Genomic DNA, 144,179 nt, shown 5'->3' with positions numbered 1-144,179 from the left:
TAATAGTTGGAGCCTGCAATCACAGAGTTAGCATATCCTACTATTATCCTGCCTAAATTATGTATGACATGTGCATAATTAAACTGAAAACCAAACACTCAGAGGCAAACCTTAGCTCTGATACCAATTGTTGGTTGCTACTCGGAATATCATACCGGTTCCCCTGTACAAAAATTTGTACAAGTCCTGAACCTTTCCTAACAACCTATTGTATTCTTTAGAAATTAAATTTGAAATCGCAAACGAAACTTAACATTATTGATTCCAAATTCAATTTATTTGTTCTTAGTGGTTTAGACTTGGATCGTAAACGATGCTTAACATTATTGATCCAAATCCACCCATGTTACAAATTCGATTAAATATTTATTTCAGGGATCGGCTTCCAGGTAAAACATGGCAAGACACTAGACCTTCTTGGTTATGGGAGCATCCACCACTTCCTAGACAAAGCCTTTCAACGAAATTCAATATTTAATCTCCTTATAGTAACCCTAGGTTTAACCAAAAAGAACAATCGAATCACAAGATCAAAAAAAAAAAAGAGACACAAATCGAATCATAAATCCGAAACCTAGAATCACTAGCCTCTTGTGTTTGGTATTTCAAGATCTAAACAAAAAGATAAGCTAGTTTTGATGCAGAAAACTAATAACTAGTTATACCTTTTGTAGCTTATAGACCTCACGATCTTATGTCGTATTTCTCTTTTTATCTCGGACGTTGTGTAGGCGACAATCTACCGAGATGAGAATCCACCCAAGATTCCTTCTTCTCCAAGCAAATTTCAGCCACCAACAATCTTCAAGAGATGAAGAACTTTCGGCCACCAACCAAGCTCCAAGGAATGCTAAGAAACAAAGCCTCCTATCTCTCCTTCTTCCTCTAACAAGATCCGGCCACCACCAAGCTCCTTGAGAAGAAGATGTCGCCGGCCACACAAGGAAGAATAATAGGAGAAAAGGAGGAAGAGAGGGTCGGCCACCACCAAGGAAGAGAAGAGAGGAATACTAGATCATATGTTATGAGGTGAGGCACCTCTACCATCTCTTTTATATTCCTTGGCCTTGACAAATATAGAAAGTTTTATAAATAAAACTTCCTTATATTCCTTGCCAATGTTTAAGAAGGAAAATTTAATTAAAATTTTCTTATAAACCCTCTTGTGGCCGACCCCTACAAGTCCTCCAAACAAGGAAAGTTTTAAACACAAAATTAAAACTTCCTAATTTGTTTCTGGAAATTTTTAAAATAAAAATTTCTCTTTTAAAATTCCCTTCATGGTTGGTTATAAAAGGAAACTTTTATAAATTAAAATCTCTTTTTTAAAAAATGTGGATGGTTACAAGGAAAGTTTTCTCAAAATTACAATATTCCTTTTCAATATACAAATAAGGAAAGATATCAAATCTTTCTTTTAATCTTTTGTAAAAAAGCTATAAAAGGAAAGATTTATATTTTTTAAAACTCTCTTTTAAAACCATAAGAATGGTTACAAAAAAGAAAAGTTTTATTAAAAATTAAAATCTTCCTTTTAACTACAAATAAGGAAAGATATCAAACCTTTCTCTTAATCCTTTGTAGAAAGCTATAAAATGAAAGATTTATAATTTTTAAAACTCTCTTTTAAAACCATGAGGATGGTTACAAAAAAGGAAAGTTTTATCAAAAATTAAAATCTTCCTTTTAACTACAAATAAGGAAAGATATCAAACATTTCTCTTAATCCTTTGTAGAAAGCTATAAAAGGAAAGATTTAAATTTTAAACTCTCTTTTAAAACCATAGCTTCCACATAAGAAAATATTTTAAAAATTAAAATCCTTTTATTGTGTTGTGGCTGGCCACCTAAGCTTGGGCTCCAAGCTAGGGCCGACCACCACTTGAGCCATCCAAAGTTTATCTTGGTCGACCCTTGCTTGGGCTCCAAGCTTGGCTTGGTCGGCCACCTAAGGATGGGTAAGAAGGTGGGTATGGGTGGGTATAACACTTTATAAATAAGAGACTACGACAGGGACCGAGAGGAGGAATTGATTTTGGTCTCTCGATGAACTTGAGCTTCCTGTGTTCGCCCCGAACACCCAACTTGAGTTCATCAATAATAACTCATTCCACTAAAGAGTTATTATTGAACTACCGCACCAATCCCATATTACTATATGGGCTCCTTCTTATCATGAGTGTGTTAATCTCCTGTGTTTAAGATATTGAATGCCCACTAATTAAATGAGCTACTGACAACTCACTTAATTAATATCTAGCTCCAAGAGTAGTACTACTCAACCTTATTATTATGTCGGACTAAGTCCACCTGTAGGGTTTACATGACAATCCTTATGAGCTCCTCTTGGGGATATTATCAACCTAGATTACTAGGGCACAATTTCCTTCTATAATCAACAACACACACTATAGATAATATTATTTCCCAACTTATCGGGCCTATTGATTTATCGAACTAAATCTCACCCTTTGATAAATTAAAGAAATAAATATTAAGTATACATGCTTGTTATTATATTAGGATTAAGAGCACACACTTCCATAATAACAGAGGTCTTATTCTTTTATTTAGTCAGTATAAAAAGAAACTACCTCAAATGGTCCTGCTCAATACACTTAGAGTGTACTAGTGTAATTTTATAGTCAAGATAAACTAATACCAAATTACACTATGACTATTCCAATGGTTTGTTCTTATCCATCTTAGTCGTGAGCTACTATTTATAATTTATAAGGAACTGATAACATGATTTTCTGTGTGTGACATCACACACCATGTTATCTACAATATAAATTAATTGAACAACTACACTTAGCTTATAAATATAGACATTTGATCGATGTGATTCTTATACATGTTTATACAAAAAGCTAAGCTTTTAGTATATACTCAAACAGAAAACACTTAGAATGGTGTGAGATGTATAGGGTACGGCCTGGACTTCAAAATGCTTATATCTATGCATTGACATAAGTCTGGGCAATAAATACCAACTTACATTAATCAAGTTAAGTTATCCTGTCTTAGCCAAATCTAACTGGATCACTAACTTAACCTGACTAACCAAGTGAAAGTTGTTGCCCTCTAGGTAAACAGCGAGTAGCTAATGGTTAGACATGTGCATGAGGGAATAAGTATTTGGTTTCAATTTTTTCTCATGCTTGAACTTTAGGATTTTATAACTAATTCTAAGTGAATGTGGCCTTAGTTAAAGATGATACTATTTAAAATATTTTTCAAAGTAAAATTAATTTTCTTTTTCAACTAAGTCTTTCACTATTTTTAAACTAACAAAATGAGCTAAGCTTTATCAAATATTTTCATATTTTTTCTTAGATTCCAATCTTAATCTCTGAAATTTTCTCTTTCTCAAAATATCAGATTATGTGGTTTCAAGAAAATTTGTACTTAATTTTTTATGTCACTTAGCTAAAAGTTTTTACAGGAAAGTCTATTAGTGTTTATCAAAGTATTTTAAAAGCTTTTTTAGGTTTTTAGAATCTTTTTAAACCTAAGTTTTTGAATGCTAAGTTCTCTTTAAAATTATTTGAAAATCTAAACTTTCAAAAGCTACAACTTTCTCAAAATAAGTTATTTTCATTTTTAAACTAAAATTTTAGCTAAAAGACTTCTCAATTTTTTTCCCTTCTTTTTGCTATTTTTTTATATATGACAAAGGGGAAAAATAGAAAATTCAAAGACTTTATAGCATTCCTTTATTATAGCATTTTTTTTTTGAAAATTCTATTATTAAGGGGGAGTTTATCAGTTTAGCTTTATTAAGGGGGAGCTTTGCACTGAATTTATGGTTGTTAGTTGATCATTCAGTTATGCTTGCATTGTTACTAAAAGACTTTATAGTATTTTTTTTATTATGTTTTTTTGCTTAACTTTGAATTTCAATTGTCATAATCAAAAAGGGAGAGATTATTGGTGCGGGAAACACCCGACGATCGAACCCAAGTTTTGATAATGGCAAAGGATTCAAAGTTAAGGTTAATTGTTATTTGATATGTGTGAATGAGTTTACAGGAAAGTCCTAACTATGGTTAGGCAGGAAGAAAATTCTAGGGGGTGGTAACCCTAGGTGATGGAAAACCCTAAGGGGCGGTAACCTTAGGTCTTAGGGGATGGTAACTCTAAGTGGTGGAAAACCCTAAGGGGCAGTAACCTTAGGTCCTAGGGGGTGGTAACCCTATGTGGCGGAAAAACCCTAGGGGGTGGTAACCCTAGGTAGAAAGTCCAATCGGTCTGGAGGACCGGACTGGCAGCATGTATGCTCTCCTGAGTGGAGTAGGTGAGGACGCGTTCCCCGCGGAGGGAACAGTAGGCGTCGGTTCCACCTAGGATTTTCGATCGGAAATCTGAAGTCAGAACCGGACAGTCCATTGACTGTCAAACATCTATATTTATAGTATTATAATGTGCTAACTTTGTTTTGCAGGATATATTGTTGTTTTGTGAACTAACATATCTTGCAGGGATAAAATAGCAAGGTTTGCCTCGGATGAACAGTACCTAAGGCGCCCTCCATGGAGCTTGGAGGTGCCTCGGGTGCAAGACAAAAGTTGCGTAGGAAGCCAGGATGGAGGTGCCCTCATGGAGGCTTAAGGCACCTTGGATGGCATTGAAGGCGCCCTCCAGGGGATTGGAGGCGCCCTCAAGTGGATAGGTGAAGACTTCTTCGGAGTTGATCCACGCTGCAGATCCGGAGGTGATGGAGGCGCCCTCAAGGGGCTTGGAGGCGCCTTCAATAGTCCTTATATGAAGATCTCGACCAGCAACTCTAACAATCACTTGAAAAGCCATCTTTCTTCAGTGCGCTACTAACAAGACATTCCGGCTAAGCTACGACAAGTTCCCGACGACCTGGAGCTGCGACTTTACAATTTCTTATTGTCGGTATAAGTTTCCAGTGCACTTAATTGTAATCAATTCTTGTAATCTTATTTATGTGATTATAGTTGTTGCCTAACGTAAACGCTCAACGAGCATGGGCCTTGGAGTAGGAGTCGCCCTAGGCTCCAACCAAGTAAATACTTGGGTCTTTCTATGTTATGTTCTTTATTATTCCGCTGCTTTACTCGATAGTTTTTCGATATGAAAAGTGAAAGCCACGAGCGCTATTCACCCCCCCCCCCCTCTAGCACATCTTGACCCAACATCATGATCAATGTGGTGGCTGCTGAAGAACTGGCGAGCCGCAGCCTGCAGCCGATCGACTCCCATGAACATCCGCTCGGTGGGAGTGAGGAGACGCCCGTTGTGGTGGGTGAAGGGATGACCAGCCGGACTCCCAGTGTTGGAGTGACTGAGGGTTCACAATAGCCTCCTAAGCAACTGAAATCTGTCCAAGTTGAGGGAGTGTTTAGCTTGATTTCCTCAGGAGAGCCGCTGATTTGCCGAAAAAGGCATCGCCCGGAGCCTTTGTCACGTTCCGCTTCCTCGGGGTTGAGAACTGCCAAGCGGGTCGAGACTTCAACCCCCATTCCAGAGACTGTGGTCGCTACATCATCCGACCAGACTCCCTCATTAGCCGAGCTGCCGCAGGGAACCATTGCCATGCCTCCGGTGGCCTTCATGCCACCACCTTCGAAGCCCTCGAAGGTTAAGAAGTCTGGCATCCATCCGACATCTGTCTCTCGACCGTCTGGAAGAGCGACCTCGACTCAATCAGCCCCGAGTGGGCAACGACATATTACGGCGATCCTCTATCTGTCAACGGAAGAATACAACGAGCCGAGTGTCGGGTCTCAAGGCCCCGAGCACCAGATCATTATCCAGGGTCCGCTCGCTAAGATTTGGAAGGACGCCCGAGCTTGCGCAGCGATGATGCCTTCGGGCGCGTTCATGAACAGCCATACAGAGATGCCCACTGGGGTAAGCATTCCCTTGTACTTTCTTATTTTACCTCTGATGAGCGCTAACATCTTCATGTCCATAGTACTGGGTGGAGAACCTGGCCATATGCTACAGGCACGCATTTTTGGAGGAAGAAGTAAAGCAGCTGAAGATGGCCAATCCTCTACTGCTCAGGAGAAGACAGACGTCGAGGTGGCCAGGCTTCAAGCCACTCTGGAGAAGAGCGACAAACTGCTTGAGGTCAAATGAACCAAAAGCGTCGGTCAGGTCACCATGCTGGAGCGACTTAATAAACAGGTCTCCACTTTTGACTATAAGATCGAGTCGACGACCACGTGGAAGAACCGGGCCATCGTAGACCTCGATGAAAAGAATAAAGAGGCCCAGGCCTTTGCCCCAAAACTTAAGGAGGCCAAGGACTTCCTGATCGCTGAGCGGAACAGCCACTCGGCCGAAGAAATGACCCTCCACGGCCAAATTACCTCCAAGGATGCTACGTTAACCACCGCCAAGGATGAGCTGGAGGGCTCCCGAGTGGCCTTGAGGATTTATCAAGATGCTGAGGGGAGTAGGTTTGATGCCATGAGCCCGAGATCAGTGATGCCGCCAGGTTTGATGTGCATTGACAAGCTGGTCCGAGATCAGTGAAGACTGCTCGACCCCGAATGGGGGAGATATGAGATCCAATAAGCTGGTTTAAGACCAGGGAAGACCACTCGGCCCTGAACAGGGGAGGTATGAGATCCGAATGGTGAGCCTGTGACTTAAATACAATTCAAATTTAGCCAAGCGGTATGGGAGTCTTTGACTCAAGGGTTTATAGTCGTCACTCGACTATTGATGAAGACCATGGTTTTAGGTCACCGCTCAATCATTGATAAAGAATATGCGAAGACTCGAGTTGAAGGTCGCCGCTCGACAGTTGGTGGAGATAAGAGTTTAACGTCGTTGCTCAACGATTTGATGTAGACCCGCGTTTAACGTCACTGCTCGACGATTTGATGTAGAACTCCACCATTGTAAATACGCATTTAAGGTCATTGCTCGACCGTCAATCGAGACGAGGGTTTAAGGTCGCTGCTCAACCGCTGGTGAAGACAAGAGTTTAACGTCGCCACTCGACAATCTGAGGTAGACCCGTGTTTAACATCGTCGCTCAACGATTTGAAGTAGACCCGCATTTAACGTCACCGCTCGACGATTTGAGGTAGACACGCATTTAACATCATTGCTCGACGGTTTGATGTGATCCTAGGTTTAAGGTTGCTGCTCGACGGTTTGATGTGAACCCGAGTTTAAGGTTGCCGCTCGACCGTTTGAGAAAGATGTACTTCAAGAGGCCTCTACTTTTTTATTCAAATTTTACCCTGCGCGCGAGACACACAAGAAATACAATATATAGTATTCACTCATGCACCTCTCATCCAGCCCTGTAGGGTTGAAGATGGTTCCTGCTCCATGGCCTCTCGAGCTACCTTCCCTCTTCGTCCTCCAAATAATAGGCGCCCGAATGGAGCTTCTGCACGACCTTGAACGGTCCTGCCCATGGTGCCTTGAGCTTGATGACGTCGCCGATCGGCTTCACTTTCTTTCAAACAAGATCGCCGACCTGGAAGGACCTCAGGATCACTCGTCAATTGAAGTTTTGTCTCATCCGTTGTCGATGTTAGAATGTATATTAAAAGCCTAGCTTTTTGTATAAACATTTATTTAGAAATAAGAATCACATTGGTCAAATGTTTACATTTAAGCTAAATATAGTTTATTTAATTTATATTGTAGATAACATGGTGTGTGGTGTCACACACAGAAGATCATGTTATCAATTCCTTATAAATTATAAACAGTTGTTCACGACTAAGATAGATAGGAGCAAATCATTGGAATAGTCGTAGTGTAATTAGGTATTAGTTTATCTTGACTGATAAAGTACACTAGTACACTATGAGTGTATTGAGCACGACCATTTAAGGTAAGTTCTTTTTATACTGACTAAATAAAAGAACAAGACCTTTGTTATTATGGAAGTGTGTGCTCTTAATCATGATATAATAATAAGCACATATACTTAATATTCATTTCTTTAATTTATCAAAGGGTGTGATTTAGTTTGATAAATCAATAGGCCCGATAAGTTGAGAAATGATATTATTTATATGATGTGTTGTTGATTATAGAATGAAACTGTGTCCTAGTAATCTAGGTTGATAATGTCCCCAAAAGGAGCTCATAAGGATGGTCATATAAACCCTGTAGGTGGATTAAGTCCGACATGATGATTAGGTTGAGTGGTACTACTCTTTAACTAAGATATTAATTAAAGTGAGTTGTCAGTAACTCATTTAATTAGTGGACATTCTACATCTTAAACATAGGGAGACTAACACACTCATAATAAGAAGGAGCCCAAAATGGAATTTATGATTGGTGCGGTAGTTCAATAATAATTCTTTAGTGGTATGAATTATTATTGATGGAATTAAGTTGAGTGTTCGGGGCAAACACGGGAAGCTTAATTTCGTCGAGAGACCAAAACCAATTCCTCCTCTCGGTCCATGTCGTAGTCTCTTAATTATAAAGTATTATACCCACTCATACCCACCTTCTTATCCACCTTAAGGTGGCCGGCCAAGCCTAGCTTGGAGCCTAAGCTAGGGCCGCCCAAACCAAGGTGAGTTGGTGGCCGGCCCTAGCTTGAACCCAAGCTTAGGTGGTCGGCCACAATAAAATAAAAGGGATTTTACTTTTCAAATTTTTCTTATATGAAATCTATGGTTTTAAAAGAGAGTTTAAAAATATAAATCTTTCCTTTTATAGCTTTCTACAAAAGATTAAGAGAAAGGTTTGATATCTTTCCTTATTTGTAGTTAAAAGGAAGATTTTAATTTTTGATAAAACTTTCCTTTTTGTAACCATCCTCATGGTTTTAAAAGAGAGTTTTAAAATTATAAATCTTTCTTTTTATAGCTTTCTACAAAAGATTAAAAGAAAGATTTGATATCTTTCCTTATTTGTAGATTAAAAGGAAAATTTTAATTTTGAGAAAACTTTCCTTTTTTGTAACCATGTTCATGATTTAAAAAAGAGTTTTAAAATTATAAATCTTTCCTTTTATAGCTTCTACAAAAGATTAAGAAAAGATTTGATATCTTTCCTTATTTGTAGATTGAAAGGAAGATTTTAATTTTGAGAAAACTTTCCTTTTTTGTAACCATGCTCATGATTTAAAAGAGAGTTTTAAAATTATAAATCTTTCCTTTTATAGTTTCTACAAAGGATTAAGAAAAGATTTGATATCTTTCCTTATTTGTAGATTGAGAGGAAGATTTTAATTTTAGAGAAAACTTTCCTTTTTGTAAATCATCCACATGTTTTAATAGAGAGATTTTAATTTATAAAAGTTTACTTTTATGACCAACCATGAAGGGAATTTTTAAGAGAAATTTTTATTTTAAAATTTTCGGAAACAAATTAGGAAGTTTTAATTTTTGTGTTTAAAACTTTCCTTGCTTGGATGATTTGTGATGGCCGGCCACATTAAGTTTGAAAAGGAGATTTTATAAAACTTTCTTTTTATTGGCAAAGAGAATAAGGAAGTTTTTATAAATCATTCCTAATTTGCCAAGACTAAGGAATATAAAAGAGAAGGTAGAGGTGCTTCACCTCATAACCTATGTTCTAGTTTTCCTCTCTTCTATTTCCTTGGTTGGTGGTCGGCCCTTCACATCCTCTTCCTCTCCTATTCTTCTTCCTTGGCCGGCAGCATCTACATCTCAAGGAGCTTGGTTGGTGGCTGGATCTTGCTTAAGGAAGAAGGAGAGATAGGAGATTTTGTTTCTAGCATCCCTTGGAGCTTGGTGGTGTGGCCGATCCTCATCTATTCTTGGAATTCTTGTGGTGGCCGAAACTCACAATAAGAAGGAGGAAGCTTGGGTGGTTCTCGTCTTGGTAGATCATCACCCACATGACGCTCGAGATAAGAAGAGGAATACGATAAAAGATCAAGAGGTTGTTGCTTACAATGAAAGGTATAACTAGTAATTCTATTCCGCATCATATTAGTTTTCTTTGTATAGATTTTGAAATATCAAACATAAGAGGCATATGATTCTAGGTTTCGAATTTGTGTTCTTTTGTTTTTTTTTTTTGATCTTGTGATTCGATTATTCTTTTTGGTTAAACCTAGGGTTACTATAGGGAGATTAAATATTGAATTTCTATAAAAGGCTTTGTCTAGGCGGTGGTGGATGATCCCATACCCAAGAAGGACTAGTGCCTCGCCATGCAGTCCTGGAAGCCAATTTTAGAAATAAATATTTAATCAACTTTGTAACATAGGTGGACTTGGATTAATAATATTAAGCATCATTTGCGATCCAAGTCTAAACCACTAAAAATAGTAAGTTAAATTTGGAATCAATAATGTTAAGTTCCGTTTGCGATTCCTAATTTAATTTCTAAAGAACACAATAGGTTGTTAGTAAAGGTTTAGGACTTATACAAAATTTTTATACAGGGCAACCGGTATGATATCCGCGTAACAACCAATAGTCGGGACGCCGTTAGTCGAACTACGGCTCTTTCTCGTGTTTCGTCCACTAAGTCGAGCACCATCAGCCTCCGTTTGGCATTCCCTTCGTCGTAGAGCTACACCCAATCGGATTCTACTCCGACCTCCATGGGGACAACTGCTTCGTTGTCGTACACTAACTGGAATGGGGTTACGCCGGTCGCCTCCTTCAGAGTCGTGCGGAGAGCCCACAGTACACTGGGGTGCCTCCCATGTGGTCTAGCTGAGTGTGTAAGACTCTGAGGATCTCCCAATTGGTGACTTCAATCTGCCCGTTACCCTGAGGGTAGGCTATCGAGGTAAAGGCTTGTTGGATGTCATAGCCCCCACACCATTCTCTGAGCCTCCGGTCGGCGAACTGCCTTCCGTTGTCGGATACGGGTCGGCGTGGGATGCCAAACTGACAAATGAGGTTCTGCCACATGAATTTGATGACCATCTTCTCGGTGATTCTCACAAGCGGCTCAGCTTCTACCCACTTCAAGAAGTAGTCCACCGCAACGAGCAGAAACTTTCGCTAATCGGTCGCCATGGGAAAAAGCCAACGATGTTCATGCCCCATTGGTCGAACGGGCATGATACAATGGATGCTTTCATTTCCTCAGTCGGTCGGTGCAGCATGTTATGATACTTCTGGCAGGACAAACAGGTGGCCACCGTCCGAACGGCATCCTCCTGGAGGGCCGGCCAGAAATATCTAACCAGGAGTATCTTATGGGCTAATGCATGGCCGCTTAGATGACCTCCGTAAGAGCTTTGGTGAACCTCCTTCAGAACGTACTCAACGTCCTCCGATCCGACGCACTTGAGGAGGAGCCTAGAGAAGGCTCTCTTGTAGAGCTGGTCACCGATCAAGGTGAACCTCCTGGCCCTCTTTTTTAATAAGCGGGTCTCCTCCGGATCGGCGGGTGTAGCTCCCAAACGTAGAAACTTCATCAGGGTTGTTCTCCAATCACTCAGGAAGGTTATTCCCTCTATTCGGTCGATGTGTGCCATAAGCGAGACTTGTTTGATCGGCTGACCAATGATGATCGGCGTTAGAGAACTAGCCAATTTCGCTAACTCATCTGTCACCTAATTCTTTGATTGGGGGATCTTCTGTATAATGACCTCCTGGAAGTTAGCCTTCAGTTTCTCGAAAGCCTTTACATAGAGCCTTAGCCAAGCGTTGCTATCTCGAACGTCCCGGATAGCTGCTGGGTGGCGAGCTGGGAGTCCGAGTGGATGAGGACTTTAACTACTCCCACGTGCCGAGCTGCCTGTAGGCCGACTATCAGCGCCTCATACTCTGCTTCGTTATTAGTGGCTCGGTAGTCCAGCCGAACAGGCAGCTGCATCCGGTCCTCCCGTAGTGAGATAATCAATATGCCGATCTTGCTGCCCTGTCGAGTGGACGAGTCATCCACATATATCTTCCATATTGCTGTTGGCTCATCACTCTAGACTTCTATGACAAAATTTGCTAAAACTTGAGCCTTGATCATCGCTCGGGGTTGATACTGAATGTCGAACTTACTCAGCTCGGTCGTCCATTTGATTATCCTTCCCAATGCTTCTGGGTTGAGAAGAGTTGAGAAGAACTCATCCCAGGGCACTGTTGGTCAGCATGATGATCGTGTGCGCTAGGAAGTACGAGCAAAGCCTCCGAGCGGCTAGAATCAAAGCGTACGCAAGTTTTTCGAAGTCGGTGTAGCGGGATTCAGCATCATTCAATATATGGCTCAAAAAATATACAGGTTGCTGATCCTGGCCGTTCTGCCTCACCAAAGCCGATCCAACGGCATGTTCATTGGATGACAAATAAATCCACAGTGGCTCACCCACAACCAGCTTGGCTAATATAGGCAGGGAGTTCAGATATTCCTTCAGCTCCTCCAGTGCCCGATCACACTCGACGTCCCATTGGAATTTCGTGTCTCGGTTAAGCACCTTGAAGAACGGCAGGCTCTGATTAGATGATTTAGATATGAACCTGGATAGCGTCGTGATCCGACCGGTCAGCCTCTGAGCTTCCTTCAAGTTCTGAGGCGGCGACATTGATGTGCATAGATTATATATACTTTTATGCATGCTTTGACGCACATCTACTTGTATTTCATTAGAATAATCTATGTTTATTGCACCCTATTTCATTATAATGTCATACTTCCATCATATTTTGTTCGGAGATTTACTCTTTGCTTTTTTTTGATTGATAGGATGTAATTTGGAGCAAAAATGAAGCTTAAATGAAGTCTAGAGCTTTCGGAGTGTCACGGGCATGCAAAAATATAGTTTTCCCAAGTTTAGGCCGTGTGGAGACCACACCCCCATGTCAAGGCCGTGTAGGGGGCATGCTAAGGCCGTGTGAACTTCACACAGCCGTGTGAAGGCCGTGTGAACATCACACGACCGTGTGAAAATTCGGCACTGCAGACCAAAAGTAAAATGATCATAACTTTCTGTTCGGTTGGAGTTATGAGTAGACCTGACCACGGTTCGGAATTGACGGTTCGACGGCTCGAAACCGCTGGTTCGACAATTCCAGGCAGGTCAACCCTTAACCTTAATCGGCCAAGACGATTACGGTTCACGGTTCAGAACCGCCGGTTCACGGTTCGATTCACGGTTCGTCACGGTTCGCCACGGTTCAAGATTAATATGTTAAAAAAAATTAAAAATTAAACATTAAACATTAAACATTAAAAATTAGAAATTAAAATTTATTGAAAAAAGGGCTTGCACTTATTTAAGTTGCCTACGTATCCCTTTAGGGGAATCAAAGCCCACGTAGTTCTTTTACATTTTTATCCTTTTACATTTTCATTCACTTCCATTTCCTGTTCCTGTCGTATTTGTTCCTTCAGTATCAAAATCTTCAACTTCGTCATCTGAAAGTTGCATTCCTTGGATTCTTTTCTCCGCTCTGGTCCAATCGTCCAGTAATGCTTGGGCTTCCAATGAGTCGGGAGACAAAGTTGATCGTCGTTCATCTAATATGTTGTCACCGGCACTGAATGTCTGCTCCACAGCAACAGTTGACACTGGACAAGCTAAAATTTCTTTTGCGATCACGGAGAGAACGGGAAAGCTTTGAGCCTTCTGTGACCACCACTTTAAGATATCGAAGTTTTCGCTATCTGCTTCATTAAAATCAAAAGAAGTCGTAAAATAATTCTCAAGTTCCTGTGTGGAACTTGAGAATCCTCGTGGACGTTTTGTCCGTTCTTTTAATAAGAGTTGTGCTTTTGTAAGTTTTAAATTACTACTAGTAGTTTGTTGAATTTCAGAAATATTAATTTCTATTCCATATTTTGCATAATATTGATTATAAATATCATATAAATAAATTCTAACATTATATATAATATTAACTGGATCAGGGGAAGAAGAATCTTTAATTGGAATTAAAGCGCCATAATATAAAGTTAACATTTCTTGTAAAACTTCTAATTTAAATCTAGGATCTAAAGCAAATGCAATTAAATAAATTTCAGGAATTAAATAAAAATATTTTTCCCATTTAGTTTTCATAGCTAAGATGCAAGGAGATAAAGATTCATTATTAATATGTTCATTTAAAACTAATACTATATTAGAAAAATTTTCTAAAACTAATTGAGCAGTGGGATAATAAACACCGGAAAGTTGTTCGGTTGCATCATTAAATACTTTTAAAATTTCACAAATACTACTACAAATATTCCATTGTTGTGAAAATAAATATATATTAGTATTAGTGTTTTGTGCAAAAAATAAACATAATAATTCTTTATATTGAAATGAATCTTGTAATAATTGGTATGTTGAATTCCAACGTGTTGGTACATCACGTGGAAATTTTATAGGTCTCATTCCATTAATTTAACAAAACCTACCCCATTGTTTCATTATAGATGGATGAGACCATAAATAAGAAATTGTAATTCTAATTGGTTTAATATAAATTTCTAAAATTTTTAAACCATCTTGAACACATAAATTTAAAACATGGCATACACAACGAATATGAAAAAATAAACCTCCAATAATAGGTTGACAAACAAATTTTAGATCATCTATACAAGCGGTATTAGGACTAGCATTATCTAATGATATTGAAAATATTTTATGAGTTAAACCATATTCTTCTAAAATTAAACATAATAATTGTGCGATATTATGAGCATTATGTGATTCATCAAAAACTCTATAAGCTAATAATCTTTTTTGGAGGTTCCAAAAGTTATCGATCCAATGGGAAGTCACACTCATATACGAATGTGTTTGCCAATGATCACTCCAAATATCGGAACATAAAAAACTTTATTATCTAATTTACTAAATTCATCAATTAAATTCTTTTTTCCTTGTTTTACTAATTTTTTAATTGTACGAGTAAGTGTAGTCCTAGGAACACGTTTAGCACATGGATTAATAGATTCTTTACAAAAATCTTCAAATGTGCATTTAGATCCAAAACTAAAAGAAAGATGTTTTACGGAAACAAATTTAGCTAATGATTCTCTTAATTTATTATCCGAATATAAAAATAAACCGAAATCGGTACTACCTCTAGTTGAAGAAAATCTTAATAATTGTGTTTGAGAATGGTCGAGTCCATATTCCGTTGGGTGCTTCGTTTCTACATGTCGTTTCAACGACCCATAGTCGCCGCCGGCTTAGAATTTGTAGGAAGAATTGCAGTGCTTACATTTTGCACGCATTTCTCCCGACGGAAGAGTGACCTTCTCAAAATGTTTAGTAAAAATAGAAGACTTTAGAGGAGGAAGTTCCCGAACCTTAAAAGTAATTGCATCGGTACTTCCTTGTGTTTCGGGTGTCGGATTCGGAAGATGCTCGATCTCATCATCGGTGGATTGAATGTTGGGGTCCTCCTCCATTGTCATTCTTTTTCTTTTCGAGATTCGAGATGATGCACCTCCGCGGCCTCCTTCCATTGTAATTGAAAATTGAAAACGAAAGCGTGTAGAGATTAGAGAATACAAAAATGAGATTAAGATTAGAGAAGATGTGTGTAAAAAATGATGAAATGAGCTCTCTATTTATAGAGTTTTGATAGTAACGGACACTAAATTATAGCCATTGATCAAAAAACGGTCAAATGATCCTAACCGTTGAAAAAAAATACCCAAAAAAACCCTCCCAACGGCTACGAACCGCCGGTTAACCGGCGGTTCCAACGGCTATGAACCGCCGGTTAACCGACGGTTCAAGCCGTTTTAAAAAAAAAAAAATTTACAGCTGAACCGCTGGTTCAACCCGCCGGTTAACCGGCGGTTCACCGGTTTTACAATCAATGAATCAGAACCTGCCCGACAACTTGCCGGGCCGGTTCCGGTTCGACCCGGCGAACCGGGTCAATGGGCAACCGACCCGTTGACCTAGTTACGGGCCCGGGCCGGGTCCGGGCCAGACCCGGCCCGGGGTCGGGTCTAGTTATGAGCCATTCCAGATATCAAAATGTAGATAACATCAAGATCTACAACTCTTATGAAGACTTCAACTAGAGAAAACTACATCCTGAAGGTCTAAAATGTGTTTCTATGAGACACGGCCTTGGCACGCGGCCGTGTGGAATTCCTGCATTGCATACCAAGAGTAAAACAGGAATAACTTTGTGCTCCGTTGGTGTTTTGGGCTGTTCTTTGAACCAAGTTGTAGATAACTTCAATCTCTACAACTTTGAAGAAGACATCAACTAGAGAAAATCCCATATTGATGGAGTAAAAGACATTGCAATAAGATATAGCTATGCAAGGGGGTGTGTGAGCCACATGGCCATGTGATGTAAGGGGGTGTGAGCTCCACATGGCCGTGTGAGCCACATGGCCATGTAATGTTTCCAGAGGAGAAGTATGACATGGCCGTGTGAATCCACACGGCCGTGTAACCTTAACAGAGTAGGAGAAGAACATGGTCGTGTGTGGCACACGCCCGTGTAGGCCATCCAATGTTGAAACCTTGCATGCGCGTGTAGATCTACACGGTCGTGTAAAAAAAATAGAAGCAGAACATGACATGGTCGTGTGCACCACACGGCCGTGCCAGGTTTCTAGAGGCAGGAACAGTCCAGGCCGTGTAGATCTACACGACCATGCTTGAGGGTCATGGAAGGTGAAGGCCACGGTCGTGTACACCACACGGCCGTGTGAAGTTGGCAGAGAGGAGAGTGGCTCTAGCCGTGTGGATCTCACACGGCTATGCCACGGGGTCGTGTGGCGCCCAAAACTCACCTCTATATAAGCCCTTCTTCTTGATTTGAAAGGGGATCTTCTCCCTCTTAGGAGAAAGCGATATTTGGGTCTTTCCTGCCAATCTTGGGAGGATTTCTGGGCGATCTAAAGGAGGATCTTCAACGGATTCGACTCCGGGAGTGTGGATTGGATCCGAAGACCAAGCTTCATCTTAGATAAGTTTTCTTTCTCTCCTCTTCTTGGATTGGGGATCAAAGAAATGCTTGTAATCTTTGTATTTTCGGATTTCTCTCTTCGATTCATGGAGTAGATTTCTTTGTTTTAGGATGGAGGGAGTATTTGTATGATGAATTGATGTAAACTCTTGCGGATTTGCCATTTCCTTGTTTCTATGATATTGTCTTGTTTGTATCAATTCAATCTTGAATGAATTGTTGTGATATGGACCTAATTCTCATTTTAGATTGATTGTTTGAATGCCCTATGGATCTTATAGAGATTATCTCCCACTCGATTTTCCAAGGGAAGCACGCGAAAGGTGCAAGCCCGTGTAAGGACGTTTGAGGGATAAGATTTAGGGGAAAACAGGATGATTCAAGAGGGTAGGATAGATATAGGGATTAATCTTTATATCTTATGGGTTGAGAAGTATGATCTTTGTGTTGATTATCCGTGGGATCTTCGTGACAGGAACATGCCCGTGTAAGGACAACATAAGTTCATATCTAATTGATCACATTTAGGTATAGATTTCAGTCCTAGGCCGGTTGTCTATTGCAAGAGAGAACTGATAACCTTTTATAAATGTTGGACAATTGAGAAATAGGATTTGGTAGATCATTTACATCGAGGAATCTTACAAAGAAACCAAAACTCCTAGAACATTCCTTTATCATAGCCCATAATCTTGTTTGTTGATTTTTCATTTCTATGTTTACTTTTCATTAGTTACATTTAGCTTTTGGAAACCAAATGATTAGTTGTTTAGCTAACTTGTGTTGAAACATTTCTAGTGCTTATTCCAGTCCCTGTGGATACGATAATCTTTTATATTACTTGTGACATTTCCGTACACTTGCGGAGGTCAACAAGTTTTTGGCGCCGTTGCCGGAGACTGCGCTATAGCATTAGAGATTATCAATTGAGTTAGACTAAACATAACTTTTCTTTCTTTATCATTAGTATAATTGTAACTAATCTTTAGAATTCTGTTTTTCTTGTATTCTTTTCTACTTTTTGTAAATTTTTCTTGTTGCTATTCTAATTCTGCATTCTTAATATCTAACATTCTAGTCTAGCTTTTCTCTATTTTTCTTTTTCTTTAAATTTTTCTCTGCTTTTCTTTTGTAAACATATCTTGTTAGTTGATTAGCATATGAATTATTCTAGAAAACAACTAATCATGCTTGGATCGCAAATGATGCTTAACATTATTAATCCAAGACCACCTATGTTACAAAGTCAATTAAATATTTATTTCTAAAATTGGCTTCCAGGACTGCATGGCGAGGCACTAGTCCTTCTTGGGTATGGGATCATCCACCACCGTCTAGACAAAGCCTTTTAAAGAAATTCAATATTTAATCTCCCTATAGTAACCCTAGGTTTAACCAAAAAGAACAATCGAATCACAAGATCGAAAAAAAAACAAAAGAACACAAATTCAAAACCTAGAATTATATGCCTCTTGTGTTTGGTATTTCAAAAACTATACAAAGAAAACTAGTATGATGCGGAATAGAATTACTAGTTATATCTTTCTTTGTAAACAATAACCTCTTGATCTTCTATCATATTTCTCTTCTTATCTCGGACATTGTGTGGGCAACGATCTACCGAGATGAGAATCCACCAAGCCTCCTTCTTCCTTCTTCCTTCTTCCATGTTTCGGCCAAGCAACCTTCTCCAAGAGATAGCAAGTCTCGGCCACCAACCAAGCTCCAAGGAAAACTAGGAAACAAAGTCTTCTTTCTCTCCTTCTTCACCAAGTAAATCCGGCCACAAAAACAAGCTCCAAGAGGATGATAGGTTCGGCCACTAGAAGAAGAGAGGAAGAGATGATAGGGCGGACCACCACCAAGGAAAAAGAGAGAGAGGAACAAATAGAATATGTGTTGTAAGGTGAGGCACCTCTACCCTCTCTTTTATAATACTTGGTCTTGGCAAATAAGGAAATTAAAATTTCCTTATTTTCCTTGTCATTGGTTAATAAGGGAAATTTAAATAAAACTTCCTTTTAACCCTTTCAATGTCTGGTCCCTTCACATGCTCATAATAAGGCAAGTTTTAAACACAAATTTAAAACTTCCTTATTTGTTTCCAAAAATTTTAAAATAAAAATTTCTCTATTAATTTTTCCTTCATGGTTAGTTATAAAAGGAAATTTATAAATTAAAATCTCTCTATTAAAACATGTGGATAATTTCCAAAAAGGAAAGTTTTCACTAAAATTAAAATTTTCCTCTCAATCTACAAATAAGGAAATATATCAAATCTTTTCTTAATCTTTTGTAGAAACTATAATAGAAAAGATTTAATTTTAAAACTCTCTTTTAAATCATGAAGATGGTTACAAAAAAGGAAAGTTATATCAAAAATTAAAATCACCCTTTTAACTACAAATTAGGAAAGATATCAAACCTTTCACTTAATCTTTTGTAGAAAGCTATAAAAGGTAAGATTTAAATTTTAAACTCTCTTTTAAAACCATGATATCCACATAAGAAAAGATTTTTAAAATAAAATCCTTTTATTTTCTTGTGGTTGTCCCACCTAGCTTGAGCTCCAAGCATTGGTCGACCACCACAATGGCTCAACCTTTTGGCTTTGGCTGGCCCAAGCTTGGACTCCAAGCTTGGCTTGGCCGGCCACCTAAGGTTGGATAAGAATGTGGGTATAGGTGGGTATAACACTTTATTAATAAAAGGCTACGATACGGACTGAGAGAAGGAATTGGTTTTGGCCTCCCGATGAAATTAAGCTTCCCGTGTTCGCCCCGAACACCCAACTTAATTTCATCAATAATAATTCATACCACTAAAGAATTATTATTTAACTACCACACCAATCCCAAATTACATTTTGGGCTCCTTCTTATTATGAGTGTGTTAGTCTCCCTATGTTTAAGATATAGAATGTCCACTAATTAAATGAGTTACTGACAACTCACTTAATTAATATCTAGCTCCAAGAGTAGTACCACTCAACTTCATTATCATGTCGGACTAAGTCCACCTGCAGGGTTTGCATGACAATCCTTATGAGCTCCTCTTGGGGACATCATCAACTTAGATTACTAGGACACAGTTTCATTCTATAATCAATAACACACCATATAAATAATACCATTTCCCAACTTATCGGGCCTATTGATTTATCGAACTAAATTGTACCCTTTGATAAATTAAAAAAATGAATATTAAGTACATGTGCTTGTTATTATATCATGATTAAGAGCATACACTTCCATAATAACAAAGGTCTTGTTCTTTTATTAAGTCAGTATAAAAAGAACCTACCTTAAATGGTCTTACTCAATACACTCATAGTGTACTAGTGTAATTTATCAGTCAAGATAAACTAATACCAAATTACACTACGACTATTCCAATGGTTTGTTCCTTTCCATCTTAGTCGTGAGTAACTGTTTATAATTTATAAAGAATCGATAACATGATCTTCTGTGTGTGGCACCACACATCATGTTATCTATGATAGATCGGATGCGAGCGATAGAGGGGGGTGAATATCGCTTCTTTTAAAACCTTTTCTTTTACTTTTAACTCAGAATCGTGCAACAGAAATAAGAAAAGAGACAAAGTCGTTTACTTCATTCGGAGCCTAGCTCGACTCCTACTCGAAGGCCCGCGGTCCTTGACCACACAGATGGGCAAAGCACTAAAACCCTTCTTTCTGAGATCTTCGGAAAGAAGCAAATCGTACAAGTATAATGAAATAATATAGTAACAATCCTACTATCTTATTTTAATTTAAGTGCAATATGAAAATAAATATACCGACAATAGTATGCGTAGGATGTAGCTTGGTCGGTACTTCCGGACGGAGTGACTTGCTGGGCTGTTGAAGATGTGTAGCACAATCCGTACGCGAAGAAGAGCTTTTGAGATAATCAGAAGAGTTGTTCTGGCCTCAGACTTCGAGCCTCATTTTATAGGTGCCTTGGGCATTCAGTCGACCGATCCCTCTGTTCGGTCGACCGAACCCGCTCCCTTCCTTCCTGGCTGGAGTCTGACGCTGGCTCTATCTTCGGCAATCAATGCTCTGTAAGGGTTCGGTCGACCGAACCCATTTTCCGGTCGACCGAACTGGTTCCTTCCCTGTTTGTCGAAATCTGTTGAGATCTTCATTAAATGCAGTATTAATGTTGATTGGATCGGTAGACTGTTCCTCTGGTTCAGTCGACCGATCAGCCTTTTTCCTATTCCTGCTGATCGGTGCTAATGAGGTGGCCAGTGCTGAGTCACCATGGATCGGTCAACCGATCCTCTGGTTCGGTCGACCGATCAAGCTTTGTCTGGACTGAACTCTATTTTGGTTTGAACTGATACCTGCTTTGAGTTAACCTGGTTCGGTCGACCGATCCTTATGTTCGGTTAACCGATCAAGTTGAACCTGCAAAACAGTGTTTGGCAATAATCCTGCAAAACAAATATTAGCACAGTAATATAAAATGCATGAGTAATAATATAAGACAGTAGAACTATTTTGATCTCAACTTAGAAACCTACCCGGCTTCTTCAGTTGGAACAGCGACATTAGGTTGTTCCCTTCAGGAACTTGACCTCACTGTCGCTCTTCTAGTTGCTTACCTCAACTTACCAGCCAAACATGGTCCTCCAGACCTGTTTGGACTTTTGTCTGCTCAGTGTCTGATCGCCTGATCCACTAAGACTTTTCCTGCAATATTATATTAGCAAACAACAATAATAATACAGAAAATAATGGTAAAACCTAAACCTAGATTTACCGAGATCCGCTGGTCCGGTCGACCGCGTTGCTTGGAGTTCACTCCTCCAAGACTTCTCATTACCTAAGGTTACCACCCCCTAGGGTTTTCTCAACCTGGTTTCACTCACCAAGACATTTTCTCAACCTGGCTTCACTCACTAGGACCTAAGGTTACCACCCCCTAGGATTTTCTCCACTTGGCTTCACTCACCAAGACTCAGTATTCGGCTACCCAGGGATCAAGTCCTCCAGACCTATCCACCTAGCTTCTATGATATACCGAGATTTCTCACCTTGCCTAGCCTACAACTAGGACTTCTCTTGATCAAGCTCCATACTTAAACATACTTAAGCATACTTAAACATATTTGTCTGACATTAAAACCTTGGAGGTCGATTGCACCAACAATCTACATTATAAATTAATTGAACAACTACACTTTGCATATAAATGTAGACATTTGGCCAATGTGATTCTTAATTTCAAAAGAAAATATTTACACAAGGCTAGGCTTTTAGTATACACTCTAACAATCTCCCACTTATACTAAAAGACTATGCTGTCATGAACGCTGCCATACATCTGATTCTCATTCCTTCAACATGCCGATCAAAAGCTTTCGCCGGAAGGGCCTTAGTGAAAGGATCTGCCAGGTTATCTGCTGATGCAATCTTGGTGACAACAACTTCTCCTCGCTTTTTGATGTCTCGTATCAGGTGGTACTTGCGCTCTATATGCTTACTCGCCTTATGGGCTCGTGGTTCCTTTGAGTTTGCTACTGCTCCGCTATTATCACAATAAATTGTGATGATTTTGGGCAAACCAAGAATCACATCTAAGTCCATTAAAAAGTTCTTGAGCCACACAGCTTCTTTGGTTGCCTCAGAGGCTGCCACATACTCAGTTTCCATGGTTGAGTCAGAAACGTATTTCTGCTTAACACTCCTCCATGCAATGGCTCCACCTTCTAAAGTAAACACATAGCCTGATTTAGACTTACTATTGTCCCTATCTGATTGGAAGTCGAAATCCATGTAACCCACAGGGAGCAAATCATCTGCTTGGTAAACCGGCATATAATCTCTAGTCCTTCTCAGATACTTTAATATATGCTTTATAGCAGTCCAATGTCTTTGTCCAGGATTACTTTGATATCTGCTAACCATGGCCACGGCAAAACAGATATTCGGTCTCGTGTATAGCATTGCACACATTAGGCTTCCAACAGCTGAAGCATAAGAAACTGCCTTCATGTCCTCTATCTCCTTTGATGTATTCGGAGACATTTCTTTAGATAAAGCTACTCCATGCCTAAAAGGTAGAAAACCTTTCTTGGAGTCTTGCATGCTAAAACGAGCTAGGATTGTATCGATATATGAAGTTGGGATAAGCACAACATTCTTTCCTTGCGATCCCTTATATCAAATTTCTTGGACAACCATACCCTTACGTCCGACAACACCTTGATATTGTTTCCAACTAACAAAATGTCATCTACGTATAGTACAAGAAATACCACCACGTTTCCATCACACTTCTTGAATACACAAGACTCATCCGGACACTGGATAAATCCATACAACTGGATTACTTCATTAAACCGAATGTTCCAAGACCTTGAAGCTTGCTTCAGTCTATAAATAGACCGATTGAGCTTGCAAACTATATGCTCTTTACCTTTTTCAATGAACCCCTCTAGTTGCTTCATATGGATGTTTTCTTCAAGACTTCCGTTAAGGAAAGTTGTCTTGATATCCATTTGTCATACCTCATAATCCATATGAGCGACAATAGACAAGAGAATCCGGATAGACTTAAGCATGGCTACCGGTGAAAAAGTTTTCTCATAATCAATTCCCTCTTTCTGAGTGTACCCTTTTGCAACAAGCCTTGCTTTGAAGGTTTCCACCTTCCCATCTGTCCCTCTTTTCCTTTTGTAGATCCACTTACATCCAACGACTTTTACACAATTTGGTGGTTCTACAAGCTCTCAGACCTTACTAGAATACATAGATTCTATTTCTGAATTCATTGCTCTTTGCTAAGATGTTGCATCCTTATCTTGGAGTGCTTCATCATATGTACGGGGATCAGGTTCATGTTTACCTATGATCAAGTCCAAAGAGTCTCCCAAAAACATAAATCTTTCAGGTTGCCTCACAACCCTCCCACTACGACGAGGCACTGTTTGTAGTTGTGTATCATTTGTGATACGTGTTGTAGTATGTTGTGATATTTCATCTTGTACTATTGGTACTAGACTAGACGTGTCCTCTCTTATTTCTTCTAGAATAATTTTACTCATGGGCTTGTGGTCCAGTATATAATCTTCTTCTAAAAATCGAGTATTAGTGCTAACAATGATTTTCTGATTTTTAGGATTATAAAACATACCACCTTTTGTTCCTTTGGGATATCCTACAAACAGACAAACTTCTGTTCATGATTCTAACTTGTCAGTGTCTCCCTTCAGCACATGTGCTGGACTACCCATATCCGAATGTGTCTTAGACTAGGCTTACGCCCATTCCACAATTCCGTGGGAGTAGAAGGTACTGATTTAGAAGGTACCAAGTTTAGAATGTGTACTGTCGTTTCCAAGGCATATCCCTAAAACGAATTTGGTAATTCTGAATAACTCATCATCGATCTAACCATTTCTATAAGAGTCCTATTCCTTCGCTCTGCCACACCGTTCTATTGGGGTGTACCAGGTGCAGACAATTGGGATTGAATCCCGACCTCTGATAAGTAATTCCTAAACTCAACAAAGAGGTATTCTCCACCACGATCAGATCGTAGTGTCTTGATACTTTTACCATGACGTTTCTCCACATCAGCCTTATACTCTTTGAACTTATTAAAGCATTCAGATTCACGGCGCATCAAGTAAATGTACTCATATCTCGAATAGTCATCTATAAAGGAGACAAAATATTCGAAACCACCTCTTACCTGGATAGACATAGGACCACACAAATCAGAATGAACCAGTTCTAACACATCTTTGGCTCTATACCCCTTGGCCTTAAAAGGTCTCTTGGTCATTTTTCCTTCCAAGCAAGATTCGTAAGTTGGAAAGTTTTCCAACACTAATGAACCCAAGAGTCCATCGGCTATAAGCTTTTGAATCCTACTCAAGTTAATATGACCAAGCCTTAGATGCCAAAGATATGTTTGGTTCATATTAGAAGGTTCCTTTCTCTTATTAGAATTAGAAGATGTGTTATTAATTTCCATTTGTTGCTTTGTGGAAGATATTGAATTTAGAGTATACAAATTGCCTACTAATGTACCAGAATAGATAATAACTCTATTTTTCTTGACAACCACTTTGTCATCAAAAGAAACACTATATCCATCCAAAAATAATTTAGAAACTGAAATTAGATTCTTTCTAAAAGTTGGTACATAAAGACAATTTCTCAAAATCAAAGTTCTATTCCTATCAAATGATAAGTAGACGTCTCCCACTGCAACAGCCACCACTTTCGTAGCATTTCCCATGTAGATGGTTATCTCTCCCTCATATAGTCGTCGGATTTCCTAGAACCCTTGCAATGTATTGCAGACATGATCAGTGGCTCCTGTATCTGCACACCAGGTGCTGGTTGATAACACCGCTAAACATGTTTCAACTACTAGAGAATAAGATATACCTTTATTGTTCTCTCTCTTACGAGGAAAGTCCGCCTTCCAATGTCCAGACTGCTTGCAGATGAAGCACTTGCCTTTTGGCTTCTTCATTCCAGCTTTTGGTCCAGTACTTAGAGATCTATTCACCTTCTTTGCTGAGCCAGCTTGTTTCTTTTTCTTCTTCTTGCCTTTCGACTTAGAAGTATAACCATTTTTAGCAAAGTGAATTTGAGAATTATGACGAAATAACTCTTCTGCTGCATGAAGTTCTGTCAGTAGTTCTGCCAATGAATACATCCTCTTATTCATATTATAGTTCAGGTGGAACTGCTCAAAACTTCTGGGTAGCGTTAGGAGAATAATATCGACCTAGGTTTCCCCATCGATTTCAGCTCCAAGGATTTGTATTTCATTCAAGTAAGTCATCATCTTTAGAATGTGATCCCTTACGGGAGTCCCCTCAGTCATGGTGGCTGTCATCAGTTTTCTCATTGTCTCTTGCCTAGCAGCCCGATTCTGGTGTCCGAAGAATTTCTTGAGATTATTCATTATATCATAAGTTATTTGTAAGTCCTGATGCTGATGTTGCAGCACATTTGACATCGAAGCCAAAATGTAACATCGCGTCATCTCATCTGCTTTTACCCATTTCTTATGATACTCAATCTCCTCTTCACTAGAATCACTATTAGGCACATCTGGGCAGACCTCTGTCAGTATAAACTTATAGCCTTCAGCAGTATTATCTTGTCATCCTAAATAATTTCCTATAATCATCCATAAAGGAAGTTTGGTCTAGTGATCTGCAAACAAACTCATCCGATGGGGAGGGAGGCACTCAGAGCCAACACGCAAGTTTGTTGCATCACTTACAAACCAGTAATGGAAATCGTAAAATTTATCTAAAAATCCCTCTCCCACTTAGTTATTTAAGGTGAGGAATTTTAACTATGCTAGCTAACATGCAAACACACATCACAGTAAATAAAAGCAATAAATATAGAAATTAATTTTCCAACTATTGTGGCATTTTCCATCACTGCCCTTCGTGTGTTGTCGACCCTAGCTGCTACCATCTTTAGCCACCGCAATCGGGTCCAGTCGCTGCATCCATCTTGCTTCCTTTTCTGCTGCGTCTCTGGTCCTTCAATAGTATCACGCCTCGCAAGGATACGATCCGCGATAAAAATAGAATTTTACATTTTTTTGATCATATATTCCACAAGGGAATGTACATGAAGTCTAGATCGAACAAATAAAGTAAAATCCTAATAACTAATACAGTTCCTGCTGTATTTAATACATACAATCATGCACACACAATAAAATGCCCTTGACATTTCCAAGGGTCCAATCACACACAATATCTATAAGTCATAATAGTTGGAGTCTGCAACCACAAAGTTAGCACATCCTACTATTATCCTGCCTAAATTATGTATGACATGTGCATAATTAAACTGAAAACCAAAACACACAGAGGCAAACCCTAGCTCTGATACCAATTGTACGCGGAATATCATACCGGTTCCCCTGTACAAAAATCTTATACAAGTCCTGAACCTTTACTAACAACCTATTGTGTTCTTTAAAAATTAAATTAGGAATCGCAAACGAAACTTAACATTATTGATTCCAAACTTAACTTATCTATTCTTAGTGGTTTAGACATGGATCGCAAACAATGCTTAATATTATTAATCCAAGTCCACCTATCTTACAAAGTTGATTAAATATTTATTTCTAAAATTGGGTTTCAGGACTGCATGGCGAGGCACTAGTCCTTCTTGGGTATGGGATCATTCACCACCGCCTAGACAAAGCCTTTTATAGAAATTCAATATTTAATCTTCCTATAGTAACCCTAGGTTTAACCAAAAGGAATAATCGAATCACAACATCGAAAAAGAAAAGAAACACAAATCGAAACATAATTCGAAACCTAGAATCTCTAGCCTCTTGTGTTTCGAATTCATACAAAGAAAAACTAGTATGATGCGGAAAATAATTACTAGTTATACATTTCTTTGTATGCAATGACCTCTTGATCTTCTACCGTATTCCTCTTCTTATCTTGGACGTCGTGTGGGCGATGATCTTCCAAGATGAGAACCACCCAAGCCCTTCTTCTTCCTTCTTCCAAGTTTCGGCCAAGTAACTTCTCCAAGAAATTGTAAGTCTCAGCCACCAACCAAGCTCTAAGGAAAACTAGGAAACAACAACTCCTTTCTCTTCTTCTTCTCCAAACTAGATCCGGCCACCAAAGCAAGCTCCTAGAGGTTGATGAGGTTTGGCCACTAAGGAGGAAGAGAAGGAGGAGATGAGGAAATGATATGGCCGGCCACACCAAGGAGGAAAAGAGAGAGGAACAAATAGAATATGTGTTGTAAGGTGAGGCACCTCTACCCTCTCTTTTATAATACTTGGTCTTGGCAAATAAGGAAATTAAAATTCCCTTATTTCCTTGCCATTGGCTAATAAGGAAATTTTAATTAAAAAATTCCTTTTAACCCTTATAATGGTCGGCCCCTACACATGCTCCAAATAAGGCAAGTTTTAAACACAAAATTAAAACTTCTTTATTTGTTTCCGAAAATTTTTAAAATAAAAATTCCTCTATTAATTTTCCCTTCATGGTTGGTTATAAAAGGAAATTTTATAAATTAAAATCTCTGTATTAAAACATGTAGATGATTTTCAAAAAGAAAAGTTTTCTCTAAAATTAAAATCTTCCTTTTAATCTACAAATAAGGAAAGATATCAAATCTTTTCTTAATCTTTTGTAGAAACTATAAAAGGAAAGATTTATAATTTTAAAAATCTCTTTTAAATCATGAGCATGGTTACATAAGAGGAAAGTTTTCTCAAAATTAAAATCTTCCTTTCAATCTACAAATAAGGAAAGATATCAAATCTTTTCTTAATCTTTTGTAGAAAGCTATAAAAGGAAAGATTTATATTTTTAAATTCTCTTTTAAAACATGGCTTCCACATAAGAAAAGATTTTAAAAATAAATAAATCATTTTTATTTTTATATGGCCGGCCACACCAAGCTTGGGCTCCAAGCTAGGGTCGGCCACCTTTCTCTTGGCTCATCCTTTGGTCTTGGCCGGCCCAAGCTTGGCTCCAAGCTTGCTTGGCCGACCACCTTAGGATGGGTATAAAGGTGGGTATAGGTGGGTATAATACTTTATAAATAAGATGCTACGATAGGGACCGAGAGGAGGAATTGGTTTTGGTCTCCTGATGAAATTAAGCTTCCCGTGTTCACCCCGAACACCCAACTTAATTTCATCAATAATAATTCATACCACTTAAGAATTATTATTGAACTACCGCACCAATCCCAAATTACATTTTGGACTCCTTCTTATTATAAGTGTGTTAGTCTCCCTGTGTTTAAGATATAGAATGTCCACTAATTAAATGAGTTATTGACAACTCACTTTAATTAATATCATAGTCCAAGAGTAGTACCACTCAACTTCATTATCATATCGGACTAAGTCCACCTGCAGGGTTTGCATGACAATCCTTATGAGCTCCTCTTGGGGACATCATCAACTTAGATTACTAGGACACAGTTTCATTCTATAATCAACAACGCACCATATAAATAATATCATTTCCCAACTTATCGGGCCTATTGATTTATCGAACTAAATCACACCCTTTGATAAATTAAAGAAATGAATATTAAGTACATGTGCTTGTTATTATATCATGATTAAGAACACACACTTCCATAACAATAAAGGACTTGTTTTTTTATTAAGTCGGTATAAAAAGAACTTACCTTAAATGGTCCTACTCAATACACTCAGAGTGTACTAGTGTATTTTTATAGTTAAGATAAATTAATATCAAATTACACTACGACTATTCCAATGGTTTGTTCCTATCCATCTTAGTCGTGAGCTACTGTTTATAATTTATAAAGAACCGACAACATGATCTTCTATGTGTGACACCACACTCCATGTCATCTATAATATAAATTAATTGAACAACTACACTTAGCATATAAATTTAGATATTTGACCAATGTGATTCTTTATTTCATCATAAATGTTTACAAAAGGCTAGGCTTTCAATATACACTCTAACAGAAGCTTCTGTCGTACGATCTTTTATCTAACCATGTTGTCTGTCAACGACACTAGCTCCCAAAAGGATATCGAAAGATATCCTGCTGTGTCTGTTGCTTAGCCGAGCGGGATAGCCGCTCGGCCGAAAGTCCAATGCCCGTGCACTGTCTACTGTCAGGTCAAGCGGGATAGTCGCTCAGTCGGAAATCCAATGCTCGTGTACTGTCTGCTATCGGGCTGAGCGGAATAGCCACTCGACCGAAAATCCTCTGTCCTCGTGATCTGTCACTGGGCCGAGCGGGATAGCCGCTCGGCCGGAAGCTCACTGTTCGCATGCTCGACTGATGTTGAGTCTGCTGCTTTGCCGAGCAGGGCAATTGCTTGGTCGAGCGGGGCAGTCGCTCGGCTCGGCTTCTACACGTCGTTTTTCCTTGAGCGTCGAGTGTTTGAATGCTCCCTGTCTCAAAGTTGACGATGGATCGGGGCCTTCTCCCCAGTCGGGGAATGTTTCTCCCGATCGGCCGATGTCCTCCACTCGTTGACTGTCTTAACTTTGTCCTCCTTTGACCTCCACCGTGACAGTGGGGTGGGGCCCCTCATCATCACTGCATCAATGTACATATCCAATGAATATACAGTCAATAGTTTTGGGCCATATCTTAATCTTTTTCGAATTATGTATCAAAATGTTTACAAGAAATCCCCACACTTGTAAGTATTTGTAGGATGACTTACTTCCATTCTATAACTCATAAGGACTCTTCTCTATTTTCTTTCTGGCATGTTATTTAAAAGATAATTAGTTGTTAATACAACTACCCTCCACATGTAATTTGACAATCTAGAGTTTAATAAAAGAGCATTTATCATCTATTTTGAAGTATGATTCTTTCCCTCATCTGCACCATTTTACTGAGTGGTAGAAAGAATTGTTGTTTCTATTAGTGTTGGAATTACTAGATAATCAAATTTGTATTTTGATATTGGCATTGGTTCAAAGTTAAGCTGTGTTATGATCTAATAAGTTTAATTAAGTGTGTAGAAATGTCTTAAGTGGTCTTAGGCAAGGTGAAAGTCCTAGTTGAGGTTAGGCAAAGAAGTCATAATGGATACTAGACAAGTTGAAAGTCCTAGTTTCGATTAGGCAATAAAGTCTTGGTCCATGAGACTGGGTAAAGTCTTGGCAGGTCAAGGACGTCAGGCAAAATCCTAGGGTCGAGGATACTAGGTGAATGTCATGGGGGTCTCGGACAATAAGCGGGAAATCTTAGGGTCAAGGATACTACATGAAAGTCCTAAAGTCTCATATGTTGAGCAAAAGTCCAAACGGTCTGGAACACCGATTTGATAAAAGGTAAACTCTCCTGAGAGAAATAAGTGAGGATGTGTTCCCTGTGAGGGAACAGTAGGTGTCGGTCCAACCTAGAGTTTCAGCAAAACTCAAAGTTAGGATCAAACAATCCGAGGACTGTCAAAAATTACATTACTTTACATGTTATTACTTGTTCTTCTAACTCTATTATGCAAGTGATTCAAAATAAATCAAAGGTTGGGAAAAGGGCTCTAGACATCCAGACGTCCGGGAGCCAGGAGGTACTCCAGGCGCCCGAGTTAGTGGTGATGAGGGAGTGCTCGAGTGGCTGCCTTCATCACCGAGGCACTCGGACGATCTAGGTGTTCAAAGTTACTCCAGGCTCTCGGACTAGCAACGATTCATCTTCAAACTACAGTATCATGCATCGATTGGCCGACCCACGTCAGCATGTTGGGTTTTTCGAGCTGCGAAAATCGCGTTTTCGCATCGTGGAAACCCCGAATCACCCATGACACTGGATCTCATGCGAAGGATAGATTTCAAAATTTTACATGTACGAGTTTCTACTTAGATCTACTCCTAGATCTACATGAAAAGATTTATACCTTTGAAGCGTGCCCTCGCAAATCCCGCTCGTCCAACGGTACGTCGGATCTCGAAGTTCTCAACGTAGACAACTCTCCAGTGATATCCACACGAACAAGAAATGTTCTCTAACACTCAAGGATGGAGAAGAGAGCACCACAAGTATGCTAGCACTTCTTGGGCTCTCGGGTAGGATTTGTAAGGAAGAAAAAGAGAGGATGCAAAAAGAATCTCATAACTCAAGAAGTAGTATCCTCCTTTGTGACCTTCACTCTTCCTTATTCTCTTGGAACTCACTCAACCACCTTCTCCTTCCATGAAAGCTCTCGGCAACAGCAAGCAAAGAGGAGGAAGAAGCTAGGAAGAAGGAGAGGCAATTACCACACATGAATACCACCAAATGAAAACCCCCTCCACCCTTTAGTGTGGTCGGCCACACACATAACTCCCTCATTTAATGTGGTCGGCCACATTAAATGGAATGGGAGGTGTAACCTCCATGAGGTGGCATACCTCATGAGGTGGAGATGATGTGGCAAGGTTAGTCATGCCATGTAAGATGAGTCAACCTTCATGATGTGGCAATGCATCATGTCAAACTTGATGTTTCAACTTCCATTTGGTCAAGTCAAAATTGACCGATTCTCTTCCTTGTTGAGTCAAATCCAACCTTTGATTCAAGTCAATTTTAATTTAATGAATCTCAATTCATTAATATAAATTGACTCAATGAATCAAATTTAAATTAGACTCATTCAACAATTGAATCTAATTGAGTCTAACTCAATAAGTCTAATTTGAATCCAATCTTTGGTGCATCATATGAACCTAATCCAATTGGTTCATCATATGAACCAAATCTCCATCCACTTGTTCTTTGTGTGTGACTCAATAGGTTCTTGTAACGTTGGCAATGTTTCTAAACTCCTTTAGAAATATAAGCAATGAGCGACATCTAGCAATACATCATTACTACCCAAGTTACAAGAATATTGAGATCCAACATCACCTTGTGACTACTAATTGTGACTCCTCACAATATATGACAAGTGTCCTTCTATCCTAGACATCTAGATTGATCAATGTGAGGCATAGACCGTGTCATCCTCTAATCAATCTAAATCTTGAACTCCAAGTAGACTCACTAAATCAAATGAGCTCAATATCTCATATTGACTCATTTGGGCATGGCCATGCACTTCGTGGTCTCACTCTATCAAGAATACTGATGTCTCTCCCGTCATATAGGAGGGATAGATCTCATCTACATCACTCACATCCCTCTGCATAATTCGTTACATACCCAGTAATCACCTTTATAGTCCACCCAGTTACGAGTGACGTTTGACGAAACCAAAGTACATAACTCCTTATGTAGGGAACCATGGTGACTTCAGGTCTAAGGACTAGTAGTCATACTAATAGCCACATGAGAAAGTATATGACACTCATATAACGATCCATGATACTTTCTCATGGCGGGTCATTCAGTATACATTCTCTAATGCATACCCATGTGTCAACTTGATATCTCTATATCCATGACTTGTGAGATCAAGCCATCGAGTTGACCTACATGCTAGTCTTATTGCATTAACATTGTCCCTGAATGTTAATACTCAACTAGGAATGATTAAGAGTAGTGTTCCCTATATCATCTCACTATCGATTCAACCAATCGATTGATATAGGTAAGAACCTTCTACTCAAGGACGTTATTATACTTAGTTTATTTGGCACCAATACAAGTAAGTATAATAACCAAAACCAAATGCCTTTATTTATATAGAATATGATACAACAAGTCCAAAATACAATCATCAAATAATTGGCTCTAGGGCTCTAGCTAACAATCTCCCACTAGCACTAGTGTCAATCAGTGTAGGCTCTAAGCCCCAATAACCTAGTGTGGCCATCATACTTCCTCTGTGCCAAAGCCTTGGTCAAGGGATCTGCGATGTTAGCCTCTGTAGGTACTCTGCAAATCTTCACATCACCTCTCTCGATGATCTCTCGAATGAGATGGAAGCGTCGTAGTATGTGTTTGGTCCGCTGGTGTGAGCGAGGTTCCTTCTCCTGTGCTATAGCTCCATTGTTGTCACAATAGAGCTCAATAGGGTCAGCAATGCTAGGAACCACCCCAAGTTCAGTGATGAACTTACGAATCCAAACTGCCTCCTTTGCTGCCTCTGATGCAGCAATGTACTCGGCCTCTGTTGTAGAATCAGCTACTGTGTTCTGCTTCGAACTCTTCCAGCTGACAGCACTACCATTAATGCAAAATACGAACCCCGACTGTGATCTATAGTCATCCTGGTCGGTCTGGAAGCTAGCATCACTGTAACCCTTTACAGCTAGCTCATCATTGCCTCCATATATCAAGAAATATTCTTTAGTCCTTCTTAAGTACTTAAAAATATTCTTGACCATTATCCAGTGACTTTCACCTGGATCTGACTGGTATCTGCTCGTCATGCTCAAAGCATATGAGACATCAGGTCGAGTACATAGCATGGCGTACATGATAGATCCTATGGCTGAGGCATAAGGGATCTGATCCATGCGGTCTCTCTCCTCTCTAGAAGAGGGACCTTGAGTCTTCGAAAGACTCACGCCATGTGACATCGGCAGAAATCCCTTCTTGGAGTTCTGCATGGCAAACCGTAGGAGTACCTTGTCAATGTATGTACTCTGACTTAGGCTAAGCAATCTCTTAGATCTATCTCTATAGATCTGTATCCCTAGAATGTGGGATGCCTCACCTAACTCCTTCATTGAGAAGCAACTCCCTAGCCAGGTCTTGACAGACTGAAGCATAGGGATGTCCTTCCCAATGAGTAGTATGTCATCCACATACAATATGAGGAAGACAACTATATCCCCTACAACCTTCTTGTAGACACAAGGCTCATCTTCGTTCTTGATGAAACCAAACTGTTTGATTGCATCATCGAATTGAAGATTCCAGCTCCGAGAAGCTTGCTTTAGTCCATAAATGGACCTATGCAACTTGCATACTCTGCTAGTATGCTTTGGATCTACAAAACCCTCGGGTTGTGTCATGTACACATCCTCGAGTAGGTTTCCATTCAGAAACGCAGTTTTGACGTCCATCTGCCAGATCTCGTAATCGTGGTAAGCTGCAATAGCAAGCATGATCTGAATGGACTTAAACATCGCTACTGGAGAAAAGGTTTCATCATAGTCAATACCATGAATCTGCTTGAAACCTTTAGCTACCAAGCGACCCTTATAGATAAGTCCATCCATGTCAGTCTTTCTCTTAAAGACCCACTTACACCCAATGGGTTTTACCCCTTCAGGTGGATCAACCAAAGTCCATACTTGGTTGGTGTACATGGATTCCATCTCGGATCTCATGGCCTCTAGCCATTTTCTCAGAATCTGGTCTCATCACAGCTTCCTGATAAGTGGTAGGCTCATCATCTATGAGCACAACGTCATCATGGTCAGACAAGAGAAATGAGTATCTCTCAGGCTGACGACGTACCCTATCAGATCTGCGAAGAGGTATGTCTACTTGAACTAGTTGTTGTTCCTCAACTCCTTGTGGAACAACATCATCCACAACACTTTATGGTTCCAGTTCAATTTCCATCGAGGCATCAGTGCTATTGTTCACATCTTGAACTTTTTCAAGATCGAACGCGCTCCCACTAGTCTTTCTAGAAACAAAGTCTCTTTCTAGAAAGACCCCAGTCTTTGCCACAACTACCTTGTGCTGACTGGGAATGTAGAAGTAATATCCCTTAGTTTCCTTGGGATATCCTATAAAGTAGCACTTGTCGGATTTGGGTCCTAACTTGTCTGAGACTTGACGTCTAACGTAAGCCTCACAACCCCAAATCCTCATGAAAGACACCTGGGCATCTCTCCCAGTCCATATCCTATATGGTGTCTTTATCACGGCCTTGGATGGAACTCAGTTGAGTATAAAAGCTGCCGTGTCTAGAGCATAACCCCAAAGGTATGTCGGAAGATCTGTGTGACTCATCATAGATCGCACCATATCTAATATGGTACAATTCCTCCTTTCGGATACACCATTCCACTGTGGTGTTCCAAGAGGAGTGAGTTGGGATAGGATCCCACACTCTGCTAGATAGTCACGAAACTCATGGCTAAGGTATTCTCCACCTCGATTGGATCGAAGTATCTTAATACTCTTGCCAAGTTGGTTCTATACTTCATTCTTGAATTCTTTGAACTTTTCAAAGGATTCAGACTTATGTGTCATCAAGTACACATAACCATATCTACTGAAGTCATCAGTAAATGTGATGAAGTATCTATAACCGCCTCTAGCAGCAACATTGAAAGGGCCACATACATCACTATGTATGAGTCCTAACAAATCAGTTGCTCTCTTGATGTGCCCACTAAAGGGAGTCTTGGTCATCTTGCCTCGTAGGCATGACTCGCATATCTCATATGATTCTAAATCAAATGAGTCCAGCAAACCATCCTTATGGAGTTGGGATAAGCGCTTGTCATTTATATGACCTAAGCGACAGTGCCAAAGGTAGGTTTGGTTCATGTCATTTGACTTGAACCTCTTGGTATTTATGTTATAGATAGGGCTCTCAAGGTCTAGAATATAGAGTCCGTTTATCAGAGGTGCACTACAATAGAACATATCGTTTAAATAGACGGAACAACATTTGTTCTTTATTATAAATGAAAATCCTTTCTTGTCCAAACAAAAAACTGAAATTATGTTCTTAATCAAGGCAGGCACATAACAACAATCATCTAATTCTAGTACAAGCCCAGAGGGCAGAGATAGATGGTAAGTTCCTACAGCAATAGCAGCAACTCGTGCTCCATTGCCTACTCGTAGGTCTATCTCACCCTTCGTCAATGCCCTGCTATTTCTCAGCGCTTGTACATTAGTACAAATGTGCGAAGCACATCCGGTATCTAATACCCACGATGAAGAAATAGAGAGGTTGACTTCTATAACATGTATACCTGAAATAGAAATCTTATTTCTCTTCTTCTTAAGATCTTCCAGGTATTCTTTGGAGTTCCTCTTCTAGTTCCTTGCTTGTCCTTGATATAGGTGACAAAGATGTTCAACCATATCGTAAGCGCCCATCAACTCATATTGCTTCTGAAGCTCAGAGTTCATGGTTGCGAGCATAAGACAGGACACATCTAATGCGTCATCTTGATGCTTCTTGTAAGCATCTCGGTCTGCTCGCGTGGCAGTGGCAGGAGGAGCCTCCAGAATGGGCTGCTCCAGAACGTACAGTTTACGTTCTTGGGTGAGAACTATTCTCAGGTTCCTGTACCAGTCCAGGAAATTTGCTCCGTTGAGCTTGTCCTTCTTAAGGATAGAACGCAGAGAGAAGATGTTCGTATTCGACGTCATGGTAATCTACAACAGAAATAAATGCAGAAATAAATATCATATTCTTAATCATTTAATTAGACCTTTAACTAAATGATGCTCCCACTGAATTCTATAATTCATGTGGGACAAGATCCACATCATACTAACCCTTGAGTTAGCTTTGGCTAATATGCCCAAGACTTAGTATGATCGGTAGGTAACGATTACCAATTACATCTCTATGCAACTCTTGTTTATAGGATCAAGATCTGCATCAATATTAAAACTTGAGTTAGCTTTGGCTAATACGCCCGAGAGTTAATATAAACGTGATTTTGTCCTACCTTTCCAACCGTTGGAAGAATGCCTGCAGTTGTACTCGATCCAATCGAGTTAACTAGTTACTCAATCTAATTGAGTTGAACTCACCCATGCGTTGATAGGCGGGACCAAGATTGTCCCTCCGTACCCTACCAAGATAGTATGTATTGCTCTGCTTTGGCAGATTCAACAACAACATGCGATCGATGTAGTGGTAGGTATCACGGCATGGTAGGCATTACGAGTTGACGCGATTTAGATCTAATCTAAACGATGATGCGTATCAAATACTTGATTTAGATCTAATCTAATCGTGGGGTGCATCATGTGCACGATTTAGATCTAATCGCTATGCACTAATTAACTACTTAATTAAACATGCATCACATACATATAAGCAATTAATTAAATTATTTTGTGATTGTGTCATGGCCCTACTACGATCTTCTCAAGCCAATGAGAAGATCGGATGGTCAACCTAAAGTCAACAGCTTCTCAAGCTTCTTCCTTTGACCACCTTGTGTTGCTTGCGCCCTCCTCGTAACTCCGTCTCGTGTGGACCTTCCACCGCTTCAAAATTTACATTACATTTTGAAACTCGAGTTACATTCGAGTCTAAATCTAATTTACAATCAGAATATAAGAGAAAGGCACGACGCGCAGGTCGCGGAAATAAAATAAAATAAAAATAAATACAGCACGCACATCACATAACGGCACGCAGGTCGTATTATGAATTACAACACATTTCCAAATCCAATTTGGGTCATTTGGGCCATGACTATCACAAAATTAATATATAATTCAAAATTATATATTTATATAATTTTCTATAATTTTTTTTATAATTTTACAATTTTTGCGGGTACAATTTCCGGCGGTTCCGTTTAGCGGTTTTCGGGCGCAATCGCGGAACGAATCCCCTTGCGGGGCCAGGGGCAGCACCCCTACCCACGATCTAACCATCGCGAGGGTTCCTTTGCGATCTAATAGCGCCTTAGCCCGCTGTCCCAAAAAAATTTGGGGCGAAACCAAGCCGTTTTTGGAAAAATCTTCCCGGTAGCGGAAGCCTACAAGTGCCGAAACACTTGTGCTTCGCTTCTACGAGAAAATTACCCATAAAAACTATAAAAAACCTAAATTTACAGAAAATCATAGAAGCTATTTTTCATAAAAATCAAAAACAAACTCGTACACACCTTCGCACGTGGCTCTGATACCACTGTTGGGTTTTTCGAGCCGCGAAAACCGCGTTTTCGCGTCGCGGAAACCCCGAATCACCCATGCCACTGGATCTCGTGCGAAGGATAGATTTAAAAAATTTACATGTACGAGTTTCTACTTAGATCTACTCCTAGATCTACAAGAAAAGATTTATACCTTTGAAGCGTGCCCTCGCAAATCCCGCTCGTCCAACGGTACGTCGGATCTCGAAGTTCTCAACGTAGACAACTCTCCAGTGATATCCACACGAACAAGAAATGTTCTCTAACACTCAAGGATGGAGAAGAGAGCACCACAAGTATGCTAGCACTTCTTGGGCTCTCGGGTAGGATTTGTAAGGAAGAAAAAGAGAGGATGCAAAAAGAATCTCATACACTCAAGAAGTAGTATCCTCCTTTGTGACCTTCACTCTTCCTTATTCTCTTGGAACTCACTCAACCACCTTCTCCTTCCATGAAAGCTCTCGGCAACAGCAAGCAAAGAGGAGGAAGAAGCTAGGAAGAAGGAGAGGCAATTACCACACATGAATACCACCAAATGAAAACCCCCTCCACCCTTTAGTGTGGCCGGCCACACACATAACTCCCTCATTTAATGTGGCCGGCCACATTAAATGGAATGGGAGGTGTAACCTCCATGAGGTGGCATACCTCATGAGGTGGAGATGATGTGGCAAGGTTAGTCATGCCATGTAGGATGAGTCAACCTTCATGATGTGGAATGCATCAAGTCAAACTTGATGTTTCAACTTCCATTTGGTCAAGTCAAAATTGACCAATTCTCTTCCTTGTTGAGTCAAATCCAACCTTTGATTCAAGTCAATTTTAATTTAATGAATCTCAATTCATTAATATAAATTGACTCAATGAATCAAATTTAAATTAGACTCATTCAACAATTGAATCTAATTGAGTCTAACTCAATAAGTCTAATTTGAATTCAATCTTTGGTACATCATATGAACCCAATCTCCATCCACTTGTTCTTTGTGTGTGACCCAATAGGTTCTTGTAACGTTGGTAATATTTCTAAACTCCTTTAGAAACATAAGCAATGAGCGGCATCTAGCAATACATCATTGCTACCCAAGTTACAAGAATGTTGAGATCCAACATCACCTTGTGACTACTAATTGTGACTCCTCACAATATATGACAAGTGTCCTTCTATCCTAGACATCTAGATTGATCAATGTGAGGCATAGACCGTGTCATCCTCTAATCAATCTAAATCTTGAACTCCAAGTAGACTCACTAAATCAAATGAGCTCAATATCTCATATTGACTCATTTGGGCATGGCCATGCACTTCGTGGTCTCACTCTATCAAGAATACTGATGTCTCTCCCGTCATATAGGAGGGATAGATCCCATCTACATCACTCACATCCCTCTGCATAATTCGTTACATACCCAGTAATCGCCTTTATAGTCCACCCAGTTACGGGTGACGTTTGACGAAACCAAAGTACATAACTCCTTATGTAAGGGACCATGGTGACTTCAGGTCTAAGGACTAGTAGTCATACTAATAGCCACATGAGAAAGTATATGACACTCATATAACGATCCATGATACTTTCTCATGGCGGGTCATTCAGTATACATTCTCTAATGCATACCCATGTGTCAACTTGATATCTCTATATCCATGACTTGTGAGATCAAGCCATCGAGTTGACCTACATGCTAGTCTTATTGCATTAACATTGTCCCTGAATGTTAATACTCGACTAGGAATGATTAAGAGTAGTGTTCCCTATATCATCTCACTATCGATTCAACCAATCGATTGATATAGATAAGAACCTTCTACTCAAGGACGTTATTATACTTAGTTTATTTGGCACCAATACAAGTAAGTATAATAACCAAAACCAAATGCCTTTATTTATATAGAATATGATACAACAAGTCCAAAATACAATCATCAAATGATTGGCTCTAGGGCTCTAGCTAACAGTCAGCAGTCCAAGCTCCTGGAGGTGGTCCAGGTGCCCGAACATAGATAAACTTCTCGGATGAAGTTTCAACGAGATCACGTCACGCCAACCCTGTGGGAGTGCCAAGTACCTGGCCTACTGAGTTGTTGAGTCGGACTAGCTGCCAAGTATCGAGTTGTCGGGTGGGTCAAGTTCCTAAGCGACCCTAAGTAGCACGAGATCTGAGAGGCTCAAGTGGGAAGTCGAGTATCGCCCAAGTGGTACATTGAGTGCTCCAGAGAGGTATGTCAAGTGCTCCCAAGTCAGATAGACTAGTGCTGAGTCACGACATAAAGTCACCCGACTACCAAATTGGAGTTGTGCCCGAGAGCTGAGTTTGAGTGGGTTGCCCGGCGCCGAGTAAGGAGGCCAAGATCAAGTGAAAACAGGAGATGTTGAGGCTTGTATCTAACACAATTTCCTTAAAATAAATGTGTCTCTAACTATAATTGCAATCAAGCATGGATTGTTCATGGTGAATAGGAGCTCAAACCCTTGACACAAATAGCCAAATAAAAGTCATTACTTGTCCTGCTTCAAAGTGCAAGAAAGAGTCTCTTCCTGTCCCCTTGAGAGGTTCGGTAGTTGAGGCATGGGGTGTTGTCACATGAGATCTTGGGGTCGAAACTTGGTACGTTCGAGCATACCTTCTCTCATGTCTTGGCCACCTGGACTAATGGCTAGTAGTCACTCATGATTTACCTCCTCCGTGTTAGTCTAAAGACGGGTTGACGAGCAAATCGCCTTTTGCCATAAGAAAGAGTCTTTTCTTATACATATTCACAACTCTAATGATTATGACACATTATAAACCAACCTCATAGTCACAAACCTCCCAATGTAAAATTAAGACCTATATACAGTATAGTCTCTTTCATTTTCACTTCTTTTCTATTCATATTTTTAAAACAGTTCGATGGTCCAAAATTTATCTTGATAATTTTTTTTCATATGGTCGTGCAGTATTTAAGAGAACTATAAAAGAAGTGCGTGCTATTAGAAAGAGTAATAAAGTAACCCTAGATATGTTATTCTATTTGGCTATTGTTATGGTATGCAGATCCAGCAACTCATACAAGATTCAATCAATATTGACCGGTTATGTCATGCCTTCCCCGATTGAGCGGCATGGTTGTGAGAAAGCATATCAATTCTATTGTGTTTCAACTTGCTAGAACCATTCCAAAGCCCCTTCACATTTTGAACCCTCCAGATACACAACAGAAAGGAGCAAAGCCTGTTTGATCATCAAAGTGAAAAATCCAAGGTGCCAAACTGCCAATTGTCCTGCCCAATGTGTTTCCTCTGGATGGATGGAATTTCAACATGAAATTTTAGGCTCGGTTTACTTGGAGATGTGGATCAAGAGTTTTACCAGAGTAATGCTCGCATGAATTGAACATGTCAAATGTTTTTACCCGTCTGTCTCCTTAGTAAGCAGAAGCATGAAATTTCAATCTCAAGTCATCTATTGGATCACACAAATCTTGGACAGACTATTAAACTATGCTGTTATAGTTTTGTATTCTTGTGGAAAATTTGTTTATTTTAATTTTGTTCGAGTTGTATTAATTATATTTGAGTGTGATATTCTACTGTTGATAGAGGGAAAGCAAATAATTACACACTTTTTCTTCCCATTTTATTTATTTATTTATTTATTTTCAAAACAATTCTATGAACTATTTATAATTGTAGAATTGTGCACCGCATTTAAATGTCTGAAATCTAATAAATTTAAATGTCTTTTTTGTTTAACAAGAGTCTCATTTTTTTTGGTTCAACAATATAATCAATAGGTGATTCTGTTCAAAATAAATTAAGATTAAATCAATCCAAACATGTTCTTTCTTTACCAATTTAAAGTTCTTATTTTTGTTCAGATTGGTCTATAAAATAAAGTGTGATATTTAACTTGTTAAAGAGGCAAATAAATGACAGGCTCATAACAAGATTGAGAAAACCTAAAAAGATTACAAAATAGCATTTATATTCTTGTTTAAAAGCGACAGCCTACAACTAAGTTAGCAACAAGACAACTCAGTTTGTCGTACTATTTTAACGAAAGCATTAATTTACAACAACTAGAGATCTAAATGATGCAGTTTATCATACCATATTAAAAATGTATTACTCTAAAATAAATAGGAAAAAAGGGCATATGATCACGATGGCAAAAGTTTACTTGTCATGTTCTGGAGGAATCATTGTCAAAGGAAATTTAGACAGTATCTTTTATGTATGGGTGATAATCTGAAATTTGACTACAAAGCTTTCAAGACCTTTCAATCCTCAGCCAACACGGTCGGAACATATACAACAATATAAACAAACATTCACGCAGTTTATATAGTACAGCCTCCGACTGTCATCACAATACAGAAAATCAAAAACAAACATCGAAACTTACCTCTTCTGTCGTCTGACAGGCACGTAGCAAAACATACCAAATAACAACCCACAGAGCAAACAGAAAGTCTAACCAGTCCAATGTTTTAAGAAAATCATCCAAAATCTAGGATGCAAAAACCAATACAAGTCTAGAACATAGCTTCTAAGCAAATAAACTAAAAGACCAAAACAAAAATTTTTGTGACAAGGGAACTAGCAATTGGAATCTCCTAACGGTCTCAACCTGAAATAGGAATAAATCAACGGTGTGAGTTCGACAACTCAGCGAGTATCGGATAGACATGTATAATAAGATATAACTATCAGTAATAATCATGTGGTACAGTTTTCCGAACAATAATAGGAAATGTGAACTGAAAAAGCTAAAGAAACTGTACTCACCAGGACCACCTATCTGGATATAAGGGTCGTCGGACCAAACACAAAATGTCTCTTGTATGCATGTCAATCATATGCAACCACCAAAAATGCAATATACAAAATGCAACAATCACAAATAATAAATGCAATCCATGCATATGATGCAAAAATGACATGGTCACCCCTAACGCCAGTCAGCCACCTCACACACGATGGTGAGATCGAGTGGGTAGGGCTATGACAACTGTGCACTCTGTCATCACTGCTCCTAAGTGACTGAGTGAACAGGATGCTGTCAGAGTACACCTATCCTCCTACCCCAAACATAGTGGGAGAGTCTAAGCTCTCATCTACCTGTATCATGGTCAAGGGGAGGGATCCCTGTTCGCTACCATGCTGAAATCACACTACCCATGAGCGGACCAGCGGAGTCTTGACAGAGCAGACTGCACGCACCCTGCCTGATGTACCACTAACCCATGAGTGATTATGTGTGCAGATCATGTAACTGGCGATGTGTTCAACAATAATGGAGTCGGCAATCGCTCAGCATGTAATCATGCAAGATGGTGCATGATACTAAGCATGTAGATCCTGACAATATATACCTCCATATAATATGTACCAAAAAGGAAATAAATCCATACAATGATCTAGGTATCATAAATCTAGGTACACAAATCAGATATGTAAAATTACTAGTCTATTATATAGTAGGTCAATGTATGTCACTATTTTTAGGAACAAGAGTACGCATGACAACAATCAAGAGAATATAAGCATGAATGCATAATAGATAACAATAAAGGTAGACTACAAGTACTAAGTAATGACATACCAAAGCAGATGCAAACATAACCATTACTACTAGCTATAATCTACTATGCATATCAAAATGACAATATCAAAAGAGATAAGTCAAAGGTACCACCTTTATCAGTCAATCGTGACCAGAAATCCTACATCGAGACGCCCGTCTCGAATCAATGTCCTGCGATTACGTAAATTTATTTAGCTAACTACACATATAGCAAATAGCTAAATAAAATCCCCAAACATTTTTAGGGTAACCCCTAATCGAAGTACGATCATTAATTAACCACCCACTAGAGTTAAACTAGTTTAACCCTAATTATCACGACAACCAATTGGATAAATCATTCCTAATCTTTCCTAGTTTCAATTCTAGGTGTAAGCTACAGCAAGGATCAATTTCTCTACACCTTACCTCAACTCAAAACCACTCCTATTGATCCACGGCCAGAAAATGCGGCTGTTGAAAATTCTAGTCGGAAGCACTTGCCACCTCCAAAATCAGCTGACTAACTATAATGGTCGGGATTCAACAAAGGTGTAATCGCTATAGCTTTAGATCTACGACCAATCATGTTGAGCAAGTAACAATCGTATGGGGAAATCGAACAGAAGGAAGAACTGAGATACAAAGAGCACCTCTTACCTTCCAATTATGAGTGAGTGGAGATCAACAGCTATACCACAACCTGCGTTAGGAAACCAACGAATAGCGACACTGTAGTCTAAAGCCATGGCATCGACCCATGATCTGCCCTGGTTCCCGGCAGGGTGGATTGAAAAGAAGAAAGGGGTGACGTGATGTGGGGAGACTAGGGCACGAGTCATAGAAAGGTCAAGAGAAGAAGGATCAGTCAAGGCTAGCTTACCCTCGGAGCCCTGAACGCTCACCCGCGCCGGCGATCTGGTGACACTGGCTCGATCAAGTGGTGGTGATCGAGCGATGGTAACAAGGTGACACAGCAAGCACCAGAGTTCGCGGTCGCAACGATGGAAGAGGGCAACGGTAATCTCCTGCACTTGGCCACATATCAGCCCGTGTACGGCAACGTGGCACAGAGAGGATTGTGGCAGATTGGCCGGCGATCGAAGGAGGAAAGGGAAGATGATTCGGTGGAGATTAGGGCTAACTCATGAGGAAGAGGAAAGGGGAGTAGAGGAAACAAGACGGCGCCAATTGGGGAAAAGGAGAAGGTGATCGATGCTCCACGCTGCGTGAGGGAGAGGCGGCGTCGGGCGAGAGGGGAGAAGGGAGAGGCGTCGAGAGGCTTAGGGTACGAGTGATTCGGGAGAAAATAATTAGGTTTTATAAATACATATAACTTAGGTTTATTTAATTAAAATCTAAGTTAATTCCTCAATTAACTCTCACTTGAGTGGTATTCCCAAACAAGCTTTCCCCATGCCTATAAATTCGTCCCCTTAAACTTGTCATACGAACTCCGAAAATTTCTCAAAAAATTCCTAAAAATTTCTAAAAATTCCGTTAATGTTATTCGTCCATTAAACCCTATTATTTTATTATGATATTTTATATTCTCCCTCACTAATAAAAATTTGATCCACAAATTTACGTTATTTACCATTAGTAAGTACTAACAATAGACAATCAAATAAATACTGAACGGAACTCTAACCCGCATACCTCAAGTAAAAAGATGGGGTATCGAGCTCGGATCATATCCTCGAGCTCCCAGGTAGCCTCTTTGTCAGAATGATACTACCATCCAACTTTAACCAGCCGGATAGTCTTGTTCCGCAACTAACGCTTTCTGTGGTCCAGAATCCGTACCGGAACCTCCTCGTAGGTAACGTCAGGCTGAATGGGAACTAATATATCTAACAGAATATGTGCTGGGTCGAGTACATATCTCCTTAGCATGGACACATGAAATACATCATGAATGCTTGCCAGAGACGGTGGTAGCGCCAGATGGTAAGCTACCGCTCCAACCCTCAGAGGCCAAATGTATCGTGGAGCTAGCTTACCTCAGAGGTCAAATCTCTTCACCCCTTTCGTGGGTGAGACTCTCAAAAATACATGGTCGCTTGTAGAGAACTCCAGGGGTCTCCATCTCCAATCAGCATAACTCTTCTGACGATCCTGCGCCTCGAACATCCTCCGTCTAATAGTACGGACCAACTCTGCCTCCTGCTGAGCTCTCTGAGGTCCTAGCAGCTGGGCCTCCCCAACCTCCTCCCAAAGGGTAGGTGTCCGACAAGGCCTACCATACAATGCTTCAAACGGTGTCATCTGGATAACCGAATTATAGCTATTGTTGTAGGCGAACTCTACTAATGGTAGGTGGTCCTCCCAACTGCCTCCGAAATCTATAACGCAAGACCTCAGCAAATCCTCTAATGTCTAGATGGTCCACTCTGACTGTCCATCTGTCTGTGGATGGAATGTTGTGCTAAATCGGAGCTGTGTGCCCAAGGCCTATTGTAGACTCTGCCAGAACCGAGACGTGAACCGTGGGTCTCTATCCAATATAATGCTCAAAGGGGCACCATGCAATCTGATGATCTCCCGACAATACAGCTCTGTCAATCGATCCAGAGAATCGGTCTTCTGGATCGCTAAGAAGTGTGCGGATTTGGTTAATCGGTCAACGACTACCCAAATTACGTCATGACCTCGTCGTGTCCTAGGCAATCCCACCACAAAATCTATGGTGATGTGCTCCCATTTCCACTCCAGAATAGGAATTCTTTGAAGTAAACTAGTAGGTCTCTGGTGCTCAGCCTTCACTTATCGACAGACTAGACATCTAGCTACAAACTCCATGATGTCTTTCTTCATATCATTCCACCAGAGGAACGCTTCAAATCTCGATACATACGTGTTCCTCCTGAGTGGATCGCAAATCAAGAGCGATCAGCCTCCTGAATTAGCTCCTCCAAGACCGAGAAAGACTGAGGTATGCATAACCTACCTCGGAAATAAATAACACCCTCATCATATCAGGTGAACTCCGTCTTCTACTTAGAATCTATATGGCTGTTAATGAACTGTAAGCATTGATCACCGGCCTGGGCCTATCGGATCCTCATCCTGATCGATGACTGAGCAACCATGGTAACTAGAATACCCTACTCTATCTATCCCTGCTCCTCAAGGCCCAACTCGGAGAAACCCTGAATCAAGTCCGTGACCAAAACTCAGTGGCAAGCTAAAGTCCCTCTGGACTTCTGGCTAAATGCATCGGCAACCACATTAGCTTTCCTCGGGTGGTAGCTAATAGTACAATCATAATCCTTCAGGAACTCCATCCATCTCCTCTTTCGGAGATTGAGTTCCTTCTGAGGAAAAAGATATTTGAGACTCTTATGATCAGTGAGAATCTCAAATGTAATACCATATAGATGATACCGCCAAATCTTCAAAGTAAAGATAATAGAAGCCAGCTCCAGATCATGTACTAGGTAGTTCTTCTCATGCTCCTTTAGCTGATGAGAAGCATAAGAGACTACCCTGTCATGCTGCATCAAAACAACACTCAAACCCTGTAGAGAAGTGTCGGTGCAGAGCATGAATCCGTCATCTCCAGAGGGCAAAATCAGAACTGGTGCCGATACTAATCTCCGCTTCAGCTCCTGGAAGTTGGTCTCGCAGGCTTTTAACCACGTGAACTTCATGTCTTTCCTGGTTAGGCATGTCAGCAACATGGCAATGCGAGAGAAACTCTCAATGAGCCATCTGTAATATCTGGCCAATCCCAAGAAACTGTGGATCTTCTGAACTAATTTTGGCTGCTCCCAGCTGGTGACAGTCTCGATCTTCTGAGGGTCTATGGAAATACCTCAGCTAGAAACCACGTGTCCCAGAAAATTGACTGAGGATAGCCAGAAAGCACACTTGCTGAACTTCGCATATAGACGATGTTGTCGAAGAGTCTCCAATACTATGTGAAGATGCTGTGCATGCTCCTCCTTGGAACGCGAGTAGATCAAAATATCGTCGATGAAAATGATAACGAACTGATCTAGATACTTCAGAAAGACGTGATTCATCAAATCTATAAATACCGCTAGAGCATTGGAAAGTCCAAATGGCATTACCAAAAACTCATAATGTCTGTATCTAGTGCGGAATGCTGTCTTCTGAATATCAGAATCTTTGACTCTCAGCTGATGATATACGGACCGCAGATCAATCTTAGAATACACTGATGTACCTCTAAGCTAATCAAACAAATCCTCGATCCATGGTAAGGGGTACTTATTTCTGACGGTCACGGCATTCAGCTGTCTATAATCGATGCATAATCTCAGGGTACCATCCTTTTTCTTAATGAACAATACCGGAGAACCCCACGGAGATATGCTAAGGCGAATAAATCCCCTGTCCAATAACTCCTGGAGTTGGACTTTTAGCTCGTCCAACTCTTTCGGTGATATACGGTAAGGAGCTTTCAATGCTGGTGCGGTCCCTGGAATTAGCTCAATAGCAAACTCCACTTGCCTTCGGAGAGGCAAGCCTGGTAGCTCATCTAGAAATACATCCAAATACTCTCATACCACTGGAATGTCTGAGAGCTGAGATCTACTATTGTCCTCTGCATTAATTAACGGCAATAGGAATCCCTGACAATCATGTGACAGTAGCTTCTAAATCTGAATTGTAGAAATGGTCAATATACCGTCATCCCTGATGCCAGTGAAATCCCATGAGGGTTGGTTCGAAGGTCGGAATGTAACCATCCTCATCTGGCAATCAACCATGGCATGGTATGCTGACAGCCAATCCATGTCAAGGATAATGTCAAACTCGACCATTTCCAGTACTAATAAATCTACAGTGAGTATATGGTTGCCGAAGTCCAATAGGCATCCTCTGACCTCCTGAGTGACGTCTAATGTATCACCGGACGGTAGGGAGACGGTCAGTCGCTGCGGTCTAAGAATAGGTAGTCTACTAATAAGCTAGGATTAGCTACATTTTTTTTGAGTTAATTTGTGGTGATCTTTATATATTTGCACATTTTAATTTCCAATTTTGATCATGTTTACCAAACAAAGTCTTCATGAGCTTTATGACGTTTTTCCTTCTAATGCATGATTTATTCCTCATTATTTGAAGTTGAATTTGTAAGGTACTAAAGGGTCATTATTCAAATGAAGACTTGGTCTATTTAACCAAGTGAAGTTGTGCAAAACCACATGTGGGCTTAACCGAACCTAGACCCCAACTGACCTCAACTGAACCTGAACCTAAGTCACACCTCAATTTAAGCCAAAACCCTAAGTATTTAATCAAAAATCTGCACGGTGAATAGAGCTTGCACTACTGTTCATCGTGCCATTTTCCTCGGCGTTCGATCACTTGCTCCTCTCTACATCCAGATCTGCAAATCAACTCATCCTTATCGGCGTGGAGTTCCTCAGCATCCGGCGACTAGTTTCCGATCATCGTTCTTCATCAGTGAGTCAATTTCATGGGCGGAGTATTGTAGCTGTGAATCGCGTCTTCCTCCTCAGACCGGCGGTGTTCTTCTAGTTTGAGCTTCCATTCTCTACAGAATTACCGGCGGTGTTCCTCCGGTGATCCTGGACCATTCCCGACTGTAATCCATCCTTCATAGCTCTCCTTCCAGCTTCGCGATTCCAGCGTCAGAAATCTAGCGTGCGTCAGAGAAGAATTTCTGAATCCTGAACTTACTGAAGACTTGCGTGGAAATACAAGTGAATCTGAGTTCATCTTGAAGCTAGAGGATATCATTTTGACACCAATTGGAGCGTTCTCTATGGTTCCTTGTGTGACGGCAAGCAGACGACGAATTGGTCTGAGATTTGGATTGTAGGGATGTTTAGTTTCATTGAAGTTTGATTCCTTAGAGTAGATCTTTCTATTTTTCAATTGAATATGAATTCGTCACTCCATAGTATAGATTCGCTGTTAATTCTTTTTATTGCACGGCTTTGTTCTTCACCTCTCTGTTCTGTTCCGTTTAGCTCAGTAGAAATTCCTACAATTCTAGATTCTAAGTTTTTGTTAGTAATTTTTGTTCTAGCGAACCATTAGATGATAAGTTAGTCAGTTTAATAGATTTTAGTTAGTTTAATGGATTTATTAATTTCTGATGCAATTAATTAGATGTAGTGTTAAGCTTTTGTGGAGTTGTGTCCTACAATGTGAAGCTGCAATTCTGTTCTTAGGTTTTTAGTAGGTAAGTTTAGTTGGTTAAATAGAATTAGTTTTATAATAATTCCTAGTAGCCTAAGGTTAGTTCTCTAGTTTGTTTTAGACTAATTCAGAATTTGTAGGTTTTGATAATTGCAATTTTGTTGAATTTTATCCATTGAAAGTGTGGTTTGTGGTGTTTGATTTCTTATTAAGTAAGACTTTATTTTTGTAGTAGGTAGTTGTAGTGTTTGCAAATTCATTTCTAGTTTAATATTTCATTTAAATGCTAAACCACAATTTGTAACTAGAAAACACAAAAAGAGTGTTCTAAATCCAAGACAAGCATGTTTCTAGCATAATCCTCGAAAAATTTGACTCGGCCCTTATACTAAAACATTTCCTTGTGTAGTTGTGGGTTTTCGATCATAACATTAATTTGGGAGTTTATTTGTGACATTAATTTGGATAGCTACCAAATTTTGGCGTCATTGTCGGGGAGCTACATTGCCTTGTTAGAATTGTTTGTTTGTTTTGGATTGTGAATAATTTTCTTTTTCTCAGCTTTAGTGTCATTGATTTTATTGATTATCTACCGCAATTTTGATTGTTGATTTACTTGCATGACTAGGTCTTAATTTGCAAAATTGCTAGAACTTGACCCGGAGATTGAGAGGACCTTTTGGGCCTTGAGGAAGCAAGCTAGATCAGCAAGACTTCTTGAAAGCAGTTCTTCAACCATGGACAATCAGATAACAAAAAGTAATCGAACAATGAAAGAGCTTGCAGCTCCAGATGTGGCTTATAAGTATTCATGCATCATTTATCCAAATTTGGCAGGAGATTTTGAACTCAGATCAGGACTTATTCATCTGCTTCCCAAATTTCAAGGTTTATCAAGAGAAGACCCCAACCGACATCTACATGAATTCCATGTGGTTTGTTCGACCATGAAACCACAGGGGATTTCAGAAGAAGACATTAAGTTTGTTAGAGTGTATACTAAAAGTCTAGCTTTTGTATAAACATATAAGAATCACATTGGTCAAATGCCTACATTTATGCTAAATATAGTTGTCCATTTAATTTATATTGTTGATAACATGGTGTGAGGAGACACACAGAAGATCATGTTATCAGATCCTGATAAATTATAAACAGTTGCTCACAACTAAGATGGAATGGGACAAACCACTAGAGTGGTTGTAGTGTAATTAGGTATTAGCTTATCTTGACTAATAAATTACACTAGTATACTATGATTGTATTGAGCAGGACCGATTGAGGTAGTATCTTTTTATACTGACTATATAAAAGAACAATACCTCTATTATTATGGAAATGTGTACTCTTAATCATGATATAATAACAAGCACATATACTTAGTATTTATTTCTTTGATTTATCAAAGGGTGTGATTTAGCTTGTTAAATCAATAGGCCCGATAAGTTGGAAAATGATATTATTTATATGGTGTGTTGTTGATTATAGAATGAAACTGTGTCCTAGTAATCTAGGTTGATGATGTCCCCTTGAGGAGCTCATAAGGATTGTCATGTAAATCCTGCAGGTGGACTTAGTCCGACATGATGATAAGGTTGAGTGGTACTACTCTTGGAGCTAGATATTAATTAAGTGAGTTGTCAATAACTCATTTAATTAGTGGGCATTCAATATCTTAAACACAGGGAGACTAACACACTCATGATAAGAAGTAGCTCATATAGTAATATGGGATTGGTGCGGTAGTGCAATAATAACTCTTTAGTGGAATGAGATATTATTGATGAACTTGAGTTGGGTGTCGGGGCAAACACGGGAAGCTCAAGCTCATCAGGAGACCAAAACCAATTCCTCCTTTCGGTCCCTATTGTAGTCTCTTATTTATAAAGTCTTATATCCACCCAAACTCAACTTCTTACCCACCTTAAGGTGGTCGGCCAAGCCAAGCTTGGAGCCCAAGCTAGGGCCAGCCAAACAAAGGTTAGATGGGTTCAAGTTGTGGTCGGCCCTAGCTTGGAGCCCAAGCAAGGGTGGTCGGCCACATTGAATTCAAAAGGAAGTTTTATTTTGTGAAATCTTTCCTTTTATAGAGATCCATTAAAAGGATTTAAAAGGATGATTTTAATATAAAACTTTCCTTTTTAGATCGGTCATAAAATGAAATAAAAGGATGTTTTTATTTTATTGAAAACTTTCCTTTTGTGTTGGTTTTAAAAGAGAGTTTTAAATTTTAAAATCTTTCCTTTTATAGCTTTCTATAAAGGAATAAAAGAGAGATTTGAAATCTTTCCTTATTTGTAGTTATCTATAATGGGAAAAAAAATTAAATTTTTTTATAAAACTTTCCTTTCTTGAAACCATATTTTATTTTAAATCTTATCTTTTATAGATATCCATAAAAGAATTTAAAAGAGAGAAATTTTTATTTATAAAACATTCCTTTTAGAACTATCCACAAATGGGATTTTTAAAAGAGAGATTTTAATTTTTGTTTAAAATCTTTCCTTGCTTGGAGAGCAAGCATGTGGCCGGCCATGACAAGAAGAAAAGGAAGTTTTAATTTTTTTTATTTTAAAATTTTTGTTTTTAGTCATTGGCAAGGAATATAAGGAAGTTTTAATTATGTTTAAAACTTTCCTTATTTGCCAAGACCAAGGAATATAAAAGAGAGGATAGAGGTGCTTCACCTCACAAGAATACATCTTCTATTCCTCTCCTCTCTTCCTTGGTGGTGGCCGGCCCTTACTCTTTCTCTCCTCTCCTTTGTTTTCCCTCTTGGTGGCCGGCGGCATATTGGTGTGGAGATCCATTAATGGCCGGTTGCTTGAAGGAGAAGAAGAAGAGAAGGAGGTTCTCTTGTCTAGCATCCCTTGGAGGAAAGTTGGTGGCCGAACTTCATCATTTCTTGGAGAAAGTTGGTGGCCGAAACTTGGAAGGAAGAAGAAGGCTTGGGTGGATTCTCGTCTTGGTAGATCATCGCTCATACGACGTCCGAGATAAGAAAAGGAATATAATAGAAGATCAAGAGGTCTATAAGATACAAGAGGTATAACTAGTTATAAGTTTCCGCATCATAACTAGTGCATCCTTTTGTATAAATCTTGTAAAACCAAATACAAGAAGTTATCGATTTTAATTATTGTTTTTGTTATCGATTTTCATTTCGATTTCATGTTTCGATAATGTGTTTCTATTGAGGTCTCTATTGTTAAACATTATTTACTGTGAGAAGTTTAAATATCCAATTCTTTGAAATGCTTTGTCTAGGCAGTGGTGGATGATCCCATACCCAAGAAGGCCTAGTGCCTCGCCATGTTTGACCTGGAAGTCGATCCTTGAAATAGATATTTGATCAACTTCTGTAATATGCTTTAACTTAGGAATATCACATCGGTTGAACTTGAATTAAGAATGTTAAGTTTCATTCCCAATTCAAGTTTAACTTCTAAAGGAAAAAATTTGGATTAATAATGTTAAGCATCGTTTGCAATCCAAATTTAACTTTAGTAAAACACATGGGTAGCTAGGATAGTTCTATGCTTGTACAAATTTTTGTACAGGGGAACTAGGACGGTATTCCGAGTAGCAACCAACAATTGGTATTAGAGCTAGGTTTTAACCTCTGTGTGTTTTGTTTTTGTTTAATTATGCACATGTCATACATATTTTAGGCAGGATAATAGTAGGATGAACAAATAGATTAACTCTGTGGTTGCAGGCTCCAACTATTATGGCCTATTTTGATTGTGTGTGATTGGACCCTCGGATATGTCGAGGGCATTTTATGTGTGTGCATGATTGTACTTATTAAATACAGCAGGAGTTGTATTAGTTTTAGGATTTTACATTTTTGTTCGATCTAGACTTTTTGTACATTCCTTTGAGGAATATAGGATCGATATATGTAAAATTATATTTTATCACGGATCGTATCCTTGCGAGGCGTGGTGCTATTTGAGGACCAGAGGCACAGCGGAAAAGGAAGCTCGATGGACGCGACGATACGAGCCCTAGGGCTGGCGGCTAGTTTTGACGACTGCTAGGGCTAGCGGCACACGGGGGGCAGTGATGGAAAAGGCCATAATAGTTTGAAAATTATTCCATATTTATTGCTTTTATTTGCTGTGATGTGTGTGTTGTGTTTGTATGCTTGTGTGCATGATAAAAATCCTCATCTTAAAAAACTAAGTGGGAGAGGGATTAGTAAATAAATTCCACAATTTTCATTACTGGTTTGTAAGTGATGCAAACAAACTTGCGTGTTGGCTCTGAGTACCTCCCTCCACAACGGATGAGTTTGTTTGCGGATCACTAGATCAAACTTCCTTTATGGATGGTTATAGGAAATTATTTAGGAGCGTGTGATCTTCTCCAACTGAAGGGGCACAATCCTATTTAATGGACTAAGTATCAAGTAATGGTATACACTTAGGCGTATTTAATAGAATCCTCCCCAATGGAGTCACTGCTATTATTTGTGTGACCAAAGGAATACCAACTATTAATTTATCATAAAGCTAGGTAAAACCTCCTCTTACAAATATTTGAATTTGTATACGTCCATACTAACATGGCATACAAAATTCATGGTGTTTGAGGTAATTTTATTTGTCATAAAGTTATGTTAACAAAATAAAATGGGTAAAACCTCCTCTTACAAACAATTGAATTTGTATACGTCCACACTAACGTGACATACAAAATTCATGGTGTTTGAGATAATTTAAGGTTGACAAGATAATTAATGGGTAAGACCCTCCTCTTATAAATGTTTGAATTTGTATACGTCCACACTAACGTGGCATGCAAAATTCACAGTGTTTGAGTTGTTGGTGAATTTAAATGATATTATTTTAAGGAATCAATATTATTTTAAATTCTAAAGTTTTGACCAAATATTTGATTGAAGACAAACCAACTATTAATTTTATTTGTCATAAAGATAGGTTGACATGATAATAAAATTAATGGATAAAATCTCCTCTTAATGTTTGAATTTATATATGTCCACACTAACGTGGCATACAAAATTCATGAGGATTTTGAGGTGTTGGTCTTGACCAAATTTTTTTTGTGATTCTTAGGATTTCAAATGTTTTTTCAATCCCCTAGTTGTTATACTATATAATAGACTTAGTAGTCTCAATTATAATGATTGGAAACAAAACTTGGACACTAATGTGGAATGCCCTCTCAGAACTAAGAATAATAAAGGTGTATTTTATTCATTAGTTGTTGAAACATTTTAGTGGTGTTATCTACCGGTATCTAGTGAGTAGATACGGGAGCCATAGATCATGTCTGCAATTCATTGCAAGAGTTCTAGAAAACCCGACAACTATATGAAGAGGAAATCACCATCTACATGGGGGTTGCTGCAAAAGTAGCAGTTGTTGTAGTGGGAGATGTTTATCCTCTGATATGAATAAAACATGGATTTTAAGAAATTATCTTTACGCACCAAGTTTAGAAAGAACTTGATTTCAGTTTCTAAACTATTTAAAGAACTGGATGTACTATCTCTTTTGATAACAAAGTTGTTATCAAGAAAAATAGGGAAGTTATCTATTCTGGTACGTTGGTTGGCAATTTATATATTCTAAATCCAATAACTCCCACAATGTAACAAATAAAAATTAATAACACATCTTCTAACTCTAATAAGAGAAAGCAACCTTTGAAAATGAACTAATCATATCTTTGGCATCTAAGGCTAGTCATATTAACTTGAGTAGGATTCAAAGAATAATAGCTGATGAACTTTTGGATTCATTGGTGGTGGAAAATTTTCCAACTTGTAAGTTTTACTTGGAAGGAAAAATGACCAAGAGGTCTTTTAAGACTAAGGGGTATAGAGCCAAAGACGTGTTGTAATTGGTTCATTCTAATTTGTGTAGACCTATGACTATCCAGGCAAGAGGTGGTTTCGAATATTTCGTCTCTTTTATAGACGACTATTCAAGATACGGGTATATTTACATGATGCGCCGCAAGTCTGAATGCTTTGATAAGTTCAAAGAGTGCAAGGCTGATGTGGAGAAATGTCATGGTAAAAGTATCAAGAAACTACGGTGAGATTATAGTGGCGAGTGCCTCTTAAGAGAATTTAGGAGTCACTTGTCAGAAGTCGGGATTCAATCCCAACTGACTGCACCTGGTACACCCCAACAGAATAGTGTGGTAGAACGAAAGTATATGACTCTTATGAAAATGGTTAGATCGATGATGAGTTATTCAGAATTACCAAATTCGTTTTGGGGATATCCTCTGGAAACGACAATGAACATAGTACCTTCTAAAGTCAGAACCCTCTACTCCCATAGAATTGTAGAATGGGCGTAAGCCTAGTCTGAAGTATATTCGGATTTGGGGTAGTCCAGCACATGTGCTGAAGGGAGACACTGATAAGTTGGACAGGAGTTCACTTGTTTATGGGTTATCCTAGAGAAACGAAAGGAGGTTTATAGTCCTAAAAAAAATCAGAAGGTCATTGTTGAAACCAATGCCCGATTTTTAGAATAGGACTATGTAATGAACCATAAGCCCATGAGAAAAATTGTTCTTAAGGAAATAATAAAGGATACGTCTAATCTAGTACCAACAGTGCAAGATGAAATATCACAAGAAACTGTAACATGTATCACAAATGATACACAATTACATACAGTGTCTCGTCGTAGTGGGAGGGTTGTTAGGCAACCTAAAAGATTCATGTTTTTGGGAGAGTCATCGGACTTGATCCCAGGTAAACATGAACCTGATCCCCGTACATATGACGAAGCGCTCTAAGGTAAAGATGTAGCATCTTGGCAAAGAGCAATAAATTCATAAATAGAATCTATGTATTCTAACAAAGTATGGGAGCTAGTAGAATCATCAAATAGTATAAAAGCTATTGGATGTAAATGGATCTACAAAATGAAAAGAGGGGCAGACGAGAAGGAGGAAACCTTCAAAGCAAGGCTTGTTGCGAAGGGGTATACTAAGAAAGAGAGAATCGATTATGAGGAAACTTTTTCGCCAGTAGCTATGCTTAAGTCTATCCGAATACTCTTATCTATTGCTGCTCATGTGGATTATGAGGTTTGGAAAATGGATGACAAAACAGCTTTCCTTAACAAAAGTCTTGAAGAAAACATCCATATGATGCAACCAGAGGAGTTTATTGTAAAGGGCAAAGAGCATCTAGTATGTAAGCTTAATCGGTCTATTTATGGAATGAGGCAAGCTTCAAGGTCTTGGAACATCTGGTTTAATGAAGTAATCCAGTCGTATAGATTTATTCAGTATCCGGATGAGTCTTATGTATACAAGAAGTGTGATGAAAACGTGGTGATATTTCTTGTACTATACGTAGATAACATTTTGTTAGTTGGAAACAATATCAAAATGTTGTCGGAAGTAAGGGTATAGTTGTCCAAGCAATTCGATATGAAGGACTTGGGAGAATGTGCACATATTCTCGGGATCAAAGTAATAAGGGATCGCAAGAAAAGAATGTTGTGCTTATCCCAAGCTTCATATATCGATACGATCCTAGCTCGTTTTAGCATGCAAGACTCCAAGAAAGGTTTTCTACCTTTAGGCATGGAGTATCTTTATCTAAAGAGATGTCTCCGAAGACATCAAAAGAGATAGAAGATATGAAGATAGTTCCTTATGCTTCAGCTGTAGGAAGCCTAATGTATGCTATGTTATGCACAAGACCGGATATCTATTTTGTCGTGGGTATGGTTAACATATATCAAAGTAATCCAAGACAGGGGCATTGGACTGCCGTAAAACATAGAGATTATATGCTGATTTACCAAATAGATGATTTGATCCCTGTGCGTTATACGGATTTTGACTTCCAATCAGATAGGGATAATAGTAAGTCGACCTCGGGATTTTGTATTTACTTTAGGAGGTAAAGCCATAACAATGGAGGAGTGATAAGCATAGATGCTTTTCGGACTCCACCATGGAAGCTGAGTATGTGGCAGCCTTTGAGGCAGCCATAGAAGCTATATGGCTCAGAAACTTCATGATGGACTTAGATGTGATTCCTGGTTTGCACAAAAAAATTATTACAGTGTATTGTGATAATAAGTGGTGCAGTAGCAAACTCGAAGAAATCACAAGCTCATAAGGCAAGTAAACACATAGAGCACAAGTACCACCCAATACGAGACATCGTATAACGAGAAGAAGTTGTTACCGCCTAGATTACATCAGATGATAACCTGGGAGATCCTTTCACTAAGGCCCTTAAGGCAAGAGCTTTTGATGGGCATGTTGAAGGGTTGGGAATCAGATGTATGGCAGGGTATATGGCAGTATAGTCTTTTAGTATAAGTGGGAGATTGTTAGAGTGTATACTAAAAGTCTAGCTTTTTGTATAAACATATAAGAATCACATTGGTTAAATTCCTACATTTATGCTAAGTGTAGTTGTCCATTTAATTTATATTGTAGATAACATGGTGTGAGGAGACACACAGAAGATCATGTTATCAGATCTTTATAAATTATAAACAGTTGCTCACAACTAAGATAGAATGGGGCAAACCATTGGCGTGGTTGTAGTGTAATTAGGTATTAGCTTATCTTGACTAATAAATTACACTAGTACACTATGAGTGTATTGAGCAGGACCAATTGAGGTAGTATCTTTTTATGCTGACTATATAAAAGAACAATACCTCTGTTATTATGGAAGTGTGTACTCTTAATCATGATATAATAACAAGCACATATACTTAGTATTTATTTCTTTGATTTATCAAAGGGTTGATTTAGCTCGTTAAATCAATAAGCCCGATAAGTTGGAAAATGATATTATTTATATGATGTGTTATTGATTATAGAATGAAAATGTGTCCTAGTAATCTAGGTTGATGATGCCCCCTTGAGGAGCTCATAAGAATTGTTATGTAAACCCTACAGGTGGACTTAGTCCGACATGACGATAAGGTTGAGTGGTACTACTCTTGGAGCTAGATATTAATTAAGTTGTCAATAACTCATTTAATTAGTGGACATTCAATATCTTAAACACAGGGAGACTAACACACTCATGATAAGAAGGAGCCCATATAGTAATATGGGATTGGTGCGGTAGTGCAATAATAACTCTTTAGTGGAATGAGATATTATTGATGAACTTGAGTTGGGTGTTCGGGGCGAACACGGGAAGCTCAAGCTCATCGGGAGACCAAAACCAATTCCTCCTCTCGGTCCCTATTGTAGCCTCTTATTTACAAAATCTTATATCCACCCAAACCCAATTTTTTACCCACCTTAAGGTGGTCGGCCAAGTCAAGCTTGGAGCTCAAGCTAGGGCTAGCCAAACCAAGGTTAGATGGATTCAAGTTGTGGCCGGCCCTAGCTTGGAGCCCAAGCAAGGGTGGCCGACCACATTGAATTCAAAAGGAAGTTTTATTTTGTAAAATCTTTCCTTTTATAGAGATCCATTAAAAGGATTTAAAAGGATGATTTTAATATAGAACTTTTCTTTTTTAGATCGGTCATAAAATGAAATAAAAGGAAGTTTTTATTTTGTTGAAAACTTTCCTTTTATGTTGGTTTTAAAATAGAGTTTTAACTTTTAAAATCTTTTCTTTTATAGTTTTCTACAAAGGAATAAAAGAGACATTTGAAATCTTTCCTTATTTGTAGTTATCTATAATGTGAAAAAAAAAAATTTAATTTTTTGATAAAACTTTCCTTTCTTGAAACCATATTTTATTTTAAATCTTATCTTTTATAGATATCCATAAAAGAATTTAAAAGAGAGAAATTTTAATTTATAAAACATTCCTTTTAGAACTATCCACAAAAGAGATTTTTAAAAGAGAGATTTTAATTTTTGTTTAAAATCTTTCCTTGCTTGGAGAGCAAGTATGTGGCCGGCCATGACAAGAAGAAAAGGAAATTTTAATTTTTTATTTTAAAATTTTCCTTTGTAGTCATTGGCAAGGAATATAAGGAAGTTTTAATTATGTTTAAAACTTTCCTTATTTGCCAAAACCAAAGAATATAAAAGAGAGGGTAGAGGTGCTTCACCTCACAAGAATACATCTTCAATTCCTCTCCTCTCTTCCTTAGTGGTGGTCGGCCCTTACTCTTTCTCTCCTCTCCTGTATTTTCCCTCTTGGTGGCTAGCGGCATATAGGTGTGGAGATTCATTAATGGCCGGTTGCTTAAAGGAGAAGAAGAAGAGAATGAGGTTCTCTTGTCTAGCATCCCTTGGAGGAAAGTTGGTGGCCGAACTTCATCATCTCTTGGAGAAAGTTAGTGGCCGAAACTTGGAAGGAAGAAGAGGGCTTGGGTGGATTCTCGTCTTGGTAGATCATCGCTCACACGACGTCCGAGATAAGAAGAGGAATATAATAGAAGATCAAGAGGTCTATAAGATACAAGAGGTATAACTAGTTATAAGTTTCTGCATCATAACTAGTGCATCCTTTTGTATAGATCTTGTAAAACTAAACACAAGAAGTTATCGATTTTAATTATCATTTTTGTTATCTATTTTCATTTCAATTTTATGTTTCGATAATGTGTTTCTATTGAGGTCTCTATTGTTAAACCTTATTTACTGTGAGAAGTTTAAATATCCAATTTCTTTGAAATACTTTGTCTAGGCAGTGGTGGATGATCCCATACCCAAGAAGGCCTAGTGTCTCGTCACGTTTGACCTGGAAACCGATCCTTGAAATAGATATTTGATCAACTTCTGTAATATGGTTTAACTTAGGAATATCACATCGGTTGAACTTGAAGTTAGAATGTTAAGTTTCATTCCCAATTCAAGTTTAACTTCTAAAGGAAAATTTTGGATTAATAATGTTAAGCATCGTTTGCAATCCAAATTTAACTTTAGTAGAACACATTGGTAGCTAGGATAGTTCTATGCTTGTACAAATTTTTATACAGGGGAACAAGGACGGTATTCCGAGTAGCAACCAACAAAGTTACGGGCTTTTCCATTCTCTTTGACGGGAGCATCTAAAGACTGGTTATACTACCTTCCAGCTGGATACATTACGCGTTGGATTGATATGAAGAGAGCATTTTTAGAGAAATTTTTCCCAGCTTCTAGGACTGCAACTATTAGGAAGAGCATTTGTGGAATTCAGCAAGTAGTGGGAGAGACTCTTTATGATTATTGGGAGAGATTCAAGAAGCTATGCTCGAGTTGTCCACAACATTAAATTAGTAATCAGCTTCTTGTTCAATATTTTTATGAGGGACTACTTCCCATGGATAGGAGCATGATAGATGTAGCAACTAGAGGAGCTTTGGTGAATAAGACTCCAAATCAAGCAAGAGAACTTATTTCAAATATGACAGAAAATTCACAGCAATTTGGGAGTAGAGCTCTTGGTACTAGAGTGGTTAATGAAACTCATTTGGTCTCAACTAAGCAACAAGAAATTAGGAAAAATTTGCAAGAGTTGACCTCTCTAGTGAAGCAAATGGCATTGCAAAATTCTTGTCAAGTTTCAAATTTTCCTTTACCAATGATGAAAGTATGTGGGATTTGTTCAAGCCAAGATCACTCTTCGGATTATTGTCCTAACCTACATCAAGATGAATCTGTTGCAGCCATTTCAAGACCTCAATATCAAAAACACAAATATGATCCCAATTCTTCAACTTACAATCCGGGATTGAGGGATCACCCTAATTTGATGTATGGGAACACATTTTATCAACAACCACCACAAAATTATATTACTCATCCATCATTTCAACATCAGCAGAATCAACATCATTTTCAGAGTCAACCAATAGTTCATTCTCAGCAGTTTCAGCAATATCAACAACCATAATTTCAGCAAAATTTCAGCCAAAATCAGTAATTTAAACCATTTCAGAATTTCTAGCAGGCACATAATGCGATCCAGCCATAATTTTAGAACCCACAAAATCAACAAACTAATTTTCAGCAGCTTCAGCAACATGTGCAGAATTTCCAACAACCAAATAATGCAAACCAGCACCAATTTCAGCATCCATTGGCATCTTCTTCAAGCCCGAGATCAATGCAATTTCAGAACAACTTTAGCAGCTCAAAAATAGAAGATTTGATGCAGCAAATGTTGCAACAGCAACAGCAAATGATGCAATAGTAGCAACATCAGCAGAGGACTGATACAGCACTACAAAACATTGAAAGACAGATTGGGCAGCTGGCTAGTAACATTAATCATATGCAGAACCAAGGATCTGGGCAATTACCTTCACAACCTACTCTAAATCCTAAGGGAAATGTAAGTGTATTAACTCTACGAAGTGGTAAAACAATTTTAGAACCAAATCAAAATTTATCAACTGGATCACAGCAGAGCTTACCCAGACCAGCTGCAGATTTAACTTCACAAAGGTTCCAGAATTTTCTAGCAAATCCAAAGCAAACAGAAGCAGCACAGAATGGCATTACTGGAGCTGATCAGCAACATTTTACTCAACCTGCAATTTCAGAACTTGCTTAATCTGATAGAGTAAATTTCGTCTTAGAATTTAATTCAACAGCAGTTGACCATTCAGCTTCAACTTCAGCACAGAATCTGAGCAAGAATCTTCACCAGCAAGTAGCCGAGCCTTCTATTCCTCTACCTTTCCCTCAAAGAAGTACACAACCAAGAAAAGAGATGGAGGAAGAAAAGGCTAGGGAATATCAAGATTTGGTGAAGTTATTCAGCAAGGTTGAAGTGAATGTGCCTTTGCTAACCATGATCAAACAAATTTCGAAATATGCCAAATTCCTCAAGGATCTTTGTGTGCACAAGAAGAAATTGAAATTGATTAGTATGGGTAAAAATGTCTCAGCATTACTTCATCCAGTTCCTCATAAATGTGAAGATCCAGGAGTTTTCACAGTTCCTTGTATTATAGCAGATTGTATTTTTGAGGATGCAATGTTAGATCTTGGAGCTTCTATAAATGTGATGTCGAAATCAGTTTTTCAATCATAAGAATTGGACCTCTGCAACCCACAGGTGCAGTGATTCAGTTGGCTAATAGAAGTCAAATACATCCAGCTGGGGTGATTGAGGATGTATTGGTAAAAGTGAGGGAGTTAATTTTTCCTGCAGATTTTAACATCTTAGATATGGAGGGTTATGTGCTTGCAAACAGGTTTCGACTTATTCTTGGACGTCCATTCTTGAAGACTGTGAGAACAAAGATTGATGTACATGCAGGAACTCTCTCCATGGAGATAGGAGATACAGTGGTTCGTTTCAACATTTTTGAGGCTATGAAGCATATCCTAGAGAGGATCATTCTATACTTAGCTTGGATATCTCAGAGGAGCTGGATAGCATGGATTTTTCTTCAAAAATTGATTCAGATTCAGATACTACTGATGTTGATCAAGGTAATGAATTTTCTTCATTGTTGGAGGATATCTCAGATATGAGAGTGAATGCTAGTTCAGGTGAATGCATAGGGGATTGCTTATGAGAAGCATTACCCCTAGAATCGCTCAGAGAAGAAGAAGTATGTGTAAGGGAGTGCTCAGCAGCATTACCCCTAGGATCACCTACTATTGATCAGACGCAGGATGAGTTGAAGTCATTGCCTCAACATTTGAAATATGCTTATTTAGGAGAGAATCAGCAGCTACCTATCATTATAGCTCAGAATTTGAAACCAGATCAGGAGGAAAGATTGTTAGAGATTCTGAGACAGCATAGGAAGGCCCTTGGATGGACTCTGGAAGATATTCCTAGGATCAGTCCTTCCATTTGCATGCCAGGATTTATTTGGAGAAGGATGTGAAACCGGTGAGACAGCCACAGAGACGACTGAACCCTTTGATCTTGGACATGGTAAAGAAAGAGGTGACTAGACTCTTACAGGCAGGCATTATTTATCTGATTTCTGGCAGTAAATGGGTAAGTCTTATACATGTGGTTTCGAAGAAATCAGGGGTGACAGTAGTTGCTAATGAAGAAAATGAATTGGTGCCAACAAGAGTGAAGAATTCTTGGAGAGTTTGTGTGGACTACAGGAAGCTAAACCAAGTAAGTCGAAAGGACCATTATTCATTGCCTTTTATTGATCAGATATTGGAGAGACTGGCAGGTAAATCACATTATTGCTTCCTTGATGGTTACACTGGTTATTTTCATATTTGCATCGACCCAGAGGACCAGGAGAAGACTACCTTCACTTTCCCTTTCAGTACATTCGTGTATCGTCGGATGTCATTCGGACTGTGCAATGCTTCAAGGACTTTTCAGCGATGCATGGTGAGTATTTTTGGTGATTTATTAGAGCATTGCATGGAAGTATTTATGGATGATTTTTCTGTTTATGGCTCGTCCTTTGATGCATGTTTGGAAAATTTGTCTCAAGTTTTGAGTAGATGCATTGATACTGATTTGGTACTTAATTTTGAAAAGTGTCACTTTATGGTAGAGCATGGCATTATTTTAGGTCATATAGTCTCTAGGAAGGGTATTGAGGTAGATCCTGCTAAAGTTAGCGCTATATCTTCTTTATCTTACCCCGCATGCATGCGGAATGTTCGAACTTTTCTTGGCCATGCAGGATTCTACAGGAGATTTATCAGGGACTTCAGTAAGATTGCTTTGCCATTGTCTCAGTTGCTTCAGAAAGATGTTATGTTTCATTTTGATCAGAGGTGTAAAGAGGCTTTTGACATATTGAAGGAGGCTCTTACTTCAGCACCTATTATCAGACCCCCAGACTGGACCCTACCTTTTGAGTTGATGTGCGATGCTTCAGACTATGCAGTGGGAGCTGTACTTGCACAGAGAGTGGATGGAGCACCACACGTCATTTGCTACACTTCCAAGACCTTAGATTCAGCTCAAGCAAACTACACCATGACAGAAAAAGAGCTTCTTTCTATTGTTTTTACTTTAGATAAGTTCAGATCATATTTACTTTGTTCTCATGTGGTTGTGTTTTCTGATCATGCAGCTTTAAAATACCTTCTCAAGAAGCCCGATGCAAAGCCTAGGTTAATCAGATGGATGCTTCTACTTCAAGAATTCGACGTAGAGATACGTGATAGGAGCGGGAAGGAGAACTTGGTTGTAGATCACTTGAGCAGAATTAAGGGAGACTTGAATCATACGGCTATTGTTGATTATTTCAGGGATGAGCAGCTTCTATAGTTGCATGGTGAGTCACCATGGTATGCGGATCTCGTTAATTTCTTAGTAGCACATGTTTATCCCAAACAATTTTCAAAAGCTCAAAAAGATAAATTAAAAAGTGATTCAAAATTCTATGTTTGGGATGATCCTTATCTGTGGAAATTTTATAGTGATCAGATCATTAGGAGATGCATACCTGATTATGAGTTTTAGTCTGTACTTACTTTTTGTCATTCTTCTGAGTGTGGGGGACATTTTGGACCACAACGAACTGCTAGTAAAGTATTAGAATGTGGTTTGTACTGGCCTACCCTTTTTCGTGATGCTTATGCTTTTTATCGATCATGTGATAGGTGTCAATGAACTGGGAACATAGGACTTAGAAATGAAATGCCTCAACAATTCATATTATTTTGTGAGATTTTTGATGTTTGGGGTCTTGACTTTATAGGTACATTTCCTGTCTCTTTTGGATTTGCATATATTTTATTGGCAGTTGATTATGTTTCCAAATGGGTGGAGGACATTCCCACTCAGACTGATGATTCTTTTGTTGTTGTTAGTTTTGTCAGGTCTCACATATTTTGCAGGTTTGGAGTACCCAAGGCAATCATAAGTGATCAAGGGTCTCATTTTTATAACAGACACATGAAAGCTTTGCTACATAAGTATAGGGTTACACACAAAGTTTCTACATCTTATCACCCTCAAACAAATGGGCAAGCAGAGGTGTCTAACAGGGAAGTTGTTGGTTGCTATGCGGAATATCATACCGGTTCCCCTGTACAAAAATTTTGTACAAGTCCTGAACCTTTACTAACAACCTATTGTATTCTTTAGAAATTAAATTAGAATCGCAAACGGAACTTAACATTATTGATTCCAAATTCAACTTATCTGTTCTTAGAGGTTTAGACTTGGATCGCAAACGATGCTTAACATTATTGATCCAAATCCACCCATGTTACAAATTCAATTAAATATTAATTTTAGAGATCGGCTTCCAGGTTAAACATGGCGAGGCACTAGGCCTTCTTGGATATGGGAGCAACCACCACTTCCTAGACAAAGCCTTTCAACGAAATTTAATATTTAATTTCCTTATAGTAACTCTAGGTTTCACCAAAAAGAACAATCGAATCACAAAATCAAAAAATAAAGAAACACAAATTCGAAACAAATCTGAAACCTAGAATCACTAGCCTCTTGTGTTTGGTATTTCAAAATCCATACAAAGAAAACTAGTATGATGCGGAATAGAATTACTAGTTATACCTTTCTTTGTAAGCAACAACATCTTGATCTTCTATCGTATTCCTCTTCTTATCTTGGGCGTTGTGTGGGCAACAATCTACCGAGATGAGAACCACTAAGACAACTTCCTTCTTGCAAGTTTCGGCCACCAACCTTCAAGCTCCAAGGGATGCAAGAGCAAAGCCTCCTTTCTCTCCTTCTCCAAGCAAAATCCGGCCACCACAAGAACTCCTAGAGATGATGTGGTTCGGCCATAAGAAGAAGAGAGGAGAGGATGATTAGGGCCAGCCACACCAAGGAAGAAAAGAGAGAGGAATAATAGAAGAGATGTTATGAGGTGAGGCACCTCTACCCTCTCTTTTATATTTCTTGGTCTTATCAAATAAGGAAATTTAATTATAATTAAAATTCCCTTATTTTCCTTGCCATTGGTTAATAAGGAAAATTTAATTAAAATTCCTTTTAACCCTTTATCATGGTCGGCCCCTTCAATTGCTCCAAATAAGACAAGTTTTAAACACAAAATTAAAACTTCCTTATTTGTTTCCGGAAATTTTTAAAAAAAAAAATTCTCTATTAATTTTCCCTTCATGGTTGGTTATAAAAGAAAATTTTATAAATTAAAATCTCTCTATTAAAACATGTGAATGATTTCCAAAAACAAAAGTTATCTTTAAAATTAAAATCTTCCTCTCAATCTACAAATAAGGAAAGATATCAAATCTTTTCTTAATCTTTTGTAGAAACTATAATAGGAAAGATTTAATTTTAAAACTCTCTTTTAAATCATTAAGATGGTTACAAAAAAGGAAAGTTTTATCAAAAATTAAAATCTTCCTTTTAACTGCAAATAAAAAAAGATATTAAACCTTTCACTTAATCTTTTGTAGAAAGCTATAAAAGGTAAGATTTAAATTTTAAACTCTCTTTTAAAACCATGCTATCCACATAAGAAAAGATTTTAAAAATAAAATCCTTTTATTTTAATATGGCTGGCCACACCAAGCTTGGGCTCCAAGCTAGGGCCGACCACCTCTACTTAGCTCAACCTTTTGCTTGACCCCCAAGCTTGGACTCTAAGCTTGCTTGGTCGGCCACCTAAGGTTGGGTAAGAAAGTGGGTATAGGTGGGTATAACACTTTATAAATAAGAGGCTACGATAGGGACCGAGAGGAGGAATTGGTTTTGGTCTCCCGATGAAATTAAGTTTCCCGTGTTCGCCCCGAACACCCAACTTAATTTCATCAATAATAATTCATACCACTAAAGAATTATTATTGAACTGCCGCACCAACCCCAAATTATATTTTGGGCTCCTTCTTATTATAAGTGTGTTAATCTCCCTGTGTTTAAGATGTTGAATGTCCACTAATTAAATGAGTTACTGACAACTCACTTTAATTAATATCTTAGTCCAACAGTAGTACCACTCAACCTTATTGTCATGTCGGACTAAGTCCACCTAAGGGTTTAATATGACAATTCTTATGAGCTCCTCTTGGGTTCATTCTCAACCTAAATTACTAGGACACAGTTTCATTCTATAATCAACAACACACCATATAATAATATCATTTCTCAACTTATCGGGCCTATTGATTTATCGAACTAAATCGCACCCTTTGATAAATCAAATAAATGAATATTAAGTATATGTGCTTGTTATTTTACCATGATTAAGAGCACACACTTCCATAATAACAAAGGTCTTGTTCTTTTATTCAGTCAGAATAAAAAAAAACTTACCTTAAATGGTCCAGCTCAATACACTCTGAGTGTACTAGTGTAATTTTATAGTTAAGATAAACTAATACCAAATTACACTACAACTATTCCAATGGTTTGTTCCTATCCATCTTAGTCGTGAGCAACTGTTTATAACTTTTAAAGAAGTGATAACATAATCTTCTGTGTGTGACACCACACACCATGTTATCTACAATATAAATTAATTGAACAACTACACTTAGCATATAAATGTAAACATTTGACCAATGTGATTCTTTTATTTCAAAAATCAATATTTACAAAAATCTAGGTTTTTAGTATACACTCTAACAAAAGTAAAAGCAATTCTTGAAAAGACTGTGGGACCGGGTAGGAAGGACTGGAGCAAAAGACTTAATGATGCACTGTGGGCTTATAGGACTACTTTCAAGACCCCTATAGGGATGTCTCCATACAAGATTGTGTATGGAAAAGCTTGTCATCTACCCGTGGAGATTGAGCATAGGGTGTATTGGGTAGTTAAAGCATGCAACTTTGATAGCAGCATGGTTGGAGAAGAAAGGAAATTGCAACTTCAAGAACTTGAAGAGATTAGATTGGAAGCCTATGAGAACTCATGGATCTATAAAGAAAAGACTAAAAGATTTCATGACAAACAAATTGAGCTGAAAGCATTCCAAATTGGTGACAAAGTACTTCTATATCGATCTCATCTCAAATTGATAAAAGGTAAGTTGAGATCTAGATGGGAAGGGCCTTTTGTGTTACTAATGTTTTCTCTTATAGAGTGGTTGAGATTCAAGAAATGTCTACTGGCTGGATTTTTAAAGTGAATGGGCATAAGCTTAAGAAGTTTCATGAAGGAGTTAATGGTTTGGTGGTGAAGGAATTTGACCATATTGATGCTATCTACCCGAGTTAAAGGGGAGTTTCACTCTATCTCTTTTTCTTTGAAAATGAATAAATTTTAGGATTTTAGTAGTCTTCTTATTTCTTTAGATAAAGTTTTTGGTTTCATTTAGAATTCTCTTTTTGCATTAATAAATTTTAGTCTCATTAGTAGTTGTTATGCTTGCTTGATTATTTTTTTCGGACTTTAGGTTAATTACCCTTTTCCTTAAGTTTAGTAGTCTTTGTTTTAGGAATAAATGGTACTTCCTCCTTTTGATAATTCTTTGCATCATTTTTAGAGATTTGAAAAGGAATGTTAAATTTGATTATTGAGTTTAGAGACTTTATGGCATAAATGGACTCTAGGATTGCATGAGGTTAATACTAAGTGATGGATTCTTGATTGATGGAATGCGTTGATAACTTTTATTTACCTAGTGAGGATTGAGCCTATTTGAGTGATTCACTTGTAGTTTATATCACTCTAGAACTTGCTTTAAATCTATTTAATACCACTAAAGCAGTGTTGAGTCATTTTTATGAAGTTTACTCCATTATCCTATTGCCCACAATCATCTTTGCTATTTTTCTTGTTATGAATCATCATATCTTTATTCTTATCTCATGTCTTACTTCTTTGGATGTGGTTATCTTGGATATTATGTGATGATTTTATTTTGGCCAGGACGCACAAAAGATTAAGTGTGGGGGAGGTGTTTAGTCTTTGATTGAGTTCTTTTGTTTTGTTGAAGAAAGTGAATTCTGCTAGATAGAGGAAGTTCAATGGAAGTTGTTGACTGTGTGTCTTGTTTCAATAATTGATACATGTGATTATGAACAGATTGGAATTCCGGAAACTAATGCTATGGTCAAATTTTATAGAGATTGGGAAAGTTGCAGAAATTGAAGTGCAGAGTTGAATATGGAGGTGCATTCTGCATCAGTTTTGTATCTACAAAATATGCTAAAAACAAATGCTATTGAAATCTGATCACAAAGGACTTTAATGGGGAATTCAATTGGTGGTTATTATTTCATCAACGAAGTACTTGAACATAGTATCATTTACTTGGGAAAGTTGAAGAAAAGGGCAGCAATGGGTACTTTAAACAGTGAGGTGAAAATGCTGAAAACAGCATTCAGTTACATGTGGTACCAAGTGTGTCTAGCCATTGAAGTCTTTGGGAATTAATTGAAACTCTTGTATTTCCAGCAGCAATTGTTGTTTACTTCCTTTCCATTCTTTACAAACCTGCTGGACAGAATTCTGAAAGTATCAAATTGTTGGATTCTAAAGTTATAGTAAGCTGAGACAAAATGGGAATTCAAGCTATTATTTGATTAAATGATTGTAAAGTTCTATGGGAATAAATTTTTGAAGCATGAAGTGAGAAAGCAGTAACAACAAATGTGGATATCAAGTGTACCAATCTGGAATTTAGAAATCTGTGAGATAAATGCAGAACTGGGAAATTATGTAGTTGAGAGCTGTGGGAGTATCAAAAATTCAGAAATGAAATCAGGAAAAGGAGAAGCTTACATGAAGTTTTGTAACATGAAGTAACAATGGATTTCAGGTATCATTAACTTTTACAAGTTGTATTTTATTGAAAAGATGAAGAGCAATGAAATTTCATAGCAGTGAAGGATGATACCGGATGATGAGAAGAATAGAAGAAGACAGAGATGGACTTCAAGCTGTGAGTAATACTGAATTCAAGGTAATGGAATTCTAGATCTGAAATGGAACAAATGAAAAAAAAAAAAAAAAAGGAATGTTTGCTGAGATGACAAAAATAGACAGAGATTAAGAATTCAGAAAATGCAGAATTACACAGCACATGTAATGTGGCATTTCTGTGCCAATTTGGGAAGAGAATTTTGATGAGTTAGAGCTGCTGGAAACTGGAAAGCTCATGGATATGCATTGTAAAGGGTCTTAAGAGACAAGATGAAGAAGTATTCAAATTTTTTGGGAATAAGCAGTGATAAATTGATACAAAGTCCAGAATATGAAGAAACTGAAATCAGCAATTTGTTGTGCAAAATTGGGGTTCAAGGTCATTAGTTCATGAAAAAAAAATTGAAACCCAGCTGCTAATTAAGTATTGACAAATGGTTATCTTTCTTCTCCAGAGTTTACAAGACTTTTAGACAAGAAATTTGATACTAAACAGGAAAATAAAGCTGGAGCCTGAAGACTGAACTAAATCTGCAGTTTTGGTATTGGACTTTAATTGAAGCATGCAGGAAGTTAAAGTACAAGCTAAATTTTTGTGTCATTGCAGGAAAAGAGGTTAAGATTTACTGCCGGTCAAATGCAGAAGAGGATGTTAAAAAAAATGAAAGAAAGAAATATGCAGCTACAAGTGGAAATGAATTCTGATTCTAATTAAGTCCAGTTTTGTGCCATAGGTAATTGCTGATTTGTGCCAAGTTTTCTTGCTATTCTAATCTAAAATGAATGGAATTAAAGCCAACTTGATTCATTATTTAATGAACTTTCTTCCAAGGTTTACTCGCTAGGAAAATTTGGCTGAAATGTATTGAAATAGAATCAGCAAACTAAAGGATAGAATCATATCACCACTGTGCAGTAGCTATAAGTTATCAGAATTTTAAAGTGTTGATGAGGAATGGATGTAATTCAGAGCATGTGATGAACCAAATCAAAGAATTTCATATTCGATTAGGGATTTTAAGAATCTACAACTAAGAATTTGCAGAAATAGAATTTTAGTTGCTAACTGAAATAAGAGGAAGAGAGATTGGTGCTGTAAATTGAGGATTTGAAGATGAGAAAAAAAAAACACAAGGCTATCTAATCTGCACTGAATGGATAAGCTGAATGCTAGAAATAAAGTGGGAATTATAGGATGAGTGCAGATTGGTATGTTTTCAGATCAAATCAGCAATAAGATGCAGTAAAAGAAGAAATGTAGAATTTCATGCTTGGCCGGAATGCATCATTACATAACATCTTGGTTCCATGTCTTCTACTTATCCTTTGAAAAATTTATTTTCATATTTACCTTCTCAGCGTTAATTTTTTCATTCACCTCTTATTATGTTCTCCTATACAAAGTTTGTAAATTCATGATTGTGCATCTTGATATCTGTGATAGAGGTAAAGAATAGATGAGAAACAAGCTTATGGTAGTGATTTTTCTATCAGTAACTTGAGTGATCTCTACCATTGCAAGAATTGAGATTAGGATGAGAGTCACTTCAAATTACCTTGTGAGAATTAGAAATGTTATCATTTTCATTTTATTCATGATGGAAGAAATTATTAAGTGTTGAACCAAGGTAAGAATAGAGTGCATGAATGTTTGAGTTTATGAAACTTAATAATTTCAGATAACTTCCTTTTACTATCTTGTGAACATGATCTAGAATAGTTAGGAGAAGGAGGTACCATTTCAGTTGTTATTTTAGTTATTTCACTTGCACGAGGCATGCAAGAATAAGTGTGGGAGATTTGATAAGCTAGGATTAGCTACATTATTTTTGGATTAATTTGTGGTGATCTTTATATATTTGCACATTTTAATTTCCAATTTTGATCATGTTTACCAAACAAAGTCTTCATGAGCTTTATGATATTTTTTCTTCTAATGCATGATTTGTTCCTCATTATTTGAAGTTGATTTTGTAAGGTACTAAAAGGGTCATTATTCAAATGAAGACTTGGTCTATTTAACCAAGTGAAGTTGTGCAGAACCACATGTGGGCTTAACCAAACCTAGACCCCAACTGATCTCAACTGAACTTGAACCCAAGTCACACCTCAATTTGAGCCAAAACCCTAAGTATTTAATCAAAAATCTGGCACGGTGAACAGTGAGCTTGCGCTACTGTTCATTGTGTCGTTTTCCTCGGCGTTCGATCGCTTGCTCCTCTCTGCATCCAGATCTGCAAATCAACTCGTCCTCATCGGCGTGGAGTTCCTCAGCATCCGGCGACTAGTTTCTGATCGTCGTTCTTCATCAATGAGTTGATTTCGTGGGTGGAGTACTGTAGCTGCGAATCGCGTCTTCCTCCTCAGACCGGTGGCATTCTTCTTGTTTGAACTTCCATTCCTCTACAGAATTACCGGCGGCGTTCCTCCGGTGATCCTGGACCATTCCGACAGCAATCCATCCTTCATAGCTCTCCTTCCAGCTTCGTGATTCCAGCGTCAGAAATCCAACATGCGTCAGAGAAGAATTTTTGAATCTTGAACTTGCTGAAGACTTGCGTGGAAATATAGGTGAATTTGAGTTCATCTTGAAGCTAGAGGATACCATTCCGACACCAATTGGAGCGTTCTCTGCGGTTCCTTGTGCGACGACAAGGAGACGATGAATTGGTCTAAGATTTGGATTGTAGGGATGTTTAGTTTCATTGAAGTTTGATTCCTTAGAGTAGATCTTTCTGTTTTTGCAATTGAATCTGAATTCATCACTTCATAGTATAGATTCGTTGTTAATTCTTTTTACTACACAGCTTTGTTCTTCACCTCTCTGTTCTAGCTCAGTAGAAATTCCTGCAATTCTGGATTCTAAGTTTTTGTTAGTAATTTTTGTTCTAGCGAACCATTAGACGATAAGTTACTCACTTTAATAGGTTTTAGTTAGTTTAATGAATTTATTAATTTCTGATGCAATTAATTAGATGTAGTGTTAAGCTTTTGTGGAGTTGTGTTCTGCAATGCGAAGCTACAATTCTGTTCTTAGGTTTTTAGTAGGTAAGTTTAGTTGGTTAAATAGAATTAGTTTTATAATAATTCCTGGTAGCCTAAGGTTAGTTCTCTAGTTTGTTTTAGACTAATTCAGAATTTATAGGTTTTGATAATTGCAATTTTGTTGAATTTTATCCATTGAAAGTGTGGTTTGTGGTGTTTGATTTCTTATTAAGTAAGACTTTATTTTTTTAGTAGGTAGTTGTAGTGTTTGCAAATTCATTTCTAGTTTAATATTTCATTTAAATGCTAAACCACAATTCGTAACTAAAAACCCCAAAAAGAGTGTTCTAAATCCAAGATAAGCATGTTTCTAGCATAATTCTCGAAAAATTCGACTCGACCCTTATACTAAAACATTTCCTTGTGTAGTTATGGGTTTTCGATCATAACATTAATTTGGGAGTTTATTTGTGACATTAATTTGGATAACTACCATCTACCAATCTCCCTCATAAATACCCGAGAAATAAAGGAATGCGAACTACTAGTATCAATTAGCATATCAGCAGAAAATGCATATAGTAAAATCGTACCGCGGAAAATGGATTCGTCAGCCCGCTGTGCATCCTCTCTGGTAACTGCGTGAATTCGTCCAGTCTCTAGCGAGGGTGGAGGTGGTAGCACTGCCAGAGGTTGCTACGCCTGAGCCGAAATCTGAGCCTGCCACTGAGACGGTGCTGGATACTAAGCCAAAGATAGATATGAGGGTTGTGACTGATACTGAACCAGTGGCTAGGGCTACAACTGGTACTGAACTAGTGAATGTGGCTGCAGCTGATACTGGACAAGTGGTTGAGGCTGCGACTGGTACTAGATCAATGGCTAGGGCTGCAGCTGATACTGCACCACTGGCTGAGGCTGCAATTGATACTGTGGTCCCGAAAGAGAATTATGTGATACCATATGGCCACTGGAGTGCTCCTGTCCAAGTATGTCATATGCAGCTACTGCAGGAGGGGTTGTCCTCTGCGGACGATGCAAAGATTGGGCTTTCTGCCCCCCTTGCTGAGTCCCTGTCTAACTAAACTACCCTCCCTGAACAAAAATCCCAGAAGCCACATGTTAAGCCTTCAGTGAACAATCTCGGCTCATGTCCCCGGGCAGTTTACAATAATAGCAAACTGATTGTCATAGGGAGCAAGCTGATGTGACGTGATCTCTGGATCCACATCGGGTGCAGTGCATGTCACTGGAGGATTATTTTCGATTCTACTGAGAAGACCGGAAACATCATGAGGAAGTTTGCCTTGATTTCTGAGGTCGGCCAAATGCACCAGAAGTACCCTGACCCGCTGACTATGAGCACTTTGCTGTTGTCCGATAGCCTATGGCTGCTGGGTCTGTCCTGAAGTCTGATCTGTCTGCTTCCTTTTCTTGTCCGCATTCGCTCTCTGCTAAGCCGCCTCAATTATAAGAGCTTTATCCAATGCCTCTATATAAGATGAATTATCAAAACCCGCAATCTTTACTTGAAGATGTCCATTCAATCCCTGGTCAAACTGAACCATACGTGACCTGTCCTCAGCAACTAACTCTGGATAAAATCTGGCTAACCGATTAAATTCAGCATTGTATTCTGTCACTGTACGATTGTTCTGCCGAAGATTCAGAAAATCCTGTCGGCGTGTCATCTGATATGACCATGGAAAATACTGGCTCTCAAAAGCCTCTCTAAATCTCGCCCAAGTGATGTGCTGCTCGCCTATGATCGAGCGTTGCGTATTCCACCAGATATCGGCCTCGTCCCATAAATGGAAAGTAGCCAGCTCAACCTTCTCCCACTCGGAACAAGCCATATAGAAGAAAGTCCGCTCCATAGTTTCTATCCAAGACTAGGCCACGCTCGGATCAATCTCCCCACGGAGCACTGTGAATCGACTTTTCACCGACTCTGCCAAAGCTGAGATCCGAGCTCGTGCCACGATCAAATCAGTAGGTTGAGCAGGAATCACCGCGGGAATTGACGAAACCACTAAAGCTGGTACTACAAGTGGTACTGCTGGATAGGCTGGGGAGGGTACCCCTGGTGTTGCTGCATAAGCCGGGATAGGTACCACTGGTTGCACTACAAGGTTAATATAGGCAGTAGGGGTTGGAGGTACGGTAGGTGGTGGTACCGGAGGAGTGACTGGTACTTCTGGTACGAGGACTGAGTATGCAGTAGCAGGCACAGGTGGCTGTGATGTCGGGTACGCCGTAGGCATAGGTGGAGGAGGTGTCGGGTATGCAGTAGCAGACACTGCTGGTGGAGGGGCCAGGTATGTCTCAGGTGGTATTGTTGGTGGTACAGTGAATACTGTAGGTGTGGGTAACTCTGGAGAAAGAACTGTCGGGATCCGAGAGCCCGACGCGCCCGCAGTACCATGAGGAGTATGTCCCTGACTGACAGGCTCAATTCCAGCAAATCTCTCTAGCGACTCCGTTGCCAGAGATTCCAACGCCCTCTTGCGTGGTCGTCCTGCACGACATCTCGGCACGGGAACACATGTACTTCGCCTCATATCTGTTAAATTATTACCTAAGTATTAATACAAGTATCTATATTATAAAATTAATCATCATACATATTTGTCGTCTGGAGATATTCCGTTGCTACCAAGTCCCCACATTTGACCTCGTCGAAGAATACCTCAGAATTCCAAAACATGAAAATCGACAAAAATCCGTATAAATCTTAAAATACCCAGATTAACTCACAAAACCTGAGCTCTGATACCAAATAAATTATCACGCCCCGGGGGTGTCCCTGTCAGAGGAAATTTCGGTAACATCCCCCATGTACGGGTGATAATCTGAAACTTGACTACGAAGCCCTCAGGGCCCCTCAATCCTCGGCCAACACGGTCGGAACATATACAATAATATAAACAAACATCCACGCAGTTTATATAGTACAGCCTCCGGCTGTCATCACAATATAAAAAATCGAAAACAAACATCCAAACTTACCTCTTCTGTCGTCCGGCAGGCACGTAGCAAAACATACCAAATAACAACCCACCGAGCAAGCAGGAAGTCTAACCAGTCCAATGCCTTAAGAAAAAACATACAAAATCCAGGGTGCAAAAACCAATACAAGTCTGGAACATAGCTTTTAAGCGAATAAACAGGAAACCAAAAGACCAAAACGAAAATTTTTGTGACAATGGGACTAGCAATTGGAACCTCCTCACGGCCTCAACCTGAAATAGGAATAAATCAACAATGTAAGTTTAACAACTCAACGGATATCGGATAGACATGCATAATAAGATATAACTATCAATAATAATCATGCGGTACAGTTTCTTGAATAATAATAGGAAATGTGAACTGAAAAGGCTGAAGAAACTGTACTCACCATGATCACCTATCCGGATATAAGGGTTGTCAGACTAGACACAAAATATCTCCTGTATGCATGTCAATCATATGCAACCACCAAAAACGCAACATACAAAATGCAGCAATCACAAACAATAAATGCAATCCATGCATATGATGCAAAAATGGCATGGTCACTCCTGACGTCAGTCAGCCATCTCACACGCGATGGTGAGATCGAGTGGATACAGTTATGACAATTGTGCACTCTGTCATCACTGCTCCTGAGTGACCGAGTGAACAGGATGCTGTCGGAGTACAGCTATTCTCTTACCCCAAACATAGTGGGGGAGCCTAAGCTCTCATATCCCTGTATCATGGTTGTTAGCTAGAGCCCTAGACCCAATCATTTGATGATTGTATTTTGGACTTATTGTATCATATTCTATATAAATAAAGGCATTTGGATTTTGGTTATTATACTTACTTGTATTTGTGTCAAATAAACTAAGTATAATAATGTCCTTGAGTAGACGGTTCTCACCTATATCAATCGGTTAGTTGAACCGATAGTGAGATGATATAGGGAACACTACTCTTAATCATTCCTAGTCGAGTATTAACATTCAGGGATAATATTAATGCAATAAGACTAGCATGTAGGTCAACTCGATGACTTGATCTCACAAGTCATGGATATAGAGATATCAAGTTGACACATGGGTATACATTAGAGAATGTATACTGAATGACCCGCCATGAAAAAGTATCATGGATCGTTATATGAGTGTCATATACTTTCTCATGTGGCTATTAGTATGACTACTAGTCCTTAGACCTGAAGTCACCATAGATCCCTACATAAGGAGTTATGTACTTTGGTTTCGTCAAACGTCACCCGTAACTGGGTAGACTATAAAGGCGATTACTGGGTATATAACAAATTATGCAGAGGGATGTGAGTGATGTAGATGGGATCTATCCCTCCTATATGACGGGAGAGACATCGGTATTCTTGATAGAGTGAGACCACGAAGTGTATGGCCATGCCCAAATGAGTCAATATAGGATATTGAGCTCATTTGATTTAGTGAGTCTACTTGGAGTTCAAGATTTAGATTGGTCAAAGGATGACACGGTCTATATCTCACATTGACCAATCTAGATGTTTAGGATAGAAGGACACTTGTCATATATTGTGAGGAGTCACAATTAGTAGTCACAAGGTGATGTTGGATCTCAACATTCTTGTAACATTGGGTATTAATGATGTGTTGCTAGATACCGCTCATTGCTTATGTTCCTAAATGGGTTTAGAGTCATTGCCAACGTTACAAGAATCTATAGGGTCACACACTAAGGACAATTAGATGAAGATTAGGTTCATATGATGAACCAAGAAGATTAGATTCATTTGATGAATCAAATTGGATTAAGAGTAATCCTAATTGGGCTAACTTGAGTTCGACTCAAGTTGATTCATATGTTCAATGAGTCTAATTTAGATTATGACTCATTGAATCAATTTAATTAAATGAATTAGATTCATTATATTAAGTTGGCTTGAATCAAATGGTTGGATTCGATCAACCATGGAAGAGATTTGGTCAAGTTTGACTTGATTTGAGAGGAAGATAAAAAGTCAAGTTTGACTTGACTTTATGCCACCTCATTAGTGAGTTGGCATTGATGTGGACCAATGATGTTACTCCACATCATCAAGGGTGCCACCTCATAGAAGTTACAAAGTCATTTTCTTTAATAGCTTCACATTAATTGCACTTAATGGAAATTTTGGAGTTACACAACATGAAGTGGCCGGCCACTTTTGAATGGAAAATGAATTGATTTTCCTCATTCAAGGCACATTGATTCCTTCTTCTTCCTCCTTGAGTTCTTCTTGCTCTCTCCCTCTCCTCTTCTTGTCGTGGCCTATCAAGGTGCTAGCACACCTTTGTTTAGGTCTTCTCCACCTAAGTTGTCCGTGTGGATACTTCTAGAGGACCGTACGCTTGACGGTCTAGAGATCCAGCATTTTGGACGAGCGGGATTCGCGTAGGGCGCGCATCAAGGGTATATACATCTTAACCTTTGTAGATTTAGTGTAAATCGAAGTTTTCTAACTCGTACTTGAAATTTTTCGAATTTTTCCTTTGCACGGATCCGGTGGCATGGGTGATTCGGGGTTTCCGCGACTCAAAAAGCGATTTTCGCGGCCCGAAAAACCCAACAATGGTCAAGGGAAGGGATCCCTGTTCACTACCACGCTGAAATCACACTACCTATGAGCGAACCAGCGGAGCCCTGACAGAGTAAACTACACACACCCTGCCTGATGTACCACTAACCCATGAGTGATTATGTGTGTAGATCATGTAACTGGTGATGTGTTCAACAATAATGGAACCGACAATCGCTCAACATGTAATCATGCAAGATGGTGCATGATACAAAGCATGTAGATCCTGACAATATACAACTTCATATAATATGTACCAAAAAGGAAATAAATCCATACAATGATCTAGGTCTCATAAATCTAGGTAAACAAATCAGATATGTCAAATAACTAGTCTATTACATAGTAGGTCACTATTTTTAGGATCAAGAGTACGCATGGCAACAATCAATAGAATATAAGCATGAATGCATAACAGATAACAATAAAGGTAGACTACAAGTACTAAGTAATGACATACCAAAGCAGATACAAGCATAACCATTACTACTAGCTATAACCTACTATACATATCAAAATGACAATATCAAAAGAGATAAGTCAAAGGTACTACCTTTATCAGTCGATCGTGACCAGAAATCCTACATCGAGACACCCGTCTCGAATCAATGTCCTGCGATTACGTAAATGTATTTAGCTAACTACACATATAGCAAATAGCTAAATAAAATCCCCAAACATTTTTAGGGTAACCCCTAATCGAAGTATGATCATTAATTAACCACCCACTAGAATTAAACTAGTTTAACCCTAATTATCACGACAACCAATTGGATAAATCATTCATAATCTTTCCAAGTTTCAATTCTAGGTGTAATCTACAGCAAGGATCAATTTCTCTACACCTTACCTCAACTCAACCACTCCTATTGATCCACGGCCAGAAAACGCAGCTGTTGAAATTCTAGCCGGAAGCACTTGCCACCTCCAAAATCAGCTGACTAACTATAATGGTCGGGATTCAACAAGGTGTAATCGCTGTAGCTTTAGATCTACAACCAATCATGTTGAGCAAGTAACAATCGTATGGGGAAATCGAATAGAAGGAAGAACATAGATACAGAGAGCACCTCTTACCTTCCAATTCCGAGTGAGTGGAGATCAACGGCTATACCACAACCTGCGTTAGGAAACCAACGAATAGCGACACAGTAGTCTAAAGCCACGGCATCGACCCCTGATCTGTCCTGGCTCCCGGCAGGGTGGATTGAAAAGAAGAAAGGGGTGACGCGATGTGGGGAGACTAGGGCACGGGTCAGAGAAAGGTCAAGAGAAGAAGGATCAGTCAAGGCTAGCTTACCCTCGGAGCCCTGAACGCCCACCCGCGCCGGCGATCTGGTGACACTGGCTCGATCAAGTGGCAGCGATCAAGCAATGGTAACAAGGCGACACAGCAAGCACCAAAGTTCGCGGCAGCAACGATGGAAGAGGGTGACGGCGATCTCCTGCACTTGGCTACAGATCAGCCCTTGTACAGCAACGTGGCACAGAGAGGATTGTGGCAGATTGGCCGGCGATCGGAGGAGGAAAGGGAAGGAGATGATTTGGTGGAGATTAGGGCTAACTCGTGAGGAAGAAGAGGAAAGGGGAGGAGAGGAAACGAGACGGCGCCGGTTGGGGAAAAGGAGAAGGCGATCAGCGCTCCATGCCGCGTGAGGGAGAGGTGGCGTCGGGCAAGAGGGGAGAAGGGAGAGGCGTCGAGAGGCTTAGGGCGCGGGTGTTCGGGAGAAAATAATTAGGTTTTATAAATATATATAACTTAGGTTTATTAAATTAAAATCTAAGTTAATTCCTCAATTAACGCTACATAAATGGTATTCCCAAATAAGTTTTCCCCAAACTTATAAATTCATCCCCTTAAATTTATCATACGAACTCCGAAAAATTCTCAAAAAAATTCTTAAAAAATTTTTAAAATTCCGTTAAAATTATTCGTCCATTAAATTTTATTATTTTATTATTATTTTGTTATGATATTTTATATTACTAGTCATGCAGCAGACTTAAGAAACCTAGACGGTTAATTCACTACAAAGAACCTTATTTTAGTTATTAAAGAGTTAAAATTCAAGAACAGAACAGTATCTTAAATAAATAGCCAGATATTTTTTCTCAAACTCGTCATCCCGCAAGAAGACTTAGCAATGTTGTTGTTGCCCCTATCATACAAAATCAAAAATCATTCTCATAACCATAGTCATAGTCTTCATCTCCATAGTCATAGGCTTCGTCTTCATCTTCATCTTCACCGTCGAAGTCTTCATCTCTATCTCTATCTCTATCTCCCTTGTAATCAGCATAACAACCATCATAATTATCATTCTCAAATGCTCGTGGCCCATCACCATCCTTGTTATCTAGATCATCTACATGATCATCCTTGTCGAGAGTTTCATGAGGATCACCAACATCTGATTCAACTTTTTGCTTCTTTGCAGTGTCTTGTTCATACTGTTATAAGACATGATCAATATAATTAAATGCAGTCTAAAAGAGAATGAAAGCAGATTAGAGTTTATTTCAAAATGATGTTCAAAAGAGACTTATATGATATTTGTCCATATGGAACCATCTATAGAAGTCCTAAAGTAGTCATGAGAATTCCAAAAAGCTCAAGTTGCCAAGCAGTAGATAAAGTGGCAACTAACTTGCATACAGAACCGCTTAATTTTGCCAAAAATATGAACTCTTATTGTTGACCAGAATCATCATATGCTCTTGAATTTTTTTAGAGCACTCGCATAAAGTTTACCCATTCGCCATGTGAAAAATTACTATGATTGAACAAAAGCTAGAAGCACCTAAGTGAAAAGCTTGGCAATATTTCCAATTTAGGACCATCAAAGTTTTCATAACATAAGCTGCATAAGATTACTAGTGCAATCCTAGATTTGGATAAGAAACATATCACAAGCAAATTGAAAATTTTCATTAGTTCAATCACTTTAAATAATTGTAGCATAGATGAAAGTATGACTCGCATTAAATATAAAGGAAAAGGAAGTAGAAAATACAGCGAACAGAGTTTCCAGGGCTTCGTAATTGATTTTTGAGCTGAAAGTCTGAAACAAAACATTACACTGATGATCAAAATAGGAGAATTATTAACATTCACGGTTAATTTGTCTCTTGATAGACGCTTAATATCGTAAGTGCATGCATTAACAAAATCATCCATACCTTTCTCTTAAGTATCTGACATGTTGCATCAAGAGGAATCTGTGCACGAGTCATATCTTTAGCTTCATCAACAAGTCTTTGTTTCCTTTCCTACAATCAAGATAGCATGATAGCAAAACAAAAATAAATTGTCCAAAAAATGGAAAAATAAACAATCAAATATAAAATATATTTTGAATGTAAATTTGGTAAAATATTTTCAAGATTTTTATTGTGCAAGAAGCAACTAATAGTGGATAAATTTGGGGAATACACACCAAACACCAATTCATGTACATACAAAATATGGTTTGAATCGAACAAGACATAGAGAATAGGTAGATTGGAAAGTTCATAGTAGAAAGATGAGGATAGAGAAAGAAGTTTGTAGGGAGAGGACGAAGAAATTGATCCCCCTTCGTGCTTCCTTCAAGAAAAGCAAATCAGGACAGAAATCTTTTTTAGCATTTCCTAATGTTTTCCTTGAGAAGGAACAAAGCTCTTGGCATGCTGACAAAATTATTTTTCCCATAGGTGATATGAATGAACACAACATAGAGATGTTATACGTTTGAAGTTTAAGCAAGTCACACCCAAAATTGCTAACATGGATGGCATACCTCATCATCATCAATGTCAGAAAAAGAAAAATGATCACTCTCATCATCTTCTGAGTTTGCAAAACCATGTTGTTCACTAAAAGTTAATGGGTCAATCGACTCATGCCCTGCAAAATCTTTCAAAAAGTATAGAAAAATAACCAAGATAAACTACTAACTTCATAAACTTTCAAAATAAAAAGGTACATGGATTTTCAGTCATACCAGTACTTCCAGGTTCCTTTGATACTTTTCCTTCAACATAGCCAACATATGGAGTCATATTAACATCACAGCTTCCCTTATTCTGTAACAGCCCATTGCACACACATTTAAGTACCCATCTAAGGTTCTTATTAAAAAAATGCAAGAAAAGCTAAGGAAAGCTACATTTTTTCATGCATGGAAACTTGGAAATTCTTCCAATGTCAATGTAGGAGCTAAGATTCTGTAGATTCAGTGGTGATTCTAGGCTCTATTATCATTTACCAAATTTTGAAACAAAAAGAAGGATAAAAAAGATAGATGAAAAATAATAGAATAAGGTGGATATCCCCATAACTCTAAGAAGTAGAATATACCAGGAGCTCCTTAAACTATCAAGCTTTCAGGAAAAGTAATGTGTTAATCATAGGTCTCTATAATTGATGCTAATATTAGCTGGCGTGCCCTAACATGCAATACCATATATCCAAGCTGCAAAAGGCCAAAGTAGGGGCATACATATGAAGTCCAACTATATAGTGTAAGAAACTGAAAACATCACTGCACTTACACATTTAAAACCAGCAAAGCAAACAAAGATAGCCTTTTCCCCAAAATTTAATTGTTATTTCTAACAATTGGTTCAAGGCTCAATATTGTAAATATAAGGTCATATTAAAAAGGTATAAATCTTCATCAATTAGATGGAAGGCTTATAAAATCTATGTAAATTGCTTGCTTCATACATAAATTATAGGGCATGTATGTTGATCCTTGTGATGTGACTCATATTACCCACGCTATAGAGCAGTCTCAACTCGACAATTGCCACATTGTGGCCATTACTCATCTTCATTGCGCATCCAAGAGGCTCAGCGTGCAATGAGGCTCATCGCCGAGCTCTCTAGAATGTTGAGTTCAGTGGACTGTCAGAAGAGATTCCAGTGATTAGTGCTTGAAGAAGTCAAATATGATTAGCAAGGATGTCCCTCTGCTTTGTTCTATGTTTTGTTGTGTGTCTCCCGTGGATTAGTGTCTTGTATATATAATAAGCCCAAGCATTTCCCTATCTAGTGCTTGGAATAGTTGATTAAATAGCAATGGTGTTGTTGAGGGGAAGACAGTGAGGGCTAGATTCATGTGTTGATACTAGGAATAGCATAGTCAATAGACCCATGATGACCAAGCTATTTTACAACTCCAATATAAAAGCTTGGGTTGATTTGGTGGAAGAATTCATGTATTTTTATCAAATGTAATGAATTCCTTCTGGTGCTGATGTGTGTTTGTTGTTTGGCTGCAAGCACAATTGTGGCCGGTGGAAAAAACTTATTGGAGTTGTTAGGGTTGGTGAGCTAGGTTGAGTTAATATGTTTTGGTTGTTTTACATCTATTTTGAAAATCTAATTATTTAAATGAGATATTGTTGGCAGCAAGAGTCAAATATCAAAACAATATTATCTACAAACATGTACTACGGTACCATATCTTGAATGTGTCCAATGAATTTATCCATGATTACCGTAAAAAAATAGGAACTTAAGAGTTGAACCTTAATGTAACCCTATCTTTATGGGAAATATTTCGGTTAATCCACCTGAGATCTTCACTATTATCATTAAATCCTCATATATATATATATATATATATATATATATATATATATATATATATATATATCCTTAATTAGTTCAATATATGTTATACTAATACTTCTTTTTTTTAGAATTCTCTCTATAATTTTTCTTGGGAATCTATCATAAGTTTTTTCTAGATCAACAAATACCATGTGTAATTTTGTTTATGTTCCTGATACTTTTAAATTAGTTGCTTGAGAAGATGTATAGCTTCTATTATTAACCTTTCATGTATAAATCTACATTGATTTTCGATCACCATAATACTTGTCTTGGCAACAATTTCTCTGTGTTTACATAGAACTTTATCAGGCTTAGGTAGTAAATGGTTGGATGGAGATTCTACATCTAGATCTTCAGCCCTTGAAGGAAACTCTATCTACACAAAACAAAAAGTTAGTAAGGATGTAATCACCTTCCGTTTAGAAATATTTGCTTGACAAAACATTTTACATAAAAGTATGCGAGCCCAATGGGATTCTTTAAGGATTCCAAAAAAAGTTATTGTGCAATTACTGCTGGAGTTAATCAAACTACTATACTTTTATACTTTCTTTATGTTTACCTATACCCCTAAGTCTCAAACTAATGTTCCCTACATTGATAATTACTTTGTTTAGTTATATTAAGGAAATTCCTATGAAACACACCTTGATCAAAATATCTATAAAACTATAAATAGTGGATTTTGCTCCTCCAATTTACTATGAACCCATTTTATGTTTTTTTTTGTTAATCCAGGTATTTAGGCCTAGGATCCAACTAGTCCTAAAGGTGGACGGCCCAGCTCCACAGACATGCCTTCATGTAATTTAAACTCGGCGAGCATTTGGAAATGCCCAACAATGGTTCAAAGTCCTCTTACCACTGCACTGTGCCCCGGGGGACAACCCGTTTTATGTTTTTGGTATAATAAGTAGTCATCAAGGTTAATTGAATTAAGTTTTATTTCATTTCATGCTTCGGCACCATGTATGACACTCTTAGAATGGTTAATTTTGTTCACTAATAATGACTAGATTATCATAGCAGTAATCCGAAGCAACAAAACTTAAAAGACATTGCCTTCGTATTCCTATCAATATATTTACTAATAGTATGAAACTAGTGTTATAATCAGTGTTCTAAATGGCGGCCGAGCCGACTGCCTAGGCGGGAGAAGGGCATCAACTACACCACCCTAAGCAAAGGTGGTAACTCACCTTCAGCCATCGCCGCCTATGTTTCACCACCGTGAAGCATCCGAACACGTCACCTTAGCCCAACGATGAGTCTGGATGCATCATGCGAGCCCGGATGTGTCGTCCGAGCCCGGCGACAAGCCCAGCAACGCGTTCGGGCCCAATGATGCGTCCTGGCAGGTCGTCAGGTCCTAGCGACGCATCGGACTAGTCAGTCGCCCGACCGAAACAGGGCACGCGATATAATTAAACTTTAGGTTAATAATTTTAATCAACTCCTAACTATGATTGGGATAATTTAAATAAACTTAATTAAAGTCTAATAAAAATTTTATATATATATATTATTTTTTATTTTTAAATATTTAGATTAAATTTTTTATTTTAAATTAATATGTTTTATTAAAAGTAAATATAAGAATAATGACTATTTATAATAATATATATATAAAATAATAAAAAAATTCAATCGCCTAGAAGCGGTCATTTACAACACTGGTTATAATTCTAGATACTCGTATCAACCAAGGGATGGTTTCATAGTTTCCTAACAATTGATACTAATTATAGTTGCATGAACTATGCCCTCGAGTTTTGAATTAACCTAAACTTGAGCTAACAAACTAAACTCATTAAATAACATATATATGGAAGTCTTAAAAATATGACTTTCATAAACAATTATAAAAAAAAATGCAGCTTGGTGCACGAAACTTCCGCCATACGGGTCCCAGGGAAGGATCCATTATATGCAACTTTACCTTACTTTTTGCAAGAGGCTATTTCCTGGATTCGAACTCGTGACCTTTATGTTACAAAGCAAAAACTTTACCATTGCGCCAAGGCTCCCCTTCAATTATACTAAATAAAAACTTTTTTTAGACACAATGTCCAGCATATTTTAGTTAACGCATAGTTGGTGGGATGGTTTCTTAGTTTTCTAACAATTCATACAAATTATAGTTCCATGAACTATCTATTCAAATTTCCAATTACATAATCCAAAATTGAGCTAATAAATTAGCATAAATACAAACTCATTGGCAGCATACATACAAAATTGTTGAGAATCTTGCTTTCATGATTAACATCAAATTGACTCATAAGAGATTTTCTAGGATATTTGGATTAGATCATAGTTGGTTGGATAACAGTGTCACTCAAACTTCAGTTAGTACTAGCTACAAGATCTTTACATAAAACAAGGGAATTTTAATTTTCGAAATGCCCTCATTAAATAAAAATGTCTTACTATTTAGCTATGCCGACTATTGTTGAAAAAAAAAATCATGCAAACATTGAGTTAGATCCAAGGTTTGTTACAAGATTCAATTAACTAGCAATTAATTAAGATACTTGAAAAGTTGTTGTCTCTTTCATGTAATCCCACATCCAAGATAATTTGTAAGTACATCCAGTGATGCTTATAATTGCGACCTGAAAATCATACGATGATTACCTAAATATTTAAAAGTATCTTATGAATGTTATTGACATTGCACTAAATTAATTGTCTAACAAACCACCATGAGATGTATTACTCCACTAGATACCCATAATCCACACATATAAATCTGAAAATGAGTTCATAAAATCAAAATTTTTACTATGATTAGTGACAAGTATTAAGCCTCCTTACTATCCAACATAGAGATATAGAAAATAGGTTAGTCTCCTCTCTTCAAGCCTCGAAAGAATTGAATCTCCATACAATATCACTCTACTCTTGCGCTAGTATACTATTCCAATGTGGCAGTATTTCACAAGTAACTAGTTTGTATGTCGCATATATTTCAATAAATTGTCTATATAGGATAGCAAACAAATAACATGGCATATTCACACCATATTTTAAATGCTAAGCCAGCCCGATCAACACGCGTGACTATTACCATTGCACCAGATGTTGCATTGGCAACAAGCAAATGCTACAACATAATAAACAAACATCGTGCATGAGTTTCCATAGTGTCAGAGAGATCGCAGGCGTCTTGCAATGCGTCATGTGATGTATCAAGGGTTGCACAAGCATTTTATGGAATAAGGTTTAAAATTTCGACCCGTGCTGAGGTTTTGATCCCAGACTGAAACAAATACCATTTCGGTATCGTATCATGTTGTGTCGATACAATTTCAGTATTTTTTATTTATATATAATAATTATTAGATAAATATATTTATTGTGCATAATTTAAAAATAAGTTCTATATTAATTTTATATAAGTTCTCCATTATTAAATAGCTTAATATTGTTAGAAAAAATAATTAAATATAGTTTTCTATAAAAAAAAAATTAATCTATCAATAATTCGAATTAAAATTAATACATCATAATATGTTACCTTTCTAATCATTGGTTCTTTTAACATTCTGCTTAAGTAACCTCTGTAGTTCTCTAATGCCCAGATTAAATAACCATAATTATATAAATTAATACAAAGATGTTATTTTATATATAATAATTATGTAAATTTATTATTTATTCATTTAAGTAATTATTAATTTAAATAATAAAAAATATTAAAATATCAATTAAATATTAAAACAGTAAAAAATATAAATAAAAAATAAAAAATATCATAATATAAATTTAATTTATTAGAATTTTTATAAAAAAATTTAGACGTTTTAGAATTTTTAAATAAAATTTAAAACAATAAAAACAATTTAGAATATCATTTAATAAAATTTATTAATTTTTTAAAAATTTTAAAATATATTTTTATATTTTATTGAGATAATTTAATTAGAGTTTATAAAAGTCTCTTCAAAATATCACACTTAAGTGGGAATTGTTTAAATTATTTAAATTATATTTTGCACAATACACCTCGCACGCCTGTGACGCACGCCTGCGACGCATGCCTGGACGCGAGCGTCGCCCGCGACTCCTCCGACGGCACCTAAGGCGTCCAGCAACTCCTTCGGCAGCACCGGAAGCGTCCGGTGACGCCTTTAGAGGCAGCGGAAGCATCGCCGAACACTTCCGGAGGCACGGGAAGCATCCAGCAACACGTTCAGGACGCCCTGCTGTCGCAACGCATGCTTGAAATAGTCGCGCGTAGGGTGCTGGTTTCACTTCACCAACGAAACAGGAAAAACAGTCCGAGCGGCACGAAACGGCATTTCAATCATTGCTGCAAAGTGTGAGGTCATAAACATGTTCTAACTTATACAAAACTTCTTCATGTTTTAACTTCTGTGACATTAGGAGGATCATGCAAGTGTTGGCATGATCATACACTATCAAGTGAGGCTTCAACAAGAAGGCGATCACATTCCCTCTTCGTCTTCTCTTCCTAAGCGTTAATGCCTCCGACACTGTATCTATGGCATGAAATTTTCTTGTTTCGGCTAGGAATAAAAACCCCAGTTCGAAATGAAATTTCACAAAACAAATGATTATACAAATCAAAAAACTAGATATATAGGTTATTTTTTCATTAAATTTAAAAGTAAAGTAACCACCACAAAATATTTCATGGAATGCTATATCAAAATCACTTAACATTTGTTCAAGTATATGAAAACTTACAATTGAGCGACCAATCCCTGTATTTTCAAACTCTATTAGCCATCTATTCAAAATTGCTTCACGGATGCGTACAACAGAAACCTAAGTAAACACAACAAAAAAAACTTGCAACAATTAGTTGAACAACCATGTTGTGTGAAAATAATTAAATAAATTTAAAATTTAAGTTTTAGGTTTTACTCTCAAATTGCATAAATGCGAGCAGACGTATGTAACACAACAAAGAATAATTTCTTCAACACTGTACAGGTATATATAATTGCTAAAGTTTCACATCAATTTCGTAAATTTGTTAAATATTTAGTCTTGAACAAAAACTATTAACATTTGTCTGCTAAACAATAAGATCAAGCTATTGCAAGGACAAAGGAAAAGCTAAAAAAATTAAAAGATATAAGATAAAAATAAATTAAATTAAGCTTTACTTGATAATATTTTCAATTGCTCAAAGAATGTAACATGCCATGAATGAAAAAAAAAACTATTGGTTAACTTTGTCTTATAAATTTGCTATATTGCCCCAACAACTTCAAAATGATTATTGTTAGCATTTACACATTTTGTAGTGTAAATTATCATAAATGTATCCCTTACGATATTTGATTGGGATTAATTGAATCCCAAGCTTTTAGGTTCGATTTGAAACAAAAAGGGGATCCTGTGGACATATCACAGATATAGATTTGCAAGGTATGAAGAAATTTGGGGTCTCATAAATTTATTATGCATCTCCGACCACATCGTGCACATTTAGAGTGGAAGTTAGCTAGAAAGTGTTTTACTTACAATATCTGATTTGGAGTAATTAAGTCCATGAGAATGTACAGATATATATAATGCTGCACCGCATAATCCTTTGGGTTTCCTCTCTGTCTAAATCCATTAAAAGCATAAGAAACAAATTTACTAATGAATAAGAAATTGAATTTACAAATTGAAAAGGACTAAACCAATAAAGAAGAATACCTGAATCCAATTTCTCTCCATCCTTGCAACCAAGCGAAGAGCCATTTCAGAAACTGTATCATTCTTTTTGCCTAAAAGTCCTAAATTTCACAAGTTTTACGCAATAAATTCACTCTAGTTTAATTTAATCTCATAACTAAGTTACCTTGATGAATAAATAGGGTAAATAGAAAATAAAACAAATAAGGCCCTCTTTACTATAATACTTGTTACAAAATACATATTTCCAGCAATCGAAATGTAAATATATTTATGCCTTGAATATGTTTGCCATTAAAATAAAAATAGTTTGCTGCAGACAATGAGCTAACGTGTTGAACAAAGGTGCTATTTTCTACTAAATTTACAATAAAAATGGAAGGGAAGAGAAGTTTCTATTGTAACAACAAATAGTAATATCCCGATTCAAAGAAAATATGAACAATTGCCAAATAAAAGAGAATTATAGTTATACTAACTAATAAATCAAACTCCAATGAAAGACTAGAATTGCATAAACTAAAAGATAAGCTTAATCACTAAAAACCAAAAGAGTAAATTCAGAATAAACCAAATTACAATTCATGCAGTCATATGAGTCTTAAGACACTAAATAAATAATGAAAACCGAACCTTACAATTCTCTACAGCGCAAGGAATCGTGTCACTCAAAAAGAAGAATTTTTAAATATATAATAGAAAACAAGGCTCCCTTACGCTTTGTGAATCGATGGATAAAAAGACTTGGATCTACTATTTTCTGGACAATTGGGCGCTTCAAGAGTTTCAAAGTTTTACAAAGTTGAAAAAACATAGCTCCAAGTACATATCTGAAACAAAATATAAGAGAGCATTTTATCTTGCTTGCCTAACAGTAGTTGTGCTAAGGGAAAAAACCCAAAGAATTTCATAGTTCAAAAAGCATGAAGAGGTGAAAAGGAGCAAGATGTACATACATATTTATCTGCAAGTCTTCAGAGAAATCAATGAGAAGATAGCTCTGTTTCAATCGTCTGGAAAAACAAGGAACCAAATTCTAAACCGAGTTACAACATTTGAATACAACATTGTTATATGCATCAAAGTTGACAACTATTGCTAATCACCTACAATTTAGTCAATTTTTAAGTGATAAAGTAAAATAATCTAACAAATTATATGCTATCATTTATAGATAGAGAAATATATTCAAAAAAGAAAAGGATCATTTTGTTAAGTTTATCAAAGTGCACGGAGTAATAAATAGAAAAGCAATCATATAACCCATAAGAACATTAGCAATTCTCGAGAAGATTTACAAATAACTACCAATTATGAACACTAACTAGATTGATACCGAATGAAAAAAATATGTAAATAGAAGACTTGAAGTTTAAAACATAGAGAATTAAAGAAACAAACTAGATTTTTTAATTGCAGGTATATCAGGACATGGAAAGTCATGAAATGTTCTAATATTCATACAATAAGGCTTCATCTACGCCTCCCCTACTCCAACATTGATATTTTGAAAGAACTCCATACAAAATTTTCATATTTAGCATATTGATCAGGGTTAACAACAGAGCAAAGGAATGGGCTTGACTAGTAAGCAAGCTAAGCCACTACTGGTCAAAATAGGCAGGTTCAAATTAGACACATGCATTAATATCTCATGTAACAAAATTCTTGTCCACTATGGTTAAACCACTTCTAAAAGCTTAAAAAACATACAAATAGTATATACCATTATTAATTATTCGATAGTAGTCTACAAACAAATTTTAGAATTAATAGTGTTGTGTATAATGGTTTTTTGAATGAGCAATTACTATATCTTGGTTGTTTGAATGCTAGGATAAGCAAATCCATCAATAATTTATTGACATGTTTACTTTGAATGATTTGGATATTGTTTTATCCAAGGTTGGTAGTGGGGGAAAAAAGAGGGATGACCTTGGTGATAAAAGAGTGCACACAAATACTTGAAAAGAATCATTGATGCTATAATAGTGGTGGCATGACTAAATCATAACCATAGATTAGCATACATTTCTCACCTGCAAGAAAGATAGAGACAAGCGGTTGCAACATGAGATATCTTGCGCCCCTTGGTGAATTTTTGATCAAGAACCATCTTCAAAAATGGGGATGTGAGTCAAAATTGCTTTCCATGTATTGCAATCAAGATGTACAAGTACCTCATAGAAAGCATGAGCATTGTCGATTATAGTATCTCCATTAATGTGCATGGTATTTACAATATAGTTAATCGCATCTCTTCCTGAACAAATAAGGGCAAAATCAAAAAAGGAAAGAAAAAAATGACATTAACACAAAACTAAAAATCAAATAAACTAAAAGTCAAATATGAATTTCTAAAAATATATAGCAAGAAAAGTTAGAATAAAAGTGACAGGAACATAATTTGAAACTTGACTCATAAGAAATTTGTCTTAATTGCATTAAACAAAATAACAAATTAAGAACAAAAATATGAAATACTTGTATGTAGAGGATCTTGGCAGTCTTTCAATCAAGAATCAGCTAATTTAGCTACAAGATTTGTATTATATACAACATTTCTCTATTCCCCCATTGATTTTGAAAAGGTTTACTTGGCATAAATTTGATCATCAATGTTCCTCTACAACAACTAATAATTCAAATGGAAGCATTGACCTACTTGTATATTTTAAATGAAATATCATAAACAATAAACAATCAAATGAGTAGCTAAATCTATGCTCTAACAAACACCAGAAGTTAGTCTTTTAGAACCTAGAGGAGGGGTTGAAACATTACCCTTGGGTCATAATTTTTCTAGTTAAATCAGTCAAAAATATACAGGTTTAACACTGTTTAAACAGGAACTGTGGGCTCTAAATCTAGGTTTAATTGGTTGGACCTGCCAATCTGAATCCAATTAATAATAATAATAATAATAATAATAATAAACAATTAAAAAACACAGCATACAATAAAAAACAAAACATAAACAAATAAGTCCTAAATCAATCAACTTGCATAGGGCCAAATGATAATTAAAACTAAAAAGATTACAATAAGATGTGACTTAAAAATTAATGCGGAAATTTTTTACTATCTGATTAACATTGAAGTTGCAAAATACAGAAGCATAAACATGGAATTCCATCACAAATACAACAATCAAATTTAAATAAATGACCAAATTACATATCCTAGAATACAAAAAGTTAAAAAAAATTCCTAATGTGGATTTACCTTTATTTAGAGTTCTTAAATATGATGCAGAGAATTCATATTTCAAAGTCTTTATGATATTACCAGTCTCTCGACGATTCTGGGAAAAGAAAGAAAAGAAGTAAATAAAAAAAATCAGTTTAGGGGAAAATAAATTCAGGTTACTTAAAGGTTCCATGGGCCAACACATAACAAACCTGGCCACTGCTATCCTTTGCAAAAGGGAGACGGCTGTAGTAAATCTTTTGATCGAGAATCCTTCCACATAAGGTACAGCACCTGGAACAGCATAAAAAGGAATTTAATGAAATATAATAAGAAGAGGTTATCCTTCATATCCTATTCAAAAAGAGCCAACATAAACAAACAAATAAAACTTGTACATATCCATAAAACAGAACAACTCACACATAACTGTAGTCAGGATCCCTATAGATGGGGCATTCCTCGCAATTACTACACCAACCCATTGTCATTGACTTAAATCAACCTACAAATGATCAGTAAATTAGCATACTAATGAGAAAACAAAATATAATATTTGCAAAGTATTATGACCATTTATCAATAGAGCATTTACAAATATGAATATGCTGACTTAGACCAATATAAGGGCGTGCGAGAGAAATTAGACAACACCTATAGATCAAAAAAGAAGCACATTAAGAATCTGAAAGAACATGACATCAAAACAAACACTGACGACAATCGGCATGCCCCGAGTGAATCCTCTTCCTCTACCTGAGGATGATCACTCCGTTGGCAAGACAATTCCATTAACATGATCCTCAAACTGATTAAACATTGTGGAGGGTTTTCAATGCCGATCCGTGCCGCTCGATACCGGCGTTTTTTTCCGTTCCGGCACGGAATCAGAACCGAGACGCCATTCCGACACCGTCAAGAAAGAGAGGGAGTTTCGAGATCTTACCTGGGCGAGGTGCGGCGACGAGCGGCGGCGACGAGGGGCGGTGAGCGACGGTAGAAGGGCGGGGCGGAAAGGGACGGAGTCGGGAAAACTTAAAACCAAACCTCAGTTTTTATTAAAAAAGGAAAATGTTAAAATATATATAACTTATATAGTTAAAATATATGTTGCATTTGGTTTAGGGGGTTTTTATTTTTATTTTTTGAAAAATGTGTATTTTTGAAAAATAGTATTTGATTTATATTTTTTATATCTATTTTTTTATATTTTTGAAAAATAGTATTTGATTTATATTTTTTATATCTATTTTTTTATATTTTTGAAAAATAGTATTTGATTTTTTTTATATTTATTTTCTAAAAAAATAAATAGTATTTATTGAAAAATAGAGAATATCTAAAAGTTATTTTCTATTTTATAGAAAATGTACTTTTTTTTTTAGAAATGTGCAAACCAAACGCACTTAATATATTGCTATTAATATATAAGGAATGTTACACTATACCAAAAGATATATGCATATCTCTATACTTACATAATATTGTTTACTTTAGATATAAGCTCTCATGTCTTTGCTATTGGGTTCTCTTCAAAATGATTCATACATGAAAATATCATACATCCTTTAAACCCATAATCTTTTTCCAAATCTTTCCAATGTGGGACTTTAATTAAATGTCAACGATCCTCCCTTCAAACGAAGGATCATCGTTACTTTCATTGTCTAGGCCTCCTCGTGAGCATTCATTCATTCCTTACCTGTTCTAGATCTCCCGCGAACATATGGTCGTCCTAACCTATTCCGAGTCTCCCTGCAAGCATCTGGATTCGATCACTCTTAACCTTCTTTGGGTCTCCCCGTGAGCATCCAGTCACCCTGAACTGCTCTAGGCCTCCCCACGAATATTTGATCACCCTGACCCACTCCAGGCTTTACCCACAAGTATCCGATCACACTGACCTGTTTCAAGTTTTCCCACGAGCATCCCGTCATTCTTGAAATTGTCTTTGGAACTCAGATTGAATCTTGATGGGCCTCATAATCCGAATTTCTTAAAACTTAAAAATTGAAAGATTTCCATATTTGGATCAGAAAAATAAAAAATAAGTTTCGGTTTAAGATATGAGAGAATTAAGAATAACTATCATAAAGAATAATCAAATCCATAATGATGTACAAGAAAATATGATATTTTATTACTTAACTAATTGTCAGAAGAAGCAAATACAATGGGTACACTAACCAGTAAAAATGATGAAGTCATAATTAATATCCTTTGAACGCAACAAATGGTATCAGATTCATGGTTCAGACCAGATATCATATAAGGTGGCCTTGAACGAAATTACGGGGAGACCAGAGCAGGTCAGGGTGATTAGATGCTTGTAGGGAGGTCCGAAGCAGGTCAAGAGTGAACAGATCCAGATGCTTACAGGGAAGCCCGAAGCAGGTCAGGATGATGCTCGCAGGGAGACCCAGAATATGTTAACAGTGACTGGATACTCGCGAAGAGGTCTAGACCTTGAAAGTAATGATGGTCCTTCGTTTGAGAAAAGAATTATTGGAATACAATCAAGTCCCACATTGGAAATATTTGAAAAAGATCATGGGTTCAAAAGGATGTAAGATATTTCCATTGGTACGAGGGCTTAGACCTAAAATGGATAATATTATGTTATTATGGAAAGGATTTGGCTGTCATGTTTTCTATTTTTTATATTTTTTTAAAACTCTCAATTATACTAATAAAATTTATTTTAAGTATTTAGGGGTTAGATTATTGTATTAAGTATAACAAAATTTCAAATAGAAAAAAAAATTATTTGTGAACGGAGTGTGCGACATGAGATATGTTGTGTAATATTTCTAAAATAAAGGTGAAATATGTCACCTTAACAGCTCCCAAGACTGTCTCACATAATTAAAAGGGAGTAAATAAAAAAGTCAAAATTAGTGATCATATCAGAGGATAATTTCTCTATTTTTATTAAGATTTGCCCTTGATAAATTCTATAAATCCGTCGTACGATAACTAATTTAATTATACCTTGGGGTATATAATATTATAATACTTATTTTATGATGCTCACGTCAAGAGTGTCATATTTTTTTTATTTTTTATTTTTTAGAATTTAGGTTTAGGATTTATAATTTAGTTTTAGGATCCATGCACTACAAAAATACCTGTAATTAACGACGGGAGTATTGACTGAATTTTTATTCCGTCGGAGAATGCCGACTGAATTCAATTCTGTCGGTCATTGCCGATGGAACACTAATTCTTGTTGTCTCCGGGTAGCTTCTGGAGTATGCAAACTAATCGTCGAGGCTAGTGTTCGACACTATCTCCGTAAACGATATTGCTCCGCTACGGTGCTTAACGGATTGTTGCAATTCGTTCCCAAGATACAACGACGACGAACGTCTCGGAATCGTAGCACTCCGACTTCCGAGACCAGCGAACCTTTTAGTAGACTTCTTGGACTCTTGAATGCACAAGATGAGATGAATGCTTGAGGAAGAGAAAAGAAGATTGAGTGAGTATTCCATCATCTGGAGGGTTCTATTTATACTGAACGAAGAGGTTGAGTGTCCTTTGGGTGAGTGGATGTGTTCCTTGGGCTGGATCGATCTAGATCATCTATTCTGAAGGATTGTAACCCTTCACCAAGCCCACTTCAATCTCATCCATCAGATCTGAGGAGTTGTGACCCTCAGATCCCGCCTATTGTCATCAGCCATCGGATCTGGATCCATTGATTCGATGCTTCAGATCAAGTCTCATTCCAGGCCGTCAGATCGTTACTCTTTGCGATCCAACGCTCTAGATCGCATCACAAGCGATCCATCTCCTCAATGCTCCTCGCGACGATGCGTACGTGCGAAGTGCAAAGTGCGCCTACAAAGCGCCCATTGCGCCCATTGCGCACATGCGCACGTGGCGGGTGGCGGGCTCACAAGTGCGAGCACCTGCTCGCCCTGGGCTAAGGGGTCACCTGTCCTTTTATTTTTTGTGTTAACTCCATTAACACATCTTCATTAATAAGTAGAGAATACACATCGAGAATTTCCGATGTGGGACTATTCTCCTATGCACTTTATTAATGAATAACAAATGTTATTTTGGGTTGACTTTAAACATTAATTTCTCATTCACCCTTAATCGGTTTTGAGCAAATTAATAGTCTAAATCTATCTACGCGAATCGTAGATTTCAATTTTGAAGTCAATTATGACTTTCAACAATTGATGGCTTCCTTCCTCTAATTTGGTCCATTTAAGGCCCCAATATCCAACAATTCTGTCGGTACTTACCGGCGGACCTAGTATTCCATCGATGTTTACCGACCGATTTAAATAATTGGTCGGCGATTTCCGATAGAATTGCATTCAGTCGGGAATCCGCGAAGATCATGGGTTAGCGGGCGGCATACATTACCGACGGAATTAAGTTCCCGTTGAGCAACATTGACGGAAGTAGGTTTCCCTCGGTTGGATTCTCCCACCCGTTAGATTTTAAACCCGTTAAAATTTGCTCCCGTTAATCGGAGGTAGTCATCGACGGAATTATTAACCGACGAAATTAAGGATCTGTCGGTATCCGACGAAAACCTAATTCCGTCGGTAATTCACTTTAGAATTAGGGCACCGATCGGAGCTTTCTCTTCGCGCGATCCACTTTTTCCTCTCTCTATCGGCAATTTTCCAGCGGCGATCTCTCCGGTAAACTCGTGCCCTCTCCTCCCGTTCACTGCGATCCGCAACTAGCGACTCAGGTATGCTCCTCTCCTCTCTCTCTTTTCGTTTTCATACGGCCGACGGCCACGGCCTGCTCACGGCCAACGGCCGCCATGGCCTGCTCGCGGGCGCGGCGAAAGCTCTGCATCGACGGTGGTCTTACCTCTCTCAATCCTCAACTGATTAGTCAATAATAAACTACTTCTACTTAACGATCGAGATATGCATCGAGGTCAGCTCTATGTATATTATGAATCATCAGTTCAGTTTTCTAATTATGCTTGTTAATTAGCTTCTGTGGACAACTGCATGCATAATGGTGGATTTGTTCTCTACTTAGTTTTAAATTTAACAGACACTGATAATTCTTCTGGTTTGTACAGTATCTTAATTTTTGCGTGATCATGTTAATTAATTAGGGTTTGATTCAACTGCTGCGTTGAAATCAATTGCTAACGATCCTTTTTTTTTTTCCTGTTTACTCTTTTCCTTTTGGTTTCATTGCTTTTGCTTGATGTGGATGGTGCATGCATGCTCACTGCCTCTTCGATTTGCTCATAGAAATGCCTTCTTCGATCAAACTATGAGATTTTAATCACTTTCTTTCATTGTGATATACATCTATGTGTCTGTGTTTAATTACAAACTGCATAATGCATGAATCAATTAATATTGTTAATGTTGAAGTAGAGGCATTTTGCAATTCTCTCTTTTCTTTTCTTTTCTTTGCTGCCCCGTGATCTCTCTCTCTCTCTACTTCCTTAGATGTTTACCTATCTTATACTCATCAATTGTTTATATATAGTTTTCTCAATTAATTAATTAATTAGCCATATATACATTGGTTAATTTAACAGATAAGTATATATATATATTTCATTACTCAAATTACTCTTTAAGTTACATATTTTTTGTTTTTTTTTAAAAAAAATTATACCATTATTGCACCATTGGAGTTGCTAATACTACTTATATATGCATGATATGCATCCTTATTTTGGCACTTCGTACTATTCAAATGCCCTTTTGATTGAAATTAGTTTTATTATTTTATGGCACTTGAAAAAAAAAAATCATAATTTCATATTAGATGTGTTTTACTTTCATATATGTATGGTTATTTCATTTGATAATGCTCTAAGGAACAACATGTGTATATTAGTTTCATTTATTTGCCTTAGTATAGAGGAGATTTTTGGTAATATGGTACGATGATCGTGAGATGAAATTGTGCACATAATTCCTTATTTAAACTTATTTCAAGTGATACAAATTTAATAATGTTTCAAATTATATTCTTTTTAGGGTATAACAATGTATATGAACAAAGCTTGGATGTACAATAGATTAGACAGTGGTTTTATCAGAGATGATTTTATTGCTGAAGTTGAACAGTTTGTGAACTTTGCTAAAAGTCATCCAGAATGTATGAATGGTGCTGAGTTATGATGTCCCTACAATCATAAAAAATGTCAAAATAGAGCATTTCATGATGAAGATACTTAAAAATGCACATATGTAGAAAATGGTTTTGTGCCAAATTACTACAATTGGTACTGTCACGGAGAGTCTTATTTATATGAATCAATTGGGTCTTCTGGTGGTACGTCTTCTGGGACTACTGTTACCACTCCTGAAGCATCAAATAATATTGATATTTCAATGCAATCAATGGTTCAAGATGCAATGAATGCAGTTGATTATTCGAATATAGATGAAATACCAACCCCTGAATATCAGCAACTATATGAAATGTTAAAGGCTAGTGAAAGAGAAGTGTGGGAAGGCATTCCTTATGGTCATTCTCAACTATCAGCTACTGCAAGGTTATTGAATATGAAAGTAGAACATCATTTCTCAGAAAGATGTTACGATGGCATTTGTCAATTGATGTCAGAGTTGCTCCCTGCTGATAACATAATGACTGATAGCTTCTATGAAACAAAGAAATTGATCAGAGGTTTAGGTTTTCCTATAGAGAAGATTGATTGTTGTATAAACAACTGCATGATATTTTGGAATGAAGACAGTGATTTGAATGAATGTAAAATCTGTACTCACCCTTGTTTTAAGCATCATACTCGCATACCAGGGAAGAAAAGGAAAAAATATTGCTTGGAAAGTGATGTATTATTTTCCATTAACTACTAGACTTCAATGCTTGTATGCATCTATAGCTACAGCTGGCCACATGTTATGGCATCATGAGCATGAGCACGAAGGAAGTATAATGTGTCATCCTTGTGATTCTCTTGCATGGAAACATCTTGATACTGTGTTTCCCTCTTTTGCAATGGAACCATGTAATGTGAGATTGGGACTTTCTGCAGATGGATTTCAATCATTTGGCCAGTCGAGACAACAATATTCATCTTGGCCAGTTATATTAACATCGTACAACTTACCACCATGGATGTACATGAAAGATGAATTTATGTTCCTTACGGTGCTTATTCCTGGTCCAACCAATCCAAAAGATAAGATAGATGTTTTCTTGCAACATCTAATTGCCGAGCTGAATGAATTATAGAATGTAGGGTCGATGACTTATGATATTCAAGTAAAACTAATTTTGTATTGCATGCTGCCTTATTATGGACGATCAGTGATTTTCCAGCATACTCAATGTTGTCGGGATGGAGCACGGCTAGTAAATTAGCATGCCCACATTGCATGACAGAGTCCGATGCATTTTCATTACCTTGTAGTGGGAAGGTATCTTGGTTTGATAATCATCGTAAATTTCTACCACTGGATCACCCTTTTAGGCGAAATAAGAAAAATTTTCCTAAAGAATGTTGTAGTCAGAAAACCTCCCCCAGTAGTCTATGCTTCAGGTGAAGAAATCATTGAACAAATAGATAGTTATGGATTTCTCCTAGTATCTCAGCCTAATTCTGATGAGATAAATAAATATCTTGTTAGGATGTGCAAGTGTGGTTGGAAGAAAAGGAGCATATTCTGGGAGCTACCTTATTGGAAGTATCTATTCATTCGACACAGTATAGATGTGATGCATGTTAAGAAAAATTTCTTTGATAATATCTTCAACACTGTGATGAATGTACCTGGAAGAACTAAGGACACTGCAAAATCACGTGAGAAATTAAAAGAACTAGTCAACAGACCAGAGTTGCATCAGAATGAAACAACCAATAAATTTCCAAAAGCTTGTTATACATTGGACAAAGATGGTAAACAAGCTTTATGTAGTTGGTTAAAAGACATCAAATTTCCAGATGGATATGCTTCGAATATGGCTCTACGCATTGACATGAACAAATTAAAAATGTTTGGAATGAAGAGTCATAACTGCCATGTGTTCATGTCCAATAGTTTTTTATGATTTACTTCCCAATAATGTTTGGCAAACACTTACGGAGTTGAGTCTTTTTTTTTCAGAGATTTGACAGTGAGACGTATTATGACGGTCAATATGATTCAACTAAAGACTGACATTCCTCTCATATTTTGTAAGTTGGAGCATATTTCCACCTAATTTTTTTGATTCAATGGAACATCTACTGGTACATTTACCATATGAGGCACGAATAGCTGGTCCTGTGCAGTACAGATGGATGTATCCATTTGAAAGGTTTTTGAGAAAATTAAAAAATAATATTCGTAATAAAGCAAGAGTTGAAGGGTCAATATGTAATACTTCTCTGGTTGAGGAAGCATCTTCTTTCTGCTCTTATTATTTTGCTGATAATGTTAAAACCAGACATTGCAAATGTCCTAGAAATTCCGATGATACTCAAAATATAGACTCATCGATGCTTTCTATTTTTAAATTTTCTGGTAAACCAATGGGTGCATCTGTTTCTAGATGGTTAACTCAATAAGAATATCATGCTGCAAGAACATACATACTCTTAAACTGTGATGAGGTCAAACTATACATAAAGTAAGTTAACTTCTCTAATCAAGCTTTTATTTCGTTGTACTTATTTGCTTGATATCCTAATTTTTCTAATAATTACCTTCTTTCAAAGCTTGTATGAACAACAATTATATCTTCAAAATCCATCAATGACTGCAAGTGAGGTTGCTGAAAAGTTAGAGACCGAATTTGCATTATGGTTTCAAATATATGTGAGTTAGAGAAATTTTCATAATTCTTTATTAAATTAAGTTCGGTCCTAATTTTTCTCATAACTATTTTGATAGGTGAAAGACCCCAGAATATCTAATGTACAAGATGATCGAATATTGAATCTTGCATCTGGACCCTTCGCCAAATAATGGTCTACTCGGGTTACTATGTTAATGGTTTCAAATTCCATGTAACACAATGAGGTTCGCAGAGATTAACTTTTAATTCTGGTGTTTACGTTAAAGATCTATCAACACCAATAACACTGAGTTTGATTACTATGGTAGACTTGAGGAAATTATAGATGTTGAATATAATGTATTACCGATAAAAAGGTGTGTGTTGTTCAAATGTTCATGGTATGATCCGACCCCAAGAACAGGTATCAGAATACATCCAAATTATAATTTAGTTAAGGTTAATTCAAATAAAAGGTTCAATAAATTTGAACCTTTCATTTTTGCAATACAAGCGGGTCAAGTTTTTTATCTTGAATATCCTATGAAGAGAAGAAGAGCCAGTGAATGGTTGTCTGTTTGTCGATTGAAGCCTCGTTCGACCATAGAAATGTCGAACACAATTACTGCTCAAAACCATGATGCATTTCAGAATGACGAAGTAGAGAGACATTCAGTTGATTCACAACTCCAATCTACATCACAATTACTTGTAGATGGTAATGCCACTGACGAGGAGATAGATGATGGAGAGAAATCCAGCAGTGAGGATTTTGCTGAACTAATAGAGTCTAGCGATGACGACTTACAAACTGTTAATGTTGAGTAGAAATGCGTCCAGAGGCTAGCATTGATTAAATTTTAGCATTATTATTCATCTAGTAAATTATGCTTCAATCATGTTTTGTTGCTTATTTATCATGTTATTAAATACTTATTATGATGTGCTGTAATATTTTTTTGTAGATATCTGGTATCATGGCAGATCTTCTAGCACCACTCCGTGGATCCACTATCCTTAGGGTTGTTGGAGAGTCGTAAGTATTTTTTTTATTATTAGTAATTCAAGTTCTTTATTTTTAACATATATCTTATGTCTTAATATTGTTTATATGCATATTTACTCCCGACGGCCATCGAGTATTGACATATATCACACGGAAATTTATGGAAAGAGTCTGCATATCTGGGACTACATGGAGACATGCAGATGCTGCAACTAAGGATTTTTATTATCAAGAATTTGTGGTAAGTAAATTTAATATATACATTATATTTATCCTTTAATATACTAAAATTTTAATTTTTAATTGTAGAAAAAATATATGTGGGAGGATGGGCACTTGATAGAATTTGCAGCAACTTGGAATATTTATTGTGCCAAGTTGTACAAAGACCTATTATACTATGTGAGAAAGGATGGCACACGACCAGCTTATGTATCCGACGAGATCTGGAGTGCATGGACGACCACTTGGTCTGCAGACAGATGGCAGATAAAGGCTCTAAAAGCTCGAGCGAATAGGAATACAAAGCTAGGTGGCCCGAGTACCGGATCTGCTTAGCATACATCATGATCTTGATCCATTGTTGAGCACGCTATGGATCTGGTGATTTTAATTTAAAGTTATATAATTTAATTTTTTATTTATTAATAAACTTGTATAATTTTAGCCAAACTTATTTGTGCATGCAGGAGCGTTCTTTAGAAAGACAACCCACTTGTCTGGAGGTCTTTCTCAAGACTCACCAGAGAAAGAATGGCACATATGTTGATGCTCAATCAAAGAACATTGGGGTTTGAATTATTAACTTGCAATTTATATTTAATCTTTAATAATAATAAATTAGCTTTAATAATTGTGTATAAGATATAAATTGTATATTTTTTCTACACAGGAGGAAATGACAAGCAGGGTTGCTCAGACATCTCAGCCACCAGTAGAGGGAGGGGAGTCACAGGATCTATCCACCCAGATAATAAATGAAATTTATTATGATGTTGTGGGTGGAAGGACAAAGAACTCTTCCCTCTATGGCCTTGGCTCCCAAGCCAAGGTGGTATTTGATCGCTTGAGGACTCCTAGGGGTCGTGCGAGTTCCTCTTCTTCTTCTTCTTCTGAGGTGGAGTTATTAAGAAAAGACACCCAAGAATTGAAGACTCAGATGACTACCATGAATCAGAGGTGGGAGAAGAAGTGGGCTGCTCAAGAGCAGGCATTGGCCCAGATGCAAGCAATCATTGCTAGATGGGACCCATCTCAGCAGTCCTAGTCACAACAACACTAGTCAGAGGAGACCCCAGATCCATCAAACCCCACTGATGATTAGATTTTTTTTTAGGTATATTCAACTATAACTTGATTTTTTTAGAATTTCTTAGAATTTAATTAAGTCAAATATATTTATTCTATTGGGATATTATTAGATGCTTATCTTAAAGTGTTTTACATTTTTCAAGAGTTCATACTGATACATTCACCATCACCACTATTATTGGTTATCCAAAATATAATACAGGTATTTTTTTTACAAGTAAAATTAGTTATATATTACAATGTTTGAGTCATATTACATTTGCATCGATTCATTCTAATCATAATCTCTTGCATTTGACTTTTACATAATTATATTTGGATATATGTATAGGTGATGTATCATGGTATGTATTTTGGATATTTTGTATTTGTCGTTCACTTATATACTTTTAGATACTTATGATTGTGAGCACTTGATACTTGGAATTTATTATATTTTGGAGATTTTATATTTGTCATTCACTTATGTTTATGTATTTATTGTATGTTGTATTTTGGAGATTGTAGATTGATTTATATTGTGATCTTGTTGTTGTATGTTGTGATTTATATTGTGTGGATTGTTATATGTATGAATTGTGTTTGTGATGTCATCCCTTGTGATGGATTGTATTCATATTAAAATTGTATATGGGAAATGAGCAAAACAAGAGCAGGATACCAAATTTTTTTTTCCAGTTTATACCGATGGAAATCACAATTCCATCGGTAAAATATCGCCAGCACAGTAAAATTTGCGATATATTACCGACGGAATCCTTAATTCCGTCGGAATTTACCGACGGAATCCTTAATTCCGTCGATAATTCCCGACGGATTATAGGGTTCCGTCAGTAATATACCGACGGAATATAGGTTCCGTCGGGATTTCCCGACGGAATTAAGGATTCCGTCGGTATATTGCCCAACGGAACATATTCAGTCGGGCATTGTCGTTACCTGTCGTTTATTTTTTTTTACCGAAGGGTAAAATATTCAGTCGGTAAGTTACCGACGGAAAATATAATTCCGTCGGGATATACCTACGGAATAGTATTTCCGTCGGTAAATTGAATTGTCGACCAAATTACTCCCGATAGCATGTATTACATCGGTAAGACGTCCGTAATAGCATATACCGATGGAATACCAACAGAATATTCAGTCGTTAATAATAATTTTTTTGTTAATGATGATTTGAATTTTTTTAGGTAAAGAAAATTTTAAAAAAATAAATAAAATACACATAATAATTACAAGGCGAGCACCGTAAGTACTGCCCTACATTATATTTATGTTAAAATTAATTTTAAATCTAAAGAATAGTTTTAATTTTTTATAAGTTTAAAAATAAAATATAAAATATAAAATATAAAAAAATGTTTAAAATAATTAAAATAAATTTTTTAAATTCATGTTAGAAGTTAGTTATAAATTTTTCAAAAATATAATTTAAAATATTCCAACAACATTGTCAAGATTAAATTTTTTAAACATATTATAACATAATTTTTTTAAAAAAAAATCTTTCAACTTTAAATAATTTATAATTTTATCTTTTTTTTAGAAATTTTACATTTTATTTTTTAGAACAATTATTCAATAATTACTTTCATAATTTTTAACTAATTTAAATATTTAATTATATATTTTAATAATTACAAAATTTAATATTCAAACATATTCATTTATATTAATCAAATATTAATAGAAAATTTAATTAATATGTACATCTCACTGGCGTGGCGCGAACTCAGTATTACCCGACAACTGAATTTGTGCCGACTAAATTTAATATTATAAGTAATTCATCTATCATGTATTTATTCATATATATTTATTTAATTAGACTAGTAGTCGTCCATGATTTATCATTTGACCTTAGAATAGATTGAACATATTCATCTTTTTATCATAATTTATATTTATTTAATTTTATAGGATATTTATTCATGGGGCGAAACTTCATTATTTACTTGGCTTTATTTTACAGTAAGATACACAATACTAGATTTCTTAAGATGATTAATGTTACATTTTATCACACGTTTATATTTATTTAATTGTGAAAATATATAAACTCGATTCCTGAATAATATTCATAAATAATTTATGAATAGAATTATTTATTAATATAAAAAATAATTATAAAGAAATAATGAAGAATATTGATGAATACAACAACAACAAAATCTTTCCCCAATAGGTAGGGTCGGCTGTATGAATCATTTTATGTCATTGAGCTTTATCTCTTATTATATTATCATCTATATTTAAATAAATTTTATCTTGTTTTATTGTTACTAACTAAGTCTTTTTTTGTCTTCCTCTTCCTCGTTTGATATACATGTTTATCATAGTTTCACATCGTCAAACAAGGTGTTTACCTATTCTAACTCTCACACTCAAACATGTGCAAGTGGAGCTCACTCAATGCAACTCATAGCATTTCACTACCATATGCTTGCTTATTTTCTGATTCTCCACCACTATAAACATAGCATATATGAATCAAAAAGATTTTATCAACAAGAATTGAAATGGAATCAAGAAGAACAATTAAAGTGAATGAAATAGGCAAAAGAAAAGAATTCAATGCAAAATTAAGAAGATGAGAGTATTGGAGGAATATACTTGATGAGTTGATCATTTTGATGTGAAAAGAGATGAATACCATTTGTCATTACCAATTCAAAATATCAAGGCAACCTCTCCTTCAATTTGATGGTCATCTAAAAATTTTGATACTCTATCTCCACAATTGATACTCTCTTGATTTACCAATTTTTTTCACTATTTTTCCACTTAAATTTCAACATTTGGAAGCTAAAACAATTTCATCAACTTGAAGAAGAATCCCCTCCCTCACACTTAAAACATTGGTCGTCTCGAACAATTCAACAATTCTTGCATTACAAAAACTTGATACATTTATAACCACTGTTAATTTTTCTTTTCTGTTGCAGGTTTCCTTTCTCTCTATTTTTCTGTGGTTTTTCTGGTAAAGAGCAACAATAAGACTAGGTACAAGATTACTTCCTTTGTCTTTCTTCATCCTTTCCACTATTTTTTTTTCTTTTGACCACATTGACTTGTGAATTCAATGTATAAGCATTTACGTTTCATTCACTTCTGAAATAGCTTACAAGTTGGATCCTTGTTGTAGGTTTCATTAGAGAACATGAACCTCCTGGAATTTCCCAGAATTCAAAACAATGCTAGTAATCTGCTCTCACTGCTTCAATATCATAAATCAATTCCCAGAATTCTAGAATTTGCAGAAATGGATAAGTTTGACACTTAGTTTTCATAATTGAACTTTGTTATAAATGAGTTGCAACCTCATCATTTATGCATTTCTGCATTTACTTCTAACTCAAAATTCATGACATTGCCTCTCCAATTTGATCTCACTTATCCCATTCAATTTCATTAACACTTAATATTCATGTAAAAAGGAATACATTTCAAGTATACTGGCCAGCTCTAAGCTTTTACAGATTTACACAATTTCTGCATTTCCTCTGACCAGACAATTAGTCTTCTCTGGTAAGACTACACTAACAGGGTAAGCAAAAATAATACAATAGTTATCAGAATTAAGAACATTCCCTAGCCACATAATGTATCTTAGCAAAACAATTTCAGAGTATCAGTTTCCTAGATTTCAATTTCAGCAATCAGCCTCACACTTATATGCCCTTATACCAGCTCAAACATCCTGCTTCAAATTAAGATAAACCTTACACTAGCTTGTAGAAATTTCCAAATTGGCACATATGAATCAAAAGCACTTGTTTCAAATGAGTTCCAGAAATTCTGAATTTTATACCAAGCAAAATAACACCTGATTTTTGCATTTCAGAAATCAGTTTCAATAGTTTCAATGTCAGAGTTAAGATTCTTGAGTTTGATAGATCTTGACTCACAGGAAATTTTATAGGTCTTGATCTCCTATCAAATTCTGAATTCAGATACTCAATTCAGAATTCAACAACTCAGAAAAGTTATGAACTCAAAGATTTACAGTTTCCCACCCATAATTTATATCAAAACAATACTAATCAGGACAATTTCAACAGTTGGTACAAAACAATTTCTAAATTCATTAGCTGCTGTATTAAGTTTTAGAAATCAATCTCCATAATTCATTACTTCTGGTTTTCCTTCCATACTTTAGTGCTTTGAGGTCTGCTCAAGACTAAACTCCTCTATCCATGGCTAGCATAGTTTCAAGAATTAAATTAAAGAAGTTATAAGTTCTTGATCATAACAATTGTGGAAGGAAAGTGTCATCCAATAGCGTCATGGACTAACAAGAACTTTATTTGAATCTATTTTCTGAAAGAAACCTGCAGATTAGTTTGGCACACAATAGACCAAGTTCATACTTCAATTTCTGAAGTAATTTTTACTGTAATTAAAGAAGTTGCAGCCGTTCTTGCTTCAGATTGGCTCTAGCTCTTCAATAGCATGGGAACAATTAAAAAGGCAAAGGAAGGAGAATAGTAGCAGGATCTTCATACAAAAACTAGCACACACAAATAAGAAAGTTGCAGCCCCTATTCCATCAATCCAATTTCAGAATTCAGAATTGAAAGTCCAAGGAAATTCTAGCTTATTTATGAAGAGCTGGAATCATAGAAATGTCTCGTTCATCAATGTAATAATAGGAGACTAATTTCATGTTGTGCTAGCATAATTGACATATGGACTTAGACAGTTATTTCTGATTCTGAAAATTGAAACTTCAGTATTAAACAGTAGCAGAAATCATGGTGATCCGACGGTTAGAACAGGGGACCCCTATTTTGAGGGGTCAATGCCCCGCGGAAGTCAGAGGGCTAGGTGGCCGACCGGAGAAGGATGGGCCGGCCGGGACCTCCCGGCCGGCCAACCGAGGAATATCTAACGGTAAAAGGCGCCCCGGCGTGAGTCGGGGTTCCGACGCTCAGTGGAACAGTAGCAAGGAGCCGAGCGGAAGGCCTAAGAGAAGGTGACATACTGTTAACAGTCCTTACATAGCACCCTACCGAAATTCTCCCCAACATATCAATGTAAATGGTAGTCCGGACGTGAGGGGAGTGCCGTCCTGCCGGCACGTGAGCTGAGGGTCGTCCGGCCGGCGCGTAAACTCCCCGTCCAGCCGGGCGGACGGACGTCCCGACTTGTGGTGGGTAGAGAAGGACAAGAATATCTTCCGACAACTGTCAAGTCCTATGGCTAGGCCATGCTCCGAGTCTGACAACGAGGTGTTCTGTTGTCCCATCAAGGACATGCTTGGACTGTAGCAGTATGGCGTCAGGTAAGCTTTCTGACAGACACATACCGAGGTATGGGCTGCGGACACGCATGCGCCTCGGTGGACATGCAGGAGCTCTTTCACCGCTCTATATAAAGAGCCGCATACTTCGCCGGAGGTACGCAAAGAAAGACTTTGGGAGCCACTTTTTACACTACTTGCTTGCCTGACTTGAGCGTCGGAGGGTCGTCGCCGGGAACCCCTTCCCGGCCCGACTTCTGTGCAGGTTCGCCGGAGGTTCGTGCAACCAGTTGAAGATCCACGTCAGTAACCGGGGAGCGCCACGTGCCCAGCGTCCGTTGATTCAACGTTCAGACATGATCACATGGTATCAAGTAGTTGAATTCATCATCATATCTTCAGAACTAATGCCTCAATCTGACTGCTTCATAAATTGAATTGTATTTCAATATTCGAATTTCAAAATTTTCTCCATAATAATTAGATTCCAATTACATGACTCCACATCATTGATTTCCAGCCAGTCCTCTTGATTTAGATTTAATGATTTGATACTCTATCTCAAGCTGCAGTTCGACATTTCTATCTACCTTCTCTGATTCCAATTTTAGAACTGAATTATGGTACATAAGCTCATAGTTTAAATTACTTAAATATCCAGCTATCATTAATTCTGGTACTTAAGCTCACAGTTTCAGACTTCATCATTTTGATAAACTATCATTCAGCATCACATAATGAATTGCTTAAAGCACCGCATTTTCTGGAATTTAGAATCCAATGCAAGCTTACAATTTTAGAGCTTCAGTTTGAAAGGAAGTTGCATTTGTCACAAGAGTAAAAATTCATAATTTAATAACTCTTCTAATGTCAAGGTTCAGTTTTAATAGATTAGAATATGTTCCCAGATTCAGCTTCAAAGTTAAATTCAGACCTTGAATTATCCCATAAATTGAATGGGTTCATTGAATTCTCTTAATTCCATTCATCCTTAATCAACAATAGCCCATCTCTGACAATTTTTCAGATTTTGTAAAGTGATAACATGAATCTGTTCTTTAATTTTTCAAATCCTTCCACCATGATATTTCAGCAAAATTCTTCAACAAGGAAACCTTAGAAAATAGTTCATTCGACATTGAATTAAAAGGACTTTGAATTCTATCCATTTTAGATCAGAGATATCAAGAAAACTTTGGCACAAAACTAAACATTCTTGAAAAACAGAATTCAGCTCCAGAATTATGCACTGTTTCTGCATTTCTGTGTCTAGATGGAGTTTCTGAATTTCTCCTTTCTTATTTTGCAGATGCCTTGGAAGCAAGAATACCATTTGGTTCAGCACAATAAAGAACTTAACTTGAATTTCACATTGGCTTTAAGGCTGCTCCTGAATTCCAACACAACTTTGACACTAACTCCTCATTTCTATGTTACTGCAGCCTTCATTTACTCCATAGTTGTAGTGTCTATTTCTGTAGAATTCAATATAGCACAACAACTCCAACAGAAAGTTAAGATTTTAGCATTTCCAAAACCTTCTTACCACATATGTCTCTTACAATTTTAAATGTATCAACATAGTATCAAGTCTTACACTTCAAAACAATTGGAGCTCACTCTTGTCATGATAAAACTCAAGATATGGGTACATTTAACATACAATCTTAAAAATGCTTCATTCACAACAGTATTCTTCCAAAACTCCATCATTGGCTTAAATTTGAATCCCTACCATTAACAAATGAATCCAAAAAATTCAAAAACACTATACGCATCCCCCACACTTAATCCTTTGTCCATCTAGTCAATTCAACTCATCAAGAATTCAACCAAAACTCCCAATGAAATGAAGGCAAAGCAAAGTGATCAAGAATTAGAATACTTGATGAACATATTTTAAGAAATTGCGGGGAAAGAAATTAAAAATTATGATGGAACAAGAATGACAAATATCCTTCATTTCTAAGCATACATATGATATTGTGACTTTGAAAAGAAAAAAAGCAAGTTCTAGAGTTTCAATTGTTGTAAGTGCATGTCACACAATAAGAAAATAAAGTGTGGGCTTGAAGTGGTCCTCTCTAGGTAATTTTCATGCAATCAAACTCAATTAGTCAAATTGTAATCCACCACCAAACTAACCAACATCATGTAAGTAGAGCATCCAATCATGTCCAATGACCTAAAATTGATGATCAAATTTGTGAAACTTTTACAATCTAAAAAATATTACTAGAACAATTCATGGAGAATTTATTCAAAATGAAAATGCTATGTACTAAATAAAATGCAAAGTGCAATGTATGGAAACAAAATGCAAAATGTAAAAACAAAGTACAAACGCGAAGTATATAACTAAAGAAATGTATAAAGAAAAAATAAAAGCGAGGAACAAACTCCCCTTAATTCCGGGCGGTTGAAGTAGATTTAAAAGAAGAATCCATGTCGGTAGTGGAGTATCCTTGATTGCAATCAACTTCTTTTTATTCATCATTTTTCCATTGCAAATTCTTTCTAGAAGACGGAGGTGGTTCAGTTCAAGCATCCACTCAGGAAGCTTGTATTCTCCTACACAATCAATAAAGAAACACATCTCCCATACACATATGGGGTAAAAGAAAATAGGAGAGTAATAGTGTGGGTAGAAAATATATTAAGAAATGAATCACATCTAATAAAGTCAATAATTAGTACCTCTATTAAATTTTCTGAAAAATCACAAGAAATACTCACCTTGTCATGTTGAAAGATACTTGAAGTAGTGATTGTTACCTCCTTTTCATCAAGTAATGGTACATGCTCTGGTTCTGGTGAATGTACAACTTTATGTAGTGATTCTTGGGTTCTTGCCTCCATAGTACAAGTCCCTACACTTACATCCTCAATTCTTGGTGATTCTTGGGGTAATGCATCCAGTAAGCATTCCCCTACACTTAAATCATCTTCAACATCAATACCTGCATTATTTCCAACATCTAAAGCAACATCATTAGTAGAATCAAAAGTATGTTCAACTACATCATCACAACAATAAAAAATACTTAAAGAATCTAGTGAAGAAGTAGATGCAGTGTCAGGCCTGACAAGAGCTCCACAATCCATCTCTTCACTGACGCTTCGTGTTTGTAACTAGTTGATAGATGATGCAATTTGCATCCAACTGATTCTGTATATTCTGTATCCTTGAAAATTGTTGCTCTTGATGCTCTATCATTTGTTGCATAATCTCCTTAACTCTCCATGTTGACTCTTCAATTTGAAGTTCATTTTGTTGAAAAGAATTTGGCACAAAAGATGTTGAAACCTCTTGAAACTCATATGAATTCTGGTAATTGGATATGGCTCAATAAATTATCCTTGTGCACATTCATACCTGAAACATGAATTATCCACCCAATTAGCATTAAAACCATTTGAAAATGACTCATACATATTTTGTTCATCCATGTTTGGGTAAAATTGATACTCGAGCTGAAAATACTGATTCTCCATTCCACCTCCAAAATTCTGAAAATATATATTCATGCTAATGAAATCTCCTGTTCTTACACTACAACACTAACAATCAAAATTAGAAGATTCAAAAACATAAAGTTTCAAACATATGAAAATATGAACATTTAAAGTGATGGAACCGATTATATACCTAGAGGGGGGGGGTGAATAGCTCGTCGCGTGCTCGTGGTCGGCGTTGCTTGTTTCTTCAAAGACGTGCAGCGGAAATATACAAAGAAACAAAATACACAACGCTAACAAGAGGATTTACTTGGTATCCACCTCACAAAAGGTGACTAATCCAAGGATCCACACACTCATGCACCCTCCACTATAAAAAAAATACTCCTTTATGGTAACTACCAAAGGTGGAGAAGCCCTACAATACTCTCAGTACAAGAAGAAGACAAGGGGAAAACAAATACAAGAATTCTTACATGTTTGACAACTGAAAACCCTAACCCTAGCTTCTCCTTCTTGCTTTTGATCCGCCTCTCGACTTGGAAAACTTCCAAGAACCTTCAAGAACTAGCGATCTAAACTTTAGAGAGATGCTGTGGAGTTGCTGGTGAAGATCGGAGATGAACGGTGTAAGAGTTGGCGAAGAAAGAACTCGACAACGGCTTTAATCGACTCCAACGGTCGGATCCCGATCGATCGGATTGCTCCCAATCGATCGGGAAGGCTTTGGATCGATTGGCTGATCGATCCAGACTGCCTCTGTACTCTCGGGAATTGCCTAGATCGATCGGCTGATCGATCCAAAGCTTATCGTGCGAAATCGCACCTCCCAATCGATCCACTGATCGATTGGGGGATCTGAATCGATTGACCGATCGATCCGGTGTCGTTCTGTGCGATTGCAGACTTGTCTCAATCGATCCACTGATCGATTGGGAGGAGGCTTGTCGTAAAAACTCGCCCAATCGATCGGCCGATCGATTGGGTATGAGCCAATCGATCGGCTAATCGATCCAGCTCATGATTTCTCCCTAAAATTAAGTCTAAAGCCTCCTAAACCAACATCTGATCAACCATGACCTGTTGGTACATCATGCCTAGCATCAGGTTACTCTTGACCTGCTAGAACTTGCTCACCAAGTGTCCGGTCATCCTTGACCCAACTGGACTTATCTTCACCAGGTGTCCGATCAACCTTGATCCACCTGGATTTTCCTTGTGCCAAGTTTCCGGTCAATCGCTTTGACCTTCTTGGAGTTCCCTTCTGCCTAGCTTCACTCACTAGGACTTCATGTCTGCCTGGCTTCACTCACCAGGACTTCATGTCTGCCTGGCTTCACTCACCAGGACTTCCCATCTGCCTAGCTTCACTCACTAGGTCTTTCACCTGGCTTCACTCACCAGGATTTCCCTTCTGCCTAGCTTCACTCACTAGGTCTTTCACCTGGCTTCACTCACTAGGATTTCTCTTCTGCCTAGCTTCACTCACTAGGACTTTCACCTGGCTTCACTCACTAGGATTTCTCCCGTCAAGTATTCATTCAACCTTGACCTACTTGACTCTCCTTCACACATGAACGATTGCACCTGCAATCTTCATGTATTGACTACATGTATTGTCAAACATCGAAACCACAACATCAACACAACATCAAGACTCGAGCTTGACTCAATTCAAGCTCAGTCAACACGGTCAACCTTGACCTGGGGAATATTGCACCAACAATCTCCCCCTTTTTGATGTTTGATAATACCTTCTTTAAGTTAGGCTAGTCTCATAGCCTCAACCTTCTTCATGCCACTAGGTAATGAAGACGTAAGTTAAACCCTACATTCTCCCCCCTAAGAGGGCAAACTCCCTCTTAGATAATGAAGGCATAACTTAAACCCTTCATTCTTCCCCTATTGGCACACATCAAAAAGAAACTCTCCCTCTGAAGAGTTACTCACCGTTGTTCACAACTTCACTCATTGTGCACAACACGATTCAAATAAAGGTCTCATACCCTTTATTTTCATCAAATGCTCATCCTTGAGTATATACCACTAAACAATGAAGATATCCACTCTCCATTGTATTCCAATGCTCAACCTTGAGCATTTTCACTAAAGAAGGTAAAACCACCTTCCAAGGTGTATGAAAATAAATTTTTTTTTCATGTCCTTAAAGAGTAACTCCCTCTAAAGACATGCACGTAACTTCTGTCATTGTACCAATAATGACTTGGAATTCCTAAACCTTTAGGAAACCCAAAATAGAAGTTTTGAGGTTCATAAATTCAATAATGAAACCAAACCTCAACTTAAACCTCTACTTAGTCTTCCTTAACCAATTCATCCTTGTTTTCATCATGAAAACTCCCCCTAAATGTATACAAATGTGTTTTGAGGGGTTATGAATGATTACCTAGACTAAAGATGGTCCAAAATGCTGAAATCAGACTTTACCAGCCAAAATCAGCATTCCCAATGGATTGGAGTTGGGTCCCAATCGATTGAACCTGCTTGAATCGATCCACTGATCGATTCAGGAGGGCTGGATCGATCGGTGGATCGATCCAGGAAGCTTCTATTCATGAGAAGCTTGCTCTCAATCGATCGGGTGATCGATTGAAGCTCTGAAAAAGCTGAAATTCCATTTCAGTCAATTTCAGAAACCCCTAGAAAAATCTACAAAATTCTAAAAATCATAAAAATCGTTGTAGACATTATTTAGGGCATATAGTATCATGGAAAAATAGTTTTCTAAGAAAATACTTCATATTTTCAAAGATTGGCACAAACTTGTAAAAACTTTAGTGTTTTCTTCAAGTTTGTGCTCAACTATTCAATGATGATTACTATCAAAAGGTAGCCTTCACCAAGGTTTTCCAAAAGAATTTTAAAATGATTTTCAAAACCAATATCCAACCATGTTCCTTGGGCTCAATGCACATGACTTGTACATTAGCTTTCCCAATGATTGGAAAACACATAACTATGTGTTTGATGAATTTAAAACTCACAAGAATGTACTAAATCAACATCTTGAGGTTTTGTTCATCATCCTAACATCTCACTTGTATTTAATGTGCACGAAACCACATACAAGTCATCTTATAGTTCTTTTGTGAGATGTAAAGTTTGGTTTTTCCCTAATCTAGGGATCATGCATATCTATCTAGGCATTTTGAGGTTATGAACATCCACCAAGGATGTTATTTGTTAATAAATGTCATTTGTCCTTAAATTGCAAGGAATTAAAATAATGCATGATATGTTATGGCATACATCAAAAAAAAAAAAAATTTCAAAAGAAAATATCCTATAATTACATGATGTATGTATGACATGACATGGTATTTTTGTGATTTTCATAATAAAATATGAATGCAAAAATAAACATGATGTCATGGCATATGATGGGCAAACAAAGTATGACAAGTTTTAGCATAAATAAAATATATCTAGATTACCTATCTAAGTATCCTAAAACCTTAGCTCAATTAAAAATAAACCTAGATTGCCCACTATTTTTCAAGAAAATGCTAAAACCCAATTTTGACATTTCTTTTGCTTTTCCTAATTTTGTGCCAATTCAAATTAAGCATATTCCTCAAATTTTTAGCACAAATTACTCTCTCAAAGAGTAACCACCTGAGTTAAGGCAGAAATTGCCTTTAATTTCCTAAGAACATACCAAAATCCCAACTCGGTAGTTCTTATGATTTTCCCAATTTGTGTCACTTAAAATATCATCCAATTTCTCAAAATGTGACACCTTTTACTCTTACCAAGAGTAAGCATTTAATCCTTATCATTTTCAAAGGTTAACAAAAATCTTGAAAATGCTCTTAGAGTGCCAACTTTATCATGATTGGGTTAACTACCCTTTTAATTAGAGTTGACACTCTCTAACCCATCTAAGGGGTAGAGAAAATGCTCCTAGGAACCCAATACCTATTGGTGCTCCTTGGATGCTCTAGGTATTCACTAGGGATAACTTCCCTAGATACCTTCCTAGTGATCTTATTAGGCTTCTTAGAAGCCTTGGTCATACTTTCTAGGTCAACCCTAGGGATTTCTTCCCTTGTGACCTTTTTAGTGAATTTGTTAGACTTCTTAGAAGTCTTAGTCACTTTAGTTACAAAAATACTCCTAGGGATAACTTCCCTTGTACTTTTGACTTGACCCTTAGACCTAGACTCGGTTCCATAGCTATATCGAACCCTATGGTAAGAAATTACATCCTTCTTAGCCTTAAGTTTGTATCCCAAACCTTTATGGCCATTGGATGACTTTTGTACTCCTAGACCTAGGCTATACTCATTTTGCCCTTTTAGGATATTTTCCATCCTTTTTAGGGTCTTTTCCATTTTATCAAGTCTTGACCTCAAGACTTGATTTTCTTTCCATAAGTCCTTAGTTTTTGATTTATCATTAAGTCCATGAGCGTTTCTATCTCTAGGCTTATAACTAAAATCCTTAGAGTTATTGCCTAAATTCTTATCTACCTTCCTAAAACTAGGTATGGTAGTTTTAGCATGTAGAGCCACATATTTTTCTTTAAAGCTCTCATGCTTTCTATTCTTATGGTAAATAGCATTAAAATGATAAAAATTAGAACTAGCATGCTTTTTACCATTATTCAAGGGAGTAGGCTTAATAAATGATACCTTCCTTTTTACCTTGGAGGCTCCCCCTTGACTTGTGCTTCCTCCAAGAGCATTGACCGCCTTCTTCCCATTGGGACATTGACTTCGGTAATGTCCCTTTTGATTGCACAAAAAGTACACAATGTGCTCCTTGCTCTTCTTTGTTGAGGGAGCGGTCTCTTTGGGCTTCTCTTTGCCCTTTGGTACAACTTGGCCCTTCTTCTTGGCCAACTTGGGGCACTTGCTCTTGTAATGTCCATGTTCCCTACACTCAAAATATATGATATGATTTTTATTTTTATTTGAAACATTTATACCTTCACGTGTAGGGATGACATCTTCTCCTTTTGATCCGAAGGTAGAGGCTTCCTCTTGATCCGATAATGATTCTCCTCCAATAAATTCGACTTGACTTGTGGAGGTGGAAGCTTCTTCATCCTCTTCTTCTCTTGACCCGGATGTGGAGACTTCTCCTGCTTCTTGATCCGGTGTCGTCAAAAATTGCTCCCCCTCAATCCTAGAGGTGGAGGCTTCTTCATCTTCATCTTGTACATGGAACAAGGAGTATGCCCTCTCCTTGCCCTCTTCATTGCATTCCCTTGAAGATGAAGCTTCTTGGACTTCTTCTTTGGAAGATGAGCATCTCTCTTCTTCGGAATTCTCCTCCTCTTGGTCTTTCTCCAATGAGTCACCCTCTTTGGATTTTTCTTGGATTGGTACAGTGGAGGGGATCTCATGAATCTTGGCCAATTTGCTCCATAGCTCTTTGGCATCTTCAAAATCTCCAATTTGCTCCATGATGTTACTTAGCAATAGATTGACCAAAAGCTTGGTCACTTTGTCATTGGCCTCACATCTTTGGATTTGTTCTTGGTTCTATTTGCTTTTCTTGAGAGGCTTGCCCTTGGAGTTTGTTAGAGCTTCAAATCCTTCCATGAGAGCAAACCATTGCTCTATCTCCATCATCAAGAAATTCTCGATCCTTGATTTCCAAAGATCGAAACTTGTTGAACTAAATGATGGAGGCACCCTTGTATTGAATCCAAGCCCGTCTTGGAATTCCATTTGAAGTTGAGCTTCTTGTGATGAAGTCTTCGAATTGTAGAATTGCTTCAACTTCTTCACCCTCTAGCTTGTTGACCCTTCCGGTGATGATTCCGGTGAAGAGTGGCCTTGCTCTGATACCACTTGTTGGGACCGATTATGTAGCTAGAGGGGGGGTGAATAGCTCGTCGCGTGCTCGTGGTCGGCGTTGCTTGTTTCTTCAAAGATGTGCAGCGGAAATATACAAAGAAACAAAATACACAACGCTAACAAGAGGATTTACTTGGTATCCACATCACAAGAGGTGACTAATCCAAGGATCCACACACTCACGCACCCTCCACTATGAAAAACACTCATTTATGGTAACTACCAAAGGTGGAGAAGCCCTACAATACTCTCAGTACAAGAAGAAGACAAGGGGAAAACAAATACAAGAATTCTTAGAGGTTTGACAACTGAAAACCCTAACCCTAGCTTCTCCTTCTTGCTTTTGATCCGCCTCTTGACTTGGAAAACTTCCAAGAACCTTCAAGAACTGGCGATCTAAACTTTAGAGAGATGCTGTGGAGTCGCTGGTGAAGATCGGAGATGAACAGTGTAAGAGTTGGCAAAGAAAGAGCTCGACAACGGCTTTAATCGACGCCAATGGTCGGATCCCGATCGATCGGATTGCTCCCGATCGATTGGATTGCTCCCAATCGATCGGGGAGGCTTTGGATCGATTGGCTGATCGATCCAGACCGTCTCTGTGCTCTTAGGAATTGCCTGGATCGATCGGTTGATCGATCCAGAGCTTATCGTGCGAAATCGCACCTCCCAATCGATCCACTGATCGATTGGGGGATCTAGATCGATCGACCGATCGATCCAGTGTCGTTCTGTGCGATCGCGCACTTGTCCCAATCGATCCACTGATCGATTGGGAGGAGGCTTGTCGCGAAGACTCGCCCAATCGATTGGTCGATCGATTGGGCATGAGCCAATTGATCGGCTGATCGATCCAGCTCATGATTTCTCCCTAAAATCAAAGTCTAAAGCCTCCTAAACCAACATCTGGTCAACCATGACCCGTTGGTACATAATGCCTAGCATCCGGTCACTCTTGACCTGCTAGAACTCGCTCACCAAGTGTCCGGTCATCCTTGACCCAACTGGACTTATCTTCACCAAGTGTCCGATCAACCTTGATCCACCTGGATTTTCCTTGTGCCAAGTATCCGGTCAATCCCTTTGACCTACTTGGACTTCCCTTCTACCTAGCTTCACTCACTAGGACTTCATGTCTGCCTGGCTTCACTCACCAGGACTCCATGTCTGCCTGGCTTCACTCACCAGGACTTTCCTTCTGCCTAGCTTCACTCACTAGGTCTTTCACCTGGCTTCACTCACTAGGATTTCTCACCAGGATTTCTCTTCTGCCTAGCTTCACTCACTAGGACTTTCACCTGGCTTCACTCACCAGGATTTCTCCCATCAAGTATCCAGTCAACCTTGACCTACTTGACTCTCCTTCACACATGAACGATTGCACCTGTAATCTTTATGTATTGACTACATGTATTGTCAAACATCGAAACCACAACATCAAGACTCGAGCTTAACTCAATTCAAGCTCAGTCAACACGGTCAACCTTGACCTGGGGAATATTGCACCAACATAAAGCACTTAACAACTCAAGAATAAGCCAACATGAAAATACAAAAAGTAATCAATCAAATCAAGAAAGATGCTAACAAAATAAAATCATCCAATGCTCAATCTAAAGTAAACACACACTACTAATTATTCCCCTGCAACGACACCAAAATTTGATGTCAGCCATTTTGCATGACACGTGGTACATCATAATTAATAAAGATTGGAACTCAATTAAACTAAAGAATAGAGTCGTAGTAAGGAGTCCCAAGTCGTATTTTTCCAAGGATAACTAATAAATTGTGTGTGAATTCTAGAAGTGGTTTCAATCAAAATCTAATTTCAACTAGGTCAAGAATGACATCAAAGAAAGATAACTCTCATCTAAACATAATCCACTTCCTTCTAACCAAATGAGCCTCAATTAAATTCAAGATCTAATGCATCATTTAATTACATGAATCAATTTCTATCTCCACAATTCACAACCACAGTAACAATTTCATTCAAAATCTCATCACAATTGTAAGAACTGAGCCTAACATTTTATCACCATCACAATCAAGTTCAAAACTTAACTCAATCACCAAGTCTTCTATACTCAATCACAATCAACAATTAAGCTCAAGAGCTCATTCACAATAACAATGAACAGAGATAACAATCAATACATCAAAATAGGCATTCAACATTTAAGCATGATTACAGTCATAACATATCCAATGAACCGAACAAAAACTTTGCTAACTAAATAACCGAAACTAATAAACTTATGATAATAAGAATATCTAACTTTAAACACAAACTAGTGTGCAAACTGATCCAGTAGTTAAGCAAAATTTGGATTGCAACAACTCAAATGAAATTAAAATTGCAAGAAAGAACATTAGAATCAGAATTTCAGAAAATTGAAACAAGGAAGAAATGGTAAGGAAAAGAAATTAGTTCTTCAGATCTGAGCAATGTGATGAACAATTCAGAAAAAAAAACAAAACCTAAACATTCCACAACCCAAATCCGGAACCAAAACTCTCCACTCTGCTGTAAAAATAGAGATGCCACTGGGAACGCCTCTCGAGCAATCACTGGTGAAGATCCAAACTCTCGGCTAGTGCTAGCTGATGACCACAGCTACTGGGAATGCCTCTTGAGCTCCGTAGCTACCATCGCACGAACATAGATGCCGAATTCTGGAATTTGCACACACTCGATTGGTTGATCAGATCCACTCAAGTGCAGTAGATGAATAGAAGATGGAATGAAATCCGAAGCTACTAGGAGCGCCTCTCGAGCTCCGGTGGCTAATGAAGATCGTAGATAAAGGGAACGCCTCTCGAATCTAGATCGCGGAACTAGAATCAGAACTCAAGCTCGTAGACTGGGAACGCCTCTTGCCACTTTCTGATCTCGGACGACGACGCCGGAAGCTAGGATATCGCCGGCGATGAAGAAGGATTGCTAACGGATATGGAAGTCGGGAATGGGAGCTCGGCGTCGCGGAGAAGAAGAAGAAGGAACAGTAGAAATGTAGCGAACACGCTGAGCCCAGGGAAGCACTGTAGCTTCTTGCGACTTTTAAACTCTCCCAAATATGATCGGACGGTCCAGATTATTTTGGGGCTTAATCAACGACTGCATGGACTCAGATCTAGATCAAAACCTTTGGATCTTCATCAACAGATGAGATCTGCTCTTCATTAGGTTTGGATGAACCGGATCTTCAACTGATGGCTCAGATCTATTTGATCTTTGATGAACGGTCCATAATGCTCCACAGCTCGATCATCTCATTTAGCCCTAGATTTGACCCCAAATGTGGTCTAATCTGATCCGGTCCATGACCTTTTTGATACCTACGAAATAATAATCAAATATTAGCATCAAATACCATGATTATAAGCTAATTTATAATTAAGTACAAAATCAAATGCAATTATAAAATGTGATGTCAATATAGGTTTCATCTATGAACAAGATAATTAAAAACATGCATTATGAATCAAAATAATGTAGCAAAATCATGGTTATTAGGACTCTATCATAAGTTTTTTCTAAGTCAATAAATACCATGTGTAGATCTTGTTTTTACTCCTGATATTTTTCAATTAATTGTCTAAGAAGATGTATAGCTTCTATTGTCGACCTTCCAGGCATGAACCCAAATTGATTTTTTGTCATTATGGCCTCCTTCCTTAATCTTTTTTCAATTACTTTTTCCCAAAGTTTCATAGTATGACTCATTAGTTTAATACCCCTATAGTTTGCACAATTTTGTACGTCTCCTTTGTTCTTATATAAGGGAACTAGAGTACTTATCCTCCATTGATCAGACATTTTTTTCTTTTTCAATATCATGTTAAATAATTTTGTAAGTCATTCAATACATTGTTTTCCTAGGCACTTCTATACCTTTATCGGAATATCATCTGGTAACAGCTTTTCCATTGTGCATCTCATTTAAAGTTTGTTTTACTTCTAAAGTTTGAATTCTACGATAAAAATTAAAATTTCTATACTCATTTGACCTACTTAAATTACCTAAGTTAAGTTGGTCACCTAAACCTTCTTTAAAAAGTTAATGTAAAAATCTCTTCCACCGCCCTTTTATTTTTCAATCGTTTACTAATACCTTATTATATTCATCTTTAATACACTTTATTTGGCTAAGATCTCTTGTTTTCCTTTTTCTCACTTTAGCTACTCTATAAATGTCTCTTTCCCCTTCTTTTGTATCCAATTTTTGATATAATCGTTCAAAAGTTTCATTTTTTGCTTCACTCAGTACTTTCATAACTTTTTTCTTGGCTATTGTATATTTTTTTAAGTTTTCCTCATTCTTACAAATATATAATTCTTTATAAACTATTCGTTTTTCCTTCACTTTCTCTTGTACTTTCTCATTCCATCATCAAGATTCTTTAAGTGGTGCATGCCCCTTTGACTCATCGAGTATACTCTTAACTACTATTTTCAACTTTGATATCATCCTATCCCATGTTGTATTAGAGTCATCGTATATTTCACCTAATGCTTATACTTCTACCTTCTCTTTAAATATATATTTGCTTCCCATCCTTTAGCTTCCACCACTTAATTTTAGGAATTGTATATATTTTATTTCTATTGATACTATGTTTGAGGTGTATATCCAACACTACTAACCTATGTTGGGTAGTTAAGTTTTTTCCAGGGATGATTTTGCATTCTTTACAAATCTTTTTATCCTTCTTCCTAACCATAAGAAAGTCAATCTAAGATTTATTATTCCCACTTTTAAATGTGACTAAGTGTTCTTCTCTTTTCTTAAAAAACGTATTAGCTAATATAAGGTCATATGCTATCACAAAATCTAATATAGTTTTCCCTTCCTTATTCCTCGTTCCAAACCCATAACTCCCATGTACTCTCTCATACTCCTCATTTTTCACTCCGATATACTCATTTAGATCACCTCCTATTAAAATCATTTCATTTGGTGAAATATTTTGTAATATTTCATCTAAGTCCTCCAAAAACCTTGATTTGGTAGCTTCATCTAATCCTACTTGTGGTACATATACGCTAATTATGTTCATAGTTTCTTTCCCCACTATTATCTTAAGGGCTATAATTCTATCTCCTTTTCTAATTACTCCTACAATTTCATCCTTTAACAAACTATTTACAATAATACCCACTCCATTTCTTGCTTTACTCTTTCCAGTGTACCATAACTTAAAATCTGAGTTCTCTATCATATTTGCCTTCTCGCCTATCCATTTTGTCTCTTGTATACACAAAATACTAATTCTTCTCTTAATCATCATATCTACTACCTCTATTGATTTACCAGTGAGAGTTCCTATGTTCCATGTTCCAAATCTTAGATTATTAATTTTCCTATCATATTTGTTCTTATCCAACCTATGGTGTGAGAACTTTTGCCTATTTAACACTACACCCAAGTTCTCATGGAGATGTAGCGGTCCTTGCTGAGACATTACAGTTGGACCCTGTAATGCGAACTCTTGCATATTTAGCACTACACCCGAGTTCTGGAGATGTAGCGGTCCTTGCCGAGACGTTATAGTCAGATCCTGCAACGCGTTCCTTCCGGGGAACAACCTAGCATTAACACAATAGTTTAATTGATTCATTCATAATATTTGTCATAGTTTTGACGCTGGCTGGCAACCTAATGCAACTCTTCTCCTTTATCCGGGCTTGGGACCGACCATGACCGGTCGTCATGGGCAGAATTAAGAATGTTGATGAATAATTTTATAATTTTTTATGTTCTTTTTAAATTTAATATTTATAATGTATTAAAAAAATGATATTAAATTTATAAATAAAAATAGTGATTTTTTATAAATAATCTTATTAGAGGTAATTACAATAACATCAATTTCCATTAATAGGCCAGGAAAAATCTTTTGTAAATGGGAAATTAAAATTAGTGACTCATTCAGTCGTTGTAATATTTATAAAATTTTCAATTTAAATAAATAAATATTTTTTTATTCACAATATGAATGATAATTCGATATTGAAGAAACATTCACAAACCCAGCAAATTGACATCTCGTGGCACTCGAGGATGGGTCAATATCCTCCTAAAGACTAAAAAAAATCTCTCATTATAAGGCCCTTTAAACAATGTTTGTTTAAGAAACTCTTTATCTATGTGTTGTTAGAAATTAATTAAGTAATAAAACTCAATAGACATATAAATTATTATAAATTTAACTTTTAAGTAAAAAATCAATTTTTAAATGGTAGCTACTTTAATAATGAAGAAAATTGTATATATCATTAATTTTGTCCAACTTAATTAATAGATTATAATTGAATACATGACCACCAAACAAAATACACGTAAACAACTTTTTTGTGTACACACTAATAAAAAAAGAAAATTTAGTTTTGTTAAATAGCTTTAAATAAAGATTTAGGTTAAAGATTTGGGTGACGTAGAATGAAAAACATTGTTCAGATCCTTTAGTTATTACAGTAGTAAAACAAACAGTTATATTAACTAGTTTAGTTGAGTTGGCTCATGAGAGGTATATCGCGTGTACTCCTAAGTCAGATAGTCTAGTATTGAATGCTGATGCTAAGTTAATTGATTGCCGAATTCGAGTTGGTGGCCGGTGTTGGCTGGTCTTAGAAGATCGTGTCGATTTTATTGTACAAGTATTAAATCTTTTCTAACAATCAATTGTATTATTTAGAAATTAAATTAGGAATCGCAAACGGAACTTAACATTATTGATTCCAAATTTAACTTATCTGTTCTTAATGGTTTAGACTTTGATCGCAAGCGAAACTTAACACTATTGATCAAAGACCGACCTATGTTACAAAGTTGATTAAATATTTATTTCTAAAATCGGCTCCCAGGTCAAATATGGCGAGGCACTTGGCCTTCTTAGATATGGGATTATCCACCACTGCCTCGACAAATCCTTTAATAGAAATTCAATATTTAATTTCCTAAAATAACATTAGGTTTAACCATAAAGAACAATCTAATCACAAATTCGAAAAACAAAACAAAAGAAACACAAATTCGAAAAACAAAACAAAAGAAACACAAATTAGAAACAAATTCGAAACTCTAGAATCATATACCTCTTGTGTTTGGAATTCATACAAAGGAAAAAAAAAACTAGCATGATGCGGAAAACTATTACTAGTTATATCTTTTCTTTGTATGCTAATAACCTCGAGATCTTCCGCCGTATTCCTCACCTCCTCTTCGACATCGTGTGGGCGACGATCCTCCAAGATGAACACCACCACAAAAGCTTCTTTCTCCTTCTCTAATATTCGGCCACCACCACTACCATGGAACAAAAGAGAGCAAGGGGAAAGGAAAGGGGAGAGGGCCGGCCACAAGAGGGAGCACAAGCAAGAGAATAAGAATTGATGTATCATGAGACCTCTCATCTCCTTCTTTTATAATACTTGCCCAAGGCAAACAAGGAAAGATTTTTATAAAAATTAAAATCTTCCTCTTGTTTTTCCTTTCCTCATTTTTAATTCCTTTTTTCTACTCTTGATTGATTTAATTTGATTTGTCAACCCCTTGCTTGGGCACCAAACAAGGGTGGCCGACCCTAAGAGGAAGGAATTATAATTTTGTAAAAATTTTATAAGCAAAGAAGGAAAGCTCTTATAAAATTTTACAAGCTCTCTTTTAATCTCCTAATGTGGATGTTTAAAAAAGGAAAGTTTCATTAATTTTAAAACAAGTTTTAAAATTTAAAACTCCTCATCTTAAATTTCCTTTTTTAACATGGTGACAAAAAAAGAAAGTTTCAAATTTAAAATTCCTTTTTAAAAAACCATGAGGATGGTTAAAAAAGTAAAGTTTTAAAACTTTTAAACTTTCTTTTAAACCATGTGGCCTAATTCAAATAAGGAAAGTTTTATAATTTAAAATCTCTCTTTTAAAACTTGTAGATATCTACAAAGAGAAGATTTTAAAAATTCAAAACATATCCTTAATTTTGAATTATGGTGGTCGGCCCCTCCAATTTACTTGTGGTCGACCCCCTTTGAGAAGGAAGTGGTCGGCCCCTATGGCTTGGTCACCAAGCCATGGGTCGGCCCCCTCTTGGACACCAAGAAGAGCTTTTCATGAGCGGACTTGAGGCTTCGTTGAGGCTACGACAGGGACCTAGAGGAGAAATTGATTTTGGCCTTCCGACGAGCTTGAGTATCCCGTGTTCGCCCCGAACACACAACTCAAGTTCATCAATAATAACTCATTCCACTAGAGAGTTATTATTGCACTACCGCACCAATCCTAAATTACATTATGAGCTCCTTCTTATCATAAATGTGTTAATCTCCCTGTGTTTAAGATGTCGAATGTCCACTAATTTAAATGAGCTACTGACAACTCACTTTAATTAATTTCTTAATCAAAGAGTAGTACCACTCAACCTCATTGTCGTGTCAGACTAAGTCCACCTGCAGGGTTTAACATGACAATCTTTATGAGCTCATTTTAGGGTTATTATCAACCTAGATTACTAGGACACAATTTTCTTCTATAATCAACAATACACACTATAAGTAATATTATTTCCCAACTTATCGGGCTTATTGATTTATCGCACTAAATCTCACCCTTTGATAAGTTAAAGAAATAAATACTAAATATATGTGCTTGTTATTATATTAGGATTAAGAGCACACACTTTCATAATAACTAAGGTCTTGTTCTTTTATTAAGTCAGTATAAAAGAACTTGCCTTAAATGGTCCTACTCAATACACTCTAAGTGTACTAGTGTAATTTATTAGTCAAGATAAACTAATACTTAATTACACTACGACTACTGCAATGGTTTGTTCATTTCCATCTCAGTCGTGAGCTACTGTTTATAATTTATAAAGATCCGATAACATAATCTTTTGTGTGTGATACCACACACCATGTTATCTACAATATAAATTAATTGAACAACTACAAACATTTTTAACTAATGTGATTCTTTATTTCAAAATAAATGTTTACAAAAGCTAGGCTTTTAGTATACACACTAACAATCTCCCACTTATACTAAAAGATTAAGCTTCCATATCTGTTGACATACATCTTATTCTCATCCCCTCTATATGTCGATCAAAAGCTTTCGTCGGAAGGGCCTTAGTGATAGGATCTGCCAGGTTATCTGCTGATGCAATCTTGGCGACGACAACTTCTCCTCGCATGACGATGTCTCGTATTAGGTGGTACTTGCGCTCTATATGTTTACTTGTCTTATGAGCTTGTGGTTCCTTCAAGTTTGCAACTGCACTACTATTATCACAATTGATTGTAATAATTTTGGGCAAATCAGGAATCACATCTAAGTCCATTAGGAAGCTTCTGAGCCATACAACTTCTTTGGCTGCCTTAGAGGCTGCCACATACTCAGCTTCCATGGTTGAGTCTGAAATGTATTTCTGTTTAACACTCCTCCATGTAATGGCTACACCTCCTAAAGTAAACATATAACCCGATGTAGACTTACTATTGTCCCTATCTGATTGGAAATCTGAATCCGTGTAACCCACAGGGAGTATATCATCTGCTTGGTAAACTAGCATATAATCTCTAGTCCTTCTCAGGTACTTCAAAATATGCTTTACAGCAGTCCAATGTCCTTGTCCAGGGTTACTTTGATATCTGCTAACCATGCCCACGGTAAAATAGATATCCGGTCTCGTACACAGCATTGCATACATTAGGCTTCCTACAGCCGAAGCATAAGGAACTGTCTTCATGTCTTCTATCTCTTTTGATGTCTTCGGAGACATCTCTTTAGATAAAGCTACTCCAAGCCTAAAAGGTAAGAAACATTTCTTAGAGTTTTGCATGCTAAAACGAGCAAGGATTGTATCTATATATGAGGCTTGAGATAGGCACAACATCTTTTTCTTACGATCCCTTATAACTTTGATCCCTAGAATGTGTGCACATTCTCTTAAGTCCTTCATATCAAATTGCTTGGACAACCATACCCTTACGTCTGACAATACTTTGACATTGTTGTCAATTAACAAAATATCATCTACGTATAGTAAAAGAAATATCACCACGTTTCCGTTACACTTCTTGTATACACAAAACTTATCTGGATACTGAATAAATCCATATGACTGGATTACCTCGTTAAACTAGATGTTCCAAGATCTTGAAGCTTGTTTTAGTCCATAAATGAACCGATTGAGCTTGCCCACTAGATGCTCTTTGCCTTTTTCAATGAACCCCTCTGGTTGCTTCATAAGGATGTTTTCTTCAAGATTTCCATTAAGGAAAGCTGTCTTGACATCTATTTGCCAAACCTCATAATTCATATGAGCAGCAATGGATAAGAGTATCCGGATAGACTTAAGCATAGCTACCGGTGAAAAGGTCTCCTCATAATCGATTCCTTCTTTCTGAGTGTACCATTTCGCAACAAGCCTTGCTTTGAAGGTTTCTACCTTCCTGTCTGTCCCTCTTTTCCTTTTGTAGATCCACTTGCAACCAACGGCTTTTACACCATCTGATGGTTCTACAAGCTCTCAGACCTTGTTAGAATACATGGATTCTATTTCAGAATTAATCGCTTTTTGCCAAGATGCTGCATCTTTATCTTGGAGTGCTTCGTCATATGTCCGGGGATCAGTTTTATGCTTACCAGGGATCAAGTCCGAAGACTCTCCCAAAAACATAAATCTCTTAGGTTGTCTTACAACCCTCCCACTACGACAAGGCACTGTCTGTAACTGTGTATCATATGTGACACGTGTTACTGTTTCTTGTGGTACATCATCTTGTACTGTTGGTACTAAATTAGACGTGTCCTCTTTAACTTCTTCTAGAACAATTTTACTTCTGGGCTTGTGGTCCATTATATAGTCTTCTTCTAAAAATTGGGCATTGATGCTAACAATGACCTTCTGATCTTTAGGACTATAAAATAAATCACCCTTCGTTCCTCTAGGATAACCCACAAACACATGTACTTCTGTACGAGATTCCAACTTATTAGCATCTGCTTTCAGCACATGTGCTGGACTACCCCAAATTCGAATATATCTTAGACTGGGCTTTCGCCCATTCCATAATTCTGTGGGAGTAGAGGGTATTGATTTAGAAGGTACCAAGTTCAGAATATGTACTGTCGTTTCCAGAGCATATCCCCAAAACGAGTTGGTAATTCTGAATAACTCATCATCGATCTAGTCATTTCCATAAGAGTCATATTTCTTCGTTCTGCCACACCATTATGTTGGGGTGTACTAGGTGCGAACAATTGGGATTGAATCCCAGCCTCTGATAAGTAATTCCTAAACACTCCTAAGAGGTATTCGCCACCACGATCAGACTGTAGCATCTTGATACTTTTACCATGACGTTTCTCCACATTAGCCTTATACTCTTTGAACTTATCAAAACATTCAGACTTGCGGCGCATCAGGTAAATATATCCGTATCTCGAATAATCGCCTATGAAAGAGACAAAGTATTCGAAACCACCTCTTGCCTGGATAGACATAGGACCACACAAATCAGAGTGAACCAGTTCTAACACATTTTTGGCTCTATACCCCTTGGCCTTAAAAGGTCTCTTGGTCATTTTACCTTCTAAGCAAGATTCACAAGTTGAAAAGTTTTCCAACACTAATGAACCCAAGAGTCCATCGGCTATAAGCCTTTGAATCATATTTAAGTTAATATGTCCAAGCCTTAGATGCCAAATATATGTCTGGTTCATTTCCGAAGGTTCCTTTCTCTTATTAGAGTTAGAAGATGTATTATTAATTTTCATATTTTGCATTGTGGGAGAAATTGGATTTAAAGTATATAAATTACCAACCAATACACCAGAACAGATAATAACCCTATTTCTCTTTATAACTACATTGTCATTAAAAGAAATAGAATATCCATCCAAATACAGTTTAGAAACTGAAATTAAATTCTTTCTAAAACTGGGTACATAAAGACAATTTCTTAAAACTAAACTTCTATTCCTATCAAAAGATAAGTAGATGTCTCCCACTACAACAACCGTCACCTTAGTAGCATTGCCCATGTACACGGTTATCTCTCCTTCAAATAGTCGTCGGGTTTCCTGGAACCCCTGCAAAGAGTTGCAGACATGATCAGTGGCTCCCATATCTACACACCAGGTGCTGGTAGATAATATCGCTAAACATGTTTCAACTATTAGAATATGAGATATACCTTTATTGTTCTCTTTCCTACGAGGACAGCCCGCCTTTCAATGTCCAGTCTGCTTGCAGATGAAGTACTTGCCCTTCGGCTTCTTCATTCCAGCTTTTGGTCCTGTTCCTAGAGGTTTATTCACCTTCTTTGCTGAGCCAGTTTGTTTCTTCTTCTTCTTACCTTTCGGTTTAGAAGTAGAACCATTTTCAGCATAGTGAATCTGAGAATTTTGACGAAATAGCCCTTTGGCTGCCTGAAATTCTGTCAGTAGTTCCGCCAATGAATACATCCTTTTATTCATATTATAGTTCAGGCGAAAATACTCAAAACTTCTTAGCAGCGTTTGGAAGATAATAACGACCTAGGTTCCCCTATCGATTTCACCTCCATGAATTTGTATCTCGTTTAAGTAAGCCATCATCTTGAGAATATGATCCCTAACGGAAGTCCCCTCAGTCATGGTGGCTATCATCAGTTTTCTCATTGCATCTTGCCTAGCAACCAGATTCTGGTGTCCGAAGAATTCCTTGAGATTGTTCATTATATCATAAGCTGTTGGTAAGTCCTGAAGCTGATGTTGTAGTACATTTGACATTGAAATCAAAATGTAACACCGCGCCTTCTCATCTGCTTTTACCTATTTCTTATGATACTCAATCTCCTCTGGGGTAGAATCACTATTAGGCATATCAGGGCATACCTCTGACAGTACAAACTTATAGTTTTCAGAAGTTAAGACAATGTCTAGGTTTCTTTTCCAATCTATATAGTTGGGACCAGTAAGTCTGTTCTCTTTTAGTATAATGGCCAATGGGTTGAAAGTCATCCTAAGAATCACAAAATAAACTATGGTCAAGGCTCTAAATTTAGAATAACATTGATTCCTCAAATAATATTATTTAAATTTACCAACACCTCAAACACCGTGAATTTTGTATGTCACGATAGTGTAGACGTATACAAAATTGAGCATTTGTAAGAGGAGGGTTTTACCCATTAATTATCTTGTCAACCTATGACAAATAATTAATAGTTGGTTTTCTTCGTTCACACAAATAATAGCAGTGACTCCGATAGGGAGGATACTATTAAGTGTGCCTAAGTGTACACCATTACTTGATACTTAGTCCATTAAATAAGATTGTGCCCCTTCCGATGGGAAGATCACACACTCCTAATTAATTTCCTATAATCATCCAAATGGAAGTTTGATCCAGTGATCCACAAACAAACTCATCCAATATGGAGGAAGACACTCAGAGCCAACGCGTAAGTTTGTTGCATCACTTACAAACCAGTAATGGAGACCATGGATTCGTCGCAGATGAGTTTAGTCCATCTTAATCCTTATCGATAAGTTAGATAGCCAAATGATAATCCTATATTTTGTAATCTTCTGCGATCATCTGAAAATCATTTTATTATAGGAATTTGTAATCCTTATCGATAAGTGCATTAGGATGCAATTAGTGGCAGAAGTAACAGAACTGCACCCTATTCCAAATGCTTATGTCCCTGTAATGAAGTTTAAGCTCAATGGAGTTTCCATATATCTTCTATATGCTAAACTATCACTTTGGGTCATTCCTGAAGTAAGTTATCTTTTTTTCCTTCAAACTACTCTTTTTTTAATGTGTGAAGAAGATTCTGTTTTATGGTGTCAAACCTTTCCTTTGGTGGTTGAGAAAGTTTGTCTTCATATCCTCTTTTTTCTGGAATTACTAAATCTGATTCAATGTGCTTTTGTAGCATTGCGATATTCTCAGTGGTTTATAATTTCTCATATCTATTGCCTTTCAGGACCTAGATATCTCACATGACTCAATATTACAAAATGTTGATGAGCAGACTGTTCACAGTTTGAATCAGTGTAGAGACACTGAACAAATTTTACACTTGGTGCCAAATATTCAGGTGCCACTTTGCCACAGTCCCCTGAATTTTAGAAATCATGAACCCTAAAACAAATATGTATAATAGCAAACATGTATACCTTCTTTTTAATTACCCAGTTTGTACTTTTGTGTGATCTCATAAATTCTGTACATTTTATTTTGTTTGCTCTAATCTTGTTGACAAGTTTTATCTATCTTCAAAGTGTCTTATGGTGGACAATGTGTCAGGCAATGGAGGCTAGCAAAACTGACGGGATTGTTTGTTTGAGCCTTATCCCTTTTTTGAAGCCTACAAAAATTATCTAGAAATTGATATGACTGCTGAAAATGATTTGGACCTTTGGAACTGGAAAGGTTGGGTGGAATCACGTCTTTGTAAATTGACTCTAAAGGTAAACAACTAAACTGAAGTATATGTATTTGGTTGTTAAATTGGTTTTTAACAACTTGGAACTTCTTTTACAGATTGAAAGGCACACTTTTGGCATGCTTCAGTGTCACCCTTGCACACATTCCAATACTAAATGTAGCTTCTATCTACTAATGCCTAACATTCTACAATATGCATAGTGTGCTGAAATGTTCTAGTTTTTATAGCAAAATTCAAGAAAGCATGAGTGTGTTCACTGAAGAAGAAAGTAATCAAAAGTATGTTATTTTTTTCTTGCATTTTCCCACATATGTTGCTAACATCTACAAATGAAAATAATGTTCTGTTACTTGTAAAATTTCAGGTTGCTTTACTTGACCAAAGATGACATCAAAAGACTACCCTACTTTTAGGTTTTTTACATGTTTCCCTTGTTTTCAACTTTAATAGTGAAAATTTATTTTGTATAATACTGATGGTATTATTTTCTGTGGCAGATATGCAGTGGTAGGTGTTTTGTCCCAGTCTCAAGCCGACAATCATTTTTGATCAGTATATCTAGTAGAAGTAAGCATGCAGATCGTTGTCTTCGAGGTCGACTAGCCATTTTGTGTTTTTTTTGTTTTAAATTCGAATGTCACTATCTACTTTGAAACAGAACTATTTAGTCTTTGTGTATAGTTGAATTCTCCTGTAAATACTAATACTTTGTAATTGAATTCTATTGTTTTGGTACGAGTTTGAAATCATTAGCTGAGCTAATTAATGTTATTTTATATGTCAAATTCAAATCTAGACATGGTAAAAGAAAATTAATAGTTTTGTAAATATAAAAAAATGATTTTGTAAATAGATTTTTTTTTTAATTTTAAAAAGACAACGCTTTTAAAGCGTTGCACAAGTGTTGTCTTTGCCAAAAACAACAACGCTTTTAAAGCGTTGCAAAGATGATGTTTTTGCAAAAAATACACAACGCTTTTAAAGCGTTGTAATTGCTACAAACGACAACGCTTTAAAGGCGTTGTCGTTGAGCAGACTTTTAACAACACTGCCTTTAACAACACTTTTTCAGGCACAAAGACAACGCTTTAAAAGCGTTGTCTATTAGCTTTTTTCTTGTAGTGGGCTAATATAGCTCCAGTTGTATTAGTTAAATACAATCATGCACACACAATAAAATGCCCTTGACATGTCCAAGGGTCCAATCACACACACAACAACCATAAGCCATAATAGTTGGAGCCTGCAACTAAAGAGTTAGCATATCTTACTATTATCCTGCCTAAATTATGTATGACATGTGCATAATTAATTTGAAAACCAAAACACACAGAGACAAACCCTAGCTCTTATATCAATTGTTGGTTGGTCCTAGGAAGATCGTACCGGTTCCACTGTACAAAAATTTTTGTACAAGTGTCAAACCTTTCCTAACAACTTATTGTGTTCTTTAGAAATTAAATTAGGAATCGCAAACGGAACTTTACATTATTGATTCCAAATTTAACTTATCTGTTCTTAATTGTTTAGACTTGGATCACAAGCGAAACTTAACACTATTGATCCAAGTCCGACCTATGTTACAAAGTTGATTAAATATTTATTTCTAAAATCGGCTTCCAGGTCAAACATGGCGAGGCACTTGGCCTTCTTGGGTATGAGATTATCTACCACTGCCTCGACAAAGCCTTTAATAGAAATTCAATATTTAATTTCCTAAAATAACATTAGGTTTAACCATAAAGAAAATTGAATCACAAATTTGAAAAATAAAACAAAAGAAACACAAATTCAAAACTCTAGAATCATATGTCTCTTGTGTTTGGAATTCATACAAAGGAAAAAAAACTAGCATGATGCAGAAAACTATTACTAGTTATACCTTTTCTTTGTATGCTAATAACCTCAAGATTTTCTGCCGTATTCCTCGCCTCCTCTTGGACATCGTGTAGGCGACGATCCTCCAAGATGAACACCACCACAAAAGCTTCTTTCTCCTTCTCTAATATTCGGCCACCACCACCACCATGGAACAAAAGAGAGCAAGGGGAAAGGAAAGGGGAGAGGGCCGACCACAAGAGGGAGCATAAGCAAGAGAATAAGAATTGATGTATCATGAGGTCTCTCCTCCCCTTCTTTTATAATACTTGCCCAAGGCAAACAAGGAAAGATTTTTACAAAAATTAAAATCTTCCTCTTGTTTTTCCTTTCCTCCATTTTAATTCCTTTTTTCTCCTCTTGTTTGATTCAATTTGATTGGCCAGTCCCTTGCTTGGGCTCCAAGCAAGGGTGTCTGTCCCTAAGAGGAAGGAATTATAATTTTGTAAAAATTTTATAAGCAAAGAAGGAAAGCTCTTATAAAATTTTACAAGCTCTCTTTTAATCTCCTAATGTGGATGTTTAAAAAAGGAAAGTTTTCTTAATTTTAAAACAAGTTTTAAAATTTAAAACTCCTCATTTAAAATTTCCTTTTTTAACATGGTGACAAAAAGGGAAAGTTTCAAATTTAAAATTCCTTTTTAAAAAACCATGAGGATGGTTAAAAAGGAAAATTTTAAAACTTTTAAACTTTCTTTTAAACCATGTGGCCTAATTCAAATAAGGAAAGTTTTATAATTTAAAATCTCTCTTTTAAAACTTGTAGATATCTACAAAGAGAAGATTTTAAAAATTCAAAACACACCCTTAATTTTGAATTATGGTGGCCCACCCCTCCAATTTACTTGTGGTCGACCCCCTTTGAGAAGGAAGTGGTCGGCCCCTATGGCTTAGTCACCAAGCCATGGGTCGGCCCCCTCTTGGACACCAAGAAGAGCTTTTCATGAGCGGACTTGAGGCTTCATTGAGGCTACGACAGGGACCTAGAGGAGAAATTGATTTTGGCCTTCTGATGAGCTTGAGTATCCCGTGTTCGCCCCGAGCACACAACTCAAGTTCATCAATAATAACTCATTCCACTAGAGAGTTATTATTGCACTACCGCACCAATCCCAAATTACATTATGGGCTCCTTCTTATCATAAATGTGTTAGTCTCCCTGTGTTTAAGATGTCAAATGTCCACTAATTTAAATGAGCTACTGACAACTCACTTTAATTAATTTCTTAATCAAAGAGTAGTACCACTCAACCTCATTGTCGTGTCAGACTAAGTCCACCTGCAGGGTTTAACATGACAATCTTTATGAGCTCATTTTAGGGTTATTATCAACCTAGATTACTAGGACACAATTTTCTTCTATAATCAACAATACACACTATAAGTAATATTATTTCCCAACTTATCGGGCTTATTGATTTATCGCACTAAATCTCACCCTTTGATAAGTTAAAGAAATAAATACTAAATATATGTGCTTGTTATTATATTAGGATTAAGAGCACACACTTTCATAATAACTAAGGTCTTGTTCTTTTATTAAGTCAGTATAAAAGAACTTGCCTTAAATGGTCCTACTCAATACACTCTAAGTGTACTAGTGTAATTTATTAGTCAAGATAAACTAATACTTAATTACACTACGACTACTGCAATGGTTTGTTCATTTCCATCTCAGTCGTGAGCTACTGTTTATAATTTATAAAGATCCGATAACATAATCTTTTGTGTGTGATACCACACACCATGTTATCTACAATATAAATTAATTGAACAACTACAAACATTTTTAACTAATGTGATTCTTTATTTCAAAATAAATGTTTACAAAAGCTAGGCTTTTAGTACACACACTGACAGCCGGGAGCCGAGTCTCTGTGAGTTGTTGGCCACTGAGTCGAGAAGCCGAGACTGAGTAAGAAAAGGAAATGCCGAGGCAGGTGTCAAACACAATTTCGATGCATCTTTCTTACAGTACTTTAAGGTTATAATAGATGTTTATTTCGTCAAAATCATAATCTATTGAAAAGATTTTATTTTGATCACAAATAAGTGATACCTATTTGTTCAGAATTTTTTATTTATTCATATCATATATTATAAGATTTAAATATACATAATTTATAATCAAAATTTTACCTTAATATGTATATCATATTTTTTTTATTGAGTGCATATCTCATCATAATATACCATAATCTTAAGGATTGATCCAAAGATGAGGTAATTAAAAAATATGGAACCGTCACATCAGCGGCTCTCACGCCCCCAGAGAAGTCCCTGCCTGACAAAAATCCGACAACATCTCCCCAGTACCGGTGATAATCTGAAACATATATACATATAAAATACATCAACCACATGCGGCTAGAATATATTAAACACAACCACGTACGCAGTTTTATATATATTAAACAACCCACATGGCTGAAAGTAAAACACAGCAGAAATCACAAATAACGATCATAAAACCACAATACAACTAACTACGAACCGGCTCGGCTTGACACATCATCACCAAACCAAATACAAGATACCACAAACAAAACTCCATATAAAGGAATACACAAATACAAGAACAAGTCCAAAACTAAAACATAAATAGAGTAAGAAATACCAAAACCATAAGATCGTCCTCGAATGTGACGTGGGACTGCGGATAACAACGTGAGACTATATAAATATAGAAACGAGTAGCTCAAAGATTGAGTGAAAGTATCAAGCACAGGAAAAATTTAGAGTGGAGTCAAGATAAACTATCTGAATTTATAGCTCATGCACTAAAATCAATGTGCTAAAGAGATAAAGCAAGAAGTACCCGCCTTTATACGTAGATCGTGTCAAGTAATCTCACGTCGAGAAGCTCGTCCCGAACCCAAGTCCTGCTATCACATAATGTATGATATAACTAATCAAGTATGAACTAGTTAGCTAAATCCATCATGAACTAAATATCTAACTCAACCCTAATATGATAAATAACCAATCTTATTAATCCTGTTAGACTTAACTCAATCCATACTCTTCATTAGATTAAGTTTAATCCTTCTAATATTCTGACAATAATCATACTATTATCCGAATTAACCTAACTAGATAAATCAACTCATCCATAATTCCCACCATAAATCCTTTAATCATTGCAAACATAATCTGCAAGTCATCCGTCAACCCAATGCACCTTAAATTAATTTCTATAATTCATCCTTATAATCTAAACAAATATAGAAATGAAATAAATCTTTAAAACTCACCTAACCAACCCATTAGTTATCATCAACAGATTATCACAGTTCTAAATCTGACACAACTCCAAATAAATCCACATCACAGTTGATTCCTAAATTTAATCTAATACTTAATGTAGTCATTTCATAGCACAACTCACCCCAACTTGGATTGCTCCTTCGTCAACTCATAGCTGAAGAGGTCCACTTTCAGAATGGGATGGTCGGAACTGTGGTTCGCCGATGAATAGTGTTGGCCGAAGCTATAAGGACAAGCCAACCATTAAAACTCCTCTTCCTAATTCACAGTATGAAAATGACCAATCTCCATTTGTTACCTCCATGCCTGGGCATGAAGCTTCACTCTATCCAGCTGCCCTCACCATCCCAGGAATGTCGGCCAACTGTGGTGACCGCATTATGGTACGAGATAGGGTTGCTGTAAGTAGGGATCTGCAATCCTTCCTGTGGCCGGATGAGTAACGACCGTCAGCTAAGCCACAGCCAGAGTCAGCGATCAACAGCGGAGGATCAACAACTAGGGTTCAATCGAAAAGGTGGATCCGGTGCTCGGCTCTGCTCTCGACGAGTACTAGGTGTCTGCGGCCAGAAGTAGGCAGACGACGACCAACGGTGGCAATGGGGAAAGAGAAGGCGGAGGGTTGTCGGCCCTGCTATTGGGGTGGAGCTTCGGGATTTCCCAGCGGTACCAGCACCTGCTCGACAAGAATCGGGTGGCAACGATGATGGATCCAGCAAGCGGCAGCGGAGAGAGAAGAAAAGGAGACGGTCGACGGTGTGCAGCTCGGGAGGGAACGGAAGATCGGCGATGGTGTCAGGATGGCAACATCAGCCAAAGACATGGGAGAAGAGGGAATCGCGAGGAAGAGAGGAGAGGATTCAACGGAGGAAGAGGAATCAGGGTAATAAAAAGAATCGAGAACAATACTTAGGTTTAATAACCTAACTAGGTTTAAATAATAAAATCATATATTAATAATTCCAATCAACTCCCACTTAAGGATATTCCAAACAGACTCCCACTTAACACATAGATATGGACGAAAGTAAATACAGATACACAATTGAAAGCATATGACAAATACATTAACCCCAGGTCATGATACCCCGAGGATCGAACTCTGGACCTCTCGGCTACAAGACCATGCTCCCCCAATAGTACTACGCGCTGGGGACAAAGATGGGATAATAAGTTCCTATAAATAGTGGTCTTTAGGATCTTTAAACACACACACTCTTTCAAAAATAATAATATCATTTATAGAATAGGTTTGGAATATTTAGAAGACTCTAAAATATTAATCAACAAAAATGGTGTTCAAGTCATTTTTCAAATATCAATATCGGGAGATAACAATCGATTTATTTTTTCACATTCAATTATCATATTTATTTAGCACAAAATAATTTTTTTGAAAAAAAATATGTTCATGCAATTTTTCAATTTTTTGAAAAAATCAACCAAAATCTAAGGGACTAGTCTATATATCACGTGATATCATTAAAAAAATAAATTTCAAAATTTGGTATTTGAATAAATTATCCCTTCTAAAAATTATAAATATTTATTTTTTAAAAATCAATTTACACGTGATGTATCAATAATTGTTACACCCCAAGGGTAAGGTTATTTGATGAAAATCCAATAGCACCTCGCCTATAATAGTAACAATTGAAACCTAGATACATAGTCACATGGCTAAACAAAAATAATAATATCATCCCATATGGCTAAAAATAAACACAATCATGCAAGATAAATAGCAACTCACACGGCTGGATCAAAAACACAATGGAAAGTATAAAGTAAACATATAAACTCAAAATAACTGACTACTGATAGATCGTTTGAAGCGATAGAGGGGGGGTGAATATCGCTCCTTTTAAAAACTATTTCTTTACCTTTATATCAAAGTCGTGCAGCGGAAATAATAAATGAGACAAGGTTATTTACTTCGTTCGGAGTCTAGCTCGACTCCTACTCGAAGGCTCGCGGTCCTTGACCGCACTGGTGAGCAAGGCACTATAATCCTTCTTTCCGAATTTCTCGGAAAGAAATGAATCATACAATGGAGCAAGATAGTAACACACTACTATCTTGCTTTAAAAGAAATTACAATGCAAGATTTAATTAAAATATACCGACAACGAAATTGTAGATGGAGCTTAGGTCGTCACTTTAGGATGCAGTAGCTTGCTGAGCTGATGAAGACGAGTTGTTCACAGAGCAAGAATTTTTTATCAGAAAGTTATTGTCACGCTTCTGGCTTCGAGCATGTTTTATAAGAATTTTGGACGTTCGGTCAACCGATCCCTCTGTTCGGTCGACCGAACCTGCTCCCTTCCATTCTGGCTGAAGTTCGAAGCTGGCTCGATCTTTTGCATTTACTGATCTTTAATGGTTCGGTCGACCAAACCCCTTTTTCGGTCGACCGAACAGTCAATTTCCCAGTTCATCGAAATCTGCAAAAATCTTCATTAATGGTGCAATTAATTTTGATTGGATCGGTCGACCGATCCCTGAGTTCGGTCGACCGATCAGCCCTTCTTTCCTTTGCTGTTGATCGGTGCTGATGAACTGGCTAGGCTGAGTCATAATGGTTCAGTCGACCGATCTTACGGTTCGATCGACCAATCAAGCTTTGATCTGACTTGGACTCAGTTTGATCTGAACTGATCTCTGGTCTGAGTTAAGCTGGTTCGGTCGACCAATCCTCCTGTTCGGTCGACCGATCAGGCCGAATCTGTAAAACAAAGTTTAAACAATATTCCTGCAAAACAAGTGTTAGCACAGTAATATAATGCATGAGTAATATAGACAGTAGAACTGTCTTGATCTCAACTTGGAAACCTTCCCGGTTTCTTCAGTTGGATCAGCGACCTAAGGTTGTTCCCTTCGGGAACCCGACCTCACTGTCGCTCCTCCAGTTTGTTTACCTCAACCCACCTGCCAAATTCTGATCCTCCAGATCTAGTTTGGACTTTTCACTTAGCCTTGATTAGCTCCCCAGGACTTTCCTTCAATCTTCGGCCCTCCAGACCTCTCGATCATATCACCAAGCATTAGGTCCCCTTAACCTTCTTGGATTTGCACCTGGGTTCCACAATCTGCTAAGACTTTTTTGCCTAGCCTCCAGCTAGGGCTTTCCCGGTTGAGTAAACATCCTGCACACTCAGTCGACTTGTTAGATCATAACAAGACTTAACTTGAACCTTTGACAACATCAAAACTTAGGTTTGATTCTGGTGCAGCTTGCACCAACAACTACGAGCTGACCCGGCTTAATATTACAATATAAAAACAATTACAAAAAGTCATAAGGCTAAACTTCATACAAAAGATACATATTACATGTACAAGGCCAAAGCTAATAATGTGAGTGGAAGCAACAACAAAAGAAGTCGCTTGATGTGACATGGAACTAGCGGACAAGATCTTCAAGCAACTCTATAAATCCTCTACCTGCTCCTTGGCGAAAGAAAAACTAGTACAAGGGGTGATGAGTGCGAGAGACTCAGCGAATAATAGACATAGACATTGCATGAATATAATATGTATAGAGATTCAAAGGTATACAGTCTCATAGGGAAATGATCAACAAATATAATGATAATGTCATAATAAGTGTCCATACCTGAACGGTATGCAGAGCACCTAATAACTACAAGTACAAGAGTGAATCTACAATATAACTGCTCGTATCTATTAAAGCATTATATATGGTCTATCCAGCTACCAATAAGTAGACCAATGTCAAACACATGTAACTGACATATCTCAACCATATGTAAACATATCACAGACATATGGATATAATCAATTACAAGCATATGCAATCACATATCATATACATATGCACGGCATGGTCACTCTTGCCCACCCCTCAGCTATCGACCCGTTATGGTCGAGAGATCAGGATAATGATAATTGTACACACTACCAACAGTCACTACTCTTGAGTGGTGTGAGTGGACAGTTTGCTGAATAGCTATCTAACTACATAGCAATAGGGTCCTTGCTTCTCGCAACACTAGCTAATACTACACCTGAGTGAAGCAAGTTGGGCACGTCAGGACAAGCTACACTCACTCCAAGCACACTACTCGAGTGGCTAAGTGAGTAGCAATGGATGATGACTCTCTCAACCACAAGGGAGAAATAGTCGCCTGCATGCATGTCATGCTATAATGAGTAAGATGTGAATAATCATCACCACATATATAACAAACAACTATGCCACATTATAACCAGCATGTATAGTACATGTACATATAATAATAAATACAAATAAATAAGATATCAAGTATATACTAAATATCATAGATGGCAAACGAGAAACTGTATAGATATAGATTCAATCATCTCAAAGATCGAGCAACTAAGTATCAAACTCATGAAATAATTTGAATGAAGTCAAGGTAAATTCACAACCTATCTAAATATAGCTCATGCACTAAGTTCAAAGTACTAAAGAGGCAAAACAGAAAGTGCTCACCTTAATGTCGATCAAGTGAAACGTCCATACGTCAAGGTCTACCATGAGCTTAAAGTCCTACACGAGTTATTACATTGCTATATATAAATCAAATAACTCACTCCAATCCTAATCAATTAGGGGCAACCCTAACTTACTGATCATCAGTGAAACCTAACCAACCTTCTATTATCCCTCTCCTCTTCACTCTCTTCCTCAAACAATTCATTGTTTGAATCAAGATATTGTTGGTTCAGCGGGGACCGGCAAGAGGGGGGATTGCTTGCAATAAAAATTATACCCTCCTCAAACTTTCAACTCCAAAAAATAAATCAACACTAATAATTAAAGTGATTAACAGAAAAGAAAAAGAGAGATGACTCAGCTATTTGACTTGGTTACAACCGAGACGGTTGTTAATCCAAGGCGGTGGAAAGGCGCACTAAAAGAGTCTCTTTCTTTGAAGGTGGAGAAACCTTTTATACTTTAAGAGCACAAAGGTTGCTTGGAAAAGAATTACAGAGTTGTATCATTTTTTCGTTGTTCTTGAACAACTATTCGAGACCCCTTTATATAGGGGTTCCAAGACTTATCATATAACCTGATTTTCGGGATCAGGTTTTGACTCGAGAAGGATCGGTCGATCGATCCCCAGGTTCGGTCGACCGAACTTGCTGTACCTGCCCAGCCTTCTGTCCAGGTGCTGTCTCTCTGGATTGAGCTTGGGTTCGGTCGACTGATCCTTGTGTTCGGTCGATCGATCAGCCAACGGTCTCTCTGAGCTGGCCCGATCAGTACGCTCGACTAAGTCTTCTGGTTTATCTCCGGTTCGGTGACCGATCAGAGGGTTCAATCGACCGATCAGCCATTGGTTGCTGATGTGGCTGCTGATGTGTCTCCAGCGGCTGGCTGCTGATGAAAGGGGGTTCGGTCGACCGATCAGAGGGTTCGGTCGACCGATCAGAGGTTTCGGTCGACCGAACACTTGTCAAGTCAATTTCCCGGTTGACTTGCTCTGGTTCGGCTTGCTTGGGTG

The 144,179-nt window shown here is 37.4% G+C and overlaps 3 protein-coding genes and 2 long non-coding RNA genes across 14 annotated transcripts; 2 read left to right on the top strand and 3 right to left on the bottom strand.

The window, feature by feature from the left end:
* The first annotated feature begins 62,440 nt into the window (after positions 1 to 62,440).
* Positions 62,441 to 64,939, top strand: LOC122023158. The gene is made up of 7 exons (XM_042581245.1): positions 62,441 to 62,690; positions 62,789 to 63,028; positions 63,142 to 63,228; positions 63,400 to 63,568; positions 63,682 to 63,817; positions 63,860 to 63,977; positions 64,347 to 64,939. Exons 1-7 carry the CDS (start codon positions 62,441 to 62,443, stop codon positions 64,937 to 64,939), a joined length of 1,593 nt encoding a protein of 530 aa, XP_042437179.1.
* A 10,413-nt stretch (positions 64,940 to 75,352) lies between these two features.
* Positions 75,353 to 76,021, bottom strand: LOC122023157 (leucine-rich repeat extensin-like protein 3). The gene has a single exon (XM_042581244.1). The coding sequence runs from the start codon at positions 76,019 to 76,021 to the stop codon at positions 75,353 to 75,355; it is 669 nt and encodes a 222-aa protein (XP_042437178.1).
* Positions 76,022 to 76,403: 382 nt separating this feature from the next.
* Positions 76,404 to 80,782, bottom strand: LOC122025177. The gene is made up of 4 exons (XR_006123612.1): positions 80,140 to 80,782; positions 79,913 to 80,054; positions 79,616 to 79,675; positions 76,404 to 76,702 (listed from the first exon to the last, which is right to left on the bottom strand). It is a non-coding gene; the product is annotated as an uncharacterized LOC122025177 (long non-coding RNA).
* Positions 80,783 to 81,086: 304 nt separating this feature from the next.
* On the bottom strand, positions 81,087 to 94,571 carry LOC122025460 (transcription factor IIIB 90 kDa subunit-like). 10 transcript variants are annotated; one of them, XM_042584267.1, is made up of 17 exons: positions 94,458 to 94,531; positions 94,107 to 94,165; positions 93,935 to 94,016; positions 93,724 to 93,805; positions 93,548 to 93,626; positions 92,503 to 92,585; positions 92,362 to 92,438; positions 91,279 to 91,335; positions 91,040 to 91,152; positions 90,344 to 90,423; positions 90,164 to 90,250; positions 89,378 to 89,458; positions 83,046 to 83,127; positions 82,842 to 82,957; positions 82,243 to 82,332; positions 82,077 to 82,124; positions 81,087 to 81,513 (listed from the first exon to the last, which is right to left on the bottom strand). In XM_042584267.1, the coding sequence occupies exons 3-17, from the start codon at positions 94,000 to 94,002 to the stop codon at positions 81,235 to 81,237; spliced, it is 1,422 nt and encodes a 473-aa protein (XP_042440201.1). In that variant the 5' UTR covers positions 94,003 to 94,016; positions 94,107 to 94,165; positions 94,458 to 94,531; the 3' UTR covers positions 81,087 to 81,234. The 10 variants fall into 10 exon arrangements, with proteins under 10 accessions (XP_042440201.1, XP_042440209.1, XP_042440200.1 ...); XM_042584275.1 differs by having other exon boundaries at positions 93,942 to 94,016; positions 94,458 to 94,529; XM_042584266.1 differs by lacking the exon at positions 94,107 to 94,165 and having other exon boundaries at positions 94,458 to 94,571.
* A 38,915-nt stretch (positions 94,572 to 133,486) lies between these two features.
* On the top strand, positions 133,487 to 133,971 carry LOC122023428. Its single transcript, XR_006123137.1, has 3 exons — positions 133,487 to 133,564; positions 133,638 to 133,820; positions 133,907 to 133,971. It is a non-coding gene; the product is annotated as an uncharacterized LOC122023428 (long non-coding RNA).
* Positions 133,972 to 144,179: the final 10,208 nt, after the last annotated feature.

This window comes from Zingiber officinale, chromosome 9B, assembly GCF_018446385.1.
Source record: "Zingiber officinale cultivar Zhangliang chromosome 9B, Zo_v1.1, whole genome shotgun sequence".
NCBI classification, from domain to species: Eukaryota; Viridiplantae; Streptophyta; class Magnoliopsida; order Zingiberales; family Zingiberaceae; genus Zingiber; species Zingiber officinale.
Note: the sequence above shows the minus strand (reverse complement) of the source record. Positions and strands in the feature narration are given on the sequence as shown.

Excerpts from the sequence above, each read along its gene's own strand:
- LOC122023157 (XM_042581244.1), bottom strand. The coding sequence starts at position 76,021 with ATGAGGCGAAGTACATGTGTTCCCGTGCCGAGATGTCGTGCAGGACGA.
- LOC122025460 (XM_042584266.1), bottom strand. The coding sequence starts at position 94,002 with ATGACAATGGGTTGGTGTAGTAATTGCGAGGAATGCCCCATCTATAGG. Across the intron at positions 92,439-92,502 it reads ATGCTCATGCTTTCTATGAG|ATGGTTCTTGATCAAAAATT; the intron begins GTACTTGTACAT and ends CCATTTTTGAAG. Across the intron at positions 90,251-90,343 it reads TGGAGAGAAATTGGATTCAG|ACAGAGAGGAAACCCAAAGG; the intron begins GTATTCTTCTTT and ends TAATGGATTTAG.
- LOC122023158 (XM_042581245.1), top strand. The coding sequence starts at position 62,441 with ATGGAGGAAGAAAAGGCTAGGGAATATCAAGATTTGGTGAAGTTATTC. Across the intron at positions 63,569-63,681 it reads GGATTTATTTGGAGAAGGAT|TAAATGGGTAAGTCTTATAC; the intron begins GTGAAACCGGTG and ends GATTTCTGGCAG. Across the intron at positions 63,978-64,346 it reads TACCTTCACTTTCCCTTTCA|GATTCTACAGGAGATTTATC; the intron begins GTACATTCGTGT and ends TTGGCCATGCAG.